Genomic DNA, 144,179 nt, shown 5'->3' with positions numbered 1-144,179 from the left:
TGATGTCCTCTGAAGGTAGGTACTGTCATGATTCCCACTTTACAGGTAAGGCTTGGAGCGGTGAAGAACATTCCCCAAGGTCATATTTCTAGAAAGAGGCAGAGCCAAGTTTCTAAGATCTTTGCGTCCCAGAGCCAAAGCTTCCTCTGCTCCCTCTGCTTTCTTAAGGGTAAATGGAAAATATGTTTTAACATATCATCAATGAGAAGACTGAAGCCCATAGAGGTGAATTCAAAGTCATCAGATGTTGTGGTGCCCAACATTGTGGCAAGAGATTTGCGGTATACAAAGGAAGGGGAAAATGTACAATTGAGGATTTCATAGTCTAAGCAGGAACAGGTAAGTTACCAATGTTAGGCAATTTTAAAAGAGAAATTATATAAGACAAAATGAATGGAATATATATTAAATGCTACCAGTGGTCAAATAAGGCAGAAAACTTCATGATCTGAGGTTATAGCAGGCTTCTAGGAAAGGGTGAGATTTAGGCTGGACCTTGAAGGATGAATTGGAATTGAATAGATAAAGAAGGTACAGCTTAGAAAAAAACCACAAAGAGGAAATTCTCCAGGCATCACATGTAAATAATTCCATAACCTTTAGCCTCTTAGGAACTACCTCTGAGATCAACCAGCTCACTTGCCTCGTAACTTGTAGAGGGGAAACATGCACACACATACACATATACATATGCATATACATATATGTTCAAATGTGGAAAGGAAAAGTCAAAAGCAGCAAGAAACATATAGGTACTGAAATAGAAAATCAGAGATGACGCAACAGTGGCTCTCTCAAAAAAGAAAATCAGGGATATACAGGGAACAAAGTAGCTATAAACCACTATCCTGTCATTTCCGATTTGTAAGATGAATCAACAAGCATGGTTAAACTCTGGAGGAAGAGAACTATTTGTGGGGTCAAAAGCCACATACCATAGTTTCTCAGCTTGGCCAGGGATGACGAGACTCCTGAGGTCTGTTTGCCCATCAGTAAAATGGGGATGGCGCAGATCTTTTCTTTGTGAAGATCTCAATTTAGAGTACTAACCATTATACTAGCACAGTCCTTTGTGAAGGTCAAATCGATACTTTACATGAAAATTCTTTCTAGCCCATAAAACAGAATAGTGGTCCCTATAACAACTCACTATTAGATATAAAGTTAACACAGCTATCGGAGATAGCCTAGTACAAACATCTTCTTAATGTTTGAATGCCCCCCCATAAACTCTTATGACTTCTGCTTGAACTTCTCTAGGGTCAGGGAGCTTCCTTCTACACAAGACTGGAGTTGTATGTGTAACCCATTTGGGAACAACTTAAATTGAACCTAGAACTGCCTCCTGGTATTTTCATTGGTACTGGTTTTATCCTCTGAGCCACACAGAAAAAAAAATTTATTCATATTCATATTCAAATTTGGCATATATTAGCTCTTCAAGGGTTTACAACAAATAATTAACCACCATTGCCCACCTTCCAACCAAAATCCTAGACTATTCTCCAAAACAGTTCCACTTCCTTCAAAGGTTTTCTAGGTAACACGATGCCAAGACCTCATACCAACCTAGTTACCCTCTGTCAGACCCTCTGTAGACTGCCAATGTGGTGTCCAGCATGGAGAAGAGTACTCTAAATGTAGCTGTAGTTAGAAATATAGGACTGACTCTAGGCTACATAATTCTACATTCCATGCTTCTGGACCATCTTGGTTGACTGCAATTAAAAAGATACTTGGGCTTCCCTGGTGGCGCAGTGGTTGAGAGTCCGCCTGCCGATGCAGGGGATATGGGTTTGTGCCCCGGTCCGGGAAGATCCCACATGCCGCGGAGCGGCTGGGCCCGTGAGCCAGGGCTACTGAGCCTGCGCGTCCGGAGCCTGTGCTCCGCAATGGGAGAGGCCACAACAGTGACAGGACCGCGTACCACCAAAAAAAAAAAAAAAAAAAAAAAGATACTTGACTATGTCAACATTCAACCAATATACTTGAATAAATGAGCACACACCAAGAAGACACAAATCTAAATAAGTAAGCCAAAGTAACTAGGGTTTATTGAGTACATATTATGCTCCCCTAGAATGTGCTAGACAAGAAAGGCATTATTTATGTATTACTTGTGTCTTGTCTGTCTCCCCTATCTGAATATAAGCTCCATGAGATGAGGGACTTTGTCTTACTTTTGTATTCCCAAATCCCGCCCCCAAAAATAGTGCCTGACAAATAGAAGGTGCTTGATAAATAATTAATTAATTAACTAATTAATGAGATACTGCCCTACAAATAGGCTGAAAAAAAAGAACATGGGGGGAAAAAAAAGAGACAACATGTACTAAATGAAGGCCTCTAGGGAACAGTGGACCCCTGCTGACTAATTACTCCCTTCTCACTCCACCTCAAGCCAGTAGGACTTTCATCAGATTGGTCCAACCCTGGGACCCAAGCTGGGCTGTTGCTTGCAGGTGGAAAGGGTTAACATAAATTAAAAGGTCAGCCCTTAGGTGGAGCTTGCCCTTTTCTTGTGCTCCAGGGCAGTTAGGATCTAGAGCAATATGGTCCAGATGTCATTTTTCAACCATTAAAAGCTCTAGAACTCCAATAAGTGATGTGGCTTGAACCATAAATGTTAGAGTTGTTCAGGGGAACAAGATCAATAGGATTAAAATCGGCTGGTTTCAGAAAAGCTGAAAGACTTGACCCAAACTTGGAGGATACAGGTAGACGAACTGATGGGCAAGTATGAACGGTGGGGCAGGAATCCATTACAACTAAAGGTGGGCTCAGGACATGGAAAACTTGGAATGCTTTGCTAAGTTGTTTATACCTTATTCTATAGGCAATGGGGAGCTACTGAAGGATGCTGAGCAGGAGAACAGCATGATAATGGCATCTTTTTGGAAAGAAGAATTGTTAACTGGCCTTTGTGATGCTTTTTAAAGAGAGCAAGTTCTTTAGGGGGTTTGGGTCAGGAGCACAAGACTGTAACCTAATCTCTGCCATTAATGTGCAGATTTATCTTGGATAAAATGCTTTATTTGATGGGTTTGACTTTTCCCGCAAGTCAAAAGAGAAGCAAAAGCTCAGTTAACATGTTTCATTACAAGTGCCAACTCCACACACTCAACAGTGGATCTCTAAGGCACACGTTTAGGAGGATTCTGAGGCCCTATCTGGGCTTAAAAGAAAAGTGCTGCCTTCTGCTAGTAACGTCTGCCATGGGTGCATAAAGGAGGAGTAGAGGGAGACATGCCACTTGAGCGACATTGATAGCAGATCAGAGAGGCAAATTTTAACGGCTTTGCAAATACTCTCCCACTGTCAACATCACTATCATTCTCTTCTTACCAGTTGCACCCATTCCCTACACCCCACCATTCCTGGAACCTAGGTTTGGAATTTTCACAGTTTTCTGTGTCACAGGAAAGTAGAAATGAGGCACAAGAGCCTCCCAGCCTCACTTTCTGTGTTTCTACCAGGGGCCCATTGGAAGCACCTCTCAGTGGCCTCTTGCTCACTCTCCTAACCTACTCTCTGCAGGACAGATCTGCCTGGGAAACAAGGTGAAGAGAATCATTTCTTTCCATGCAAATGTCCCCTTAATGGGTAATGAGCAAACCGCAGCAGCTGGATCTGCTGTGTAAGGCTGAATGTCTTGAAATAGAATATGGCTCCAAGTTTTCCATGGGGTACCTGCATCAGCGATTCTGTAAGTAAGTCACCAAGGAGAAGCAACTTTCTCTCGGGCATCTTTTGCCCCTAGCAAATCACAGCTGTGCAAAGAGGAAAAGTAGGGTAAAGAGATGAGGCCATCGCCTGGGAAGGGGCAGGAGGAAGAACAGAGTCAAGCTAAAGAAAGTAAGCAGGGCACCACCCTCATCTCTCCCCACTCATTCTCAAAATCTTTCTCTCTCCATACTAAGCTACCTGAGGTTGTGTGCTGTTTCTCTCTTCCGGGCTTTTGCACGTGAAGTTTCTTCCCCCTGGAGTGCTCCATATTTGCTTAAGCTCACTATTCATGCTCTCTCTTAAGGTATTAATTGGGTGTCACCTTCTCTAGAAAGCCTTTTGAAACCTTGATACGGGTCTCCTATGCTTTCCCTGTCACAGCATTGATCACACCATATTCTAATCATCTTTTACTTATCTGTCCCTCACTAATAAAAACAATAGCTAATGTTGATTGAGCACTGAATATGTGTTAGGCACTGGAATAAGCATCTGACACAGATTATTTCACTTAATAGCACGATAATTCTACAAGGTGATATCCCCATTCACAAATGGAGAAACAGGCTCAGAGAGGTTAAGTACCTTGACAAAGATAACAAAAGTTACACGTCTAGCAAGTAGCAGAGCCATGTTTAGAACCCAGATCTGCCCACATTCTCTTAACCACCATGCTACACCACATCCCCTTCTAGGTGCTAGGCTCCATGGGGCAAGGACTGTGTCCAGGCCACATGGTACTCCAGCATTGGTGTGCCTTGCAAGTAGGTAATACTTAACATATATTGGTCGATTAAATGAAGGTCCCATAGACTGAACGTCTGTGTCCTCCCAAAATTTATACGTTGAAATCCTAACCCCGAAGGTGATGGTATTAGGAGTGTGGAGCCTTTGGGGTGGGATTAGTGGCCTTATAAAGGAGGCCAAAGAAATCTCCCTTGCCCACTTTCATCATGTGAGGTTACAGCGAGAAGACAGTAGTCTGCCACCCAAAAAAGTATCCTCACCAGAACGTGACCCTGGGGGCACTCTGATCTCAGGTGTCAAACTTCTAGAACTGTGAGAAATAAATTTCCATTGTTTATTAACCACCCAGTCTATGGTGCTTTATTATAGCAGCCCAACCAGACTAAGATGAAATGAATAAATACAGGAATGAATGAACAGTATCATTACACATTAGAAATAAAAGATTCCATAGGGTCAATTCCAATTTGAAGAAATGAGACTAACTGAAGGGAATCACTCTCGTGAGAGTGTATGTTTCTCAGGGCAGTTGGAAAGAAAACAAAACAAAACAAAACAGACAAGCAAACAAAAAAACCCAGAATTCATCCTAATTGACCAGGGAAGCCAGAAGTCAAAACCAGAGAAGTAGTGCCAAGGGCCAGGCCCAAGGAGGAGGCCATGAATGGGAGATGAGGCAAGAGGTCAGGAGCTGTGGCAGCTCGGAACAGGTAAGGAGGCAAAGTGCTAGAAAGGTAAAAAGAGATAAGTCAGGAAAGATAATAAACAAAGGGGGTGATTGGAAGTCTGTTGTTACTAGTGCTAGTCATGCAGGGTAAGGGGTAGGCTGGTTGCCTTGGAGTCATGGGTAGACGCATAAAGGTATAGAATCCATAAAGATCCACGTGGCTTGAACCAGAAACTGATCCCCACACCTACGCCTTTGCCAGTACTACATGCTGCTCCCCTAAGCATTTCTCTTTTTTCAGTTATAAAAACACAGGTTCTTTGGACTAGCTACTTTTCCCCCACAATCGTCCTCATGGTAAAAGTCTCCAATGTTCCAGTCCAAGACACAAATAAGCTAAGAAATGGGGTTATGAATAATCTTTGCAAGTTCTGGGGTGGGTGCGTAGGGCCTCATTTGTAAGTTGTCTTATTTAATACACTGGGCTCATTAAACCCCATTCCTGCAAAATCCATTTATTATCCTCAGTTGCTTAAAACTTTAAAAATTCTATAAATGCCTGCTTGGTGCCTTTCTGTGCGCCAGGCACTAACATGGAAGATACAGAGATAGGTAATACAAGGTTGATTTCTACAAGTCCAGCAAAGGACTCTCAGTTCAATGAAGGAAAGCCAGAACAGAGTTTAAAGTCAGAAGACCTAAGTTCAAGGCACGGTCCTGGTCCAGTTCTTCTGGGCTCAAATAGTGACCACTCACTCAATAACTGTGATTTGGGGCAAGTTAAAGAGCCTCTCTGTGTCCTAGTTTCCTCATCTATAAAATGTAAAATTGGCATCCTTACCTCATAGGGTTGTCATATGAATTAGCATATGGTGAAGCATTTTGCAAAACTGTAAAGCACTAGGCATATTCAACTGTCATTACTAAAAATTTTTCTACCTCTCTAAAGTACCATCTTATTTCACAGGTGGGTTTAGCCAGATGCCTGGGACAGAGATTTACATCCCACAAACACAGACTTTTAACAAACAAAAGAAACCTTAGTTGAGTCCAACTGATCTGAATTAATGCACTGGAGGACCCGTGTCACACAAAAGAGAAAAGCATAATTAAACCTCATGCCAGCTGTGTCAGCTAAGCATTGCTCCTCTATTTTAAAGGGGCTCAGAGAGGTAAAGTAACTTTCCTGAATCATACAACAAATAAGTAAAACCGGTATTTGTTCACAGGTCAGCTAGTCTTACCTCTAACTGATGTGGCCTTCTTTGGGCAAATGTTTTATTCTGTCTGCAAACGCTGCCCACCTCCAGCCCCTGAATCAGTAACCCCCACACAGTCCCTCACAATGCTGCTCCATACTCCCTAACCCAATGATAACTTTTCTCCTCTCTTCACAATTCCATTATTCTGCAAAAAACCGGCAAGGGACAAGCATATCAGCCGTGAAAGGAAAGGCATATATAAGCCAGTTTCTTTATCAGCCTCTCCCACACTAGTGATTTCAGTCTGTGAAGGAGGAACAAACGGGAGCTGTAATGCTAATAACATCATCCAAGGAGTAGCAGATAACAGCTCCCACAGTCCTGGAGAGGAACTGCCTTTGTGCCATCCTGGCTGTGAGACAAGATTCAGAGAAATCAGATGTGATGGGTTTAGAAACTCCACTAACTCATGGCTGGTCCAGAGCGTCCCAAAAGAGGTACAGGAACAAAGAAGGGGTTCACCTGTATATAGCCTGGACAGATATTTGCACTTCCTTGCAAGGTAAGGAAGATAAACCATGTCCATGGTGACGCTGGCACTATTCACCTGGTAGGAGAGGAGTGTCAAGAGGAAGACCTTGTCACTGGTGATGGGCTTCCCTAGGGCACGGAGGGCGGAGAAGGTAGAATTTGAACTTTGGGGGAGAAGTGATAGGGAGGCAGATATATCTCAATATGAAGGGGAAATTAACATTCCATAATGAACTGGGTTCTCTGCCCCAGAATGCTCAACAAAAGTTAGGAAACCTCAGAAGGAATGTCATGGAGCATATCTATGCATTTGATGGTGGTGAAGTGATCCGATGACACCAAATTCTGTTCCAAAACTAGGATTCTGAGTGGGGGTGATACAATACAGTGGTCAAGGTCATAGAATCAGAATTCCAGCTTTTTAATTTATTACTTGTGTGACCCTAGACAAGTTACTTAACCTCTCTGGGTTTCAGTTTCTTCTATGAAATAGGGATTGTAATAGTAGGGACTTTATGGAGTTGTTGTGAGAATTAAATGTTATGCAGTGGTTCAAGGAGTGTTTGCCACAGGGTAAGTACTCAGTACTCAGTCCTAAGCACTTACCAGGTGCCAGATACTCTTCTGAACTACAGAAATGGACAATCACATACAACAGAGACCCTTACTCTCATGAATAAACAGATACATGTAATTTTCAGAGGCTGATAAGAGCTATGAAGAAAATAATGAATGCAATAAAATAGAGTATCTTTGAGGAAGGGGTACAGGGCGTTAATTAGGGCAGGTAGAGAGGGCCTCTCTGAGCTGAGTTCTGCTGAGTTCTACTAAATCAAGGGGAGAAGGCAGCCATGCTGAGTTGGGGCATTCAGGCAGAGAGGATAACAAACTCAGAGAACTTGAGACAGATCAAAGCTTGGTATGTTAAGATACAAGAAAAAAAGGCTGTGTGTCTTGGAGCAGAGTGAGTGAGGAGGGAAAAACAAAGGGAAAATGAGATCAAAGATGTAAGGCCTTGTGGGCCATAGTGAGAAGTCTGGAATTTATGCTATGGCAAGTGGGAAGACACTGAAGGTTGTAGGCAGGGTAAGATCCCAGACAACTTGTATTTTAAAGAGATCGTGCACTTGCCTCACAAAAGCTTCCCATGCACGATCCTCCCCATTCTTTCCCCCTTTGCAGAAGTCCCCGAGGCCCTAAAAGAGGTCAGAGTTACAGGACGGAAGGTGTCTGGGTCTCTAGATAATCTCAAAGGCGTCCTCGTGCTGGCCAGGAACACTAATGTTGGGTTGTTATGGAGTAAAAATAAACTTTACGTATTAAGCCAGTGAGGGAGGGAGAGAAGGAGAGAGGGAGAGGGTAAGAGCATTCTGACTCCTACTTGAAGAATGCAAAGGTGGGGTCAGGGCTTGAACTACAGTGGAAGCAGGAGACCTTCCATCTGTCTCCCCACAGCACCTTGAATAGAGCAGCTCATTTTTTTAGGTAAATAAGTGGACTCAGTCAAGGACCAGCTAAACTGTGGCATGAACCAGTAACAAACCATCTTCCTTGCAGGTGTTGGCTGTAATAGAAAGTAGCAGAAAATAAAAGCAGCAGACAGGGTTAGCCTGAGACTGTGTCTTCCAGGTGTCCTACCTCCCTTTCAGAAACCAGGTTTAAAATAAGGGTTTTTTTTTCTCCATTAGACCAGCCTGTCTTTTTGAGTCCTTTGTCAGATCAGTAACATTTGCTTCCATAGTTATAAACCACTGAAATGACCAGACACAGGTAGTTGAGTTTTAGGCAATAACTAGGCAGTTGCTAACCCTACTCATCCTCTACTAGATACCACCACCCCCAAGAACTACTGGCCCATCAGATGCACATATATGTGCATGTTCACTCATTCAACAAGCATGGACCAAGCACCTGCTTGGTACTGGGCACTGGTCTAAGACTGGAGATACAGTAGTGAACCAAACAGATGAAGTTCTTTTTTGTAACCGAGCAGGATCCTATGGGGCCTTCCCAGAACAGGGACCACACCCCTACCGCCCACACAATGTCCTCTGCCTGCCTCCTGCCTGTACAAAATCTTGAGCCTCCTAGGCCTTCCCCGAGTTCCAAAAGTAAACTTAATCAGAGAAGTGAGAGAATACAGAAAGAAAGGAAAACAGTCAAGCAAGACAAAATAATAATAGTTTAACCATTAAACAAAGTCAAGGACCTTCAGTTCCTCCTCAAGGGCTACAGCTAATATATGGGAAAAGAATCTAAAAAAGAGTGGATATATGTATATGGATAACTGATTCACTTTGCTGTACAGCAGAAAGTAGCACAACACTGTACTGAATAAATCAACTATACTCCAATAAAAATTTTTTTTAACTGTGTCCCTCAAAAAAAAAACAGAGGAATGAAATCCAATTTAGTCTTCATGTGTCATGTCTAATAAAACCATTTACATTAGCTAAAAATAAAATAACTAAGAGCCATAGAAATGTATCATTTAATGTGCATTATCCACTTAATATACAGTATGTTTTTGATGTTAAAATGAAGGTTTTAGAGATTATCCTACTAAAGGAAGTCAGAAAGAGAAAGACAAATACCACATGATATCACTTATATGTGGAATCCAAAATATGACACAAATTAACTTATCTACGAAACAGAAATGGACTCACAGACGTAGAGAACAGATTTGCAGTTGTGGTGGGTGGGGAGGGATGGAGTGGGAGTTTGGGGTTAGTAGATGCAAACTATTATATATAGGATGGATAAACAACAAGGTCCTACTGTATAGCACAGGGAACTCTATTCAATATCCTGAGATAAACCATAATGGAAAAGAATATAAAAAAGAATGCATATATATGTATAACTGAGTGACTTTGCTGTACAGCAGAAATTAACATAACAGTGTAAATCAACTATACTTCAATTAAAAAAAAAAGTTTAACGAATATTCTGAGCCATGTCCTTCGAGCTGTTTTGCAGATACTGAAACCTCTACCAGGTGGAAGAAGTTAACTGTCTGCTGTCTGTAAGCATGTAGACCCCAGACCAGTTAGAACCAGAAGGTTGATGGTGTTAACTCCTGATTAACTCACCACCAACCAATCAGAAGAATATTCACAAGCTGATCAAGCACCCTGCAAACCTCTCCCTCACCCTGTCTTTAAAAACCTTTCCCTGGGGCTTCCCTGGTGGCGCAGTGGTTGAGAATCTGCCTGCTAATGCAGGGGACACGGGTTCGAGCCCTGGTCTGGGAGGGTCCCACATGCCACGGAGCAACTAGGCCCGTGAGCCACAACTGCTGAGCCTGCGCGTCTGGAGCCTGTGCTCTGCAACAAGAGAGGCCGCGATAGTGAGAGGCCCTCGCACCGCGATGAAGAGTGGCCCCCGCTTGCCGCAACTAGAGAAAGCCCTCGCACAGAAACTCAGACCCAACACAGCCATAAACAAATAAATAAATTTAAAAACAAACAAACAAACAAAAAACAAAAAAAACCTTTCCCTGAAAGCCTTTGGGAGTCTGGGCCTTTTAAGCACTAGCTCCCTAGACTCCTTGCTTGGTGCCCTGCAATAAACATTGTACTTTCCTTCACCACAAGCCAGTGTCAGTAGACTGGCTTTGCTCCATGCAGGCAAGCAGACCCAAGTTTTGTTCTTTTGACTCAGTAACATTTTCTTGCTAAAACAGTCAACAACCAAGTACAAGATAAATGAGGTTCCTAGTCTCATAATTAAACAAATAAATATAATTTCAGATGCTGATAAGAGCTAAGAATAGGGTATAATATAATAGAGTATATTTGAGGATGGGGTAGGAGGATATAAACCAGGGCAGACATGGAAGCTGACATTCTGGTAGGGAGGCGAGAGACAATAAACAAACAAGTAAAACATGTGTCAGATGGTGATAAGTGCTATAGTGAAAAAAAAGCAGGAAGGGGGAAGAGCAAGGGTGCGGAGGACATTAAGAAGTAGATTAATATAAAGGATATCTGGGAAGTGATATATTCAAGCCTGATGCTTGAATTAGAGGAATAAGGAAAAAGGAGTCAAGGATAACTCCCCTGTTTCTGGTTTGTGCAGTAGATGGTAGTGTCATTTACTAAGATAGCAGACACTATAGGAAAACCAAATTTATGGGTAGAAGATCTTGAGTTTGGCTTTGAACATTCTCACTCTGGGATGTTCAAATAGTGATATCAAGTAGATGACGGGCATCAACAACATACAGACGGTAACAAGTTTTGGCCTTTGCTGTGGGCTGAACATCCTGCAAAAAAAATTCATTTGTTGAAATCCTAACCCTCTATGTGATGGTCTTAGGAGGTGGAGCCTTTGGGGGTGATTACGTCATGAGGGTGGAGACCTCACGAATGGGATTGTCATCCTTATAAAAGAAACCCCAAAGAGCTCCCTCACCCCTTTCCACCATGTAAGGACACAGTGAGAAGAGGGCCACCTAATGAACCAGGAAGTAAACCTTCCCCAGACACTGCCAGCACCATGATCTTGGATACTCCAGCCACCAGAACTATAATAAATATTTGCTGTATAACCCATGCAGTCTGCCATTAGTTTGCTCTGAGACATTGGGAAACTCACATCCCCTCCCTGGACCTGTTTTACCACCTGATCTGTCAAGTTTCTTGTGGCTCTAACACATTCTGACTCTGTTGGAATAGGGGTTGAGTGGCTTCTATCCAAAGCAAGGAGTCTGGAATACAGCCATGCAGAGTGTTGATTTGACTGTAACACTGACCTTTAAATATTCCATTTTCTTATTGGTGCTTTGGATAGGAGCTCTCCTGGGAACCCTGAGGGTAATTGCTTTGCCTCTGCTTTAGAAGGGGCTGACTTTGATACGATGCTGTTCTCAGCGGCAGGTTGAATTTAGCTCTTTTGTCTGCATTAAACTCACAAGGAACTATCCTTGTGTGGCGCCAAACATATCACATGGCCAGCCGTTTCTAGCTGAATTTAGACTTGCCCTTTCAGCGAAGGATTCTGGGATGCTCTGAGGGCCAGGTCAGGCAAGCTGACGGCTATCTCTGTCCCTTGGGATCCTCTCTCTGGGAGCTGCAGGCAATCTGAACCAGCCACTGGGTGTCAGCATTGCTTTGTCCAATTATAAGAAAAAATAGGTATTTATGTGGTTTGGGAGTTGTTTATGCAATAAGTTTGGGCTCTAAAGCAATCACAACCACAATTCACATTTTTACAGCAGTTAGCATTAACCCAAGAGTTCTCTTCTCTCTTTACATCTGGACTCTCCCTACTCATTTCAGCCCCTTTGTGTCCCTCACCTGGATTACTGCATGGTCCTGATTTCCGATTTTGTGTCCCAAAGTCTATCTTTTTTATCTGGTTATAATCAGGACTATAGCAGGCTCAACTGTAGGATAATGAGGACTTGGTCACTGGAGGTTTACAAAACAAAAGTGGCAAAACCACCTGGCAGGAATTTTTGTAAAAAAGAAAAAAATGTGTTTTGTGTATTATAAATCTATATTATATATGTATAATGTGATTTAATATATTTATTTATAAAATATATTATAATACATATATTATAAATATAAATACATACATCTATATATGTCTTTTCCCTGCTTGAGAACCATCACTGACTCCCTGTTGTCCATAACAGAGTAAATTCTAAGCTGTCTAGGGTAGCAAACAGAGCTGTCTACTAGCTGGCTGCCCTCAATTCCTCAGTCTCTTCTCCTGCCCCAAACATCAGACTTCAATAAGAATGAACTTTCCCAAAGAATATTTCACATTCTTCACGCCTTTGCTCATTCATCTTACCAAGAAACCTGTATTCGTTCTTCCAGAGCCTTCTCCAGGGAACTTGCTGGTCACCCTTCCCCAATGCCCACTCCCCAGCCTAAGCTTAGTGCCCTTTCTGTAGGTACCCAGGACACGTCCACTAAATATAGAATTTACCATGGTAGATCCAAGTTATCTGCTATGCGTCTCTCACCCACTTGGTTATAAACTGTTTTAGGACAAGGCCTTCTAGTTTTTCACATCTTTGTATCTCTGGCTCCTGCCACTGTGTCAGGCAGGCTGTTGACACTTAATATATGTTCATTTAACCGAACACAACTGAACCTACGTGGTTATTAAGCTTATTTTGCCGAGTCTGCAACACGTCTTCCATACATTCCTTGTTCAGAGTCCCAGTTGCGATCATCCTGGTTCAGAGTTTTCCAAACCTGTCATTTTCTTTGTCTGATCATTTTTGCCATACCTGTGTACCACATGGGCTACTTTTTAAAAATACTTTTTCTTTACACCCGCTTACATTTGTCTCAAATAAATTTGTTTTAAAAGAAAACTTTTTATTACTACCATAAGTGAAAACTTATAACACTCCCCACAAAAAGATAGTTTAAAAAAATAATAATGAGGGCTTCCCTGGTGGCGCAGTGGTTGAGAGTCTGCCTGCCGATGCAGGGGATGCGGGTTCGTGCCCCGGTCCGGGAAGATCCCACATGCCGCGGAGCGGCTGGGCCCGTGAGCCATGGCCGCTGAGCCTGCGCGTCCAGAGCCTGTGCTCCGCAACGGGAGAGGCCACAACAGTGAGAGGCCCGCGTACCACAAAAATAATAATAATAATGATATCTTTCCATTTCTTTTATTTTTTATTATTCAAATTCTTTCATCAATGTTTTATAGTTATCAGAGCATAGGTCTTTCACCTCCTTGATTAAGTTTATTCCCAGGTATTTTATTATTTTTGATACAATTGTAAACAGGATTGTTTTCATGCTTTCTCTTTCTGATAGTTCATTATCAGTGTATAGGAAAGCAACAGATTTCTATATATTAAGAGTGTGTCCTGCAAATTTCCTGAGTTCATTTGTCAGTTCCAATAGTTTTCTGGTGGAGACTTTAGGGATTTCTATATATATAGTATTATGTCATCTGCAAATATTGACATTTTTAATTCCTCCCTTCTGATTTGGATGTCTTTTATGTATTTATCTTGTCTGACTGCTGTAGCTACGACTTTCAATACTATGTTAAGTAGAAATGGTGAGAGTGCGCATCCTTGTCTTGTTCCTGATTTTAGAGGAAAAGCTTTCAGCTTTTCACTGTTGAGTAATGATGTTAGCTGTGGGTTTGGAATAGAAGAATTAATAATCATTAAAATGTCCATACAACCGGGCTTCCCTGGTGGCGCAGTGCTTGAGAGTCCGCCTGCCGATGCAGGGGATGTGGGTTTGTGTCCCGGTCCGGGAGGATCCCACGTGCCGCGGAGCGGCTGGGCCCGTGACCCGTGGCCGCTGGGCCTGCGCGTCTGGAGCCTGTGCTCCGCAACGGGAGAGGCCACAACAGTGAGAGGCCCGCGTACTGCAAAAAACCACAAACAAACAGACAAAATGTCCATACTACCTAAAGCAATCTACAGATTTAATGTAATCCCTATCAAAATACCCAGGACAATTTTCATAGAACTAGAACAAATAATCCTAGAATTTATATGGAACTACAAAAGACCCTGAACTGCCAAAACTATCTTGAGAAAAAGCAAGTAAAAGTGGAGATATCACACTGCCTGACTTCAGACAATACCACAAAGCCATAGTAATAGAAACAGCACGGTACTGGCACAAAAACAGGCACATAGATCAAGGGAACAGAATACAGAGCCCAGAAAAAAACCTATGCACTTATGGTCAATTAATCTACAATAAAGGAGGCAAGAATATACAGTAGAGAAAAGACAGTCCCTTCAACAAGTAGTGCTGTGAAAACTGGACAGCTACACATAAAAGAATGAAATTTGAACATTTTCTCATACCATATTCAAAAATAAATTCAAAATGGATTAAAGACTTAAATGTAAGGTCTGAAACTTAAAACTCTTAGAAAAGACATAGGCAGAACACTGACATAAGTCATAGCAGTATTTTTTGGATCTGTCTCCTAAGACAAAAGAAATAAAAGCAAAAATAAACAAATGGCTGGGATGGGGGGGGTGGGAGGGAGGTCCAAGAGGGAGGGGATATATGTATGCATATAGCTGATTCACTTCATTGTACAGCAGAAATTAACACAACATTGTAAAGTAACTATACCCCAGTAATAAACAAACAAACAAATGGGACCTAATCCAACTAAGCTTTTGCACAGTAAGGGAAACCATCAACAAAATGAAAAGACAACATACTGAATAGGAGAAAATATTTGCACATAATATGACCAATAGGGGTTAATGCCCAAAATATATAAATAGCTCATACAACTCAATATCAAAATTAAAAAAAAAAACAATTAAAACATGGGCAGAAGACCTGAATAGACATTTTTCAAAAATGACATACAGATGGCCAATAGGCACATGAAAAGATGCTCAATATGGCTAGCCATCAGAGAAATGCAAATCAAAACCACAAACCTCACATATTTAAGAATGGCTATCATCAAAGAGACCATAAATAACAAATACTGGAGAGAATGTGGAGCAAAGGGAACCCTGGTGCACTGTTGGTAGTAATGTACATTGGTGCAGCCACTGTGGAAATTAGTAAGGAGGTTCCTCAAAAAACTAAAAATAGAACTACCTTATGATCCAGCAATTCCACTCCTGGGTATATATCCAAAGAAAATGAAAACACAAATTCAAATATATACATGCACCCCAATGTTCATAGTAGCATTATTTATAATAGCTAAGATATAGAAGCAACCTAGGTGCCCATCAACAGATGAATGGATAAAGAATTTGTAGTATATACACAATGGAATATTACTCATCCATAAAAAAGAATGAAATTCTGACATTTGCAACAATGTGGATGAGTATTAAGCTTAGTGAAACAAGGTCAGACACAGGAAGAAGAATACTCTATGTTATCACTTATATATGGAATCTAAAAAATAAAACAAATAAATATTTATAACAAAACAGAAACAGACTCACAGATATAGAAAACAAACTAGTGGTTACCAGTGGGGAGGGGAAAGGTAGGAGTATGTGATTAAGAGATACAGACTACTATGTATAAAATAGGTAAGCAACAAGGATATATTGTACAGCATAGGGAAATATGGCCATTATTTTGTAGTAACTTTAAATGGAGTATAATCTATAAAAATACTGAATCACTATGTTGCACACCTGAAACTAATACAATACTGTAAATCAGCTAGACTTCAATTGTTTTTAAAAAGATGATTAAATTCTGAGGATCTAATGTATACCCTGGTGAATATAACCCTATATTATATAATTAAAGTTTGCTAAGAGAATAGAACTTAATGTTCTCACAAGAAATAGAAAAAAAAAAGACAAATATGTAAAATGATGGATGTGATAGTTAACTAGATAAACTGAATCCTTTCACAATGTATATATATATCAAATCACTGCAATGGGCCCTTTAAATATCTCAGAATTTTATTTGTCAATTATACCTCAATAAAGCTGAAAAAAATGACAATGAAAAACATGCTACAAAATTCTAGCAAGACAATCTTGCCTGTTATGCTAGATATACTGAGACCATTAATGATTCTTTCACCCCTTCCCGTATCCATGCCTCTTTACCATTTGACTTTCAGTTTTCTCACTAAATAGGCGAGTCCATTTCTCCATTCCTTGATTCTACATTCAGCCATAGAACTTGCTCTGGCCAAGAGTGTGTTAGCAGATTTGACACATACAGAGGCATGAAAGCTCTTGTGTGACTGGGATCACTCCTCTGCAGTGAGAATGTGGCCAGGCTAGCCTAATTTCAGTGAGAAATGCATGAAGTACAGCCCAGTTGCCCCAGGCGAGAGTCAGCTGAGATTCTAGATGCAAAACTTGAGAGCAAATCCAGTCCAAGACCAAAGGAACCACTGGCCTTAATGGCTGACTCTCAAGTTAAATAAAGGTTTATTGTTGAAAGACACAGAGGGATTTTTTGTTTTTTGAATGTTTGCTGCATACATATTAAATAACAATAGATAACTAATACACTTGCCAAGGCTCTGAGCCGAAGTATGTTTTCTCTTTGTTCAAAGGGTAGATTAGAAAGTTTTAGAGAGGTGTTAAAATACTAGCACCCAATTGAGAATGTCTCCTTGAAGTAATCAGATGAGTCGAAATGGAACTGAAAAGGGAAGAGCCTCACTACATAATTCAATGTAATTCATCACAGTTTATATCTAAAATCATCTGTGTACTTTGCCACACTTTGAGATACACTGCCTTAGTTCTTGCCCTTTCTGCCTTTCTTATAGGCAATGGATGTAACTTCCAAAATGGTCTTGCCTTAAAAACTAAACCCCAAACCTGACTCAAATTCCAGGTGCTCCATGATCTGGCCCCAGGCCTGACTCTTCAGGCATGCTCCTATTGCTTCCTCTCTTTGCATATGCATTACAACAACCCAGCTTCTTCAATATTTACTGAGCACTTCCTGCAGGTATTCAACCAGAGCCAGGCACCTAGCTAGGAGGTTGGGGGAAAAGATGGTGATTAAGATGCAGCCTTCACTTTGGGCCTCAGCACATAAATAAAGCACGTAAGCAACCATGTAACTCGAATCTAATATGTGAAGAGTAAGTCAGAAAGCTATAGAAACCATAGTCTTGCAAACAGATAGGAGCAGGGGAAGCTTGAATCCAAGAAGGAACCCCAGGGGAGAGGACTCCCTTGAATACAATGAAAGCTCTCCTGATTCTTCCACCACAACCTGGAGTAAGTGTTCATTTTGTGAACTCCTATAGCACTTTATAGCTCATCATATATTATTTATACTTAATTTATCTAATCTCTTAGACTATCAACTCTTTAAGAGCATTGATCATTAATCTTTGCATCAACAACAGCAGTAGCAGGTCATAAGGCAAACCCTGGGCACTAACACATGTTTGGCTGATGGATAGGTGAACAAGTGGAGGAATGGATGTATAAATGGAAGCTCATGAGAGAAACAAATCATAATATAAGACAATCTTTTGGCTTGCTGTAAGTCACTCCGTGTACGTGGCAGCCTAGTCATATGGTTACCAAATCTGGCAGTCCATAAAGTATACCTAAGGAGCTTTAAAACATACATATTCCTGGGACCTACTTCCTGAAGGATATTCTGATTCAATAAATATGGGATGGGACCCCAGTAATCCATATTTTAACATCCTCAGAAAATTCTGAATCATCTGGTCCAAGGTCTGATGCTTGAGGCTTTTAAGTTTAACTCACCCAAGTGTCATATTGGCTCCATTCTCTCAGGTGTCCTATTTTTGAGCTGTTCATTCTCTCTTTTCACTGATGATTCAGCCCATTCAGATAATCTGCATGAGGAAAATACTCCTATGACTTGGAAATACTCCTATGATTTGTTCCACAAGGAGCTGTAACAATAGTAATAATAATGTACTGCCATGTATTAAGCACTTAACAAGCATCAGGCTTCTGCTAAGTGCTTTTACGAATAGTTGCTCAGTTAATCCTATCAGCAAGCCTAATAAGAGTTTTCTTTTAACCACTTTATTGAGATACGATTGACATACAAAAAGCTGTACATATTTAATGTATATAACTTGACGTATTTGGAGATAAGTACAACACCTGTGAAATCATCACCACAATCTATGCCTTAAATATTTCAACTCCAAAAGTTTCCTCCTGCCCTCTTAATCATAAGTCATTATTTTTTGTGATAAAAATGCTTAACATATGATCTACCCTCTTAGCAAAATATTAAGTGTACAATACAGTATCATTAGCTATAGGAACAGTGATGACCTGAATGTGTCCCCCCAAAAATTCATATGGTGAACTCCTAACTCCCAAAAGTGATGGTATTAGTAGGTGGGACCTTTGGGAGGTAATTAGGTCATAAGGGTACAGCTCTCATGAATGGGATTAGTGCTCTTGTAAAAATAGATACCACAGAGATCCCTAGTCACTTCTAACATGTGAGGATACAATGAGAAGTCTGCAACCTGGAAAAAGCCCCTTACTTGACCATGCTGGCACCCTGATCTCAGACTTCTCGCTCCCAGAACTATAAGCAACAAACTTCTGTTGCTTATAAGCTAACCAGTCTGTGGTATTTTGTTATAGAATCCCGAACAGACTAAGGCAGGTACTATGCTGTAGAGTAGGTCTCCAGTACTTATACATCAACTGAAACTTTGTACCCTATAACTAAGACATCCCCATTTCCATCTCCCCCAGCCCCTGGCAACCACCATTCTACTCCCTGCCTCTATGAGTTTGACTATTTTACATTCATCACGTAAGTGGCATCCTGTAGTATTAGTACTTCTGTGACTGGCTTATTTCACGTAACGTGATGTCCTCAAGGTTCATCCATATTGTCGCAAAAGGCAAGATTTCCATTTTTTTAAGGCTAAACAATATTCCATTTTATGTATATACTACATTTAAGAAATCCATTCATCTGTATATGGACATTTACATTGCTTTCACATCCTGACTATTATGACTAATGCTGTGATGGACATGCAAACACAGATAGCTCCTCAAGGGATATCATTTCCTTTGGGGATATACCCAGAAAAGGAATTGCTGGATCATATAGTACTTCTTTTTTTAATTTTTTGAGGAACCTCCATCATGTTTTCCAAATTTGTCGTAAATTGTGTCTATACTAATTTACATTTCCACCAACAGTGTACAAGTGTCCCCTTTTCTCTATATCCTTGCCAACATATCTACATTAGGTATATATGTGTGTGTATGTGTATATATATATATATATATGTATATATATGTATATATGTATATATATATGTATAATAGCCATCCTAACAGGTGTGAGGTGAGATTTCATTGTTGTTTTGATTTGCATTTCCCTTATGATTACTGATTTTGAGCATCTGTTCAGGTTCCTGTTGGCCATGTGTATGTCTTCTTTGGAGAAATGTCTATTCAGTTCCTTTGCTCATTTTAAAATTCGATTCTTTGTGCATGTGTGTGTGTGTGTGTGTGTGTGTGTGTGTGTGTGTGTGTGTTTGCTATTGAGTTGTAGGAGTTTCTTACATATTTTAGATAATATCCAATACATGGTTTGCAAACATCTTCTCCCCTTCTGTAGGTTGCCTTTTCATTTTATAGTTTCCTTTGTCGTGCAGAAGCTTTGGTAGGTACTGTTCTTTAACCCCAGTCTACGAATGAAAAATAAGAGGTACAGGAGGCTAACTATATGTGGTAAAGTTGGAATTCAGTCCTAGGTCTATATGACCTCAGAGTCCCATGATCTAATTTGTGAAGGTAGTATCCATAAGGACTAAAAATATATCCAGACTAAGAACAGAACAGTGGGCAGGGGTCAAACTAAAGTAAGGTGAACCTCAGCTAGATGCAAAGAAGATCATGACAGAGAAAGTTTAAGAAAATAAAAAGTGCACTAAGCAGGGAGTTAAGCAATGTGGACCCAAATCCTAGTTCTGTCAACAACAAGAATAGTAAATACTTATGTATAGTTTATTGCCAGCCAGCCTCTGTTCCAAGAGCTTGACATATAGTAACTCACTTAATCTCACAACAACCTTTTGAAGTATGTACTATTATTACCACCATTTTACAAAGAGGTTTCACAGCTAGGAGGCAGTAGAGCTGGAAGTCAAACCCAGGCCATCTGGCTCCAGAGTCCACATGCTCAGCCACCATGCTGTACAGTAGTTAAACTTGGGCAATTCCCGTTCCTTCCCTGGGTCTCCACCTCAAGTACAAATTGGAGGAGGTGGTTTAAATGATCTTTACAGTTTCTTCCAACTCTGATTTTTTTTTAGTCCAAGTTTATTTAAAGTTCATAAACGGAGAGTATAGATTCCCCTTGTCAGCAAGAATTTTTTAAAATTAGATGTTTTCTTGAGGAAGGATTAGACACAGTCTTGCCTGAAGTCTGGAAGTGAGGTAGATAACTCTCAAGGTCATGTAATAATGAGTGAGAGCTCAAACCATAGGGAATCCCTAGGGACCAAATGTTGTGGTCCCCTTCCCTACAAAGATCTGTGTCTCAGTCTGTTCAAGCTGCTATAACAAAAATCCATAAACTGGGTTGCTTAAGCAACAAACATTTAACTCTCACAGTTCTGGAGGCTGGGAAGGCCAGAATCAAGGCACCACCAAACTCAGTCTCTGATGAAAATAACATCCTGGTTCAGAGATGGCTGTCTTCTCACTGTAACCTCACATAGCAGAAGGGGAAAGGGAGTGCTCTGGGGTCTCTTTCATAAGGGCACAAACTTCATTCATTAGGGCTCCACCATCATGACTTAATCATGAGGCTCTACACCTCCAAACACCATCACATTAAAGGTTAAGAATGCAACATATGAACTTGAGGGGGACACAAATATTCAGTCCACTGAAACTTGTTAGAGCCAAGGACCTTCAAAAGCTCACTATGCATCACTAAGTATTTGACAGTTCTCCCCATAAAAGAAGAGAATGATTTAGAATGTACAAGTCAAAAGATGGAAAACAGACTTTTTAAACCTCTGCAATTGCTTTGAGAGACACAGGTTATGACAAATAAGCAAACAAGAATTCCAAAAGAGCCAATGTAGCCGGTTTAAATTGTTGTTCTGTCACATAAAGGCTATGTGACATTAAGTTACTTAACCTATCTAAGCCTTGATTTCCTCATCAGTAACATACTGTAATCATAGTACCTTGTGAGACAACCTCTCACAAGGTTGTCATAAAGTTTGAACAAGATACTACAAGTAAGTACAGATGGAAATTACATTAATATAACAACAATAATATAAATAAAACTATTACAGGCTTAGTATATGGTATCAGGTATTGTTCTAAGCAATTTATAACCTCCCAATCAATAAAAACAACTTTATAACATTCTTGCGAAATGATCTTCCACCCTCTTCTTGAACCTGCAGTGATTCGTAACTTAACTTCCAGGCTGTCTCTCTGGAATATAATCTTTGCAGAGGGAGAAACCATCCCTTCTCATTTACTGTTGTAGTCTCAGCACCTGGATATCTTTTCTCAAATAGGTCTTTAAGAATTATATCAGGGCTTCCCTGGTGGCGCAGTGGTTGAGAGTCCGCCTGCCGATGCAAGGGACACGGGTTTGTGCCCCGGTCCGGGAGGATCTCACATGCCGCATAGCAGCTGAGCCCGTGAGCCATGGCTGCTGAGGTGAGCCTGCGCGTCCAGAGCTTGTGCTCCGCAACAGGAGAGGCCACAACAATGAGAGGCCCGTGTACCGCAAAAAAAAAAAAAAAAAATTTTATCAGTGAGACACATGAGGGATTAACCGTTCTGTACGTGTGTTATAGTTACTAATAAAAGTCGTGACCCCCTTGGCACCCAGGGCCGACCTCCTTGACCTTCCTACAGCCGCCTTCCCTACTGCCCCAAGCCTCAAGGGGGAAACGTGGCTACAGGACTTGGGAGAAAGGACTGGGCAGCTGGGGGCCACATCGTCCCAGCCTCATGCCACTTCACATCAGCATCACCGTAGGGGGCAAGGAGTACCTCCTGGGACTCTATGACACAGCCGGACAGCCGTGTGGCTGACAGGGTCTTGGTGCTCCGGCCGGGTGTGAGGCCTGTGCCGAGGTGGGAGAGCTGAGTTCAGCACATTGGTCCACCAGAGGCCTCAAGGCTACATGTAATATCAAATGGCGAAAGCTCTCCCAGAGATCTCCATCTCAACGCTAAGACCCAGCTCTACTCAATGACTGGCAAGCTACAGTGCTGGACCTCCTATGCCAAACAACTAGCAAGACAGGAACAAAAACCCACCCATTAGCAGAGAGGCTGCCTAAAATCATAATAAGGTCACAGACACCCCAAAACACACCACCGGACACTGTCCTGCCCACCAGAAAGACAAGATCCAGCCTCATCCACCAGAACACAGGCACTATTCCCCTCCACCAGGAAGCCTACACAACCCACTGAACCAACCGTAGCCACTGGGGGCAGACACCCAATAATACAAACCTGCAGCCTGCGAAAAGGAGACCCCAAACACAGTAAGTTAAGCAAAATGAGAAGACAGAAAAACACACAGCAGATGAAGGAGCAAGATAAAAACCCACCAGACCTAACAAATGAAGAGGAAATAGGCAGTCTATCTGAAAAAGAATTCAGAGTAATGACAGTAAAGATGATCCAAAATCTTGAAAATAGAATGGACAAAATACAAAAAGTGTTTAACAAGGACCTAGAAGAACTAAAGAGCAAACAAACAGTGATGAACAACACAATAAATGAAATTAAAAATTCTCTAGAAGGAATCAATAGCAGAATAACTGAGGCAGAAGAACGAATAAGTGACCTGGAAGATAAAATAGGGGAAGTAACTACTGCAGAGAAAAATAAAGAAAAAAGAATGGAAAGAACTGAAGACAGTTTTAAGGAATTCTGGGACAACACTAAATGCACGAACATTCGAATTATAGGGGTCCCAGAAAAAGAAGAGAAAAATAAAGGGACTGAGAAAATACTTGAAGAGGTTATAGTTCCAAACTTCCCTAATACAGAAAAGGAAAGAGTCAATCAAGTCCAGGAAGCAAAGAGAGTTCCATAAAGGATAGATCCAAGGAGAAACATGCCAAGACATATTAATCAAACTATCAAAAACTAAATACAAAGAAAAAATATTAAAAGCAGCAAGGGAAAAACAACAAATAACATACAAGGGAATCCCCATAAGGTTAACAGCTGATCCTTCAGCAGAAATTCTGCAAGCCAGAGGGACTGGCAGGACATATTTAAAGTGATGAAAGGGAAAAAAACTACAACCAAGATTACTCTACCCAGAAAGAATCTCATTCAGATTCGATGGAGAAATTAAAACCTTCACAAACAAGCAAAAGCTAAGAGAATTCAGCACCACCAAATGAGCTTTACAACAAGTGCTAAAGGAACTTCTCTAGGAAGGAAACACAATAGAAGGAAAAGACCTACAACACTAAGCCCAAAACAATGAAGAAAATGGTAATAGGAACATACATATGGATAATTACCTTAATGTAAATGAATTAAATGCCCCAACCAAAAGACACAGACTGGATGAATGGATACAAAAACAAGACCCATATATATGCTGTCTACAAGAGACCCACTTCAGACTGAGGGACACATACAGACTGAAAGTGAGAGGATGGAGAAAGATATTGCATGCAAATGGAAGTCAAAACAAAGCTGGAGTAGCAATTCTTATATCAGACAAAATAGACTTTAAAATAAAGACTATTACAAGAGAAAAAGAAGGACACTACATAATGATCAAGGGATCCATCGAAGAAGAAGATATAACAATTGTAAATATTTATGCACCCAACATAGGAGCACCTCAATACATAAGGCAAATGCTAACAGCCATAAAAGAGGAAATCGACAGTAACACAATCATACTAGGGGACTTCAACACCCCACTTTCACCAATGGACAGGTCATCCAAAATGAAAATACATTAAGTAAACACAAGTTTAAATGACACATTACACAAGATGGACTTAATTGATATTTATAGGACATTCCATCCAAATACAACAGAATACACTTTCTTCTCAAGTGCTCATGGAACATTCTCCAGGATAGATCATAATTTGGGTCACAAATCAAGCCTTAGTAAATTTAAGAAAATTGAAATCATATCAAGTATCTTTTCCGATCACAACGTTGTGAGACTAGGTATCAATTACAGGAAACAGTCTGTAAAAAATACAAGCACATGGAGAATAAACAATATGCTACTAAATAACCAAGAGATCACCGAAGAAATCAAAGTGGAAATCAAAACATACCTAGAAGCAAATGATAATGAAAACACGATAACCCAAAACCTATGGGATGAAGCAAAAGCAGTTCTAATAGGGAAGTTTATAGCAATACAATCCTACCTCAAGAAACAACAAACATCTCAAATAAACAGCCTAAACTTACAACTAAAACAATTAGGGAAAGAAGAAAAAAAAAACCCAAAGTAAGCAGAAGGAAAGAGATCATAAAGATCAGATCAGAAATAAATGAAGAACCTAACTCAACATAATAAAGGACATATATGACAAACCCGCAGCAAATATCTCAATGGTGAAAAACTGAAATCATTTCCTCTAAGACCAGGAACAAGACAATGTTGTCCACTCTCGCCACTATTATTCAACATAGTTTTGGAAGTCCTCGCCATGGCAATTAGAGAAGAAAAAGAAATAAAAGGATTACAAATTGGAAAAGAAGAAATAAAACTGTCACTGTTTGCAGCTGACATGATACTATACACAGAGAATCCTAAAGATGCCAACAGAAAACTAGTAGAGCTAATCAATGAATTTGGTAAAGTTGCAGGATACAAAATTAATGCACAGAAATCTCTTGCATTCCTATATACTAGTGATGAAAAATCTGAAAGAGAAATTAAGGAAACACCCCCATTTACCATTGCAAAAACAGAATAAAATACCTAGGAATAAACCTACCTAGGGAAACAAAAGACCTGCATGCAGAAAACTATAAGACACTGATGAAAGAAATTAAAGATGATACAAACAGATGGAGAGATATACCATGTTCTTGGATTGGAAGAATCAGTATTGTGAAAATGACTATACTGCCCAAAGCAATCTACAGATTCAATGCAATCCCTATCAAATTACCAATGGCATTTTTTACAGAACTAGAACAAAAAATCTTAAAATCTGTATGAAGACAGAAAATACCCCGAATAACCAAAGCAGTCCTGAGGGGAAAAAAAATGGAGCTGGAGGAATCAGACTTCCCGACTTCAGAGTATACTACAAAGTTACAATATGGTACTGGCACAAAAACAGGAATATAGATCAATGGAACAGGATAGAAAGCCCAGAGATAGACCCACGCACATATGGTCACCTTATCTTTGATAAAGGAGGCAGGAATGTACAGTGGAGAAAGGACAGCCTCTTCAATAAGTGGTGCTGGGAAAACTGGACAGGTACATGTAAAAGAAAGAAATTAGAACACTCCCTAACACCATACAGAAAAATAAGCTCAAAATAAATTAGAGACCTAAATGTAAGACTGGACACTATAAAACTCTCAGAGAAAAACATAGGCAGAACACTCTTTGACATAAATCACAGCAAGATCTTTTTTAATCCACCTCCTAGAGTAATGGAAATAAAAACAAAAATAAACAAATGTGACCTAATGAAACTCAGAAGCTTTGCAAAGCAAAGGAAACCATAAACAAGATGAAAGACAACCCTCAGAATGGGAGAAAATATTTGCAAATGAAGCAAATGACAAAGGATTAATCTCCAAAATATATAAAGAGCTCATTCAGCTCAATATTAAAAAAACAAACAACCCAATCAAAAAATGGGCAGAAGACCTAAATAGTCATTTCTCCAAAGTAGATATACAGATTGTCAACAAACACATGAAAGAATGCTCAACACCACTAATAACTAGAGAAATGCAAATCAAAACTAGAATGAGGTATCACCTCACACCAGTTAGAATGGGCATCATCAGAAAATCTACAAACAACAAGTGTTGCAGATGGTGTGGAGAAAAGGGAGCCGTCTTGCACTGTTGGAAGGAATGTAAATTGTTACAGCCACTATGGAGAACAGTATGGAGGTTCTTTAAAAAACTAAAAATAGAATTACCTTATGACCCAGCAATCTCACTACTGGGTATATACCCAGAGCAGACCATAATTCAAAAAGACACATGCACCCAATGTTCACTGCAGCACTATTTACAATAGCCAGGTCATGGAAGCAACCTAGATGCCCATCGACAGACGAATGGATAAAGAAGATGTGGTACATATATACAATGGAATATTACTCAGCCATGAAAAGGAATGAAACTGGGTCATTTGTAGAGACATGGATGGATCTAGAGACTGTCAGAGTGAAGTAAGTCAGAAAGAGAAAAACAAATATCGTGTATTAACACATATATGTGGAACCTAGAAAATTGGTACAGATGAACTGGTTTGCAGGGCACAAATGAGAAACAGATGTAGAGAACAAACGTAGGGACACCAAGGGGGGAAAGTGGCGAGGGGGAGGGTGATAACTAGGAGATTAGGATTGACATATATACACTACTATGTGTAAAATGGATAATTAATCAGAACCTGCTGTATAAAAAAATAAACAAAATAAAATTCAAAACCTCAAAAAAAAGAGAAAGAAATGAAGGAAACAATAGCAAAGATCAATAAAACTAAAAGCTGGTTCTTTTAAAAGATAAACAAAATTGATAAACCATTAGCAAGACTCTTCAAGAAAAAAAGGGAGAAGATTCAGATGAATAGAATTAGAAATGAAAAAGCAGAAGTACCAACTGACACTGCAGAAATACAATGGATCATGAGAGATTACTACAAGCAACTATATGCCAATGAAATGGACAACCTGGAAGAAATGGACAAATTCTTAGAAGAGCACAACCTTCTGAGACTGAACCAGGAAGACATAGAAAATATAAACAGACCAATCATAAACATTGAAATTGAGACTGTGATTAAAAATCTTACAACAAACAAAAGCCCAGGACCAGATGGCTTCACAGGCGAATGCTATCAAACATTTAGAGAAGAGCCAACTCCTATCCTTCTCAAAACTCTTCCAAAATACAGCAGAGGGAGGAACACTCCCAAACTCATTCTATGAGGCCACCATAACCCTGACACCAAAACCAGACAAAGATGGCACAAAAAAAGAAAACTACAGACCAATATCACTGATGAACTTAGATGCAAAATTCCTCAACAATAATACTAGTAAACAGAATCCAACAGCACATTAAAAGGATCATACACCGTGATCAAGTAGGGTTTATCCCAGGAAGGATTCTTCAATATATGCAAATCAATCAATGTGATACACCATATTAACAAATTGAAGGAGAGAAACCATATGATCATCTCAATAGATGCAGAAAAAGCTTTTGACAAAATTCAACATCCATTTATGATAAAAACTCTCCAGAAAGTAGGCATAGAGGCAACTTACCTCAACATAATAAAGCCCAGGCCATATATGACAAACCCATAGCCAACATCATTCTTTTTTTTTTTTTTTTTTAATGTGGTACACGGGCCTCTCACTGTTGTGGCCTCTCCTATTGCGGAGCACAGGCTCCAGACACGCAGGCTCAGCGGCCATGGCTCATGGGGCCAGCTGCTCCGCGGCATGTGGGATCCTCCCAGGCCGGGGCACGATCCCATGTCCCCTGCATCGGCAGGAAGGCCCCCAACCACTGCGCCACCAGGGAAGTCCCAACATCATTCTTAATAGTGAAAAACTTAAATCATTTCCTCTAAGACCAGGAACAAGCAATGTTGTCCACTCTTATTATTCCACAAAGTTTTGGAAGTTTTAGCCACAGTAATCAGAGAAGAAAAAGAAATAAAAGGAATCCAAATCAGAAAAGAAGAAGTAAAACTGTCACTGTTTGCAGATGACATGATACTATACATAGAGAATCCTAAAGACTCTACCAGAAAACTACTAGAGCTAATCAATGAATTAGGTAAAGTAGCAGGATACAAAATTAATGCACAGAAATCTCTTGCATTCCTATACACTAATGATGAAAAATCTGAAATAGAAATTAAAGAAACACTCCCATTTACCATTGCAACAAAAATAAAATACCTAGGAATAAACCTACCTAAGGAGACAAAAGACCTGTATGCAGAAATCTATAAGACACTGATGAAAGAAATTAAAGATGATACAAATGGATGGAGAGATATACCATGTTCTTGGATTGGAAGTATCAACGTTTTGAAAAAGACTATACTACCCAAAGCAATCTACAGATTCAATGCCATCCCTATCAAACTATCAATGGCATTTTTCACAGAAGTAGAACAAAACGTTTCACAATTTGTATGGAAACACAAAAGACCCCAAATAGCCAAAGCAATCTTGAGAAAGAAAAATGGAGCTGGAGGAATCAGCCTCCCTGACTTCAGATCATACTACATAGCTACAGTAATCAAGAGAGTATGGTACTGGCACAAAAACAGAAATATAGATCAATGGAACAGGATAGAAAGCCCAGAGGTAAACCCATGCACATATGGTCACCTTATTTTTGATAAAGGAGGCAAGAATATACAATGGAGAAAAGACAGCCTCTTCAATTAGTGTTGCTGGGAAAACTGGACAGCTACATGTAAAAGAATGAAATTAGAACACTCCCTAACACCATACACAAAAATAAGCTCAAAATGCATCAAAGACCCAAATGTAACGCCAGACACTATAAAAGTCTTAGAGGAAAACATAGGCAGAACACTCTATGACATAAATCACAGCAAGATCCTTTTTGACCCACCTCCTAGAGAAATGAAAATAAAAGCAAAAACAAATGAGACCTAATGAAACTTAAAATCTTTTGCACATCAAAGGAAACCATAAGCAAGATGAAAAGACAACCCTCAGAATGGGAAAAAATAATTTGCAAATAAAGCAAATGACAAAGGATTAACCCCCAAAATTTACAAACAGCTCATGCAACTCAGTATCAAAAAAACAAACAACCCAATCCAAAAATGGGCAGAAGACCTAAATAGCCACTTCTCCAAAGAAGATATACAGAATGCCAACAAACACATGAAAGAATACCCAACATCACTAATCATTAGAGAAATGCAAATCAAACTATAATGAGGTATCTCACCTCACACCAGTCGGAATGGCCATCACCAAAATATCTACAAGCAATAAATGCTAGAGAGGGTGTGGAGAAAAGGGAACCCTCTTGCACTGTTGGTGCGAATGTAAATAGATACAGCCACTATGGAGAACAGTATGGAGGTTCCTTAAGAAACTAAAAATAGAACTACCTTACGACCCAGCAATCCCACTACTGGGCATATATCCTGAGAAAACCATAATTCAAAAAGAGTCATGTACCACAATGTTCATTGCAGCTCTATTTACAATAGCCAGGACATGGAAGCAACCTAAGTGTCTATCGACAGATGAATGGATAAAGAAGATGTGGCACATACATACAATGGAATACTACTCAGCCATAAAAAGAAACGAAATTGAGTTATCTGTAGTCAGGCGGATGGACCTAGAGACTGTCATACAGAGTGAAGTAAGTCAGAAAGAGAAATACAAATATCATATGCTATGGAATCTTATAGAAAAAAAAAAAGGTTCTGAAGAACCTAGGGGCAGGACAGGAATAAAGACACAGATGTAGAGAATGGACTTGAAGACACGGGGAGGGGGAAGGGTAAGCTGGGACGAAGTGAGAGAGTGGCATGGGCATATATACACTACCAAATGTAAAATAGATAGCTAGTGGGAAGCAGCCACATAGCACAGGGAGATCAGCTCGGTGTTTTGTGACCGAGCTGAGGGGTGGGATAGGGGTGGGACAGGGAGGGTGATAGGAGTATGCAAGAGGGAGGAGATATGGGGATATATGTATATGTATAGGTGATTCTCTTTGTTATAAAGCAGAAACTAAGACACCACTTTAAAGCAATTACACTCCAATAAAGATGTTAAAATAAATAAATAAGTCGCTAACATCGACTGAGCATACGTAATACTAATAGTAAAATAATAATAATAGCTAACATCGATTGAGCATATGTAACATATCACTCTACAGCAATGATCTCATTTAAGCCTCATGGTAACCCAGTGAGATATGTACTATTTTATTAACACTCCTGTTTTATAGAAATATACACTGTGGCACAAAAAAGCTAAGTAACCTGCCCAAATCCCCAAACTTTGCTCGTAGTAGAACAGGAATCTCAACGAGGAAGTCTGACTCTGACATTCATGCTCTCACAATACCATATCATCTCTACAGGAGGCGACAGTGGAAGGACCCAAGCAGTTAGCATCCTTTACTATGCAGTAATCTTCTTTACATCAAAATCTTTCTACTTTATCCAGAGTGAAGTGCACAGAGCTAGAACTTTAAGGGCTTTCATGTCTTGCTGCCCATCATATATTTTCGCTGAGCTACCCCGATTCCAGCTTAAATAACGGATGGTGCCCTGCAGTTCAGATTTTGCGAGAAGTTGCAGATGACGAGTTGCTGGTTAGCATGTCAGCTGAAGGAAAACACATTTTCATGCAAATGCAATGAGCTGGAACGACAGTATTTTCTCCTAGAGCCTTAACCAGGTTAGCGTGACCTCTGAGAGGGGCCAGAATTCTAACAGCAAAATTAGAATAGAAAGGCGTATGGAGATTTATTTGCTAATCAGCCATGTTTTACTGGAACGATTATGTTCAGCACAATGGCCATTTGCCAGCTTCAGCCAGGGCACCAGTTTTGGTCACGTGGCCAACCGAAAATAATGACTCAGAAAGTGCTGGGGAGGCCACAGTAAGGCAATGGCACCCTAAAACTGGTGGCAGAAGTGGGAGAAAGTGCTAGGACTCTAAAGAAAGAAGACTTTCTTATAGGAATTCTAGAATGCACCTTGCTTGCTAAGCAATTTGGGCTGCAATAAAAATCCTCTTTGAGAGTTGATAGGAACAATGGACCTCTGGGACATGAAAACAGGGAGGAAAAAAGGAGAGAACAACAAGAAAATGGTTCTTTCCAGTTAAGGATTTCCCCTCACACCTAATCTTTGCTCTTGGCATGGAGACTGTGTTCTGAAGTAAAGGGGAGATGCCATTTTCTCTGACCTGGCCAACAAAAAAATCTCATCATTCCTTACGTTTATTTTGTTTTGGAATTTAGGGAATTGACAGAAGCTGAGCTGGTTAGACACAGACAAAACTAAAAAAACAAACCAGACGTTCTCTAGTCTACCCATACGTGAGTCTGTGAGAGTCAACAACAATCAAAGAAGGAAAAAAATAACTGAAGATGTACCACAGTGCCCCTTGGTACTTACAATGCCATCCGAACAGATTTCTAACGGTGTTTAAAAGATGCCTTGGCACCTCCCCAGAAATACTGAATCATAATCACAAGGGGAACCAGAGGAGAAATTATCTATATTTTTAAATAAGCAGCTCAGATGATTCTAATGCAGGACCAGGTTTGGGAATCTCTCCTCTGGACCACACTTCCTCACATCATCACACAAAGGAAAACCAGTGATGCTATTCTGGGTCCATCTTGCCCAGCGTTCAGGCTCTAAAAGAGCTGTGATACAAAGAACACAGTGGTTCTATTTCCTGACCTTGACCCCAAACAACATGAAAACAATTAATATTCACCTAGCACTTAATATGTGCCAGGAAATTTTACAAATATTATCTTGTTTCAGCCAAAGGTTAACGTTGCTTAATATTTAAAAATTCAATATTTAGATGGGTTACTTTCAGTCAGAAATGTTTAAAAACAATACCATTATACATAATTGAATCACACAATTTTGTTCCCACTTCAACTTGGATATCTTGCTTGTAAGTGAACTTTCATTTGTCTATAACCCTCACCTGACAGTTAGCAGAAAAATGAACTAAATGATCAATCTAGTTTAAAACCTGTCTGCTCTTATTGTCTAAATGGTCACTTTAGGTAGTATCAGTCTCCTTAGAATAAAAATGTTTTAATCTTTCAAACAGCCTCTCCCTGCTTCTCCAGCAAGAGGAATTCTGTGTATAAGGAAAACATGGAGAGAGGGAGAAGTCTACAGTTGTGGTTAACAATTGTTCATGGTGATATATAGGTAGAAGGATGGTCTCCTGCCCACTGTGGTCCAGAAATCACATCTCTTGTCCAACTGATATCCACTTGCCCCTCTGCCCCACATGGCAGAAAGGGAAGCTGGCAGGACACTGCTTCTTGTTTTCTCTTTTTCTTCAATCAGAAAACAGACTGGGGGCCCCTGGCCACCTGGGCTTCACCCCACCTACTGCTAGAAGCAGAGACTTTGAGGTTTGGCTGTAAGTCCACTCTCCCCACCTAGCGGGTCTACCCTCAGTCTTCACTGCAGGACCAGCTTGCCCCTACCACCATAACTCACACTGGCAAGATCCCCAAACACACTGTCAAGTATTCTTGGGACCAACCTATACCACACAGGACTGGCAGGTCCATCTTGTGCCCTAGGCTGGTGAAGAAGCAAATCTCAGTCAATGTCGCCCCAATTTCTCTAATGAACCTCTGGCTTCCTGTGCCAAAGCCAACACAGGGATGAGAAAATTAGGACCATGTCTCTTTGCTCTGCTCTTCCACTCCCTTCTCTCTCCTTCTGTTTCCTACTAGCTTTGAAGCCAGAAAGGGACAGGCTCTTCTACCTGGCCTTCAGGGGCAGACATCCCTTAGATAAAGCCTGGTCTTGATACATGCCAAACAGGCAGCTACAAGAATTTAGGCAACCCCCTCTCAAGTAAACTACAGCCTGGTTTTATGGATGTTCATTTTGGTGTGTATCCCTCCTCTGGCATTCCTAATCTTGCCCTTCCTTTTTCTAGGCAAAAGACTCCTCAGTCAACTAGGGTAAAGCCCCTGTAATTGGGAAGAAAAAAGATAAAAATTTAAATTATCTAAAAATATAAATTATTTTAAAAATATTACTTCACTGCATATGTATACAGTACTTTGTTATTTTCAAAATGAGTCTGACTGTGGAAGGAAGGCGAAGTTGGAACTGCTATCTGCATTTTACGGACAAAGACACTGAAGCACAAATTGTCATACGATTAGTAAGTGGTCTGGAATATTGTCCTCTGTTGATTCCTAGAGCCGTCTTCTTTGTATGATACATTTCCTTAGTGGTATTTTTTCAGCCAATGCTTTCTCAATTAAGAGGTCCATTAGGCTGGGCCAAGTACCACATGGATGGCCTTATCGTTTTACCTACCTATTCAAATCCTACTGCCCTAAAAGGCCCAGGTCAGGTACCACTTCTCCCGTATCACTTCCGTGACCTTGCTCTACTCTGAATCTTTTAATCCTGTAGTTCAGACAGCATCATTTGGCACGTAGTTCAACACAGCGGTGCCTTGTATGGCTTTCTAATTTATTTATTACCTATGTAATTCTTGCCTCTCAACTGGTTCGTAAACTGTTCTGCAAGCTGTTTGAAGGCAGGGGCTAACTATGCTTCTCAAGTCCTGCTCTAATGGTTAAGACAATAGATTCTGAAGCTGCGCTGCTTGGGTTCAAACCCTGAATCTGCTGCTTATGCTCTGTGAGATTCTGGGCATGTCACTTAACCTCTCTGAGCCTCTGTTTCCCCTACTCCCCACCTACAAAACGGAGATAATAATATGCCTGTTCACTGGGTTATTGTGGACATTAAATAAGTGAATATATTTAAAGTATCTAGAATCATAATAGACACACAGTAGGCGCTAGATGCATGTTTGGATCTTTATTTTATGCCCTGTGGCCCCTTAGCACATAAGGCTGACGACAAAGCTAATACTTGCTTATGTTTCTGAGTTGAATCATTTGAATTAGATAAAGATTTTTCTTTTAGTATTTTATTTTGTATAATAAAATTGCTGAGATGCAAAGCTAAATTTACCAACCTTTAAATTCTTCAGATAAGTGAGTCTATGAAAGTATAAAAAAATCATTTTATCACCAAAAATAGTCACTGTCCTCAACACATCTCACAGAAGATAATAGTCCTCATCATATTCCTGAATATCAATAGTGCACTAAGAAAGCACTGTCTTAGCCTTACCCCCTTTGAGTTATCGCAACACCTCTGAGAGGTTAGTTAAGTCAAGGACTAGTGTGCTCATTTTACACGTGGCGAAACTGAGGTATTGCAAATCAAGAGGCTGGACCACATCATTGGGAAAGTTCTTAGGGGAGGCAGGGATGGAACTCAGAGCTCTCCCACTCCCAGATGCACATGTGTGCCTGGGGCCTGCCAGTTACCAAACACTTTAATACCCATGATCTCACTTGACCCTCATAGAGACTTCCTGAGCTTCTCAGAAAAGGCATCACAATCCCTATTTTGCAGGTGAGGACACCACAGCTGTGAGGCTAAGACACGGCCGAACTTGGGTCAGAGCCCAAGTCTCCCGATCATGAACCCTGTGTTCCCCCATCTCCTCATGGTACCCCAACCAGAGTGCGCAGTCATGACAAGGAGGTGCGGCATGGTGCCTGCACGGTGGGTTCTGGCCTCATACACGGCTCCATCCTGATCCCCTCTCACCACATACTGGGTGTGCCACCTCAGCAAAGGTCTTGATCTTCCTGGGCCTCAGTTTCTCGGTTTCTCCATTTGTGGGATGAAGATAATACTAGCACTTTCCTCAGAAGGTTAAAAAGAGAATTAAACTGTATAGTCTATGCAGGTACCTGGCACAGTATCTAGCAAATATTGAGGACTCAGCCAGTATGGTTGGGAAAACACTTATTTCTCACTCATCATATTTCCATGTGCAGGGACTTCAGCTACACCAACATTCCTGGACTCTCTTCCCACTTTTACTCACACTTCCCAAGGGAGAGGAGATTTATCCGAGTGTGCATTTGGAAGGGTACTTTGGGGTCTGCTCTCAGCCATGCATTAGGTTCATCAAAGGAGATTCCCACTCTCTAAGGGGATGCCTGTGATTGGACATGCTCTCCTGGTCTGAGAATGTTCTTTTCTGAGATGCAGTATTAGGACATCCATTGTTTCCTCATCCCCCAGCCAAATGCTCCAACCTAACTTTCATCAGTAACAGAGTTGACACTTTGATAACCATGTTCCTGATTCTTACATCCATTGCTGAACTGGCTTAGATTTAGGGAAAAAGATAGATATTTTCTGCTGATCCCCTAAAATCCCAACAAACATTATCTGCTGCTATGATAATCGATATTATGTAAAAATTGTTTCTAAGCAGAAGTGCCAGAGGTCTCTGGCTTCCCCATCAGGTGGCTGGTATGGCTGTAAAGGGTTTGGCTGCTACATTCAGCAGCAACCAGCAGCCTGCAGCACCAGGACATAAGAGATGAAGCACACCATAGTCTCCAACATTTCCCAACCTTAGATCTCAAGAATGCATTGAGGACAAAGCTGACTCTAGAGGTTTTCTCAGTGCCTTCTTTTCTGAGGGGCCCACCGTGATGGGGAACCAAAGCCCAGCTAAATCTCTGTCACTGTCTCAATGTTCTGCTTGGCGAGTTTCACCTTGGCTGTCCCCAGAACTTTGTCAGAGCAGATGGGGAATTCTAGGAGAGTGACTAGACATCCTGTCTATTTTGGTTCACCATTTCTCCAGAAGCCTGACTTCTGAGCTAAATGTGACTTGTGTCAGAGTACGAGAGAGCGCCGGTGGCAAGGGCTTCCACATGTCTATTTCTGGCTGTCCCCTGATGCTGTGTCACTGGAGGAACTGTGACATCACAGCCTCTGCCTTTTTACAAGGGCCTGACACTACAAGTGACTCATAGAGAATGTCAACCGTGGCTGCCAGCCTGACTCAATACACACAGACATAGGGAGTCACACAGAGTGATTGCGCCAGGGTTGTACAGGGGCATGAAGACAATCACAGACTATTGGGACTAGAAGTGACCTTAATTATTCTCCAGTAAAACCCTATCTAAAGCCTGAGCCCCTGCTATTACATTCCTGGTAAGTGGCCCTCCAGGTTCTGCTTATATACCTCCAAGGATTGAATTCATTATCTTCTAAGGCAGCTGTATCAGGATGATTCGAGCCACAGTAACAGCATATTTAACCATACAAAGTTTTGACATCTCACTTAACAAGAAGTCCGAAGGGAAGTGGCACCAGGGTTGCTTGGTTGCTCAAAAGAGTCACCAAGTTCCAAGGCTCTTTCCATTTCATAGGAAATCAGTGATGGTTTTCTTCACTGGCTCAATTTTCTTTCTCTCATCTGATACTATTAAAACAAGAAGAAAAGTGGTACACACCAAACGCTTTCTCCTCATATATCTCTCCCTTTTAATAACTATTGTAGAAAACCTTTCCAAGTCTCCTAAGAGCTCCCTAGCATCTCATTGGTCAGAACATGATCACATGCCCATCCCTAAACCAGTCATTGGCAAAGGGGTAGAGGATTGACACAGTTGGCCTGGACCAATTGTGAATAATGCAGTTGGAGTTGGACCCACTGCCCTCTGGAACAAAGAATAGTTTTATAAGCAAAGAAAAAGGGAAAATGTCTATTAGGTATAGGCCATCAACTCTATCTGCTACAGTAGCCCAATCCTTATTGAACTATTTCAAATTTCTTTATACAGTTGAGTTAGAAACTGCTTGACAATGTATCTCCCCAGCCACTGATTCTAGATCTGTCCTGATGCTTCATACAGAATAAACACGTTTCCTTACGGTAATTTAAAGTACATCTGAAAACCGATTGTTCTAGAAAAATCTCCAATTTTCTGCACTCTTCATTGAGAGACAGCATAGTACAGAACTCTAGAGTCAGACTGCCTGAGTTCAACTTCCAGCTCTGTGACTCACAGGGTGATTCTGGGAAAATTACTCTTTGTACCAACTTTTCTTATCTGGACAATGAATATAATAGCAACGCTTATCTCATAAAGTTGCTGTAAAGATTAGTTAATATATGTAAAGCTCTTAAAACGGTGCCTGGTATATAGTTGGTACGTTTGAGCATCTGTTGTCGCATTATCAGTTTTAAACTTTTGGTTGTTTTCTACTGTCAGTATTCTATTTATCTGCGTCTCCATCAAAAAGTGGAAGCAGGAACTTAAATCTAGATTTCTCAGTGTACACCCTTATATTCTATTCATGGCTGCCTCAGAGAAAGTTAAGTAACAGTCATGATCTTTCATTCACTATGCTAAATCATGTCTTCAACATGTATCTGCACGGTTGATATTTTTGAACTTGGATGAAGCCTTACAACTTAACTCTATCTCATCTCATGGAAACACAGCAAGACTGAAAGTATGCCTATAACCCCCAGGAAGGGGAAATGAAGAGTATAAAAACATTAGGTTTTTCCAGGCTAAATTATTCTCTCATCCCCAGGACCACTTACCTCATCCTCTCCACTTAGACCACTTGGATTTACCCATTACTAAGCCTGGTCTCTCAGCACCCTATCAACTCTGTGAGCCTAGGACAGTGTTATGGGCTGAATTATGTCCCCTCAAAATTCACATGTTGGAGCTCTAACCCCAGTACTTCAGAATGTAACTGTATTTGGAGATAAGGACTTTAAAGAGGCAATTAAATGAAGCCATTGGAGGGACCCTAATCCAATCTGACTGGTGTCCTTTTAACAAGAGGAAATTTAGATATACAAAGAGACACAAGGGATGTGTGCACACAGAGGAAGGACCATGGAGAACAAAGCGAGAAGGCAGCCATCTGCAAGCCAAGGAGGGAGGTCTTAGAATGAAATCAACTGTGCTGACACCTTGGACTTGGACTTCCAGACACCAGAACTATGAAAAATAAATTTCCATTGATTAAGCCCCCACTCTGTGGTATTTTATTATGGCAGCTCTAGAAAAATTATATAGGCTGCTTGAGCTGATTTCTGTTGCTTGCTATCAAAAGACCCTGTTTAAGATGTACCACTAATTCATCCTCCTCCACCTCTATCACCACTACCATTACCTTCTCCAACCTCTTTTTGTCTATCTCTGTTTAATCATCTTGGGCCATCTCAATAGTCATTTTTCTGCCTGGCTGCACCTACTTTACCACTCAGGGTGTCCTCAGGGTCCACACCAGGGCAAGTGTAGTCCTCAGACAACAGAACATGGGAAAGGAGTTTGAAGTGTATATTCCTGGGCCCTACTACAGACCAACTGAAAGAGAACATGTTTAGCAAGCTTCCTAGGTGATTCTTATCCACCTTCTCAAATGTCTATTTGTGACTAACAATGGCTAGCTTTAAAAATCACAAACTGGAATAACTGGAGAGGAACTTGCTGTGGGGACTTGGAAAAGTCATTTTTCTCTTCTGGAACTCAGTTTGCTCTTCAATATCCCAAGGAAGGTGAAGCCTAAATTCCCTTCTTGATCGGCTACTTCTCTAACTGGAAGCACACTTAAATCAGAAATAGGACATCATGTCAGACTGATATTAACTAATTTTCAAACCTCAGTGTTTAAGACAATACCCTCTGAGGTAAGGGCTAGTGCTGTCACATGGTTCAGAGAAGCAAGAATCAAAACCAGACACAGGAATTTATTGGCCCATGATTCAGGCAAGAAGATGAAAAGATAAACTTTGGCCAATGGACAGACAATCCTTCACAAGCTATCCAAACACCTTGAAGGCCTTCTGCTCCAGGAAGCCTACCTAGACTAAATAATGCAGCAGGATGATCCTCCAGCACTCAACCTGGTGACCCAGGAGTGACCAAAACAGGAGAATAGTGTCACCAGTACATGTGGCTGCCTTTGATCACAAACGTCTGGGGGTGAGGGCGGAAGGAAGGGGAGAGACTTGAGTGTATGCCCTAAAAAGGATCCATCTGACTCGAGCATCTGGGCAAACATTAGCTCTTACACCCAGGCAACCCCCAGTGACAAAGTATAGCCAAGCTCTGGGAATCAGCTTTCCCTGTCCTTTACGTGGAAAACTGGGCAAGGGTCTGTAATGGGTGGGTGAGGAGTGAGATGAAGAGGTCAGTAAGGGATGGAAGGTGAAGACAGGATGGGGTGGGATGCAATATAGGAAACAAAATCCTTGGAACAACTAGGCTCCCTGGGTCAGTCAGCTGTGCCATCAGATCCTGTCACCAGCTTTGAACCAATCCTTGGTCCTGTTCCAGTCCTCAATATACTATATAATTTTACATCACTTTGTATTTGTCATCCTAAAAGCAAGGGGACATTTTGCCTTTGTACACAAAATGAATGAAAAATGCATTCATGCCGTCATTAAATATAAAATATGTTACAAGATATAAAATATGGAGGAACAGTTTGCTCCACAGGACTACTACCCCGGAATCTTAAAACTCAGCCTCTATTCCTAGCTTGTTTATTAATTTATCATTAATATATTCATCTATTTGTTCACTCACTCAACACATATTTATTAAGAACTCTCTGTGTGCTAGGCATCCTGCGAGACACTGAGGATAGGACAGCGATCAAGACAAACCCAGTTCCTCCCCCGAGGAGCTCCCATCCTAGTGGAGGAGGAAGACAGTAAACAGAATAAATAAATAATTATGTAGTTTTAATTTTTACAAGTGCTATAAAGGAGACATATGAGTTGATTTGGAAATGTTTGGTGGCTGTACTTTTTCTATGCAGAGTCAGGCAAGGCTTCCCTGAGTTCTGAGCTGGCTCTGCCACTGTATCATGTGCATGACAATTTTACTGGGCAAGATCCTTCAGACTCATTAGGCCTCAGTTTGCCCGTCTGTAAAATGGTAAGGCTGTACTCATGAATTCCAATGTCTCCTCATTACACTATGGTTCTTGCACCTGGGAGTAGATATAAATAATATGTTTATATATATTGCATTACAAAATAAATTTAGGAAAACTGATACAGGAAACAGAGTGACCTTTCTCAGTACAGAGACCACAGAGGAGACAGCCGTCTCCAAAGAACAGCTTCTCCCCCTGGAACTTGGTCACTGCATCACTCCAACCCCCCAACAGGACCTTCTCTGAGTTGGCGATTTGCAAATCTTCTTCCCCAAGCCAAAAGTAAATTTCACCAGCATACAGGCAGGAGTGACAGAATGGGGTTAGGACATGGAGAAGAGTGACATGTTTTTTTTTTTCATCTGAGGCACTGCAGAGAAGGAGGTGGCATGGAGCCAATGATGGTAGCTCCCTGGGATGAGGCAAACGGGGATGCTGTTGTGATGAGAATACTGGGGTTCATCAGGTATACAGGCGTTCAGAGTCTGGACCGAATCAGGAAACGCAGACTAGAGAGCTTCCCTTGTGGTTAAATTTCTATTTGATTTTAGTCAAGTCATGGACTTTCTCTGGGCCTTGGGTACCTGCTAAGTAATAAGCCACTTCCTCTAACTAGCTTGATGATATTAACATGAGGATACAAGTTATGTGAACAATGTGTTAAAGGGATAAACAATTATTTAAGACAGCCATCTCTGTTTCTCATTAGCAAGAATACAGCTAAAATTTTGCTTAAATGGACCACCTTCAGTAGAGAGCCATGTAACAGGGAAAAACAATTGCCTCTCAGGACTGCTCTGGTATGCAGAGCAAAGTGCTTTGTAAACTGTAAAGCACCATGTACATGTAAGGTATTACAATATTATAGTAATTATTTTAAATATCATTATAATTATTATGAATGAAATAATTATGAGAAGATAAATACTCTTAACTGGAGTTGGATACATAGATGAATAGCTGGAGAGATGGATGACCAGGCATTTCAAAAGTCACATACAACCACATTCCTTACCACCTAATAGAGACTGCAAAAAGATCTCTATGACTCTTGTTATGGACAAATCTAAGAGAAACTAGCTTTCTATAAACACATACTACATGTGAGTTGTATTTTGATAATGTTATGTAAAATGACAATAATTTAAGTGTATGATGCAAACCATCTTAATAAACATTAAGTCATCTGGTGCTCACAAGATAAAGAATTAATTTAAGAATGCTGTTATTATCCCTTTTGGCAGATATGGAAACTGAGTGAAGAGAAGTTAAGGGCTTGACTACTACCCATTAGGTTTTAAAGAAAGAATGAAGAAAAAAATCTAAGTTTTCTTGCATTGAAATCATGGATCCCTCAAAGGCAGCCAATGGAATGGGAGAAAATATGTGCAAATCATATCCCAAAAAGGGATTAATATCTGAAATACAGGAGGAACTCCTACAACTTACTAGTGAAAAACCCAATTAAAAATAATTACCCAAAATAACCCAATTAAAAATTTGCAAAGGAAATTAATAGATATTTCTCTAAGGAAAATATACAAATGGCCACCAGGCACGTGAAAAAGTGCTCAACATCACTCATCATCAGGGAAATGCAAGTCAAAACCACAATAAGGTATCACTGCATACCTGTTAGAATGGCTATTACAAAAAGACAATAAATAAATAACCATTGTTGGTAAGGATATGGAGAAATTGGAACCCTGGTACACTGTTGGTGGGAATGTAAAATAGTACAGCCACTATGGAAAACAGTGTGGATCTTCCTCAAAAAATGAAAAACAGAGCTACCATATGATCCAGCAATACCACTTGTGAATATTTATCCAAAAGAATTGAAATCAGGATTTTGATTGATCTCCTGTGTTTACTGCAGCATTATTCACAATAGCCAAGATGTGAAAACAACGTAAATATCCATCAACAGATGAGTGGATAGAGAAAATGTGGTACATACATATGACGGTATACTATTCAGCCATAAGAAGGGAGGAAATCCTTCTACGTGCTACAACATGGATGGACCCTGAGGATGTTATGCTGAGGGAAATAATCCAGTCAGAAGAACATATACTGCGTGATTTCATTTATATGAGGTGTGTAAAGCAGTCATACTCATCAGAGCAGAACGTAGAATGGTGGTTCCCAGGGGCTGGGAGCAGGGGGAGATGGGGACTTGCTGTTCCGTGGGTATATAGTTTCAGTCGTGCAGGGAAAAGTTCAGACATCTGCTGTAGCATTCAGTCTAAAACTTGTTAAGAGGTGGATCTCACGTTACGTGTTTTTACCACAATATGTCTATATATTTTTTTGGCCGTGCCACGCGGATTGTGGGATCTTAGTTCCCTGACCAGGGATTGAACCCGGGCCCCCTGGTAAGGGAAGCACGGAGTCCGAACCACTGGACCGCCAGGGAATTTCCCCACAATTTATCATTAAAAGGTTCTCTGGACTGCTGTTCTGTTGGTATCAATACCCACAGTTTGTTATGTCTTGTGTTACAGAACAATGCCTATCTTGGCAAACGATATCAACAATAACAACAACAAACTATCGTTCTAAGCTGTCTAGAGCCGTATACTGCAATTACTATACTCTCAGAAATAAAGTCGTAAAACATCGGCACCAGAAACAACTTAGAGATAAGTTAACTAACCTCCCATTTCACAAATGAGAAACCTGGGAATTAGTGCTGGCAAAAGACTTGAATGAGTCCCTATAACAAATTAATAAGCTAAATAATAACTGAGCTTCCATTCCTAAACCAGTGTTTTGCTTAGAGAAGTCGTTTGGGAACCTGATTACATATCAAAACCACTTGGGAACTGGGACTTCCCTAGGGATGCAATGGCTAAGAATCTGCCTGCCAATGCAGGGGACATGGGTTCAAGCCCTGGTCTGGGAAGATCTCACATGCCGTGGAGCAACTAAGCCTGTGCACCACAACTACTGAGCCTGCACTCTAGAACCCGTGAGCCACAACTACTGATCCCACGTGCCACAACTACTGAAGCCCGCGCATCTAGAGCGCATGCTCTGCAACGAGAAGCCCCCGCAATGAGAAGCCTGTGCACTGCAACGAAGAGTAGCCCCCGCTCACTGCAAATAGAGAGAAAGCCCTCACTCAGTGCAGCCAAAAAAAACCCACTTGGGAACATAAAATATAAATGCCTAGGTCCTAGTAGAACTACTGAATACAGAATCTCTGGGGGAGTGACGAAGAATCTATAGTTTAAAAAGCTTCCATGGTGATTCTACTGCAGACAGTCTTCTAGCTGGTGTTCACCATTTTGGTTAAGCCAAATCCTTGGTTTATACCTAGTATATTTTATCTAATGGAAAACAAAAGACCAGCTGACGTTCAGTGTAAATCACTCTTGATATGGCCTACTTAAAAAGTTGGGGGAGGATTAGCACATGTGAATATCATTCCTTTTTTGAAAATAACTGGATGGTGACAGAGTTCATCAATGCCTGAATATTCATTCTCTATAAAATAACTATGAATGCTTTTTCTGTGAAGATTTTTCTCAATTTATACAGCTCAAAAATTATGTTTCTCAAGTCAAGTTCCAAACATCATGCTTTTGAGAATGGAAGATAAATCATTTTCACTTCCACGTTTGCCTCACTGAATTAGGGTCATGAGTGGCTGGCTGGCAACAAAACAAGGAGTTCTCAGAAGGACTTGTCCTTCCTACTGTATGATAAAGGTGAGGCCCAGAGGCTGTAGCACAGAGGTTGTTTCTAACACTGTGACAGACAAGCAAAGGGGATACCAAAGCCTATTAGGTTAAACTCAATCATCAAAAATCCATTAAGAAGAAAATTTTCCAGTTGTCTAACCTTTGTTCTGTACCAGATTCTATATCCATCATTCCCTTTCATCCCCTTAGTGTTGTCTTCATTTTCTTTTTGCTTACAGAGATGACCCATAGCTACGTATTGACCATTAGGTGATGGAGGTACAATTTAGACACAGGTCCCTGTGACCACAAATCTTGGGTTCTCTTAACCACTGTGCCATGGTGGGCCCAGGAGGGAAATGCCTGCATCTCAGGTACTGCCTCTCTCCTCAAAGAGCCAAGAGTTTAGTTAAGGGTCAATATGAAAAGTGTCCTGTTTGAAAGGTTGCTAATATATGAAAAACATGTATTTTACCATTTGTACAACATTGGTCAAGTCATTGTTCTTCCCTGACTTTTGGTTTTCTTATATTTTGCATGGAAGTATTAGAAAAGTTGGCATTCATCATCAAAAAGTCTACAAATAATAAATGCTGGAGAGGGTGTAGAGGAAAAGGAACCCTCCTACACTGTTGGTGGGAATGTAAACTGGTGCAGGCACTATGGAGAACAGTATGGAGGTTCCTTAAAAAACTAAAAATAGAACTACCATATGATCCAGCAATCCCACTCCTGGGCATATATCCGGAGAAAACCATAATTCGAAAAGATACACGCACCCCAATTTTAACAGCAGCACTATTTACAACAGCCAAGACATGGAAGCAACCTAAATGTTCATCAACAGACGAATGGATAAAGAATATGTGGTACATGTATACAATGGAATATTACTCAGCCATAAAAAAGAATGAAATAATGCCATTTGCAGCAACATGGACGCTTACTTCACTTAACATACTGTGAAGTAAGTCAGCAGAGAAAGATGAATATCATATGATATCACTTATATGTGGAATCTAAAAAATGATACATATAAACTTATTTACAAAACAGAAAAGGACTCACAGACATAGAAGACAAACTTATGGTTACCAAAGAGGAAAGGGGTGGGGTGGGGAGAGGGGTATATTAGGAGACTGAGATTAACACACTACGATATATAAAATAGATAACCAACAAGGACCTACTGTATAGCACAGGGAACTATACCTAATATTATGTAATAACCTCTAAGGGAAAAGAATCTGAAAAGGTTATACATATATGTATATAACTGAATCACTTAGCTGTATACCTGAAACTTACACGATATTGTAAATCAACTAGAGTTCAATAAAAAAATTTTTTTTAAAAAGCTGGAATCATTATTATGGATCCAGGCTCTGGTATCTAATAGCCTGACTTAAAACATGGTTCTTTTACCACTCAGTACAGATCTAAATCCTTTCTGCAAAAGCCTTTAGGGCCACGTGTGTTTCCAAATATGGTGGCTGAGAAGACGGAGTTAGGAAAGTCATATAAAATATTACACAACATACCGCTATACCAAGAAGGTCTGGAGTAGTACTCAATAATTAAACACATAAATATTTCTGCAGCAAAACATATGAATATTAACATTAAGTGACATAAATAACTAATGAGTAGTCTGATGTCAGATCATGTCAGGTTTTACCACAAAATCAGTTCAAATCACATCAGGTTTTGTTGACACATAAGCTTTTTAGAAAAATAACTTTCCGTTTCAAAGTTAACTGACTGAACCTGTAGATATTAAGCATGGGAAAATTAACAAATTTCTTGGCATTTCCATTTCTTCATTTATAAAATGGAAATAATATATGTACATACTTCACAAGGTTTAAATGAATTAATGCAAGTAAATCACTTAGAGTAATGCATGGTTCCTAGTAAATACTCATAAAACTAGAAACTGTTGTCATTTTTATTACCCCTTATGTAACTTTCACTTCTGGTACTCCATGATTCTAAAGAATCAAACAATATTTAAATAAAGTTTAAGTTCACAGCAGAAGAGATTTCATGATGCATGATCTAATGGAGTAACTGCTATAAGAATTCTATAGAATTAAATTGCTATAATGGCTCATAAGAGAAAATTGAACACCTCAGGATGTATTCAAAAACAGCTTTCATAGAAGAACTGGGATCTAAGGTAACCTTATAAGCAAGTAAGGTTTGATAGCAGAAAGGGAAGGAAATGCAATCAGTTAAGAAGTGGAAGGAGAATAGGTTACAGAATCAAATAAACTTGGCTTTGAATATGGCTCTAGCACTTACATGCTATGCGAGCTTAGACAAGCCATTTACTCCCCTGAGTCTTAGTTTCTCCTATTTAAAGAAGTGAGGACAGTAATATCTATCGTTCAAAATTATTGGGAGGCTCGGAAATTATGTTTATAAAGCACACAGAACAATGGCTGTCAAGTCTTGCATATTACTAGCCATTAGTGGAAAACAAACAAGCTTCAAGTCAACCTAAGAAAGACCTTTCTTAACATCCAGAGCTTCTGAACCCTGGGATGGTTTATCCCGTGAGATATGGAGCTTTTCATAACAAAGGCAGTCTGACAACCAACTATCTCATTTACTTGAGAAGGGATTACTGTTTGAGGAGGTGACAAAACTGGTGCCACCCACTTTCATCCCTTCTAATACTGAGACTTTGTCATCAGAGATTATGATGGGTTATTTTGGAATGTATTTTAATTCATGTTTTCCTTGTAAGATGAGGAATTCTAAGCCCTGAGAGTCTAATTGAGGAAAGAATGAGGACAAAAGAGAGAAAGTTATATAGGCTGGGTGAACTCAACTATGGCTGTCTTTGAGTGCCAGGGTGAGGATTTGACTCCCAAAGGAAATAAGGGTGACATTTTTTTTTTTTTTTTTTTTTGCGGTACGCGGGCCTCTCACCGTTGTGGCCTCTCCTGTTGCGGAGCACAGGCTCCGGATGCGCAGGCTCAGCGGCCATGGCTCACGGGCCCAGCTGCTCCGCGGCATGTGGGATCCTCCTGGACCGGGGGATGAACCCGTGTACCCTGCATCGGCAGGCGGACTCCCAACCACTGCACCAGCAGGGAAGCCTGGGTGGCATAGTTTTGAGGGATCTCTTACTCTGCAGGTTCCCTGTAACATTTACTCAAAGATGTTTCTTGCTCCCTACAGCAATGAAATTAGAACTCTTTCATTTTGTCTTTTCTCTGCTCCTCTTCTCAGTTTTTTCCTTCCTTCCTCCTCCTCTATTCCTCTTCATCTCCATTACCACTGTCCTTTTCTCCAACATACATCTCAACATTATCATCATCCCAAAGTGGTTTGTAAGAGGCCCAGGGCTATAAGTTAGGAGGAGCAATATGGGGAAGCTTACCCGTCCCTGTGTATCTGAAAGTCCTCTCAATTCCTTGGGGGAAAGATACCAGATAAACCAAAGCAATTACTATCACCAAGTGCCATACAGTACAGAGCATATTATTGGTGCCAAATAAATAATTCCCCTTGGCAAGTCAATAGAGCCAAAGTATGACTAGCCTGCAGCCTGGCTGGGACCCAGATTATACTGAGATAGAGCTTTGAAAGAAACTATATATCAAAATAATGGCCTAAGATGTCAGGGCAGGATTCGTGTCCTTTCAAGTGGATGGTTTTAAATAATTCAATGTTGGGACCTCCTTGGTGGTGCAGTGGTTAAGAATCCACCTGCCAATGCAGGGGACATGGGTTCGAGCCCTGGCCTGGGAATATCCCACATGGCGTGGAAAAACTAAGCCCGTGTCCCACAACTACTGAGCCTGCTCTCTTGAGCCTGTGAGCCACAATGACTGAGCCCGCGTGCCGCAACTACTGAAGCCCACGGACCTAGAGCCTGTGTTCTGCAACAAGAGAAGCCACCAAAATGAGAAGCCCATGCACTGCACCAAAGAGTAGCCCCTACTAGCCACAAGGAGAGAAAGCCCATGCGCAGCAGTGAAGATCCAACGCAGCCAAAAAAAAAAAAAAGTTTAAATAATTCAAAGTTCATGGAGTCTTTGTTAGGAATGAGTATCCAGTCCTTCCCTTAAAAAGTCAGATTTGGGTCTGCTAAGGTCAACAGGCTCACCAGTATCAATATTTACAGTGACAGTATTCTTATTTAGTTTTTATTATCTTCTGCTAATATAAAATTTGTGATAGTTTAAAAGTGGGAAGCCAATATTTGAAATGTCTAATATTCATATTAATAAATAAATACAATAGTAATGCTAGTATTCGCTGAGCACTATTTCACACCTATGTTAGTGGCATTGCACTAAACACTGAACATGTTTTGCCAGACTAAAATCTTACAACAATCCTACAAAACTGATATTATTGTGCTCATTTTACTATTGAGAAAACCAAGCCTCTAAAATATTGATAAAATTTCCTAGGGGTACATAGTGGTAAGTGTTGGAACAGAATCATTCTGACTTCAATTTAACTTAAGCTAAAATGCCTCCTTTATCAAACAAATATGTATTTTAACATATTCAGAGGAAATGTTTAGGAAACCTTAGAGAAAATAATTTTTCAAACATTGTCACACAAATTAGAACCATGCACTTATATTTTTAATTATTTGTTAAATCTATATCATTCCCATCTGTTGCTTCAATGAAATTAACTGAGGGTATGCACCTGGCAACACTTACTTAGACTTGTTTTAGTAAGTAACAGAAAACTGCAAGTCTCTGAGTTTCCTGATTTGGGCTTCTCTTCTCATTTAGTTTGAAATTGCTCTAAAAGTCTTTAGAGAAGGGACAGTCGTGAAATTAGATATACGATGGTGACTGCCTTAGCAAACTCTTTTACAGTTCATGGAACGCATCTCAATTTGTATTGGCCAACTCCAGATTCATGAGTCTCAACTGCTTCTTACTCAGATGTTTCTGAACCCACCAAATGTAAATAAAGGTGATTCATTTCCAATTCTCCAAGCTCCCATGCAGCCAGTGATTGGGGACTAGAAAATGGCTACTTTTTCATTAATGTAGTGTTGACAACAACTTGTTCTGTAATTATGAAGGTGGTTACATCATGATGAAATTGTAAATTAAACAAGAGGGCATTTTTTGTTTAGTGTAAGTGTTAGGAAAGGGAGAAAGAATAAGATATCTAGTTTCTAACTCATCTCAGACCTGCCACCAAATGGGTAAGTTCAGTCAAGTCTTTTTTCTTTCTTTAGGCCTAAATTTTCCCATATGAAGAGTTGAGGTGTTTGATAGATGCTTTGTGAATGAATACTGGAATGAATGGACACATAAAGAATCAACTTTTTTGTGATATATCTGTCTGGTTTTGGTATCAGGGTGATCCTGGCCTCATAGAATGAGTTTGAAAGTGTTCCTTCCTCTGCAATTTGTTGGAATAGTTTCAGAAGGATAGATGTTAATGCTTGTCTGAATGTTTGGTAGAATTCACCTGTGAGGCCATCTGGCCCTGGACTTTTGTTTGCTGGGCATTTTAAAATTACTGATTCAATTTCATTACTGGTAATTTTCTGCTCATAGCAGCATTATTTACAATTGAAGGAAGCAACCTAAGTGTCCATCAACAGATGAATGGATAAAGAAGATGTGGTACATATATATACAATGGAATACTAAGAGTGAAATTTTGCCATTTACAACAACATGAACAGATGTGGAGGGCATTATGTGAAGTAAAATAAGTCAGACAGAGAAAGACAAATACTGTATGATAGCACTTATATGTGGAATCTAAAAAGTACAACAAACTAGTAAATATAAAAAAAAGAAGCAGACTCACAGATGTAGAGAACAAACTAGTGGTTACCAGTAGGGAGAGGGGGAGGGGAAAGATTGGGGTGGGAGGTGGGGAAGTGGGAGGCACAAACTACTGGGGGAAGATAGGCTCATGGATGTACTGTACAACATGGGGAATATAGCCAATATTTTGTAATAGCTGTAAATGGAAAGTAGCCTTTAAAAATCATATAAAAAGTTTTTTAATAAAATAAAATTCTAAAAAAAAGGAAAGAATAAGGGCTTCCCTGGTGGCACAGTGGTTGAGAGTCCGCCTGTCGATGCAGGGGACACGGGTTCGTGCCCCGGTCCGGGAAGATCCCACATGCCGCGGAGCGGCTGGACCCGTGAGCCATGGCCGCTGAGCCTGCGCATCCGGAGCCTGTGCTCCACAACGGGAGAGGCCACAACGGTGAGAGGCCCGCGTACCACAAAAAAAAAAAAAAAAAAGGAAAGAATAAACTTAGCTGATCTCCAATGTGCTATCAGTTCTAACATCTCAGGACGACCAGGTTTCTTCCTCTGGCTGGAGCCATTGTTTCAGGACCATGATAGTGGAAGAACCATGGCTGGGATTGAAAGAACTTGGAATGGATTTATTAGCCTGTGCCTGGCTTTAACTTGGAGAAATGTCTACAATTCCATGGACTTCTACTCAAAGATCAAGAACTGTAATATCCTAAAATACCGGCTTTGACATGGACAATAGATCATCCAGTCCAACTTTATCATAACATTAGCATCTGCAAGGGAACCTCTAGTGCTTTAAATCAAGGAAGAAATAGGCATTTCGAACTTCCCGGCAGGGCCGCAGCAGTCAGTAGGGTCTCTGTAGTCCCCATGAGATGACAGAACCTACAATCCACTTTATTTCTATGTGGAAGGCCAAACTCTCATTCCTCTCCTAGAGCAAATGCCTGAGAAAGTTTTTCTTCGTCTTTGCCTTTGATCTGGCCTGGTTTAGAAGATGAATCAGCAGCTTTCCAAAGGCTATGGAAAAGCAGCTCCAATTTAAATCTTCCTCCATCCATACCAGTCCCTGTTCAATGAGCCTAGCTCCTGAGGCTGAGAAGTCCTTGCAGAAAGTCTGACAGCACTTGCAGCTCGAATTTCCAGTCTTAATTACCTAGCCCTCATTTCTCAATGAGCAGTCAATTTTAGTCTACAACTGACCTGTGCCCAGAAGCAGAGCTGCTGGGAGAAAAGAGGCTTTAACCAGGTAAAAGATGGAAGATGAAGTCCACGGAATCTCTACCTTGGTTAAGTAAGGTTGCCACTGTTTGAGGTGTTTAATCACTACTGGACAGTCATGAGATAGCTGGCTTTAATATAAATATCATCTTGCTGCTCTGGTGTTATTAAAACTCAGTTATGAAGAGGAAAAGTAAACAAAAAATACATATCAAATACAAATATAGGACTTTTAAATTTTAAATAGGAAAAGAATAACTTAAGGTAATTTTTTTCTACTTGTATTCTTGTATACATGTATGCATGCATTTACTCATTCATTCAGCATATACCCATTATACAAAACACTGTGCTACGTGCAAGGGATATTGAAAGAACCAGGTTCTGACCTCAAGGAGCTGACAGTGTATAAAAGAGATACACGAGTAAACATATTAAAATATGGTGATGACAATTCCTCTTTTTTTCCCTTACTTCCAACATGCAATTTTCCTCTACATCTGACACATACCTTGAATTCTTCCTCTTCTCTCCATCTGCACTATTAATACCCCAGTCCAAATCTCTATTGCCCCTTGTCTGGACTACTGAAATACCTCCTAGTATGTCTCCCCGAGTTTGCTATCATTTCAGTCCTAGAATCCATTGTCCACAAATAGCCAGAATAAGCTACTGATCTTTTTAAAACATATTAAACATATCACTTTACTGCTTAAAGTGAGTGGATTTCTGATGCACTAAGAATAGACAACACACAATGTCCTAGACAATTTTCACCATCAATCTCATCTTCTCCTACCCTTCCATTTGCCCATAAGGCACCAGCTACATCGACCTTCTTTTGTTTTTTCATTGCCCTAAATCTATGCATGGCATACTCGTTCTTGTCATTTAAGCTTCAGCTTAAAGGTCATACCCTCAAAGGTGGCCTTTCTTGACCAAACCATCTACAGTCTCCCACTAGGCACTCTCTGCTTAATCACCCGGTCTCATTCTCTTTATGGAACGTAACCTAATACATTTTTATTTGTGTCTTGTCTGTCTCCATGAGAACAGGGGCCCTGTATATCTTGTTTACCGTTCCATTCATAGAGCTTAGAACAGAACCTAGCAAATAAAATGGCAGACTTAAGCTTCATGAGGACAGAGTACCTGTCTATCTTGTTCTAGCTGATCCCCAATGGCAATATTGCAGGTGCTCCAAAACCATTGGCTGAATGAGGTTTCTAAGAAAGATCCCTCAACCAAGATGATAGATGACAAACATGAAGGACTTCATAAGTGTCATGGGCCTCTCCTCCAAGATGGTGAAACCATAAACATGAGCAAAACATCTTTCTCATCTTAGATCCAAAGAGAATAATGACAGAGCAGAATAAAATGTTATCTGTATTTCCTTCCATTAATTAATAATGACACATGTTACTAATGATAATAACATATAAGTTCTAGTAAATAAAATGTGACTCATTGAGAATCATGGTAATTCACAAGAAAAGGTAAAATGTTCTATCCTCAAATTACTCCCTCTGTCATGTATAAGTTTACATTTTATTTGTGTGTGAATAACTGTGTACTTCAATCAGAAGAGTGAATATCTACACAAAATCAGTTTCCAATAAAGATCCCTGAAAAATGCCCGTCATTCCAACCACGTATGTATGTCCCTGACCTGTCCTAATAACTGCAATATCTATATTATTCATGATTCCAAGTTATCACATTGAAACCCCTCTTCTAAGATGAAAAAAAATTATATAGGAAGACCCATAAAACTGATCCTTACTTTTGCACAAAACTTTTCAACTTACAAAGAACTGACAAATTTATTACCTCCTTTTATCCTCATAGAGACTATTCTTTCCATTTTACAGATGAGTAAACTGAGGCTTAAAAATTAAATGGCTTGTGCAAAGTATAACAGCTGATATATAACAAATCCAAGATCAAAATCTGAGTCTTTTAGCTCAAAGGAGATAACAGAGTGTAGGACCCTAAAATGGTAAGTTTTCATAATGAAATAGTAACAGGACATCGGAAACTGAGGTGCTATAAGAAGCTCTGGCAGTGAAACAGGAGGTTCTGTATATCCAAGTAGTGGCCTAGGTGGGGAAAAACTTTGCCCAGATCTAGATAAAGAGCTTCCAGTAGTCATTTCCTTTCCAAGCCGTCTGGCCTCCAAGTAATTCTTTCTCCACTGGGATTAATCCATCACCATATTCAGAGCCATCTTCCAAGTTATTAATCACCTGGGAGCAGTGCTGCTTCAGCAAGAACCAGCAAGGTGACTGCTAAAAACCAGGAGAGGACAAAAGAAACCTGGAGATGGGCAGCAAGACAGCCAGCCAGAGGAACTCAAAACAGACACAGCAGCAGAGTCAGAGAGACACCCTAACAGAGGTGTCAGGGATTGACACTTAACTAGGACAGACAGCAAGTGAGCATGTGGGACCACTGAACAGTTTAAAATCATAATTCAACAACTCCACCGCTGCCCAAACTTCACTGTAGGGCAATCCTGAATCTAGAACTTGAAATTAGACTATTCATTTCCAAACTATGAAGGGAAGCCTTCAATAAATGAAGGCAAAAGATACCCTTACTCAAAATTCAGTTGAAAACAATCTTTGAAGTCCAGCCAGTAGGGGATATAAATGTCATAGAGTCCGTCTACCGCTCTCGGTTGAAATCAGGTAGTGAGTTCTGGGAGATCTGCTTCCCACTCCCAGTGGATAGTTAACGCTGGGGTTCACACTCAGTGACAGTAAGCTTGAGATCAAAAACTGGATCCCATTTGGACCGGTTTACCTACTGTCTCCCTTGACTGGACACTGACTCCCAACCCTGACCTCCCACTCAGCCCTGAGCATGACCACAAACGGAGCCCTGCTCCCACTCAAAGAGTAAAACCTGACCTCACCTACAAACAGCCAGACTTTGTCCTGAAACTAGTCACAGACTGCCAGCTAAACTTGGGCACAGAATTAGCCTTAACCCCAACCAATACTGGGCTCTGATCCTGACCACAGAGTGAAGCAATTCATTAATTCTTTATTCAACAACTATTAAAGTGCCTAATACATGTCAGGCTCTCTGCTGGGCAATAGGGCTATGGTAATAACAAAATATCCATGTCGCACAGATGAAAAGTCAATTAATTCCAATTTTATAGGTATTTACTGTGATGATATAACTCCAAACATAAATTGACTCTAGACCTTAGTCACAGATCGAGTCATAACCCTCAGGCACAGACAAAGCCAGAGCTGAGACTGAGTATCTACGCCAAGAGAGAATTTGGAGGAATTATAGGAAGAGCGTCTGAAAACCACTCCAGGCAATACTGGGATTAGGTGCCCAATAAAGACCTGACAAGCTGCAAAAGCAAACATTCGGTGTGTGGTGATTTGGAGAAAAGCCAATAAAGTTTCCCAATGATATTGAAACAGATAGAAACAAATGCACGTGAAGACACTCTCTAGTTTAGTAGCATCTGCCAGGAGTTGGTGATAAAGTCTGCTGTGTACACGTTAATTATTAGTGGAGCACAGAGAACAAGATGGAGGCAGAGGATGGAGAGAACTATAGGATCTAGAGTAATGTGTGAAAAACTATCTAGGAAGGCAACGGGATTTGAAGGGTCAAGACGTAGGGATAGAGAAAAGGGATTCCTTGTAGACAAATCAGCACATCAAGCTTGGAATGCACACACTGTGTTTAAAAGGTGAGATGGACATCTCTGGAGGAGAGGATCCTTCAGAGGCATGTAAGAGTGAGTGGAGCCACTTTATGGTCAGACCTGAATGCCAGGCAGAGGCCCCCAACAGCAAGGGAACACGCTTATATATTCAGTTCAGTGTGGAAAACATTTATTAAGGATCAATTATGAGCTTTTTATTCATTTTTGCATACCCAGAACTTAGTTTTCTTTTAGCAATACTCAATTAACATGGAAGGAACAAGAACAAGAGGAATAAAGAGAAAAAGGCAAGAGAAGAAGATGAGGTTTTCCGGACAATTCTTCATCAATGAAGCCATGATAGTACCATCAAGAACTTGGAAAACTCTCTAGAAAAGGAGCTCAATGATTAAACCACCTTGAACTAGTCTCACAAACACCAATTCTCCAGCTTCCACACTGGGATAATCTGGAGTTGTCTTTTTGGCCTCAGGCCTCCCCACATTTTCAGAAATCCTAAAGCAGCAGTTGAGCCTATGAGGTTGAAAGATAGAGAAACTTGTGATGAGAGGCTGAGAGGTAAGATTTCCTCACCTCTGAACTGAATCCCCCAGGGTATAAAAAACAGGCAAAGGTCACTTTAAAAATTCCTTCACCAGATTTCTTTAACTCCAGAAAATTAAACCTGGGCATTTTACCCACTGTCCTACCTGGCTCTGCCAGACAGCCAAGTTACAAGAAAAGGAAAGAAAAGGATAAAAAAGAGAAACTAATTCACTGCAGTTGGGGTTAATCCCACTGAAAGCCTCAATCCATGTTAGCAGCTAATCCAGTTAGTACAGGCTTTCATGGCAAGCTTTGATAAATGCTTTAGCCTCTGTTGGAACATCAGGCCCCTGAAACGCTCAGCATTCATGAGGAGATCCATCAATAATGCAGCAGATCTGGCACATGTCCGGCTCATCAACACATTAACCCAAACTGAGACCCCACTCAAGGTCAGAGCCTTCCCAGACACCACTAGCCCTTTTGCTAAATCTCCCCTACTCTAGTACTTCACAGTTTTAAATCACCCAACCCAATCTTGCATTTCTCATCAGTTGTCTTATGTGTGATTAAGCTGCTGTTCCCAACCAGATTATAAATCCTTGAGATTAGGAATTATGCTGTAGATTTCTACAGACAACCCCCAGAAATGCCTAGAACAGAGTTTAGAATAGAGTAGGAGCTCAAAAAGTATCTCCTTTATTGGTTTATTGATAATGTCACCCTCTTAGATACCAAGACTCAATGCATATACCAATGACATGGAGTTTGACTACTGGTCTCCCCCTCTCTGCTAGGTTACCCTGATATGCTGTGTTGCTTTCTTGGGCCTCTTATAATTTCACCTTGTAACTGGGAATCCAAAGTTTTAATATACCACTCCTAGACAAAGTTTTAATATACCACTCCTAGACAAAGTACAGATCAAATATTTATATCAAATATAAATATATTTGATAAATATATCAAATAACGTAACATATCCAATCCATTTAAAAATATTTTTATTGTGGTAAAATGTATATAAACTAAAAATTACCATTTTAACCACCTTTAAGCATACAATTCAGTGACATTGCACGCATTCACAATTGTTGTGCAACCATCACCACTATCCACTTACAAAACTTTTTCATCATCCAGAAACTCTGTACCCAACAAACAATAAATCCCCCTTCTTCTCTCCCCCAGCCCTGGTAATCTCTAATCTGTTTTCTGTCTTTATGAATTTGCCTATTCTAGGTGCTTCATAGGAATAGAATCTTACAATATCTATCCTATTTCGCTTAGCATAATGTGTTTAATGTTTATAAGGCTGGAGGATAGAAAGCTCATGTTGTAGTATGTATCAGAATTTCATTCCTTTTATGGCCTAATATTCCACTGTATGCACATTTTGTATATCCATTTATCTGTTGATGGAGACTTGGGTTTTTTCTACCTTTTGGCTATTGTGAATCATGTTGCTACGAACATTGGTGTACCAGTATCTGTTTTTAATCCTTTTGGGTATTCACCTAGAAGTGAAATTACTGGATCACATGGTAATTCTATGTAATTTTTTCAGGAGCCACTAAACTGTTTCCTGAGCAGCTGAACCATTTTACATTCTTCACCAGCAACGCAGGAGGGTTCCAATTTCTCCACACCCTCACCAACACATGTGAGTTTCTAGTTTTTTGTTTTGTTTTGTTTCATAATAGCCATCCTAATGGGTATGATGTGCTCTCTCATCGTGGTTTTGGTTTTCATTTCCCTAATGATGTTGAGCGTCTTTTCCTGTGTTTACGGACCGTTTATATATCTTCTTCAAAGAAATATCTATTCAAATCCTTTGCCCATTTTTTTAATTGGGTTATTTTTTGTTGTTGAGCTGTAGAAGTCCTTTATATATTCTGGACGTTAACCATTTATCAGATATACGATTTGAAAATATTTTCTCCCATTTTATAGGTCTTTCTAATCTATTTTTAATGCCCCTATCCATGCTATCATTATCCCCATTTGACAGATGAGGAAACTGAAATTCAAACTGATGACAGAATGAACCGAAAGGTTTTCCTATTAGCATTTATCCATAGAAGCTCTCTTATCAGAAAAGATTATATCAACTAATTCACACTAAAATGTTAAATGACTTACGTCTAACCAGGCTTTCTACACTATTAAAGGCTGTGCATTTATCCAGTGGAATTTCTTTCATGGTAGAAGTTTCAGGTGACAAAGTCAAGGATAGTTTAGGATTGGTTGGGACAAGCCAAATTATTCTAGGTAGGTAATTGTTTATTTTGCTCATAAGGAAGCACAATTCTTACAGAAGCCTCCTGACTACCAAATAGGTAAAGAAAAAAAGAGCCCTTCTTGACAAACTCAGCCAAATGACTACCCACCAGTGGGAAAGCACAAAACAAGGTAGGATGAATGAGCAGCTCTCTCAGATCTTATTCTAACTATGTGACCTTGGTCATTTCAGATGTTACTTGGAGACCAGTGTTTAGCTGTTATGGACTGAATTGTGTCTTCCTCCAAATTTATATGTTAAAAGTCTTAATCCCTAACGTGATGGTACTTGGAGATGGGGCCTTTGAAAGTAAATTAGGATTAGATGGGGTCATGAGGATGGGACCCTGGTCCAGTGGGATTGGTGTCCTTATAAAAGAAGGAGGGACACCAGAGCTCTCCCTCGACATGCACGCATCAGGGGAAGGCCATATAAGGATGTATCAAGAAGGCAAACATCTGCAAGCCAGGAAAAGAGACCTCATCAGAAACCAAATTGGCTAAAATATTGATCTTAAACTTCTAGTCTCCAGAACTGTGAGAAAATAAATTTCTGTAGGATAAACCAACCACTCCATGGTATTTTGTTATGGCAGCCCACACTGACTACATTAGCTAAACAATCTTCAAGGTCTTTTCCTTTCTTCCAGGACTTATTTTTCTGTTAGATGACTATATAATGGCATTCCAACTACGGGTCACCTAATGCTACCTCATCTGCCTAGTAAGCAGTTCTACCTCTGACAGAAGGATCAATGACTTAACACAGCCCAATGGGTGAAGTCAGGAAGACACCTGGTCTGCAAGCTGTGCACATGTTTTGTCAACACTGACACAAGTAAAATACCTGGGTCGTTGCAGTGACTTCCCTCTTTGGCTACTGTATAGACTGAAAAAACACAGGATGGGCCTACCACCAACATGCTGAGTTTTGCCCTGAGGTCACATGATTTTTTCATTCTTTACCTTGAATTACTATGATGCCAAGGACTTTAGATTTACAAGTAAAATTACAGGTTTTAAAGTCAGGCCCCGGGGCTTCCCTGGTGGCGCAGTGGTTGAGAGTCCACCTGCCGATGCAGGGGACACGGGTTCGTGCCGCTGGGCCCGTGAGCCATGGCCGCTGAGTCTGTGCGTCCGGAGCCTGTGCTCCGCAACAGGAGAGGCCACAACAGTGAGAGGGCCGCATACCGCAAAAAAAAAAAAAAAAAAAAAAAGTCATACCCTGTACCACTAGCAGGCTGGATAACTTCAAGAAAGTAAATTAATCTCTCTTAGCCTTATTTTGCTCATCAGGAAAACCCTGGTTACAATAACTGGAATATATTAATATAACAAAATATGTAATGTAATAATAGTAGAATATTATTCTATTATAAGAAAAAATATAATAACTCATAGAGTCAAAAGAAGTTCTAATTCCAATAATAACAGAGTAGCTTGTATTGCACTAACCCAGTTACAGTTGATGATAACTGTAAATGAAATGTTTTAAGGTACTGAGAGTGATCAAAAGCAGGCAGAAATTGGAGTGTACTCTATCCATGAAAGAAGAAAACAACATGGGACAAGTTCCATATTCATTTAGCTTTTTTCCTGAGGGCATTCTCTGGTCTACACGGTCCAGACTGGTTAATAGTCAAGCAGAACTGCAGTCTCATTGGCTAAAGGTGTCTGAAGATTTCAGTGATACCAGAATGGCTACAAATTGATGGAGAAAATCCAGGAAAGCAAGAACTTATGTAAGAGGAAGCACCAAAACCTGAATATAAACACCTCTCAAATATTTGGCCAGCTCCAGAATAGGACTTGTGAGGAACTCAAGCAGAAATCAACAGTGGAAGGCAATATGCCTAAAGTGATATTTCAGCTTCTGCTCACTTCAGAGGAGACAGAACTTGCAGGTTTAACCATGCCATGTTAGAAATGCTTGATAAATGACTTGGGCTTTCCATTAATGCTCCAGAAAACCTGTAACACAGGGTAAAGGTAATTTCTCAGGATTAAGGGATTCTCTCCAGGATTAGGAGCAAACCAGAAACATACATACCCTACAAATGTATAAAATCAACCCCTCACATCCGAAAAAGAATATATATATATATATGTGTGTATATACATATATGTGTGTGTGTGTGTGTGTGTGTGTGTGTGTGTGTGTGTGTATGAACAGAATCACCGTGCTGTACACCTGAAACTAACACAACATTGTAAAACAACTATACTTCAATAAAAAAAATTTTTTTAATCGCTCACAAGTTTAACATGATCATTCAGTAACTTAACTGCCTGGTAAAACAAATCCTGATAAAGGAAAATATTTTAAATATAGAATATACAATGTATCATCCACAATATCCAACTTTATTATATGTGAGAAGAAAGAGGAAAATGTGACCCATAGTCAAGGGAAAAGGCAAGCAATAGAAATAGACCCCCAGCATATCCCTGATGCAATTATCAGACCAGGACTTTAATGTAAATATTAGAAATAGGTTACAAAACTTAAAGGGAAAAAATGGTGTTAATGAACAATGAGAGGGGATTCTCAAAAGAAAAATTTAAATTACAAAAAAGAACCAAGTGATAATTCTAGCACTGACAATATTAGATATGAAATATTCATTTAATGGAATTAACAGCAGAATGGAAACCAAAGGCAAAGGGGTTAGTGAAGTTGAAAGGAGATCAATAGAAATTATCCAACTTTAAGAACAGAGAGAAAACGACTGGGAAAAATAAGAACAGAGTCTCAATGACCTGTGGGAAAACATCTAGCAGCCTAACATGTATAATTAGAGACTCATAAGGAGATAAAAGAAAAATGAAGAAAACATATTTGAAGAGATACTGGCTGAAAACTTCTCGAATACTATGAAAAAAGATCAAATCAGAGATGAAAAAAATTACTACAAGTCCCAAGCAGGATCAATATAAAGAAAACCACATGTCAGAATCAAACTGATAAAAGTGAAAGATAAAAAGAAAAATCTTAAAAGTAACCAGACACAAAAGGCACATTACATAAAGGAGATAAAAATATCATGATGGCTAATTTTTCATCAGAGGTTAGATACACCAGAAGCCAATGGAATGACATCTTTAAAGTTCTGAGGAAAGTAAAATTGTCAATCTATAAATCCATATCCAGTGAAAATATCCTTTAAAACTAAAGATAAAATTTTTTAAATTTCAGATAAATAAATGTTTGGGGAATTAATTGTTAGTAGATCTGTGCATAGAAGTGGCAAAGGAAGTTTTTCAGGGTGAAGATAGATAACACTGAATGAAACCTTAGATTTCTAGAAATACAGAATCCCCAAAATGGTAAATACATGGATAAAAAATGAATCTAGATGTTTATCTTCTAATTTATTTAAAAGATAATTGATGAATCATGGATTAAAATTTTAAACTATAATATAGAAAAAAATTCTTTGCAACTTGAGCTGGGAAAAGATTTCTTAGATACAACATGAAAAGCATGGTTTATACAAGAAAAAAAATATAAATTAGATTTCATCAAAATTCAAAACTTCTGCCCTGCAAAGGACACTGTTAAGAGAATGAAAAGACAACCCACAGGCTAGAGGAAATATTTGCAAAACACATATCTGACAGAGGACTTGTATCCAGAATACATGAAGAGCCTTCAAGCCTCAATAAAAGTGAACGAGCCATTTTTTTTTAATTGGACAAATGATTTAAATAGGTGTTTTGACAAAGACATATGGATGGCAACTAAGCACATGAAAAGAGACTCAACATCATTAGCCATTAGAAAAAATGCAAATTAAAACTACAATACAATTCTACTACACATCTATTAGCATGACATTCCTACCCCCGCCCCCATAAAAAGGAAAAAAGAAAAAGAGTACCCACAACAGAGAACAACTACAATTCTCAAAGGTTTCTGGTAGGAGTGCAAAATGGTACAACCATTATGCAGCAGAATTTGTCAGTTTTTTATAAAGCTAAGCATACACTTATTATACACATATACTTACTATATGACTCCAGTAATTCACTTAGACATTTACCCCAGAGAAATGAAAATTTATGTAGACACAAAACCTCTACAAGAATCTTTATAGCAGCTCTTCATTCATAATAAGAAAAACTCCTGATAGATGCAACAATATGGATGACTCTCAAAGGTATTTTGCTAAGTGAGAAAAGTGGTCTCAAAAATTAAATATGTTACTCCATTTATACGACGTTCTGGAAAAGGCAAAACTATAAGGAGAGAGAATACATCAGTGATTGCCAGGGCTGGAGTAAGAAGAAGGTTTGGCTGTAATAGGGCAGCACAAGGAAAGTTTCTCAGGTGGTGGAACTATTTGATATCCTGATAGTGGGGTAGTTACACAAATCTACACACAGTTAAAACTCACAGAGTTAGGGGCTTCCCTGGTGGCGCAGTGGTTAAGAATCCGCCTGCCGGTGCAGAGGACACAGGTTCGTGCCCCTGTGCGGGAAGATCCCACATGCCGCGGAGCGGCTAGGCCCGTGAGCCACAACTACTGAGCTTGCGCGTCTGGAGCCTGTGCTCCGCAACGTTAGAGGCTGTGACAGTGAGAGGCCCGCGCACTGCGATGAAGACTGGTCCCCGCTCACAGCAACTGGAGAAAGCCCACGCACAGAAACGAAGACCCAACGCAGCCAAAAATAAATAAATAAATAAATAAGTTTATAAAAAAAAAAAACTCACAGTTATACACCAGTAAAAAGTCAATTTTACTATATGTAAAGTTAAAACATAATTTTTTTTTAAAAAAGGAAAAACACACTTATATACCACTGCATACCTACTAGAATGGCTAAAATTAAAAATATCAACAACACCAAATATTGGCAAAGATGTGGACCAGCCGGAACTCTCATGTATTGTTGGGTGGGAATATAAAATGGTCCAACCACTTTGGAAAACTGTTTGGCAATTTCTTAGAAAGTTAAATATATCCCTACCTCATGACCCAGCAGAAAAGAAAACCCATATCAATCAAAAGACTTATACAAAAAAATGTTCAACTTTATTTGTAACACCCCCAAACTGGAAACAACTATCAACAGGTGAATAGTTTTTAAAAAATACGGTTACATTCATACAATAGAATATACTACTTGGAAATAAGAAACAAGCTAGTAAAACCTACAATAATATGGATGAATCTCAAAAACATGCTGATTTAAGGAAGGCAGTCTCAAATTCTAACACACTGTACAATTTCACATATGTTTAGTCTTTGAATAGGCAAAACGAATATATGATATTAGAGAGCAAAGCAGAGATTTCCTCTGAGGGGAATGGAGATCGACTAGCGTGGGGCACACAGGAACTTACTGGGGTGATGCAAATGTCCTCTCTCTGTATCTTGATTGGGATCATGGTTAACTGGAGATTAGATAGCTAGCTAGCTAGCTAGCTAGCTAGATAGACAGACAAAAACTTATCAAATTGTACACATAAGACTTGGGGATTTCACTATATGTACCTTTTATTTACATAAAAATACAAAATAATACACGTAGAGCACCCAGCCCCAGTGCCTTGGACATTCAGTGAATGCTAACTACTTTGTTGGCGTTCTTTCTCTATCCCTGCCACATTCACAGCTGAGAACTGGGAACTCCTGAGGATGGCCACATGATCCCTTGACATTTGCATTCACATTCAGTGTCTAGCATAGCGCTGACACTCCAAATGATATTTGCTGAATGAAAGAATGGATTCAATTCAGGCAATTATAAGCGAAGGTTTTCCATCCAAACCTCCCACTCAGTGCATAAACACTCACCCCTCTTAGCCTTCTTGCATGAAGTCATGTAATCTGGGTTTTACTTTTACCATGGCAGGGCAAGCATCATTTCATAAAGCAAACTAGTATTTCATTGTTGTCCAGCTTATGTTGAGCAAAAAAAAAAAAAAAAAATCCCTTTCGCTAATATTGACCTGTAGGCCTACCAGGGACCTGGCCGTGCAATTATAGCCTCTCTTCCTTACGGCAGGGGTGCCATTGGTCCCCGTGGACCAGGGAACAGGGCTAGGACTAGTGTTAGGTACGGTATGTGCCTCAGGTGCAACATTTAAGGAGGAGCCCAAAACCCAGTAATCAAGATAAATAATATTTGAACACAATATTTTAAGAAATCAAACAAGCAAACGACAGCGCACAGAACAAACCACAGCCCATCAGGGCAAACCTCGAAAAGCTTAATGAAGATTTTCTCTTAGGGCTAAACCAAAGGATTACATTTCAAGCTTCACCAAACCATAGCCTATTTTTTAAGGGATATTTTTGTTTGTTCTTTAACAACCCAGAAGCTAAGGCCTCCTACGCAGGAATAACAAACGAATCCACCTCCCAGTGTGCCCTGAAGGCTGCTTTGCCATCAAGCAAACTTGTAGTCAGTCTCTGAGCGATAAAGTAGCCTCAGGAACTATAGTTTACTGTTTTTGGAAAGTGACAAACAGACCTCCTGGAGCAAAGACGTACTTAACCGGCTGTGATCTTACCTGGCCATTTCAGGAGAAGCAAGGTGAAGAGAGGTTAATGTCAAGCTGCACTTGATGCTTCACTGCTCTCCCTGTCCTTTCATTTTTCTCTTCTCTCATTTGTAAGCATCAAAAACTCAGCTCTCCTCAGAGCTACCATTTCCTCAGTACCTGCCAAGCGCTGGGGACGGCGCTTGGTCCTTGTTATAGGTATTTCTTAATCATCACAACGGCCTCACAAAGGAAGTATTATTAGTTATTTCTATCTCTCTGAGACTCAGAGATATGGAGTATCTAGCCCAAGGTTACACAGCTAACTTTGGTGGCAGGACTAGTTGTCGAATCTGCATTTCTCTGAGGTCTTTTCAGCATGCTCCACACAATGGCCTTGGACCTAGTTCCTGCGGCAGTGTTTCTCCAACTTCATCTAATCGTTGACGCCTTGATTTTTGTCCTATCTGTGTCCTATTACCATCATGTGCACTATGACGTGCATAAGATTTTTTAATAAATCAACTCATGTTTATTTAAATAAATTTTGAAAAGAACTTATTTTTAAAAGTGTTAGATCATTAGGTGAATTGAAAATGAATATGATTTGTCATGTGTGCAAATACACACAATGAAAACAAAACAGTGTTAACAAATTCTGGCCAGGCACTCTTGCCTTGTTCATATGCTGTGAGCCTGAGGCCTGCACCCTCTCCTAAATAAGGGAAATTGGCAAGTGCTAGACAGGCGGTAACGTCAGATTCGAATCCAACAGAGACTTTCCCTTGAATGCAATCAGAAGAGTTTTAAGGGAATTAAAGAGAATTACCTTCTCAGAGTTTGAATCAATGTTACTTAATTTCGTGTCTCGAAGACACCAAAGTTCACTTTGAGTACCACCCATGGCTGCTGTGCCTCACACTCTCAAAAGTACTACAGAATTACTTAGAAGGTCATCTCAGTCACCATGATGAAAGGCCTTAGGGTGACAGGAAGTTGGGAGACCTATATTCTTGCCCAGTCTCTACCATAGGCCAGAAATGGGATCTGAGGCAAATTATGTCAACTTTCTGAACCTCAGTTCCCCTACCCAAAAGGAAGAGAGCTATTCGTTCTTTTATTTTACAATCCCTTCCAGAACTAAAATTCTCTAACTTTAGTTTCATCTTCCCTGTTTATATTGTTTTCCCAAAATCCTGTTACTTAAATTTTACTTTTGTGAATTAAAGCTCTATTGTCCCTGTGTTTAACTGTGGTATAAGACAAATCTAATACATAACTTAACAATGGGAAGATTTGAAAACCTTAATGGTTATCAGTCTGTCACAATGCTTTAGATTTTTACTTAGGTAGAAGGTCCATCAGTTTAAATTCACTATTTGATTCAAGTGTGACACCAAAAAACTATCCAGAGCCAGACAGATGAATTCTAGAACTGGTTCTGTGCCTTACACGCTGTGGGTCCTTAGGCAAGTACCTTAACCTCTCTGACCCTGTGCCTGTATTCATAAACCTGGTTAAACAATTCTTATCCTCTCCCATTTTATAGAGCTGTTGTGGGAACAAAGTGATCTCACTGATGAGAAAACACCTGGAAGAAACCACCCAAGTTTCATGTGTCACAGGATTGTTCTTACTGTCAAATGAAATGAGAGATGCGAGGGCACTTTGATAGTCTTATATAAATTGTCAGTTGACCTTGTACAAGTCAGTTAGTCTCTCCTGGCCTATTTTCTCATTTAAATGATAAGCCCACTTAGGCCCCTTTTACCACTGAAATGTGATGATTCAAGGATTGATTTATTGTCATGTATGATTACTGTTCCCTCACAACCTATCTGCCAGGATCACAGAAAAATAGATGATAAAGAAGGACCAGAGCCTAAAACAAAAGGAGCACAGGATTAGAGGCAAAAGTTCGGGGTTTATGCTTCAGCTTTGCCATGCCCCAGGTCTGTGGCCTTAGGCAAGTTCCTTCCCCTTATAGAGTCTCCACATCCTCATGAGTGAAAAGAAAAGTTGGGTTAAATTAATGTAAAGCAGTCCTTTGTTACTTATGCCTCTCTAGTGTCTATGCCTCCCTTTTTGGTAATGACTCCCCAGTATTCCTCTGGGGAGCCAGCCCTACCTAGTCCTCATCCAGGAGGTTCATGTGGCACTGACCTTATTCCCTGGAGCTCCATGATCCCTGGAACAAATGATCAAGGCCTGGCCAAGGCTGGTTCCATTTTCCTGGCCATGGTGATTGACTCAGGGATGAGCACTGACCCAAAATGGTCCAAGGAAACCATATCCCTGGCTCTGCTGGAACTATTAGGAAGGAGAAGATTTTCTCCTAACAGGATTACTGGCTATAGAGATGATACAGTCTTCCTGGTGGGCATCTGTCTCCCACGTGGGAAGAGGCTTCCTGAGAATAAAACCAACTCAGAGAAAAGCAAAGAGTGATGGAGATCCCTGATGACAACATCTGGGCTCCTGGATCCAGCCCTGTCTGAGGTCATATACCCAGAGTTACCTAAACCCACAAATTGTCTTTTCAGCTAAAGCGAGCTCAAGCTGGGTTTCTGTCACATGCAACTGAAGCGTTCTGATGGATACAAAGAAGTTTTCAAATTTGCCATGTAGCGTCCCTAGGGGTGCCGTGATGGCCACTGAAGCAAGGCTAGGGCAGCCCAAACTAACTGGCAGGGATATTAGGCCCATGGGCCCCATTTAAACAGAGAAACTTCTCCTTTATTAGTTTTATGTACTGGGATGCATGTGGCATTTGCTTTGAGGACAGGCTCCAAGGATACTAGACCTCATGGTTGCCTTGAGATCTCTCTTCCTAGAACCCAAACTAAGAAACTTTGAGCGGCAGGGGTTCTTGATCTTAACCCCTCTGAGGGTAAGAGGCAAAATTCAAAGGTCTAAAAATGGGGGGTGCAGTGTCGACAACTGAGGAGCCTTTTCCATGTTAAAAAAAAAAAAAAAAGCACAGCTCAACCCAGATGATGGCTGCCATGTGAGCCCAAGAGTGCCAAACATTTTAATTTTTTAAAAGAAGCCAGATCCCCGGATTTTTAGGTGGAAACTTCTGATTTTGTCTTTGAGAAACTAACTTAATAAAATTTTAAATTGCCTTTAAGCCAAGCAAGATACATCTGCAAATTAAATTCAAAACATAAATGACTGTATCTCTTCCTTACTACAAGCAGGGACACTTTTCAGTGGGTCTCTGAGTTCCATGACATCATGTGACAAACTTAATGTGAATGTGTATATATGTGTTTTCCTGGGAAAAGGTCCAGAGTTTTTTAATTAGATCCTTCTAAGGATTTCCATAACCCAGAAAAGGTGAAAAATATTTGACCAGGAGAAGATTATCCCAGAAATGTTACCAACTGCATGAACATGTCTATGCACGTGAGTGTAAGCCTGTGCGCGTGTGTATTTTGATGGGACATTGTCTCTCCAATATTCTTTTCTTTCAGAGCTAAAAGGTCAATTCCTCCTCTCTTGTTTCCCTCACTCTCCCCCCATCGAGAAAGAACATTATATTACCATCGATGTTTACTGTGCTCAGCCAGGAGAGAAAGCAACCGTTCACGGGCCATTAATCCAGCTTTAACCCTCAGCAGAATTTACTTCTGCCCACCCTGGGACAAGGCAGGTCACGGAGAAGCATACTTGTTCTTGTCTGAGGTAGGGGCAGGGCCGTTACAGGACTGGTACACAGCATTTGGCTTGAGGGAGTTGGTCCTATTTGCTCTTTTTCACCACGAGCAACTGATACCAGAAGAGACCCATTTGTTGGCTCACTCTTTTGCTCATTCATTCATTCATTTATCAAATAAGCACACTGTGGACCTCCTATAGACAGAACTGTGTTGGGGCCCAGGAATACAGAGATTCTGTCCCTACCCTAGAATTCATAGGTAAGTTTAGAATGGATGGATGGATGCATAAATGGAAGGGAGGGAGGGAGGGAGGGAGGGAGGGAGGAAGGAAGGAAGGAAGGAAGGAAGTTAAGAAGGAAGGAAGGAAGGAAAGAAGGAAGGAAGGAAGGGGGGAGGGAGGGAGGGAAAAAGAAAGAAGACAGACCTCTAGATACATGTTTTTTTTCCTTTATCTTTACAGGGGGAATTGTCAGATTCAAATAAAATCATGCCTGAGATGTTTTTCATGCAAATAGTATAATAATAAGTTTCATACATGTGAAGAGATGCCTAATACGAGACCCTAACTAACTAAAATCAAAGCATCCTACAGTTCATGAAGCACAGAGGAGAAATCTCTATTAGCACAGGTAACCCAGGGGCAAAGAAAAGACCTATACTTTACAGATGAATAAACCCAAACTCCATGTCAAGCTCTTCTTTTTGCTAAAAGGCTGAGGCTAGAGTAGGGCTGTTATCCAGTCTCCTGAAGGTCATTCTCATTAAATACTCATTGTGTCTCTTAAGGGGACTTGGGGGTGCTATTGTTACTTTGGGTGAGACCTTTTTTGGTGTGTAGGGCAGGACTGTTCTGTTTAATATAGGAGAAATGGCATCCCTGTCTACTAAATGTCAGCAGTGGTGGCAGGGTGGCAGGGGAGGGATAGACTGGGAGTTTGGGATTGCCATGTACACACTGTTATATTTAGAATAGATAACCAACAAGGACCTACTGTATAGCACAGGGAACTCTGCTCAGTGTTCCGTAATAACCTAAATGCAAAAAGAATTTGAAAAAGAATATATATATATATACACACACACACACACACACACACACACACACATGTATAACCGAATCACTTTGCTGTACACCTGAAACTAACACAACATTGTTAATCAACTATATTCTAGTATAAAATAAAAATTAGAAAGAAAAGAACCCCTGTTAGAAAAAGGGTTATAAGAAGGGCCTATGGTCATTTCAAGATTTTCATTACAAGGCCCCTACCCACAGGAACAACCTTATCCCAACACACCCTATTTCCCACCCTACCCTTACTCACTCTACAAATACTCCCTGGTGAGCCCCACGTGCCAGACACTACTCTAAGAGCTGAAGACATAGCAGTGAACAAGACAGACAAGATCCCAGCCCTGTGGATATTATAATCAAGTCAGGAAAGGCAGCCTAAAACAAAGTGAACTAATAAATATATTCTTTCAGGTAGTGCCACGTATAAAGAGAAAAAATAAGAGAAGTAAAAGAGTGAGTTACCAGCTGAGGAAGGGGAGACAATTGTCATTGACGTGGGTGTCAGAGGAGGCCTCTCTAAGGAGGTGGCATCTGAGTCAGGGAAGCGGCCATGCAAAGAACTGAGGAAGAGAGTCCTAAGAGAGGGAAGCGCTAACACAAAAGACCTGAAGCAAGAGCGGCGTGGTACGTCTGGGGACTGGCAGGAAGGACAGTGTGTCTAGAACAGGGTAATAAACAAGGCAGAAGCAAAGGAGAGGAGGTCATAAATGTTGGCAGGGGCCCAATCATGGAGGGCCTCATGGTTTCCCAGGCACTAGCTCTTCCAATCTCCCTGGAATGCCCTTCCCAGTTTCTATCATTTCCTCCAGAAAGCTTCCCTTGGTCTCCCTAGGTTACAACCAACTATAGCCTTCTTTCTTGCTTCTACTATACTTTATATATATTGTGCTTGATGGCTAAGGGAATTGGTTCTGGAGCCAAACCACCCACTGTCACTAGCTCTGTATCCTTGGGCAAGTTACCTAACTTCTCTAGGCTTCGGTTTCCTCCTCTCCAGAACTGGGGAAAATACTAGTACCCTTGGGTACTACTGGGCTAGGATGAGGATATGGTGAGTTGGTATGAGTGCTTAGAATAGGGCCTTACACATAGTAAGTGTTCTTATTTCATCTTCATAGCAACTCAGTGAGCTGGCAGAGAAAGAGTTGCTTGTCCCACTTCATGGATAGGAAAGTTGAGTCCCAGAGATGTGAATGACCCACTCTTCACAGTGAATGACTGAGCCCAGAGGGCTCTCACCGTACATTGACTACATCTATGCCTGGATATCCTCACTGGCAACAAAATCAATAATGGGACTTCTTCTGTTTGTAAAGGGCTTTATGTTTATGAAATACTTTTAAATCAATATTTATTGGAGCTTTACCACATTCCACTGAGGGGGTCAAAGTTGGCTCTTTCCATTTTCCAGAAGAGGGGATCGGCATCCAGAAAGCTTACACCTCCAATATAGTTGGCATTAGTGCTACAACTGAAGCCCAGGCTTCCTGGCTCCCAGTCCAGGGCTCTCTCCATTCCAGCATGATCCCTCAGGCCGAGGGACAAGCGACCCAGGCATGTGTTCCTAGGGCAGGGTCTCAATTTGTTTGGACTCCTCTTCCCTAACTGTTTGGGCCTGTTTCCTCAGTACTCATAATCCATATTCATTAAAACAGAGAAAAAGTATTCACCGTCTAACAAATATCTGGGTGATGTTCAAAAACGGTCGGAACCCTGCTCCTGTGCCAATTTCTATTCTAGGCAGAGTCAGTGACTCACTGGTGACCCTGGATGAAAAATAGGTAACCTTTATTCCTCTGACGAGTTTCTGTTTCTCAGAACCCAGAGTCACAAGCAACACAGTTTCTGACAAGATTTCTCCATTGCCCAAAGTCTGAACGAGCCCTCCAGAGATCACAGATCCAGCCCTCTACCATTTGACAGATTTTGACAAACCAATTTCAGGCTGAAGCCACCAGCTGGAAGGATCACCTGAGACTGATTGAGTTAACATTTCAGTGGCTTTCCCAAGATCTCTTAGCCAATGAGGAGCTGGGGTGTGACCAGGACACACCTCGTGATTCTCAATGCAATGCTGATGGCAAACTCAGTGTCTTTGCTAGGTATGCCTAGAAGGAAGTATACAGAATCTTCTGGATCTTCCATATACCAAGGGATCACATGCCACAGAACCCTGTACTGGTCCAGTGGGAAAAAGGGTCAAATGGGCTTGACTTGTCTCTTTCTCAGTACGTGAAGAAACTACTCCAGAAAGAAATACTGTAGGCAGGCAGAACATTCAACCAACATTGACTGAGTGTCTATTGAATCAAGTATGGTGTTAGGTGACAGGCAAATGGCTTTGAACAAGTCAGTGCCTGCCCTCTTGGAGCTTACAGTCTAGTGGAAGAGGCAGACATCAACCAGACAATCACACAAATGAGAATTGAAATATAATTGGGCTAGATGCTGTGAAGCACAGGAGTGAAGAGAGCCTCTAACAGGGGACCTAAGTCTGGAGGGTCAAGGATGGCTTCCTTGAGGAAGTAATGTTTAAGCTGAGCCCTGAAAGGTAAGATGGAAGGAAAGAGCTTTCTAGGCAGAGGGAGAAACACATCCAAGGACTCTGAAGCATGAAGAAGCGTGGAACACCTGAGAAACTGAAAACAGATCATCTCTATGGGTGGAGAAGAGTGGAGGTGTAAGGAGGGGTGATTGACAGGCAGAGCACAGAGTTTGCAAGACTCAGTAGGTAACAGTAAAAAAAAAATTGGCCCTACTCTTGACTATGTCTTCCCATCAGGTTGCCCACCCCATGTGGAAACATCTGGAGGAAACAGGGCCTGAGCCCACCTCAAATGCACTCCATGGAGAGTGATTCAGAAGGCACTAGAACTCATGTGCTTGAGGAATACAGAAGAAGAAATCTCTAAGTACCCCTTCGTTATCTTTCCTAAAGCCAGAGAAAACAAAGTATTCAGTGCAATGGCTTGACCTATTAAGAGCCTTCATTCACAACCAACTCGGTGATGCAAAGCCCAAATGCTCCACCATCCACAAAGCCAAAGAGACAAGTGGCTCTTTGTTGGTACTTTTTGCTGTCATTTCCCGATCCCTAAGACACAGAGACATTTTACTTCTGTTTGACTTTTAATGATAATTACAGAAGATCAGATTAGGAAAGACTCTTACAAGACTGAGGATAATTTCACAGACCAGCGTTTTATAGATACACATATAGATATACACGTATATATACACATCTATACACACACACTCACATATACATATATGCTTTCTCTTAGTGAGGGTCTGATCTAGTGTTCCCAGTAATTTCTTTTGTTCAATAAGGACATTTTCAAAACAAAACCAAACATGTTCCACCTATGTGTTACTATCACTTAATTTAAAGGGAGGTGCATTCTGACCAAAAATGTTAGGAGAGAAAGGAGATAAACTCGAATTAAGGGTAGTCTTTCGTCAGAAAGAAGAAATGATAAATTTATACCAACAGTTTCACCACGAGCAGGCAGGCAGCCCAATGCTGGAAACCACTGCCCTCGAGCTCTACTGTCCAATACTGTAGTCACTGGCTACTCGCGGCCGATGAGTACTTGACATATGGTGAGTTGAAATTAAGACACGAGGTCTCAAAGATTCAGTAAGAAAACTGTAAAATATCTCATTAACATTCCTACAGTGATTGCATGTTGAAGCCATATTTTGGATACACGGGTGACACAAAATTATTAAAAATTATTTTCACTTGTTGATTTTTACTTTTTTTAATGTAGCCATTAGGAAATTTACAATTATCTATGAGGCGTATGGTGTATTTCTATCAGACAGTGCTGGCCTAGAGCAACTCTTCCTTTATACAGGTGGAGAAATTCAAAGAGAGCGTCTTTGTACAAAGTAAACAGCAAAACAACAACAACAATGCGGACAGTGGGATAGGGATATGGTTGAAAGGGCATCACGTGGAAATTAGGAGACCAGGGCTCTGGTTGTGCCCTGCCCCCCACATCTACTGCGTGAGCTGAGGGAAGTGGCTCTCCCTCTCTGGGCTTCAGTCTCTTCACCTCTAAGATGAGGGAAGTGGGTGGGGTAGAATCTGAGGTCTCTGCCACTCTGACCCTCTCCCCCTTCCGCCTCTGGGCAGGCCATCATTCAGACTGCCCAGGATTGGAGGCTAATTTTCCAGCTTCACAAGAATCCCCAGAGAAGAAGCCCTGGAGAACCCTGTGGCTGACACATGTCAGAGTGTCACAATATCGATGATGTTCTCTGAGAACACAGAGGCCACCTGCCTCCAGAGCTGAATGTGTATACGTGTAATATGAGCTATCGCCGAGGCAAAGCTATCAGTCTTCTTCCTCAGCACCGAGCTCTCCTTTGACAGCAGAGGCTAAGGAGTTGAGGAAGAAGGAAGAAGGAAAATATTTAGTGAGCGTTTACTCTGTACCCAAGACTGAGCAAAGTTCTTTGTTATTGGTTGAATTATGCACCCATCAAAAAAGATATACTGAAGCCCTAACTCTCAGTACCTCAGAACGTGAGCTTATTTGGAAATAGGGTCTTTACAGAGATAATCCAGTTAAAAATGAGTAGTTAGAATGATCCATAATCCAGTATCACTGGTGTCCTCATAAAAGGGGGAATTCAGACACAGAGACAGACACACACATGGAGGGAAGATGATGTAAAGACACCCAGGGAGAAGACAGCTTTGTGACTAGAGTAATGCGTCAACAAGCCAAGGAACATCAAAGATCGCTGGCAACACCGGGAGTTAGAAGAGGCAAGAAAAGATTCTCCCCTAGAGCCATCAGAAAGAGCATGGCTCTGCCGACACTTTGATTTTGGACTTCTAGCCTCCGGAATTGTGAGACAATAAATTTCCCTTGTTTCAAGCTACTCAGTTTGTGGTCCTTTGTTAAAACAACCCTAGGCAATTGATACATACTTTAAATCCATTACCACATTAAATCCTCCCAACAACCCTATGTGGTGGGTACTACTGTTATTGTGTACTTTGCTGGTAGGTAAAAGAGGGTAAGTAATTTGCCCAGATAATAGAGTTAGTGGGGGAGGGAAGCCACAATTGAACCTAGTCATCCTGACTTTTAGCTACTCTACTCTACTGTCTCCAGTAGATTGGAAAGAACATGGAATAAGAGGACCTAGACCAGCACTAGATCTTCACTGTGTGGTCCTGAGAAAGTCAAGTCACTTCTTGGGCTAAAAGAAATGATACCATGGGTTCTAACTAGGATCATCATTATAAGACCTGACATGAATTAATGAAATAAAAATCTATAGATGTTGATGGATTAAATGTGATAAGTGACAAGGAGGATGAAAAGTCAGACAGTTCTCTATTCTGACTAACCAGTAGATGATCACCGACCACCACAAAAACCACCACTGTCACCACTTCAGCCACTTAGGTCTCCTCTACCAGCACCGTGACCATGACTGCAGCTGCCACTCTTGCTACCAGTGCCTCAAGCTTCTCATTACCCCCACACCATACATCACATTTACTGATGGCTTATTATGTGCCAGGTAGAGTTGTTATCCCCATGTTACAGACAAAGAAACTGAGGCTCAGGGAGGCTGAAAAAAACAGCTCACACAGCTAATAAAGGGAGGACTTTGAAAAGAAGGAATTCAAAGTTTCTTGCTATTCCTTACATCAGCTCCCTCATTACTCCTCTCTAGGGCTGAGGTCAAGGATAGGATATTACATCCACAGAAAGGAGGAACGCTGATCTGCTCAATTCCAGGACACTGTATGGTGCTCCAGTCTCAGGGAGCAAGCTTTCAAAAAGATATTATGCTTCAATTTAGACCAGCGGGCTCTTTCCCTTTCAATCTCATTCCATACAGCTAGAGTCTGGCTAAACCTCTCTTCCCAAGAGCCTGGAGAAAGACACGTCTACTGGAGACTGCTCTTCTACGAGAAAGTCCAGCCGTGTTTTTTTTTCAGTCTCTGTCTCTAGAGCATCTAGGACCTAGCTTGTAAAAGCTTAGGGCAAGTGAGTTCAAATTTCTACACACCTGTATATAGCTTGCCGTATGAGACGAGGGATTCAGCTTGGGCACTGGGGTATAAATAGAATAGATCTTTCAACCTACCTTGTTTCAAGGCCACTCAGATTCATCAAATGGAGACATGAATCCTCCATAAGGCAAACTTGATTCACTTTCAGTTCTATATCAGGTGTGGGGTCCAAAACCATAGCTAATAATCAGATTATTCCCGTTGTTTTGCGTAAGTCTCCTCTGAGGATCTTGTGGGGACTAGTGGCTGATTGAAGACACGTTTCTCCTTCTCCCACAGAAGCAAGCATCATCATATTATTATCTTAGTCTCACTATAACCTCTAATAGTTGTATTATGCATGGACACAGGAAATGTAGTAAAACAAGCAATTCTGGTGATGGGTTATGATGGGAGTGGAGGCCAAGTTTAGTTCTGAGATGCCAGTGGACATCTGTTGGGCAACTGAATAAAGAGAAGCTCAAAAAGAATTCTAGGCTGGAAATATAGATTTGGCCATGAGTATATATAGATAGTGACTGATGTCATATAAGATGATGCAGTTTCTTAGGGACAACATATATCATGAGAAGGCAAAAGCTATAAGAACATAATCCTGGGGAACAGCTTCCTACCTTTCTAAGACTCACTTTTCTTGTCCATAAAATGAGGATTAAAAATAGTTCCCCTCACATAAGGTGTCTGGGAGGATTGAATAAGCTAATACATGTAGACAATCTGTAGTGTCTGATTTATAAAATGGGCTAAATAAATGACAATTGTTAATTTTGTCATTATTCTACTGAGATGGCAGGGAATGAGCTGGGGGTAGAAGTTAACAAGAAGTGCAGATAGCCAGAGAAGTCACCATTTGATGACCTCTATTTTCCCTGTGAAGGAGATGGATAAGCTACCTTTCAACAGTGAAGGCAGGGTGGTAGGACTGGAGTCTTGGAGATAGTGACGAAGATTGGTAAAAACTTATCTGTGCAATGAGGCCCTAGGGACAGGGAGAAGCATGTGGGCAGCATGAGACAGGAATCTGAAATGGGGCCTGAATTTGCAGAACAAGAAAAATCACAACTGTGCTGTGGGATTTTTCTCCTACATCCTCCACAGCCCTAATGCGATGAGCCAGGCATATGGATTAGCACAGTTGATTAGTTAAATAACAAGAAGGTTTGGGAGTTGAGGGCACAGGTGGGTAAACAGATGTGGTGGGTTGCTTTGCAGTCCACATTTCTGGAATAGATTATAAATACCCAAGTACACTCTACCAATGTTTTGACTTGGAACCCTGGGGGTCACTTCTTCCATTCCCAACCTATACTTAGCACTTCCTTGTCTCCACACATCCTGATTAATTTCCTTATTTCTTCCACATCTCACTGTGAAGGCCCTGAAGGTAGAATAGCACCCACTTCACACTCTGCACATTGTCAGTGTGTGGTACTTCTAGTAACGCACATTGGGTCAGAACATGTGCTCTGGTGCCAGGCTGCCTATGTTCAAATCCCAGCTCCATCACTTACTGTCTGTGGGACCTTGGCTGAATGATTTAAGATTGCTAAGCCTCAATTTCCTCATCTATAAAATGGGGAATCCTACTTACTTAACAGAGAAGTTTTAAGGTTTAGATAAAATGCCACGCAAAATGCTTAGCCCAGCATTTGGCCATAACAAAGATTTCAAAAAATGTTAGTGGTTGAAATAAATATGACGATTTTAAACCAGGGTGGAGCATGTTTGTTTCAGGTGTTGGATCCAATTAGTTCTAACCCAAAAGGGAATGTAGTAATGCAAAGTGAGTGGTGGAGTTGAGAGAGGACATGAAAAAAACATGAGGGCTACTACAAGCTGGAGGCAGGTCTCCCCACTGAGCACTGCCTGAGGAAAGGCTGTTGGCCAGGGCCTCTGAGCTCAGACATCTTCTCCAACATAACTGAGAAATATGTTCTTCATGCATTCCTAATTGGAGTAGAGTAGATGGCAGAGGCATTTGTTTAATGAAATATGTCCATTCGATTAAGCTGGGCCATTGGGGATTTAGGACTTCAATACAGTCTCATTGCTATCCTTCCTCTTTGGAGACCAGGGAAGTTTCAGAGATGGATTAAAGACTGGAGAGGGAACAGTGCTAGTGGAGGAGTCTAGAAACCCAGAGCTAATCTTCTGAGTTTCTGGCTTTATCTACATTTTCATCTGTGGCAAAGAATCATTGCATGGAGTGTCTTACGTGAGACCTGGGTGTGGGTGGAGCACAGAATCAATCAACCAACCTATTTGTGAGCCAAGCAGAATTAAATGATTGGGGTCTTCCACACAGAGGCTACAAGTTTCCTCCTCTGTGCCCTGCTTATGTTAGTCCTTCTGGTTGAGATAACTTTCTTGCCTATTTCCATCTGTTCAAGACTCTGCTTGTGTGTGTGTGTGTGTGTGTGTGTGTGTGTGTGTGTGTGTATGTGCACATGAGCATAACCTCCACCACTGAAGACTTCCCTACTTTCCCATCAGAAACAAAACACAAAAACCCTCAAGACATTTATCTGAAGCTCTTTAATGACACATTACTTTCTACTTTGAATTATTTCTGTTCATGTCTATACAAGACTTTCTTGAGAAATGCTGTTCTCCTTCCTCAAAGGTGAAGGTCACAGAGGGGGCTTACCCTTAACAGCTTTGTTAAGCTCAACAGGTTCACAGAGAATGAAAAGACAAAGGATATAAGGGGAGAAAGCCCCAAATCCCCTCTCCTTGACTTTCTGTGCAGCCTGTACCTCTACTTCCAACCAGGGAGGAGCAACAGTCCATCTGATTTGAAACAATTTCTTCCCTGGGCTTCTGGGATACCACACGCTCATCCTTTTCTTCCAGATGCACTTGCTGCTCTTTCTGAGTCTCCTTTGGTCAATCTTCCTTCTCTTCCATGTTTCTAAATGTTGCAGTACTCCAAGATTCTGTTATCAGACCTCTTTTTATCTCTCCCTACTCTCACTCCTTATGTGATCTCTTCCAGTACCACGACTTTAAATACTATCTAACGTTCTGAGACACCCAAATCTATAATTCCAGTCCTGACTACTCCCTTGTAATCCAGGCTTAAATATCTAACAACCTACTCTACATTCACATGAAGAAGCTGTAGACAAATAATAAATGCTGGAGAGGGTGTGAAGAAAAGGGAACCGTCTTACACTGTTGGTGGGAATGTAAATGGGTGCAACCACTATGGAAAACAGTATGGAGCTTCAAAAAACTAAAAATAGAATTACCATATCATCCAGCAATCCCACTCCTAGGCATATGTTCAGAGAAAACGCTAATTAAAAAAGATACATGCACTGCAATGTTCATAGCAGCACTATTTACAATAGCCAAGATATAGAAACAACCTATATGTCCATCAACAGATGAATGAATAAAGAAGATGTGATATATATATATATAATGGAATACTACTCAGCCATAAAAAAGAATGAAATCATGCCATTTGCAGCAACATGGATGGACCTAGAAATTATCATACTAAGCAAGGTAAGTCAGAAAGAGAAAGACAAATACCATATGGTATCACTTATATGCAGAATCTAAAATATGATGCAAATGAACATATCTATGAAACGGAAACAGACTCACAGACATAGAGAACAGATTCACAGACATAGAGAACACACTTGTGGTTGCCAAGGGGGAGGAGGGGGTTGGGAAGGGAAGGATTGGGAGTTTGGGGTTAGCAGATGCAAACTATTATATATAGGATGGATATATATAGGATGGATATATAGGAGTTTGGGGTTAGCAGATGCAAACTATTATATATAGGATGGATAAACAACAAAGTCCTACTATATAGCACAGGGAACTATATTCAATATCCTGTGATAAACCATAATGGAAAAGAAAATGGAAAACAACATATATATGTATAACTGAGTCACTTAGCTATACAGCAGAAATTAAACACAACATTGTGTATCAACTATACTTTAATAAAAGTTTTTTACAAAGAAGTTGTAGACATCTTGAATTTAACATGGCTAAAACAGAACTATAGATTTTGCTCCCCACCACATATAACTGTCCATCCATTTCTCAGGTCAATAATCTAGGAGTCATCCTTTGTTCTTCTCTTATCTTCATTCCCCTAAACCTATCCATTAGCAAGCTACATCAATTATACCTCCAAAATGCATCCTGAATCCCACCATTTCTCATCATCTCCACTGCTAACAACCTGGCACAAATCACCATCATTTCTCGCCTTGGAAAACATCTCTCCACCCTTGCCCCCCTAGACTTTATCCTTCATATAGCAGCATAAATTAGTTCACATATACCCCCCCATTGGAATCTGTCTGAGCTTTCTATCACACTTAGAACAAAATTTTAAATCCCCTTGAATGGCCATTTAAAGCCCTAAATATCTTTAAAATATCCAAGAGGCCAGGAAAGTCAGCACTGTTCATTTACAGGTGATTCAAGGCATGTCTAGAAACTCATATTTGCCCAAAATGAAGTTAGGTTTGCTCCCCAAACACTTAAGATTTCCTCCAGTAAAATGGGTTAATGGTAAAACTCCTGCTTCTTGAGTTCTATTCTCTTTATTTTTTTCTGCCCTTCTAAAATCTTCAGGCTGAGAGTACAGTGATCTATGTTCTAGCCATAATTGTGTCAACAATTTACCAAGTGACTTGAGATAAATCATTTCGAATCTCTGCACATGAGTTTCCTTATAATATCCGTCTTATCTCTCCTTACTCTGGTTTAGTGAAGATGAAGTACGCTAGAAGGTAAAACAGCACTTTCAAAGGCGAAAAGCGCCATGTAAATATAGTATATTTGAACTGGCTTCCATTCTCTCTGATTTATATCAATCACTTCATCTATTGAAAGACACCTTTGTGATGACTGAAACTATTACTACTAACCAAAACTCATGTTCAAAAATACAAAATTTTTCATGCATAAAGCTGATATACTCTGTTAAAGGAAGAGGGTTTCTGATCTGCCTCAGAGACTGTTCTCCATTCACAAACAATTCTAATGAATGTGATTATACTGTTTCCCAAACCACAGCAGATTAGAAATAGAAATGAAAAGGGCTAGAGGAGCAGGAATACCCTGGTGGCACAGTGGTTAAGAATCCGTCTGCCAATGCAAGGGACACGGGTTCGAGCTCTGGTCCGGGAAGATCCCACATGCTGCGGAGCAACTAAGCCCGTGTGCCACAGCTACTGAGCCTGCATGCCACGACTAATGAAGCCTGCACACCTAGAGCCCGTGCTCAGAAACAAGAGAAGCCACTGCAATGAGAAGTCCGTGCACCGCAACGAAGAGTAGCTCCTGCTCGCTGCAACTAGAGAAAGCCTGTGTGCAGCAAAGAAGACCCAATGAAGCCAAAAAAAAAAAAAGAAAAAGAAAAAAAAAGGGCTAGAGGAGCAAACACACTGAGGATAGGAAGGATGACAGCTGACTAAAAGAGAACAAAATAGCAACATTATACAAGTAGATATAAGGACTCAAAAAAGTAAAGTCAGGGTACATTCAGAGTACAGGCATATAGTCCGTCCTACCCAATGAATCCTACAGAGCAAAAGATCAGTGTTCACGAGAGGGCAGACAGCAGAAGCAAGAAGAACTACAATCCTGCAGCCTGTGGAACAAAAACCACATTCACAGAAAGATACACAAGATGAAAAGGCAGAGAGCTATGTACCAGATGAAGGAACAAGATAAAACACCAGAAAAACAACTAAATGAAGTGGAGATAGGCAACCTTCCAGAAAAAGAATTCAGAATAATGATAGGGAAGATGATCCAGGACCTCAGAAAAAGAATGGAGACAAAGACTGAGAAGATGCAAGAAATGTTTAACAAAGACCTAGAAGAATTAAAGAACAAACAAACAGAGATGAACAATACAATAACTGAAATGAAAACTACACTAGAAGGAATCAATAGCAGAATAACCGAGGCAGAAGAACGGATAAGTGACCTGGAAGACAAAATGGTGGAATTCACTATTGCGGAACAGAATAAAGAAAAAAGAATGAAAAGAAATGAAGACAGCCTAAGAGACCTCTGGGACAATATTAAACGCAACAACATTCGCATTATAGGGGTCCCAGAAGGAGAAGAGAGAGAGAGAAAGGACCAGAGGAAATATTTGAAGAGATTATAGTCGAAAACTTCCCTAACATGGGAAAGGAAATAGCCATCCAAGTCCAGGAAGCACAGAGAGCTCCATATAGGATAAACCCAAGGAGAAACACACCAGACACACAGTAATCAAATTGGCAAAAATTAAAGATAAAGAAGAATTATTCAAAGCAGCAAGGGAAAAACAAAAATAACATACAGGGAACTCCCATAAGGTTAACAGCTGATTTCTCAGCAGAAACTCTACAGGCCAGAAGGGAGTGCCATGATATATTTAAAGTGATGAAAGGGAAGAGCCTAAAACCAAGATTACTCTATCCAGCAAGGATCTCATTCAGATTCGATGGAGAAATCAGAAGCTTTACAGACAAGCAAAAGCTAAGAGAATTCAGCACCACCAAACCGGCTCTACAACAAATGCTAAAGGAACTCCTCTAAGTGGGAAACACAAGCAGAAGAAAAGGACCTACAAAACCAAACCCAAAACAATTAAGAAAATGGTGATAGGAACATACAGACTGATAATTACCTTAAAGGTGAATGCATTAAATGCTCCAACCAAAAGACACAGGCTTGCTGAATGGATACAAAAACAAGACCCATATATATGCTGTCTACAAGAGACCCACTCCAGACCTAGGGACACATACAGACTGAAAGTGAGGGGATGGAAAAAGATATTCCATGCAAATGGAAAATAAAATAAAGCTGGAGTAGCAATACTCGTATCAGATAAAATAGACTTTAAAATAAAGAATGTTACAAGAGACAAGGAAGGACACTACATAATGATCAAGGGATCAATCCAAGAAGAAGATATAACAATTGTAAATATTTATGCACCCAACATAGGAGCACCTCGATACTTAAGGCAACTGCTAACAGCTATAAAAGAGGAAACCGACAGTAACACAATAACAGTGAGGGACTTTAACACCTCACTTCCACCAATGGACAGATCATCCAAAATGAAAATAAATAAGGAAACAGAAGCTTTAAATGACACACTAGACCAGATAGATTTAATTGATATTTTATAGGACATTCCATCCAAAAACAGCAGATTACACTTTCTTCTCAAGTGCACATGGAACATTCTCCAGGATAGATCACATCTTGGGTCACAAATGAAGCCTCAGTAAATTTAAGAAAACTGAAATCATATCAATCATCTTTTCTGATCACAACGCTATGAGATTAGAAATAAATTACAGGGAAAAAAACGTTATGAAAAACAAACACATGGAGGCTAAACAATATGCTACTAAATAACCAAGAGATCACTGAAGAAATCAAAGAGGAAATCAAAAACTACCTACAGACAAATGACAATGAAAACACGACAATCCAAAACCTATGGGATGCAGCGACTACTACAAGCAACTCTATGCCAATAAAATGGACAACCTGGAAGAAATGGACAAATTCTTAGAAAGGTATAACCTTCCAACACTGAACCAGTATGAAATAGAAAATATGAACAGACAAATCTCAGCTAATGAAACTGAAACTGTGATTAAAAATCTTCCAACAAACAGAAGTCCAGGACCAGGTGGCCTCATAGGTGAATTCTATCAAACATTTAGAGAAGAGCTAACACACATCATTCTGAAACTCTTCCAAAAAATTGCAGAGGAAGGAACACTCCCATACTCATTCTATGAGGCCACCATCACCCTGATACCAAAACCAGACAGAGATACTATAAAAAAAGAAAATTACAGGCCAATATCACTGATGAACATAGATGCAAAAATCCTCAAAAAATACTAGCAAACAGAATCCAACAACACGTTAAAAGGATCATACACCATGATCAAGTGGGATTTATGCCAGGGATGCAAGTATTCTTCAATATACGCGAATCAATCAATGTGATACACCATATTAACAAACTGAAGGAGAAAAACCATATGACCATCTCAATAGATGCAGAAAAAGCTTTTGACAAAATTCAAAACCCAGTTATGATAAAAAACTCTCCAGAAAGTGGGCATAGAGGGAACCTAACTCAACATAATAAAGGCCATATATGACAAACCCACAGCAAACATCGTTCTCAATGGTGAAAAACTGAAACCATTTCCTCTAAGATCAGGAACAAGAAAAGGATGTCCACTCTTGCCACTATTATTCAACATAGTTTTGGAAGTCCTAGCCACGGCAATCAGAAGGACAAAAGATAAAAGGAATACAAATTGGAAAAGAAGAAGTAAAACTGTCACTGTTTGCAGATGACATGATACTATACATAGAGAATCCTAAAGATGCCAGCAGAAAACTACTAGAGCTAATCAATGAATTTGGTAAAGTTGCAGGATACAAAAGTAATGCACAGAAATCTCTTGCATTCCTATATACTAATGATGAAAAATCTGAAAGAGAAATTAAGGAAACACTCCCACTTACCACTGCAACAAAAAGAATAAAATACCTAGGAATAAACCTACATAGGGAGACAAAAGACCTGTATGCAGAAAACTATAAGACACTGATGAAAGAAATTAAAAATGATACAAATAGATGGAGAGATATACCATATTCTTGGATTGGAAGAATCAATATTGTGAAAATGACTATACTACCCAAAGCAATCTACAGATTCAATGCAATCCCTATCAAATTACCAATGGCATTTTTTATAGAACTAGAATAAAAAATCTTAAAATTTGTATGGAGACACAAAAGACCACAAATAGCCAAAGCAGTCTTGAGGGAAAAAAACAGAGCTGGAGGAATCACACTCCCGACTTCAGACTACACTATAAAGCTACAGTAATCAAGACAATATGGTACTGGCACAAAAACAGGAACATAGATCAATGGAACAGGATAGAAAGCCCACAGATAAACCCACACACCTATGCTCAACTAATCTATGACAAAGGAGGCAATGATATACAATAGAGAAAAGACAGTCTCTTCAATAAGTGGTGCTGGGAAAACTGGATAGGTACATGTAAAAGAATGAAATTAGAATACTCCCTAACACCATACACAAAAATGAACTCAAAATGGATTAGAGACCTAAATGTAAGACCGGAGACTATAAAACTCTTACAGGAAAACATACGAAGAACACTCTTTGACGTAAATCACAGCAAGATCTTTTTTGATCCACCTCCTGGAGTAATGGAAATAAAAACAAAAATAAACAAATGGGATCTAATGAAACTTAAAAGCTTTTGCACAGCAAAGGAAACCATAAACGAGATGAAAAGACAACCCTCAGAATGGGAGAAAATATTTGCAAATGAATCAACAAAGGATTAATCTCCAAAATATATAAACAGCTCATGTAGCTCAATATGAAAAAAAACAAACCACCCAATCCAAAACTGGGCAGAAGACCTAAATAGACATTTCTTCAATGAAGACATACAGATGGCCAAGAAGCACATGAAAAGCTGCTCAACATCACTAATTATTAGAGAAATGAAAATCAAAACTACAATGAGGTATCACTTCACACCAGTAAGAATGGCCATCATCAGAAGATCTACAAACAACAAATGCTGGAGGGGGTGTGGAGAAAAGGGAAGCCTCCTGTACTATTGGTGGGAATGTAAATTGATACAGCCACTATGGAGAACAGTATGGAGGTTCCTTAAAAAACTAAAAATAGAATTACCATATGACCCAGCAATCCCACTACTGGGCATATACCCAGAGAAAACCATAATTCAAAAAGACACATGCACCCCAATGTTCATTGCAGCACTATTTACAATAGCCAGGTCGTGGAAGCAACCTAAATGCCCATTGACAGATGAATGGATAAAGGTGTGGTACATATATACAATGGAATATTACTCAGCCATAACAAGGAATGAAATTGGGTCATTTTTTGAGACGTGGATGGATCTAGAGACTGTCACACAGAGTGAAGTAAGTCAGAAAGGGAAAAACAAATATCGTATATTAACATATATACGTGGAACCTAGAAAAATGGTACAGATGAACCGGTTTGCAGGGCAGAAATAGAGACAAAGATGTAGAGAACAAACGTAGGGACACCAAGGGGGGAAAGCGGCAGGGGGTGGGGGTGGGTGTGATGAATTGGGAGATTGGTATTGACATGTATACACTGACGTGTATAAAATGGATGACTAATAAGAACCTGCTGTATAAAAAAATAAAATAAAATTCAAAAATTAAAAAAAAAATAAAAGAAATGTAGGTAAAATTCAATTTGTATACTAAATTGTTAGGCTATGTCTTAGAATGAAAAGATAGAACAAATATAATTTTTTATTGTTTTGCCTGGAACTCTGAACACAAGAGTATAATGAAGAAAAAAAAAAAAAGATTTAGATTCAATTGCCAAGTTCTTCCTGGTCTCCAGAGCTAGCCTGGAGAAGGCAAGCCCAGAGCAGTACCCGCTCCTGGAGACAGTACTTGGTGAATGGTGAATTAATATGGTTTATTTTTTCCTTTAAAAGTATAATTTATAGAGGATGTTGTGTAGTGTGCTCGAGTTATACCAAGTGCTTTTATACTGAACTTTAACTCATTAAAATACTTAAATATATTTATCTGCCATGTGACTATTCCATTTCCTTCAAATATTAGAAGATGCCATGTTATGCTCAACTAATTTAATTAATGTGGAGATAATTTTTCCTATAAAAAAAGAAAAGATCAGTGTTCATGATGATGATCCTGAGTCACCAGAAGACTTTAACACAAATTAACTCCTGCTCTTTCATTCTTAATATAGAAATGAAAACAAATTATGTTTGATCTCTAAAATATTAAATTAATGATTTTGGTAATAAAATGACATTGATTTTTCACGTTATACCCAAGACCATTCACTGAGGCTACTTTACTATATTTTCCGACCCTTTTGAGAATAGTTGAGAAACAAGTCTTTCCTAGGGAACACAGAATTACTTAGAGAAAGGACAACCCATAAAATTTACTGGGTATATGTCAGATGACCTAGGGACTCATTCCAGCATAGATAATTTATTATACAACTTCCTAGGACTTAATACAGTTTGTAATCATACATTTATGTCTGTGATTATCTGTTTTAGTCTCATTCTCACCACTAAGCTGCAGGCTCCACATAAGCAAGGATAATATTTGTTTTGAACTCACTACTGTAGCTCCAAAGCCTAGTAGAATGCCTGGCATATAGAAATTACTCATTGCATGTGTGGTGTTATTGCATAAATTAATACCATGGAAAGCACCCCACCCACCTTATGAGTAGCATTATACTGTAGAAAGAGTCACCTTCTTCATTTCTTCACTGTTCAGTGAAGATAACCCCAGAAAGTAGTAAATTTTTAAAAAGTACAATATTTTATTCTTGCAGATATGAGAACTGTGCTAAAGAGAAATAAAGTCATGTACCATATGTTTTGCCCACTGAGAGATGGGCCGTGGATTCATTCTCATGTGCTTCTTACTATTCCATACTTGGAAAGAAATTGATGTGACACAGGCCTGAAGATTTCAGGTAGGTTTTCTAAATTATCTGCGGGAAAGTTCTATTTATAGATGTTCAAACAGAGAGACAACATAATGCGTTACTTAGAAGGGAGAAAAAGTGAGATGGGCAAACAATTTCTTCCTAGGACTCTCTCTGACTCTGGGTATTTGGTCCACTAGCAAAATTGTTTACAAGACATTTTCTGTATTTGGTCCACTAGCAAAATTGTTTACAAGACATTTTCTAAGTCCCTGGAGATGGTTTTGCCTCAATTAAAACCTGATTATTTTGTCCCCAGGATCTGAAGTAAGCTATGAAATTAAGACAATTGACTTTGTCAGGTTTCAAGTTTCCTCCCTTCTCAGACCCAAGAAATTAACTCCTCATCGTGCTGACAAATAACTGTGGCACCTGGCATCATTATTATAAATTTGTGCGCCTCCATAACTGACCTTTCTAAGGAACCTGTGTTGTTCAACCTCATGGTCAGTAATGTTGACAATCTCTACCTAAGACAGTAACTATTACATAGTAGATACTCATTTGTTGAAGGAAGAACTATGAATGGACAGATGGATAATTATGTTAATATAAGTTATCAATATTCTTAGGATACAGATGTGCAATGTGTCAGCCACAGCAGCAGCCACTGTTTACCTGTAACTAGCATTATGAAATTAATATACATTTATATGCCAAAAGAAACCCTCCACCCCATGTTTACTCAACATGGATTACAGACCTAAATGTTAAACTTAACACTATAAAACTTCTAAAAGGACACATATGAGAAAATCTCTGTGATATTAGATAAAGCAAAGATTTCTTAAACACAACACCTAAAGCATGATCTATAAAAGAAAAATCAATGAGTTGGACATGATCAAACTCAAAACTTCTACCTTACAAAAGACACAGTTCAAAGAATGAAAAACCACAGCTAGGAGAAAATACTGGCAAAACACATATCTGACAAAAGACTTGTCTCCAAGATAGGTCAAGAATTCTCAAACTTGATGCTAAGTAAAGAAATCACCCAGTTTAAAAAAAATGAGCAAAAGATTTGAAAAAGTACTCTAGCAAAGATATACTGATGGCAAATAAACACATGAAAAGATGATCAACAACATCTGTCATGAGGGAAATTCAAATTCAAACTACAGTGAAATAACATGACACACCTATATAAATGCCTAAAAGTTAAAAGATTGGTCATACCAAGTCCTGGGGAGAAAGTGGAGAAATTGCAATCCTTATATTTTAGGATGTAAAATGTTAGTTACTTCGGAAAACAGTTTGAGTCTCCCAAAAACATACATTTATCATAGGGCCCAGCAATCACACTCCCATTTATTTACCCAAAAGAAATGACAACTTATATTTACCTAAAACCCTGTACACAAATGTTTATAGCAACTTTATTCGTAATTGCTCCATACATACTACAAGCACACAAATGTCCTTCAGCTAGTGGATAGAATCGAAAAACAAACTGTGGTATATCTGCACAATGGAATATTACGCAGCAATAAACAGAAAAGAAACAATGATATAGAGATGGAGATATAACACAACATGGATGAATCTCATGAATTATGCTAAGAGAAAGAAGGCAAAGACTACATAATATATGGTTCCAGTTAAATGACATTCTGAAAAAGACACAATTATAGGAACAGAAAACAGATCCATTTTTGCCAGGTCTAGGAGTGGGTGCAGGGGTTGACTAGAAAGGGAGAAATTGGCAACTTCTTGGAGCGATGGAACTGTTTTGTATCTTGATTACAGTGGTGGTTACGAGACTGTATGGCTTTGCCAAAACTCCAAGAACTATAAGCAAAATAAAAAAGGAAAAATTGTATTATATGTAGATTTCAAAAGTGAATATATATTGCATTCTGAGAAAAATCATAAAAACATGGGGCTAGAAATCTCCTAAAAATCTTCAAAAATAATAATCACTAACATTTGTTGAGTCTTTACCATGTGACAGGCACTGTGCTAAGGGTTTTTTGCACTTTATCTCATTCAATCCCCACCACAGCCTTTTGAGGTAGGAACTATTGTGATTCCCACATGCAGATAAAGAAAAAGTTAAGCATCTTTGCTCTGATCTCAGTTCTCAGCCCAAGTAACATGCTTCCCAGATGCTGCATTCTGATCCATCATCCTACACAGCATTCCACTGATAACGGCAGGAAACAGGACAGGGACCCAGAGCCCAGTCTCAATCCTGTTTTGCTACCAACACACTGTGTGAGCACAAACAAGTACTTAACTTTCCTGAGCTTTCTTATTTCAAAATCCAAGGCACTGCAAAAATGATTTCTCAGTTTCTACTTAATCCTAGTTTATAAATCTATGAATAGCTTTTGGTCACTTGCTGCCTGGAGGACCGACATTTCTGATTTATTTGGGCTCTTTACATGCCCTCTGGCTGCCCAGTTGGGTCCTGGTATTTGAAATTCAACCATTAGCTCTTTATTCCTTAAGATTAAGGCATAGCGGCTGCAGGATAGTACAGTGCACATGTTGGAGCCCTTGGAGTCTGGGAGCAGGTTTAGGGATTGTTCAAGTTCCTCACAGTCTGGCAGATGACAGAGAGAAATGAACAACCAACAGTGAACTAGGGTTTTGTGTTGTATGTTAAGTCTTTTGCTGTGAAGCAGTGATATTTGTAGCGGTAGGCAAGAGACTGAGCTCTAGAGACAGGGAGAGCTGGGTTTAAAGCCTCTCTTCATCCTCAATTTCCTCACTATAAAATGGGACAATAACAAGATATATTGCTACGTAGGTCGCTATATGCCTAATATGCGTATAAAGTGCAGTAGAACCCTGTGTAACACAATGATTAATCTTGCTCGCAACTGTTATTATGTTATTAAGGAACTGAACAAATTGGACATTCTTCTGGAATCAAAAAGGAAGGGAGGAAACAAATGCTCAGAAAGGGTAAATAAGCTGTTCAAGGCCAAATAGCTAGTAGGATTAAGAATACTCCACAGAGCAGTGTAGCACTTGAATGGGAGATCTGACTAAATGCTTTCTAATATCCATGAAATCCTGTACGTCTCTGACCTTGTAGAATGAGCTGTGTCCTTCATGTTTCTTTGAGACCCCCTTGCATCACCATCTATAACCAGAAGTTGGCAAGAACTATAAACCCCTACCCTCCTGTGCAATTGTGGGAGGGTTTCTCAACAAGATTAATCTCTCCATCTTTCCTTAGGGTACAGATTGTTCCCACAGGAAATATTATTGCACAGAAATGATGCTGTATTGGGCACTATCTTCATTCGTGCGTTATCTTCTGGAATTCCTCACTGGAGTCATCTCTGGCACTCTCTGGAATTCCACTTATGTGACTTTTTCTTTTCATTTGCTTCCTCTCAAAGTAGTTATATAATCAACAATGCTTGAAGTCAATATATGACATACACCAGTGGTTCTCAAATCAGGGTGTATTTGTCCCCCAGGGGACATCTGGCAACATTTGGAAACATTTTTAGCTGTCTCAGTTTGAGAGAAGGGACTGCCAGTATCCAGTAAGTAGAGGCTAAGGATGCTGCTGAATATCCTACAATACACAGGACAGCCTCCAAGAAAGAACCATCTGGCCCCAAATGACAAAAGTACCAAGGCTGAGAAACCACTCTACAGTGATAAAAGCACTTACACATCCATCTGCCCATTTGATTCTTATCACACCCTTGAGATGAAAGCCAGGTCAATATCCACATTCATCCCAAAATATCTCCTTAATAATGAGGAGGATACAGACAGACAGGTACTCCCACTGTTGGGCTGAGAAAACAGACCCAGGGAAGTAAAGTGAATGGAGCAAGGCAACAAAATAAGGTAGGGGCAAAGTCAAAGCTTGGAATTTCCAGTGCTGTCTGTCAGCATGTTTTTAAGGAATGTGATAAAAAAAAAAAAAAAACCCTTCCCTTCTCTAGCAGATAAGAGTAGCACAAAGCCAAACAACCTTAAAGTAGTAAATATATTTTCTTAAGTAATGGTAGAATATTAGCTTGGGAAAGATCCTTAGAGATGATTTAATGTAATTCTATCATTTTACAGATAGGAAAAAAAATAGAGGCCAATGGCACAAAGTAGATGCATTTGTAGAGCAGAATATGCCAGACATTATTTCCTTTCTGTTCACCCATAAGGGCCTATTCTTTTTCTTAATTTTTATTTTATATTGGAGTATAGCTGATTAAAAATGTTGTATTAGTTTCCAGTGTACAGCAAAGTGATTCAGTTATACATATACGTGTATCTATTATTTTTCAAATTCTTTTCCCATTAGTTTATTACAGAATATTGAGCAGAGTTCCCTGTGCTATAAAGTAGGTCCTTTTTTGGTTAACTATTTTAAATATAGCAATGTGTTAACCACTGTGCTGGAGAAAATATTGGAAACTTCAGTGGTCAGCATGGGCACATTTATATGGGAAAGATACGGAAAACAAACTCAGCATCACATGAGAACAGATGGGTTCTATACTGGGAGCTTAAGAAGGTTGGAAGGGACAAAGAAGGTCCATGAGAGAAAGTAGGTGAGGCAGAAATGAGGGCTCTAGAAGGTGAGGTGAGGACGAGAAGAAGTAGGCAAAGAGAAAGAGAAAAAAGAAAGGGAAATATACATTTCCTATGTGTTTTGGAATTTCCATGCTTACTAAGTCTCTTGAGTAATGAGAAAAGAGAACCTGCCACACAAACCAAACTTGAACTGTACTTTAAAAAATCTTTATCAGGGCTTCCCTGGTGGTGCAGTGGTTAAGAATCCACTTGCCAATGCAGGGGACACGGGTTTGAGCCCTGGTCCCGGAAGATCCCACATGCCACGGAGCAACTAAGCCCATGTGCCACAACTACTGAGCCTGCGCTCTAGGGCCTGCAAGCCACAACCACCAAGCTTACCCACCACAACTACTGAAGCCTGCACACCTACAGCCTGTGCTCCACAGCAAGAGAAGCCACCACAATGAGAAGCCCATGCACCACAATGAAGAGTAGCCCCTGCTCACTGCAACTAGAGAAAGCCTGCACACAGCAACAAAGACCCAAAGCAGCCAAAAATAAATAAATTTATTTTTTTTAAACTTTTATCATTATTTTCTATCTTTATAGTTAGAAAATATAATTTAAATTTTAAAATTATTTTAGAACAGTATGGTTTTGGCACAAAAACAGAAATATAGATCAATGGAATAGGATAGAAAGTCCAGAGATAAACCCATGCACCTAAGGTCACCTAATCTATGACAAAGGAGGCAAGAATATACAATGGAGAAAAGACAATCACTTCAATAAATGGTGCTGGGAAAACTGGACAGCTGCATGTAAAAGAATGAAATTAGAACACTCCCTAACACCATACACAAAAATAAACTAAAAATGGATTAAAGACTTACATGTAAGGCCAGACACTATAAAACTCTTAGAGGACAACAGGGAGAACACTCTTTGACATAAATCTCAGCAAGATCTTTTTCAATCCACCTCCTAGAGTAATGAAAATAAAAATAAACAAATGGGATCTAATTAAACTTAAAAGCTTTGCACAACAAAGGAAACCATAAACAAAACAAAAAGACAAACCTCAGAATGGGAGAAAATATTTGCAAACAAAGCAACTGACAAGGGATTAATCTCCAAAATATACTAACAAATCATGCAGCGCAATATAAAAAAAAAATCAAAAAATGGGCAGAAGATCCAAATAGACATTTCTCCAAAGAAGACATACAAATTGCCAAAAAGCACATGAAAAGATGTTCAACATCACTAATTATGAGAGAAATGCAAATCAAAACTACAATGAGGATCACCTCACACCAGTCAGAATGGCCATCATCAAAATATCTACAAACAATAAACGCTGGGGAGGGTGTGGAGAAAAGGGAATCCTCTTGCGCTGCTGGTGGGAATGTAACTTGATACAGCCACTATGGAGAACAGTATGGAGGTTCCTTAAAAAACTGCAAATAGAACTACCATATGACCCAGCAATCCCACTCCTGGGCATACACCCAGAGAAAACCATAATTTGAAAAGATACATGAACCCCAATGTTCACTGCAGCACTATCGACAATAGCCAAGACATGGAAGCAACCTAAATATCCATCAACAGAGGAATGGATAAATAAGATGTGATGGATATATACAACAGAGTATTACCCAGCCAAATAAAAGAACAAAATAATGCCATTTGCAGCAACATGGATAGACCTACAGATTGTCATATTGAGTGAAGTAAGTCAGACAAAGATATCATATGATATCACTTATATATGGAATCTAAAAAAAAGGATACAAATGAACTTATCTACAGAACAGAAGTAGAGTCACAGATGTAGAAAACAAACTTACGGTTACCAAGGGATGGGGGGGAGGGATACACTGGGATTGACATATACACACTACTATATATAAAATAGATAACTAATAAGAACCTGCTGCATAGCACAGGGAACTCTACTCACTACTCTGTAATGGCCTATATGGGAAAATAATCTAAAAAAAAAAAGAGTGGATATATGTATATGTATTGGGTGGGCCAAAATGTTTGTTTGTTTTTTCCCATAAGATGGCTCTACTAGCACTTAGTTGTCTTTAACTTCATTCGAAACAATTTTGTTAGATTGTATGTGACAGCTGTCATATCAGCATGCATTTAAAAAAATACTTATCAAAATTGGTGAATTTTTGTGTAGCCATTTTAATATTGAAGATGGAAGAAAAAAGGAACATTTTTGGCATATTATGCTTTATTATTTCAAGAAAAGTAAAAACGCAACTGAAACGCACAAAAAGATTTGTGCAGTGTACGGAGAAGGTGCTGTGACTGATCAAATGTGTCAAAAGTGGTTTGCAAAGTTTCATGCTGGAGATTTCTCGCTGGATGGTGCTCCACAGTCGGGTAGACCAGTTGAAGTTGATAGCGATCAAACAGAAACAATAATTGAGAACAATCAATGTTATACTACATGGGAGATAGGCGACATGCTCAAAATATCCAAATCAAACGTTGAAAATCATTTGCACCAGCTTGGTTGTGTGAATTGCTTTGATGTTTGGGTTCCACATAAGTTAAGCAAAAAGAACCGTCTTGACCATACTTCCACATGCGATTTTCTACTGAAACATAATGAGAACATTCCGTTTTAAAAACAAATTGCGAAGGGCGATGAAAAGTAGATAGTGTACAATAATGTGGAATGGAAGAGATTGTGGGGAAGCAAAATGAACCACTAGCAACCACACCAGAGGCCAGTCTTCATCCAAAGAACATGATGTTGTGTATATGGTGGGACTGGAAGGCAGTCCTCTATTATGAGCTTCTTCTGGAAAACCAAACGATTAATTTCAACAAGTACTGCTCCCAATTAGACCAACTGAAGGCAGCACTCAATGAAAAGTGCCCAGAATTAGTCAAAAGAAAACACAAAATCTTCCATCAGGATAATGCAAGACTGCATGTTTCTTTGATGGCCAGGCAAAAACTGTTACAGCTTGGCGGGGAAGTTCTGATTCATCCCGGATATTCACCAGACATTGCACCTTCAGATTTCCATTTATTTCAGTCTTTACAAAATTCTCTCTCTAATGGACATAATTTCAAATTCTGGAAGACTGTAAAATGCACCTGGAACAGTTCTTTGCTCAAAAAGATAAAACGTTTTGGGAAGGTGGAATTATGAAGTTGAGTGAAAAAAGGTAGAAGGTAGTGGAACAAAAGAGTAAATACACTATCCAATAAAGGTCTTGGTGAAAGTGAAAAATGTGTCTTTTATTTTTACTTAAAAAACCAAAGGCACTTTTTGGCCCACCCAGTATAACTGATTCACTTTGCTGTACACCTGAACCTAACACAACACTGTAAATCAACTACACTCCAATAACCTACGCAAGCCACTGGAACAACCTCACCACCGGGGCAGAGAACAGAAGTAAGAGAACTACAACCTGGCAGCCTAGGGAAAGGAGACCTCAAATACTGTAAATTAGACAAAATGGGAAGACAGAGAAATATCTTACAGGCAAAGGAGCAAGATAAAAACCCACAGGACCAAATAAATGAACAGGAAGTAGGCACACTACCAGAAAAAGAACTCAGAGTAATGATAATAAAGATGATCAAAAATCTTGGAAACAAAATAGAGAAAATAAAAGAAATATATAACAAGGACCTACAAGAACTAAAGAAAAAACAGTAATGAACAACACAATAGCTGAAATTGAAAATCTTCTAGAAAGAATTAATAGCAGAATAACTGAGGCAGAAGAACGGATAAATGAGCTAGAGGAGAGAATGGTGGAAATAACTGACACAGAGCAGAATAAAGAAAAAAGAATGGAGGACAGTCTAAGAGACCTCTGAGACAACATTAAGCACAACATAGGCTTCCCAGAAGAAGAAGAAAAAAAGAAAGTGTCTGAGAAAATATTTGAAGTGATTATACTCGAAAACCTCCCCAAAATGGGAAAGGAAATAGTAAATCAAGTCCAGGAAGCGCAGAGAGTCCCATACAGGATAAACTCAAGGAGAAACACACCGAGACACATATTAATCAAACTAACAAATATTAAACACAAACAAAAAAATATGAAAAGCAGCAAGGGAAAAGCAACAAGTAACACACAATGAAGATTACTCTACCCAGCAAGAATCTCATTCAGATTTGACAGAGAAGCTAAAACCTTCACAGACAAGCAAAAGCTAAGAGAATTCAGCACCACCAAACCAGCTTACAACAAATGTTAAAACAAATTCTCTCGGCAGGAAACGCAAGAGAAGGAAAAGACTTACAAAAACCAACCCAAAACAATTAAGAAAATGAGAACAGGAATATACATATTGATAATTACCTTAAATGTAAATGGATTAAATGATTCAACCAAAAGGCAAAGACTGGCTGATGGATACAAAAACAAGACCCATATATACGCTGTCTACAAGAGACCCACTTCAGACCTAGGGACACATACAAACTGAAAGTGAGGGGATGCAAAAAGATATTCCATACAAATGGGAATTAAAAGAAAACTGGAGTAGCAATACTGATGTCAGACAAAATAGACTTTAAAATAAAGACTATTACAAGAGACAAAGAAGGACACTATATAATGATCAAGGGATCAATCCAAGAAGAAGATACAACAACTGTAAATATCTATGTACCCAACATAAGAACACCTCAATACATAAGACAAATGCTAACAACCATAAAAGGGGAAATCGACAGTAACACAATCATAGTAGGTGACTTTAACACCACACTTACACTAACTGATAGATCATCCAAAATGAAAATAAATAACAAAACACAAGCTTTAAATGACACATTAGACCAGATGGACTTAATTGATATTTATAGGACATTCCATCCAAAAACAACAGAATACACTTTCAAGTGTTCATGGAACATTCTCCAGGATAGATCACATCTTGGGTCACAAATCAAGCCTTGGTAAATTTAAGAAAACTGAAATCATATCAAGCATCTTTTCCAACCACAATTATATGAGACTAGATATCAATTACAGAAGAAAACTGTAAGAAATAAAAACACGAGGAGGTTAAACAATACTCTGTTAAATAACCAAGAGATCACTGAAGAAATCAAAGAGGAAATCAAAAAATACCTAGAAACAAATGACAATGAAAACATGATGACCCGAAACCTATGGGGTGGAGCAAAAACAGTTCTAATACAGAAGTGTATAGCAATAAAATCTTACCTCAAGAAACAAGAAAAATCTCAAAAAACCAACCTAACCTTACACCTAAAGCAATTAGAGAAAAAAGAACAACAATAACAAAAATAAAGCCAAACTTAGCAGAAAGAAAGAAATCACAAAGATCAGATCAGAAATAAATGAAAGACAAATGAAGGAAACAATAGCAAAGATTAAAAAAAAAACTAAAAGCTGCTTCCTTGAGAAGATAAAAAAAAATTGATAAAACATTAGCCAGACTCATCAGGGAAAAAAGGGAGAAGACTCAAATCAACAGAGTTAGAAATGAAAAAGGAGAAGTAACAAGTGACACCGCAGAAATACAAAGGATCATGAGAGACTACTATGCCAATAAAATGGACAACCTGAAAGAAATGGACAGACTCTTAGAAAAATACAACCTTCCAAGACTAAACCTGGAAGAAGTAGAAAACATGAACAGACAAATCACAAGCACTGAAACTGAAACTGTGATTAAAAATCTTCCAAGAAACAAAAGCCCAGGACCAGATGGCTTCACAGGCGAATTCTATCAAACATTTAGAGAAGAGCTAACACCTGTCCTTCTCAAACTCCTCCAAAATATAGCAGAGGGAGGAACACTCCCAAACTCATTCTATGAGGCCAACATCACCCTGACACCAAAACCAGACAAGGATGTCACACACACACACACACAAAAATTACAGGCCAATATCACCGATGAACATAGATGCAAAAATCCTCAACAAAATACTAGCGAACAGAATCCAACAGCATATTAAAAGGATCATACACCATGACCAAGTGGGGTTTATCCCAGGAATGCAAGGATTCTTCAATATATGCAATTCAATCAATGTGATAAACCATATTAATAAATTGAAGGACAAAAACCATATGATCATCTCAATAGATGCAGAAAAAGCTTTTTACAAAATTCAACACTCACTTATGATAAAAACTCTCCAGAAGGTGGGCATAGAGGGAACCTACCTCAACATAATAAAAGCCATGTATGACAAAACCACAGCCAACACCGTTCTCAATGGAAAAAACTGAAACCATTTCCTCTAAGATCAGGAACAAGACAAGGGTGCCCATTCTCACCACTGTTGTTCAACATAGTTTTGGAAGTTTTAGCCACAGCAATCAGAGAAGAAAAAGAAATAAAAGGAATCCAAATCAGAAAAGAAGAAGTAAAACTGTCACTGTTTGCAGATGACATGATATTATACATGAAAAATCCTAAAGACGCCACCAGAAACTACTAGAGCCAATCACTGAATTCGGTAAAGTAGAAGGATACAAAATTCATGCACAGAAATCCCTTGTATTCCTATACACTAACATTGATAAATCAGAAAGAGAAATTAAGGAAACATTCCCATTTACCACTGCAACAAACAGAATAAAATACCTAGGAATAAACCTACCTAAGGAAGCAAAAGACCTGTATGCAGAAAACTATAAGACACTGATGAAAGAAATCAAAGATGATACAAACAGATGGAAAGATATACCATTTTCTCGAATTGGAAGAATCAACATTGTGAAAATGACTCTACTACCCAAAGCAATCTACAGATTTAATGCAATCCCTATCAAACTACCAAAGCCATTTTTCACAGAACAAAAAATTTCACAATTTGTATGGAAACACAAAAGACCCTGAATAGCCAAAGCAATCTTGAGAAAGAAAAATGGAGCTGGAGGAATCAGGCTCCCTGACTTCAGACTATACTACAAAGCTACAGTAATCAAGACAGTATGGTAATGGCACAAAAACATAAGTATAGATCATGGAACAGGATAGAAAGCCCAGAGGTAAACCCACGCACATATGGTCACCTTATCTTTGACAAAGGAGGTAAGAATATACAATGGAGAAAAGACAGCCTCTTCAATAAGTGGTGGTGAGAAAACTAGACAGCTACATGTAAAAGAATGAAATTAGAACACTTCCTAACACCATACACAAAAATAAACTCAAAATGGATTAAAGACCTAAATGTAAGGCCTGACACTATAAAACTCTTAGAGGAAAATATAGGCAGAACACTCTACAACATAAATCACAGCAAGATCTTTTTTGCCCCACCTCCTAGAGTAAAGGATATTAAAAATAAATAAATAAATGGGACGTAATGAAACTTAAAAGCTTTTGCACAGCAAAGGAAACCATAAACAAATCAAAAAGACAACCCTCACAATGGTTGAAAATATTTGCAAACGAAGCAACTGACAAAGTATTAATGTCCAAAATATACAAGTAGTGCATGTAGCTCAATATCAAAAAAACAAACAGCCCAATCCAAAAATGGGCAGAAGACGTAAACAGACATTTCTCCAAAGTAAACATACAGATTGAGAAAAAGCACATGAAAGGATGCTCAACATCACTAATCATTAGAGAAATGCAAATCAAAACTACAGTGAGGTATCACCTCACACCGGTCAGAATGGCCATCATCAAAAAATCTACAAACAGTAAATGCTGGAGAGGGTGTGGAGAAAAGGGAACCCTCCTGCACTATTGGTGGGAATGTAAACTGATACAGCCAGTATGGAGAAGAGTACAGGGAGGTTCCTTACAAAACTAAAAATAGAACTACCATATGACCCAGCAATCCCACTACTGGGCGTATACCCTGAGAAAACCATAATCCAAAAAGATACATGTACCACACTGTTCACTGCAGCACTATTTACAATAGCCAGGACATGGAAGCGACCTAAATGTCCACTGACAGATGAATGGATAAAGCAGATGTGGCTTATATATACAATGGAATGCTACTAAGTCATTAGAAAGAACAAAATTGAGTTATTTGTAATGAGGTGGGGGGACCTATAGTCTGTCATACACAGTGAAGTAAGTCAGAAAGAGAAAAACAAATACCATATGCTAATGCACATATATGGAATCTAAGAAAATGGTACTGATGAACCTAGTGGCAGGGCAGGAATAAAGATGCAGACGTAGAGAATGGACTTGAGGACACGGAGAGGGGAAGGGGAAGATGGGACAAAGTGAGAGAGTAACACTGACATATATACACTACCAAATGTAAAATAGATAGCTAGTGGGAAGCTGCTGCATAGCACAGGGAGATCAGCTCAATGCTTTGTGATGACCTAGAGGGTTGGGATAGGGAGGGTGGGAGGGAGGCTCAAGAGGGAGGGCATATGGGGATATATGTATACATACAGCTAACTCACTTTGTTGTACAGCAGAAACTGGCACAACATTGTAAAGCAGTTATGCTCCAATAAAGATATTTAAAATTTTTTTAAATATACTCCAATAGAAATTTTAAAAAAACAAACAAACAGACCAGTGGTTGCCAGGGGTTAGAGAAGAAAAGGGGATGAATAAGCAGAGTATGGAGGATTTTTAGGGCAATGAAACTATTTTGTATGATACTGTAAGGGTGGGTACATGCCATGAAACATTTGTCCAAATCCATAGAATGTACACCACCAAGAATCAACCCTAGTATATATACCATGGGCTTTGAGTGATGATATGCCAATGAAGGGTCATCGATTAAAACAAATGTATATACTACTCTAGGGGGGGGATATTGACAGTGCAGGGGTTGTGCTTGTATGGTCAGAGCATATATGGAGAGTATTCTCTCTACTTTCTCCTCAGTTTTGCTGTGAACCTAAAACTGCTCTAAAATATAAAGCGTGTGCTTCCCTGGTGGCGCAGGGGTTGAGAGTCCGCCTGCCTATGCAGGGGACGCGTGTTCATGCCCCGGTCCAGGAAGATCCCACATGCCGCGGAGCGGTTAGGCCCGTGAGCCGTGGCCACTGAGCCTGCGCGTCCGGAGCCTGTGCTCCGCAACGGGAGAGGCCCCAACAGTGAGAGGCCCGCGTACCGCAAAAAATAAATTAATTAATAAAATAAAATAAAATATAAAGAGTATTCAAAAACAATAAATAAAAATAAAATACATGTTATAGAAATATAATAATATAGAGCATGAGGTTTTTTTTCCTAGTTTCCCACTCGCCTGAAATAAATACTATTAGCCGCTTAAGCTATATTCTAAGTCTCTATTCTTGTCTATATTCTATACGATAAGTTATTAACTTTTTTTTTTTTAATAAAAATGGTATCGACACAAAAGGTCCAATGTCTTCCTCTGGAAAGTATAATGGATATATCTTCACATTAGTACACACAGAGGTAGTACATTCTTCTTCCTAACTACACAGTAATCTACTGTTTGGATAGATCATAATTCATCATTGGTAAACATACATTTCACTTCTGGTGTGAGGGCTTCCTTATGGTAATTCCTACAAGGGGAGCTGCTATAGGACTTGATGGAATCATTCAGTAGGATATGTACATTTAAAATGTGATAGTCAAGGATAAAAAACAAGGTCATACTAAATAGCAAAGAGAACTAAATTCAGTATTCTGTGACAAACGATAATAGAAAAGAATATGAAAAAGAATGTGTATGTGTATGCATATATATATACATACACAGTTTTTTATATATATAAAACTGAGTGTTTTACATATGTATATATATATGTATAACAGAGTCACTTTGCTGTACAAAGGAAATTAACAAAACATTGTAAAATCAACTATACTTCAATAAAATTGAAAAATAAAATGTGACAGTCAAGGTGCCCCCAATAACTTCAATCAATGTTAAGTCTTCCCAAATGGGCTTTTTAAAAAATAAATGTATTTATTTATTTATTTTTGGCTGCATTGGCTCTTTGTTGCTGTGCACGGGCTTTCTCTTGTTGCAGCGAGTGGGGGCTGCTCTTCATTGCGGTACACAGGCTTCTCACTGCAGTGGCTTCTCTTGTTGCGGAGCACAAGCTCTAGGTGCGCGGCTTCAGTAGTTGTGGCACTCAGGCTCAGTAGTTGTGACGCATGGGCTTAGTTGCTCCACGGCATGTGGTATCTTCCTGGACCAGGGCTCGAACCCGTGTCCCCTGCATTGGGAGGTGGATTCTTAACCATTGTGCCACCAGGGAAGTCCCCGAAATGGGCATTTTAAATTAGTGGCCACCTTCTCCTTGAAGTAGACCCTGACACCTCTGGCTGGAAATCAGCCCTTGCCCTCAGAACATTTCTACCTTTTGTCAGCACAGTTCTCCGAGTCTTTTTTCTCTTCAGTGGCAGCTCCACGTTTGAGTTAACTTACATTATTCTTCTGGTGTCAGTACCTGGGACAGGAAGGTTGGGTGAGAGGAAAATAAATGTCAAGTGAAGATCCCAGGGTTTCATGAGCTGCTTCCAGCTCCTTCCTTTTTTCTGCTGATCTCACCTGAACAAGTTCTGCCAGACACGTATCCTGGCCAGCTGTGCCAACCAGTGAAAAATGAATTAAGAAGGACAGCCAATGAAACGATCAAACAACCCACAGAACTGAGTAACTCAGATCTTCTGGAGAAGTTTCACTTTTACAAATATTCTAAATAAATCACGGGCCTTCTAGGGATGGTCCTTTGCACTCTGTCCTGAAAATTAAAGCAAAATGTCAATATTCTCTCTTTAGATGAAATCTCCAAACTGAAACTCCAGTAAAGAATCAGGCCTGAAATAAGAGGTTATCTGTCTCCCAGTGCTTACCTTGAGCAAAGGGCCCTAGGCCGGTCTTCCTGAAAACCGCTTGGAATACCAAGCCCATAATATACTTTAGGGAATAAAAGATGGGTTCAAATAAGTCGGCAAACACCACGCACTGTATTCCCCTCTTAGGTATTCACAAAGCATATTCACAACCAAGAGTCTCTGAAGAGGCTTTCAAAACCCCCTGCTGCTAAGAAACCTGTATAACGTATTAATACTGAAGTTACACACTTTGGGAAACATGTCCACGGCCAAGTTTTGCCTCCATCCCTTCTGACTCACCCTCTCGAGGCTCTTTTCAAAAAGTGGGTGCTGTTTTGGAATCATATTAAGCCATTCTGTGGGTTGTAAAGCATAATACTGATATTAAGGACTGTTATTATAGCAGTCATGTCAATAACACAGATGTTAAATCAATACTCCAGAACTATTTATTTAGCAACTACTAAGGGTCCAGCAGTAGGAATATAACAGCAGGCAATGAGGTCCCTGTTCTCTGGTCTAATTCTTGGAATGGTATAATCTTCACACCTGCCATCCCCACTCCCACCCCCACCAAAACATCCTCTGTGGTATAGAGAGCCTAGAAGATGCTCTTTGCTGAGGAGAGAACAGAATTACTATTCTCCCTAACGAACAAAAACGTCACCAGGAAGAGGGTTCTCCTGTGCTCTTTGAATTACGATTTGAGAGGAAGTCTAATGGAAAGATAAGGTTAGCTCTACTGATATTTCAATGTCAACAAGACAGAAGCTATGATCACTTTGCCAGAGTCTTCTAATCTGTGAAATGTTATGAACACACAAACCTTGGAAGCCAAGTTATTTAAGTTGTTCTACTGTTAAAACAACCAGAACTAAATGGAATGTTTCTGAAATTTGTCCTAGAGTCCTGATAAATGTGTGGAGGTTGAATCCATCATGTCTGCCTCTGCTGGAGTACAAAACTAAGAGCTGAGACAAACTCTTAATGGCTTGCGTACAAAAAGGAACAGGCTCAAATATTATCAACGTTCATATATTAGTAGTACAAGCTCTTTATAGAGCAACTTGCAAATATTTATCAAATTTTAAATGTATATACCATTTGACCCAGCAGTTAATTCATTAACTCATTCAACAAATATTTATTGTGTATTGTTGGAGGTGCTAGAGATACGTTCTACAAACAAGTGAACATACCATATTTTAGGTGATGATAAAGGGCAAGCAGGAAAATAAATCAGGTTAAAGGGAATGGAGAGTGCCAAGGTGGGACAAAGGTATTCAGTGAAGGCCTCTCCGATCAAGTGAAAACTGAAGGGAGTGAGAGGTAAGCTATGTGGGTACCTTGGGAAAGAGTGTTCCAGGCACGGTGATACTATATGATCTGAGGTCAGAGCGCACTTGACATTTTAAGGCACAGAAATGAGGTCAGTGTGGCCAGAGCAAAGTGAGATAAGTCAGAGAGGCAGCAGGACCCAAAGCATGAAAAAGTCACAAATTAGATTATTCGAGGCCTCCAGGCCAGAGTAAGGACCTTGATTTTTCTCTAAGAGAGATGGGAAGCCTCTTGGACATTCTTGGCAGAGCCATGCATAATGTAATGCTTTTAGACAATGACTGTGACCTCCTGTATGGAGACGAGATTGTTGAGGAGCGATGCAGAAGGAGAGAGACAAGACAGGAGGCCACTGCAATAATCCAGGGAAGATAGGATGGTTGTCTGGACCAGGGTGGTAGCCACAGAGTGGGAAGAATTGATCATAGCTGGGACAGGATTGGCTGCTAGTTTGTATGTGAGTGAGAGAAAGGCAACAAGGATGAATACAAGGTTTTTGGCCTGAGACACTGAAAGGCTGGAATGCCATTTACTAAAATGAAGAAAGCTTCAAAACAAAAAAAAGGAGACAGGTTTTGAGGGATGGATTCAGCATATTATGAGTTCAGTTTTAGACTTGTTGACTTGGAGAAGCAATTTAGACATCCACATAGAGATGGTCAGTGGGCAAATGAATACACAGATCTGGATTCAGGGCAGGGGTCAATCTGGTAATATATATTCGGGAGTTCTCACTATGTGGTATTTAAGGCCACAAAATTGCTCAAGATCTTCTAGAGAGTAGGTCTAGATAGGACAGAAAGGAAGGCCACATTCTAAGAATTTATTCTACCCATACATTCATGAATATGTGAAAAGTGACATACGTATAAGAACATTCATAGGAGCATTATTATGCAAAAGATTTAAAGCAATAAAAATCCACTGATAAAGAACTGGGGAAGTAATAATAGTACAGCCTTGCACTGGACTATTCTTCAGTAGTCTTTTAAAAAATGAAGTCACCTGCTGCTAACGTCATACTTAAACCTGAAAAACTGAATGCTTTCCGCCTAAGATCAGGTACAAGGTATGGAGGTCTACTCTTACCACTCTTATTCAATATAGTATTGGAAGTTCTAGATACTGAAATAAGTCAAGAAAAAGAAATAAAAGCCATACAGAATAAAAAAAAAAGAAAAAGAAAAGAAATAAAATGATCCTTTGTGCAGGTGACCTGCTTATCTAATGTAGAAAATACCAGGAAATCTATTAAAAATAAGTTCTGGCGACTTCCCTGGTGATCCAGTGGTTAAGACTCTGTGCTCCCAATGTAGGGGGCCCAGGTTCAATCCCTGGTCAGGGAACTAGATTCCGCATGCCACAACTAAAAGCCTGCATGTTGCAACTAAAAGATCCTACATGCCACAACTAAAGATCCCACATGCCACAACTAAAGATCCCACTCGGGGCAGTGAAGATCCCGCATGTGGCAACTAAAACCTGGCACAGCTAAATAAACATTTAAAAAAATAAGTTCTGGAATATTTCAGCAATGAGTGAGTTGATCAAGTTTGCAGAATACAAATCAAAGCACAAAAAATAAACGCATTTCCATATACTAACAATGAACCTACGGAAATTGAAATTATAACATAGTACCACTGTTAATCATATCACAATGTATACATATATTAAATTATCACCTTTTACATCTTTTAAAAAATCGTGTTGTACAACCTAAATACATACAACGTTGATTTGTCAATCATATCTCAATAAAGCTAGAAAAAACACAGTACAATTTATGACCACTACAAAAAAAATGAAAGGTTTAGATAACAACATATACTGATTGTCTGCTGAAAATTACACAATGCTGATGAAATAAACCAAATAAGACCTAAGTGAATGAAGAGCATAGTAAATACTCAATGTAGTAAAGATGTCACTTCTTCCTAAATTGACCTACAGGTATAATGCAATTACTAACAAAAGTCCAGCAAGTATTTTATATGCATAGCCAAGTTTACTCTGAAATTCATGTGGAATGCCACAGTCCCCAGGATAGCTAAAACAATCTTACATAGAAGAATAAAGTAGAAGAAATCAGTCTATTTGATTTTATGACTTATTATATGTTACAATAATCAAGACAGTGAGGTACTGGTGGAAGGGTAGACACAGATCCATGGAACAGAATAGAAAACACACAAATAGACTCATGCAAACATGTGCTATTGATTTTTGATAAAGAAAGATGCAAAAGCAATTCACTAGAAGAAGGATAACCTCTTCAACAAGTGGTGCTAGAGTAATTGGACACCAATAGGCAAAAATAAATAAATAAACCTCAACTTCACATCTTATACAAAAATTAACTTAAAATGGGTTTTGGACTTCAATGTAAAACTATAAAACTTTAAAAGAAAACATAGCAGAAAATCTTCAGAATCTAGGGCTAGACAGAGTTCTCAGACTTGACTCCAAAAGCATAATCTATAAAGGAAAATACTAATAAATTAGATCTCATCAAAATGAAAAACTCTTGCTCTGTAAAACTCCATGGAAAGAGAATCAAAAGACAAGCTACAAAAAGAAGAAAATATTCGCAAGCCCCATATCCAACAAAGCACTGGTAACTAAAATATATTTTTAAACTCTCCAACCTCAACATTAAAAAAATAAAACATCCCAATTAGAAAACTGGCAAAAGACATAAACAGACATTTCAACAAAGAGGACATACAGATGATAAAGGCACAAGAAAAGATGTCCAATATCATCAACCACCAGGGTCATTATGATTTTAATTTGGAAAGCAAATTAAAATCATAATGAGCTATCATTACACACCAGACAGAATTGCTAAAATAAAAATTGTGACATCACCACACACTGGTATGGATGCAGAGGAACGGGAAAACTCACACGTTGCTGGTAGGAATGTAAAGTGGTACAGCCACTATGGAAAAATTTGGTAGTTTCTTTTAAAACTAAACACGCAATTACCATACAAACCAGCAACCACACACTTGGGCATTTATCGAGAAAATTGAAAACTTATTGTTTACACAAAAAAACTTATATAAATACTCACAGCAGCTTTATTCATGATAATAAAAATCTAAAAACAGCCTGGATGTCCCTGAGCAGATGAATGATGAAACGAACTGTGATACATAAATGTATACTCAATAACAAAAAGGAACAAACTATGGATACTCAGAACTTGGACAAATCTCCAGGGAATTATTTCAGTAAGAAAAAGCCAGTCTGAAAGGTAACACATTGCATGATTCATATAACATTCATATAACATTTTTTGAATGACAAAAATTTATTCACAGATTAGTGAATGACAGGAGTTAGGGACCAGGAAGACGTGGGAGGAACGTGGGTGTGACTATAAGGGTGATGGAAATGTTCAGTGTCTTGACTGGCAGTGGATACACCAAACTACACATGTGATGAAACTGCATAGAACTAAATACTCCAACATTCTCTCTTATACATAAATAAATATAAGTAAAACTGGAGAAATCTAAATAAGATCAGTAGATTGTATCAACACCAACATTTTAGGTGCGATATTGTACTAACAGTTTTGCAAAATGCTGGCGTTAAGGGAAATTGTATAAATAGTACACAAGATCTGTGTTATTTCTTAAAACTGCATGAGAATCTACAATTCTCTCAACATTTTCAATAAAAAAGTAATTGTTTAAACGAACTACAAAATACAAAAAAGAGAGAGACTGCTTTATTTACACTGATAAGGAAGATGTTAGATATTTATCTGATTTAATTTATCCATGATAGAGTAGCTAAAAACACAAGGTACATAAGAGAAACCTGCCATTGTAAGGGACAGGAGCAGACCAGCTTTGAGTAGGACAGTGGAGGGACTGGTAACAGCGATTGCCTCTGGGGAGGGAAACGGGGGTGGGGGGAGGAAAACCAGGGAGCCAGAATGGGAGGGGAGACCCATTTTTGCATTTTACCTTTTGAATTTTGAGCCATGGGTATATAATATCCATACCCCTCAAAAAATAATTAATTTTAAATAAAAATAAGTTGTTCCTGAATGAAAATTGGTAAGCCTGAACAATGAAATAATAACATAGAGAACCAATCAACCAACACACATTTTTTTAACTGTCCCCTAAGATAGATGCACAGATAGAGGCTATGAAAGATTTGTAGTAGTGTGTAGAAAGCATTACCAAAATGAAGTCAGAGAGAAATGTTTACAAACAGGGAGAAATAATTAACATTATATGGCAGCTATGCTAAATTCCAACTGAGTAGTCTAACCAGTAAAGTCTTAGGAGAAATTATGATGGGGGAGATTTTGCAGAGTTGGGGTAGAAGAAACGTTCCCTACAATAGGTGAGATGACTTTGACCTTGAAGTTCAGAAAGAATTTGAACAGGTAAAGAGGGGACCAGTTTAAAGATATTTAGGTGAACTAATAACAGAAGTGATATCTTATATTTTCATAATGCTCTGGAGATTACCAAGTCTGTTGAAATTATTAGAGGGCTCTGAAATAGTTGTTAACATTTTGCACATGTGCTAACTGAAGACTCGAAAAATTAAATGAAGTTCCCCATGTCCCAGATCTCATAAGCTAAAGAGAACAGAATAGAACAAGGAGTCCTGACTGCTAAAACTTCACTCATTCCACTCGATATGAAACAACAAAGCTTCAGATGGACAGTATAATAAGGATACATGGGGCTTCATGCCCAGTCCAGTTAAATGTGGCTCTACCACCAGAGTTGAAAATTTACGCTCAGAAAATTGACAAATATTTTGTTTGGTTCTAGGTGCACCAGATGAGTACTTTCCATAAATGTGCTTATTTTATCCTCACCGTCACCTTGTGATTTAAACATCCTTAATCCTAATTTTGTGGAAAAGGAACTCTGGGAACATGGATATAAATAACATGACTCAGATCACAAAGCTATCACATGACAGAGTTACAGTGGAAACCCAGACTGGTCTGCTTCTACATCCAATGCTCTTTCCACATCACAGAGTGTCATATTTTGCTAAGGTTACCAATACATTGCCTTGCATATCCTAAATCCACCCTAATACACTATTTTCAAAAAAATAATAGTAAGTCTGACCTGGCATTTTAACAATGATTATACAACTAGTAATTATTAATATTTCACATATCTATTTAACATTTTCTATTTCTTCTCTTGATCTTTATAGACACTGTACAGATGAAAGAAATAATGCTAATATGTTCTTCTGATAATTAATCAGAACCTGCTTTGTCCTTGCAGATATGTGAATAGGAGAGCTGGGAGTATCCTAAGATATCAATGATCAGGTCCTTTATAAATGAGGAAACAGAGACACAGAGAAGTAGAGGAGCCTCCTCAGGGTCCCACAGCTGATTAAAGATTTGGGACTGGCACTCATGTCCCCCGGTTCTCAGCGTTAGGAGAGGAATTATTGATAGCAAGATGCAATAGTAAACGAAAGCAAACCCTGAAATATAGGCTCCATAGACTAGGCTGGTCAGGATGCCAAAAAAGGAAAGGATGGAGAAAGACATGCTTAAAGAGTAACCTCAATAACAGTTGGGCTTTACAGATCACAAAAGACAAAAGAAATCTTCATTTACCATCTAAAACTGAATCAGATATCTCAAAGGGACACGTAAAAACACCATCTATGAAAACAAATTCCAAAAAATCAATTCCACTTTATGCATTTGGATCCTGGGAAACATATTACTCCACCGAGATGGAGACTTTGATTATGTCTTGGCTTTGAATAAGACTTTTAAAAGTGGCCATCAGCAAGACTGAGACATAAAATCATACGATCCGGGCTTCCCTGGTGGCGCAGTGGTTGAGAGTCTGCCGATGCAGGGAACGTGGGTTCGTGCCCTGGTCCGAGAGGATCCCACATGCCGCGGAGCGGCTGGGCCCATGAGCCATGGACGCTGAGCCTGCGCGTCCGGAGCCTGTGCTCCGCAACGGGAGAGGCTACAACAGTGAGAGGCCTGCGCACCGCAAAAAAAGAAAAAATCATACGATCCTATAGCCAGCAGAAAATGCAAACTGCTCTTAACCTATTCCTTCATTTTGAAGAGAAAACCGTGACACAGAACAGAACATGGACTCAGAACAGAACAAGACATTCCCAAGTTGGTCATTTCTTATTGAGATCAGAAGTAGAAGTCAGATTAGCGAATGCTTGGTCAATAAGAGCACAGACATTGGAGGCAAATAAACCTATGTTCCAATCCTGGCTCCACCACTACTATTTGCCTGACTGCAGCAGACGCACTCGTTGGCTAGCATATATCTATTGCTAATCCCCATCTCTTTGCCCTGCCTCCTCTATAAAGCCAGAACTGATGGCTAGATGGTAGAGGAGTAAGATGCCTCCCCACAAATACATCAAAACTACATCGACATGTGGAAAAACCCCTACAGAACACCTACTGAATGCTGGCAGAAGACCTCAGACCTCCCAAAAGGCAAGAAAATATCAACGTACCTGTGTAGGGCAAAAGAAAAAAGGAAAAACAGAGACGAAAGAATAGGGACAGGACCTGCACCTCTGGGAGGGAGCTGTGAAGGAGGAAAAGTTTACACACACTAGGAAGCCCTTTCGCGGGCGGAGACTGCGGGTGGTGGAGGAGGGAAGCTTCAAAGCCATGGAGGAGAGCATAGCAACAGGGCTGCAGAGGGAAAAATGGAGAGATTCCCACACAGAGGATCAATGCCAACCAGCACTCACCAACCCAAGAGGCTTGCCTGCTCAGAGGTCAGATTCCAGGGAGAGGACTGGGGTTGGCTGCGTGAAGACAGCCTGAAGGGAGCTAGTGTGCCACAGCTAGCTGGCAGGGAGTCCAGGAAAAGCTCTGGAACTGCCTAAGAGGCAAAAGATCATTGTTTCGGGGTGGGCAAGGAGAGGGGATTCAGAGCACTGCCTAAACGAGCTCCAGAGACAGAAACGAGCCACAGCTATCAGTGCGGACAACAGAGACAGGCATGAAATGCTAATGCTGTTGCTGCAGGTACCAAGAAGCCTGTGTGCGAGCACAGGTCACTGTCCACACCTCCCCTCCTGGGAGACTGTGCAGCCCACCACTGCCAGGGTCCCGTGATCCAGGGACAGCTTCCCCAGGAGAACACACGGCACCTCACGCTGTTGCAACATCACGCCGGCCTCTGCCACCACAGGCTCGCCCCGCATTCCGTACCCCTCACTCTCCCTGGCCTGAAGGAGCCAGAGCCCCTGAATCAGCTGCTACTTTGACCCCATCCTGTCTGGGAAGGGAACAGACACCCTCAGGTGACCTACATGCAGAGGCGGGGCCAAATCCAAAGCTGAACCCCTGGAGCTGTGCGAACAAAGAAGAGAAAGAGAAATTTCTCCCAGCAGCCTCAGGAGCAGCGGATTAAGTCTCCACAGTCAACCTGACGTACCCTGCATCTCTGGAATACCTGAATAGACAACGAATCATCCCAAAATTGAGGTGGTGGACTTTGGGAGCAACTGTAGACTTGGGGTTTGCTTTCTGCATCTAATTTGTTTCTGTTTTATGTTTATCTTAGTTTAGTATTAAGGGCTTATTATCATTGGTAGATTTATTTATTGATTTGGTTGCTCTCATCCTTTTATATATATATTGGTTTTCCTTTTTCTCTTTTTGTGAGTGTGTATATGTATGCTTCTTTGTGTGAGTCTGTCTGTATAGCTTTGCCTTTGCCATTTGTCCTAGGGTTCTGTCTGTCCAGTCTTTTTGGCTTTTTGGGTGTTTTTTTTTTTAGTATCGTTTTTAGCGCTTGTTATCATTGGCAGATTTGTTTTTTGGTTTCGTTGCTCTCTTCTTTCTTTTTCTTCTTTTTATTACTTTTTTATTCCTTTTATTTTTAATATTTTTTTTATTTTAATAAATTTATTTTATTTTATTTTTACTTTCTTTCTTTTTCTTCTCCCTTTGCTTCTGAGCCATGTGGCTGAGAGGGTCTTGGTGTTCCAGCCAGGTGTCAACCCTGAGACTCTGGGGTGGGAGAGCCAAGTTCAGCACATTGGTCCACCAGAGACCTCCCGGCCCCAAGTAACATCAAATGGTGAAAGCTCTCCCAGAGGTCTCCATCTCAACACGAAGACCCAGCCCACTCAATGACCAGCAAGCTACAGGGCTGGACACCCTATGGCAAACAACTAGCAAGACAGGAACACAAACCCACCCATTAGCAGAGAGGCTGCCTAAAATCATAATAAGGTCACAGACACCCCAAAACACACCACCGGATGCAGTCCTGCCCACCAGAAAAACAAGATCCAGCCTCATCCACCAGAACACAGGCACCAGTCCCCTCCACCAGGAAGGCTACACAAGACAATGAACCAACCTGACTACTGGCGGCAGACACAAAAAAACAATGAGAACTTCAAACCTACAGGCTATGAAAAGGAGACCCCAAGCACAGTAAGTTAAACAACGTGAGAAGACAGAGAAATATGCAGCAGTTGAAGAAGCAAGGTAAAAACCCACCAGACCAAACAAATGAAGAGGAAATAGGCAGTCTACCTGAAAAAGAATTCAGAGTAATGATAGTAAATGTGATCACTGAAGAACTCAGAGCAGAACTCAAAAAATACCCAGAAACAAATGACAATGAAAACATGATTACCCAAAACCTATGGGATGCAGCAAAAGCAGTTCTAAGAGGGAAGTTTATAGCAATACAATCCTATGTCAAGAAACAAAAATCTCAAAGAAACAGCCTAACTTTACATCTAGAGCAATTAGAGAAAGAAGAAGAACAACAACAACAACAAAAAAAAAAAAACCCCAGTGTTAGCAGAAGGAAAGAAATCATAAAGATCAGATCAGAAATAAATGAAAGAGAAATGAAGGAAACTATAGCAAAGATCAATAAAAGTAAAATATGCTTCCTTGAGAAGGTAAACAAAATTGATAAACCATTAGCCAGACTCATCAAGAAAAAAAGGGAGAAGACTCAAAAGGAACAGAATTAGAAATGAAAAAGGAGAAGTAACAACTGACACTGCAGAAATACAAAGGCTCATGAGAGATTACTAAAAGCAACCATATGCCAATAAATTGGAGAACCTGGAATAAGTGGACAAATTACTAGAAAAGCACAACCTTCCATGACTGAACCAGGAAGAAATAGAATATACAAGCAGAAATTTCACGAGCACTGAAGTTGATACTCTGATTTAAATTCTTCCAAAAAACAAAAGCCCAGGACTAGATGGCTTCACAGGTGAATTCTATCAAACACTTAGAGAAGAGCTAACACCTATCCTTCTCAAACTCTTCCAAAATATAGCAGAGGGAGCAACACTCCCAAACTCATTCTACGAGGCCACCATCACCCTGATACCAAAATCAGACAAAGATGTCACAAAAAAAGAAAATTATAGGCCAATATCACTGATGAACATAGATGTAAAAGTCCTCAACAAAATATTAGCAAACAGAATCCAACAGCACATTGAAAGGATCATACACCATGATCAAGTGGGGTTTATCCCAGGAATGCAAGGATTCTTCAATAAACCCAAACCAATCAACGTGATAAGCCATATTAACAAACTGAAGGATAAAAACCATATAATAATCTCAAGAGATGCAAAAAAAGCTTTCGACAAATTCAACACCCATTTATGATAAAAGCCCTCCAAAAAGTAGGCATGGGGGAACTGACCTCCACATAATAAAGGGCATATATGACAAACCCACAGCCAACATCATTCTCAATGGTGAAAAACTAAAACCATTTCTGCTAAGATCAGTAATAAGACAAGGTTGCCCTCTCTCACCACTGTTATTGACAAAGTTTTGGAAGTTTTTGTCACAATAATCAGAGAAGAAAAAGAAATAAAAGGAATCCAAATTGGAAAACAAGAAGTAAAACTGTCACTGTGTGCAGATGACATGATACTATACAGAGAGAATCCTAAAGATGCTCCCAGAAACCTACTAGAGCTAATCAATGAATTTGGTAAAGTAGCAGGATACAAAACGAATTCACAGAAATCTCTTGCATTCCTATACACTAATGATGATAAATCTGAAAGAGAAATTAAGGAAACATTCCCATTTACCATTGCAACAAAAAGAAGAAAATACCTAGGAATAAACCTACCTAAGGAGATAAAAGACCTGTATGAAGAAAACTATAAGACACTGATAAAAGAAATCAAAGAGGATACAAACAGATGGAGAGATATATTATGTTCTTGGGTTGGAAGGATCAACTTTTTGAAAATGACTATACTACCCAAAGCAATCTACAGATTCAGTGCAATGTCTACCAACTACCAATGGCATTTTTCACAGAACTAGAACAAAGAATTTCACAATTTGTATGGAAACACAAAAGACCCTGAATAGCCAAAGCAATCTTGAGGAATTAAAATGGAGCTGGAGAAATCAGGCTCCCTGCTTTCAGACTATACTACAAAGCTACAGTAAGCAAGACAGTATGGTACTGGCACAGAAACAGAAATATAGATCAATGGAATAGGATAGAAAGCCGAGAGATAAATCCACCCACATATGGCCACCATAAATTTGGCAAAGGAGGCAAGAATATACAATGGAGAAAAGACAGCCTGTTCAATAAGTGGTGCTGGGAAAACTCGACAGCTACATGTAAAAGAATGAAATTAGAACATTCTCTAACACCATACACAAAAATAAACTCAAAATGGATTAAAGACCTAAATGTAAGGCCAGACAGTATCAAACTCTTAGAGGAAAACATAGGCAGAACACTCTATGACATCAATCACAGCAAGATCCTTTTTGACCCACCTCCTAGACAAATGGAAATAAAAACAAAAATAAACAAATGGGACCTAATGAAACTTAAAAGCTTTTGCACAGCAAAGGAAACCATAAACAAGATGAAAAGACAACCCTCAGAATGGGAGAAAATTCTTGGAAATGAAGCAACTGACCAAGGATTTATCTCCAAAATATACAAGCAGACCATGCAGGTCAATATCAAAAAGCAAAGAACCCAATCCAGAAATGGGCAGAATACCTAAATAGACATTTCTCTAAAGTAGATATACAGATTGCCAACAAGCACTTGAAAGGACGCTCAACATCACTGATCATTAGAGAAATGCAAATCAAAACTACAATGAGGTATCACCTCACACCTGTCAGAATGGCCATCATCAAAAAATGTACAAACAATAAATGCTGGAGGGAGCGTCGAGAATAGGGAACCCTCTTGCACTATTGGTGGGAGTGTAAATTGATACAGCCACTATGGAGAACAGTATGGAGGTTCTTCAAAAAACTAAAAATAGAACTACCATACGACCCAGCAATCCCACTACTGGGCAAATACCCTGAGAAAACCATAATTCAACTATAGTCATGTACCACAATGTTCACTGCAGCTTTATTTACAATAGCCAAGACATGGAAGCAACCTATGGAAGCAACATGGAAGCAACAGATGAATGGATAAAGAAGATGTGGCACATATATAAAATGGAATATTACTCAGCCATAAAATGAAATGAAATTGAGTTATATGTAGTGAGGTGAATGGATCTAGAGTCTGTCATACAGAGTGAAGTAAGTCAGAAAGAGAAAAACAAATACCGTATGCTAACATATATATGAATAACCTAGGGGCAGGACAGGAATAAAGATGTAGACATAGAGAATGGACTTGAGGACACGGGGAGGGGGAAGGGTAAGCTGGGATGAAATGAGAGAGCAGCATTGATATATATATACTACCCAGTGTAAAACAGAAAGCTAGTGGGAAGAAGCCACATACCACAGGGAGATCAGCTCGGTGCTCTGTGACCACCTAGAGGGGTGGGATAGGGAGGGTGGGAGAGAGAAGCAAGAGGGAGGGGATATGGGGATATATGTATATGTATAGGTGATTCACTTTGTTATAAAGTAGAAACTAACACAACATTGTAAAGCAATTATACTTCAATAAATATGTGGGGAAAAAAAGCCAGAGAAAGGCAAATACTCATTTTCCCAGCATCCCTTGCATATAGGGGTAGTCATGTGGCATAACTCTGGCCAACAAGACATAAGTAGAAATCAGGCAGGGGCCTCTGGGAAGACTTTTACTTTTCATATAAACAAATACACATGGCTAGTGCTACCCACATCTTCTTGCTTCCTTGAACATAGATTTCCTGCCTGAAGCAATCACTTTGGGTTATAACCATCTTGTGGCCAGGAGCATTTAAGCATAAAGAAAAGCCAACACACTGAAGACAGCGGAGGCAGAGCAGAATGTTAGAAAGAACTTGAATCCTTAATGGCATCGCTGAGGTGGAATCAGTATTAAGAGTACCACCAGAATTCTCATCTGAGGAAAAAAAAATACCCTCATTTGTTTAAAGCAACATTAGTTGCAGCCAAAAGATAACTGACATAGTTACCTTGGACAAATTAATCTAAGCCTCAGTTGTCATATCTGTACAATGAAGAAAAAGCTTACCTATCTCTTCAGTTTACTGTCACATCATTAATTCACTATATATTAACTGAGCATCTACTATGTATTAGAAACTGTTCTAGGAGTTCGACATATAGCAGTACTTAAAGGTTCCTTTGACTATAGAACAGACTTTCTAATCTTGAGAGGCAGGCAATAAACACAAAAGTATCATGAATTTTGAAGACTCAAGTTAAAAACACATGTGAAGGACCTGGCAGTTCTTGGCAGCTGCTACTACTATCATTCTTACTGACATTCAATAAATGCTGCTTAAATTCTTAGGACCTCCCCATACCCACATATATATGAGTTATTAGAAATATGGGGATCTCAAGCCATCCCATAATGTCACAAGGAATCCTTGCACTCTGACCTGCCGTTTAACTTTTTCTTCTCAAGCTGGGAACATTCTCTTTTAGACCTGAGACTCCAAGGTTCACATGCCTTTAGCACTTTCCAGTGCTAGAACTTGTCCTGAATGATCAAACCAGAAAGGCTAACATCCCAGGAAAGGAAGAAGGAAGTTGGAAAGGAGTGGGGATTTGTTACAGGTGGCTGCCCTGTCTAACTAGAAAGCTGACAGGCTTTGCTTGGAGCAATTAACCCATGTGAATGTATGTTAATGACTATTTCTCTCAGGAGATGGCCAGGAGACACCTAACTGGGGCTAGACAATATAATCCAAAATGCCTTTTTTTTTTTTTAACATCTTTATTGGAGTATAATTGCTTTACAATGGTGTTAGATTCTGCTGTATAACAAAGTGAATCAGCTATACATATACATATATCCCCATATCTCTTCCCTCTTGCATCTCCCTCCCTCCCACCCTCCCTATCCCACCCCTCTAGGTGGTCACAAAGCGCTGAGCTGATATCCCTGTGCTATGGGGCTACTTCCCACTAGCTATCTATTTTACATTTGGTAGTGTATATACGTCCATGCCACTCTCTCACTTTGTCCCAGCTTACCCTTACCCCTCCCCGTATCCTCAAGTCCATTCTCTAGTAGGTCTGCGTCTGTATTCCCATCTTGCCCCTAGGCTCTTCTGACCGTTTTTTTTCTTTTGTTTTTTTAGATTCCATATATATATATATATATATATATATATATATATATATATATATGTTAGCATATGGTATTTGTTTTTCTCTTTCTGACTTACTTCACTCTATGACAGTCTCTAGGTCCATCCACCTCACTACAAATAACTCAGTTTCATTCCTTTTGATGGTTGAGTAATATTCCATTGTATATATGTGTCACATCTTCTTTATCCATTCATCTGTTGATGGACACATAGGTTGTTTCCATGTCCTGGCTATTGTAAATAGAGCTGCAATGAACATTTTGGTACATGACTCTTTTTGAATTATGGTTTTCTCAGGGTATATGTCCAGGAGTGGGATTGCTGGGTCGTATGGTAGTTCTATTTTTAGTTTCTTAAGGAACCTCCATACTGTTCTCCATAGTGGCTGTATCAATTTACATTCCCACCAACAGTTTTCAGATATTTCAATTAAAAACTGATTTCTTGAGTTGGAATTGCAAGCCAATGTGTAAGTTAGGCTTTGAAATACCTTGGAAATACCATTGGGTAAATACAGGTTCTAGTGCTGGATCCAACCATGAGTTCTGTGGGATCCTAAGCAATCCTTCCCAGTTTTCCCATCAGTGCAGTGATGGGACTGGACTAGATCATGTCTAAGGGACCTTTCAGCTGACATCCTGTCATTCTACCCTTCTCAAATCATCTACTCTGGTGAGACTCCCTCCTCCCAGCAGCAGTGGAACAGGGGTGCCTCTCTCAGCAGATTTTCTAATGCCCAGCCACCAGGGGAAAAAAAAACTGCTGACGGATACTCTGGCTGCCTCCGTGTTGTTAAACACCTACTTACAGCTCTAATCAGCTGGTTCGCACGCCCAGGATATGGGGATTGATAGCTGACATTGACCTGGCAAGGAGACGATCTTGCAATCACCAGCCAAAGCGACTTCGGCGTATGGGCTGGGAATTTGGCAAGTGGTACTGCGAAGGGGAGAGACAGCAGGGAACATAAGAACGGGAGGTGGTTTTGCGTAGTGGTTAAAAACGTTGGTTGCAGAGCCAGGTAGATCTAGATTTCATTTCTTTCTCTACCCTTTTCTACCTGTGTAAACGTGGACATGTTATTTCACATGTTTCTCAATAGCAGCTGACCCTACCCCACTATCCCAGGGAGTAAACCTGGATGGGCCTATATGGCACTGTACTCTTTTCTTCTTGCCAGTGATTGCGTAAATGGGTATGGGACCCAATCCTGGCCATTGAGACCTGAGAAGATTTTTTTCTGGGTAACTTCTTGGAAGTTTTCCTTGCTAAAAAATAAATAAATAAATAAGTAAACAAAAGAGACACCTGCAAGCCTCTTAGTCATTAAGGTTATAATGCTAATTTAGGCCACTCTGTGACCATGAAGAAAGACCCCGCTGACAGAATGAGTATGGCACAGCAAAAAATGGAAAGAACCCTGGTCTGTGATGATGTCACTGAGCCACCAAATTCTTCACAACCCTAGAGCTGCCCTATTCCCAGCCTGCTTGCTCTTGCTAGATGAGAAAATAAATCTCTATTACTTACACTACTTTGAGTAGATTTTCTGTTCATTGTATCCAAGAGCCTTCTGCGAGTAGCAGTCATAATAATTGTTGTTATCATTGCTAAAATTCTACTGTCCAGAGTAGTATACAAAGCAAAAATTCAGAGTTAGAAGAACTAGGCTCAAATCCGAGTAACTCCATTCAACATGCTGTATCTCCATTTCCTAATTTACAGGTATACCTCTGAAGATCATAAGGTTTTGAAAAGTCATAAGGATCTATACAAACTTAGAGGAATAATATTAACACCCACTCTGCCATTGGTAGTCTCTAATGTGTAAAGAAAAGCACAGTAGCTGAGAGTCAGCAGAACCAGTTCCTAATTGTACCTTGACACTCATTTCCTTGGTGACATTGGACAAGTCCCTTCCCTTCCCTGAACCTTAGTTTTTCTGCAGAATTAGAGTCTTGGGCTGGTTTAAATCTAAGGTCATTCTTGGAATTGATATTCTATAAATCAAAGTGATATAACCTTTTTTTTTCTTGTATAGCAGGGAAAAAAATGTTGACGGGGTGACAACAAATTTAGTGGAAGAGCCATGCGAACCTCCTATGAGCACTGTGTGCTGTGCTTGGTGCTGCTGCACTGCAGTTATCTACTGCACAAGGACAGTACCCACCTGTGCAGGATCCCACTCCATTCTCAGAGTTAAGATGCCGACTGAACCCTACCCTCACCTCTAGCTAACTTGTTGGACAATTCCTCTGGCATCTCAACCCACAACCCCCAAAGAAAACACTGCCTGAAAGTTTCTAGTTTTTCCTCATGAAGTACAAGCTACTTAAAAAACAAGGCCACTAAAAGCAAGGATTCTCAAAATGAAATTATTTTGGCTTACTGCAGGAATCATTTAAGAAAACAGACTAAAACTCCCATCCAAATCAACCCAACAGCACTTCCAAAATACCCAGTCTAGATACAACACCAGACGGAACAGAAGTAGATTCTGTTTTGCCCATTTTCCAAGTGGATAAAGCAACTTTGCCTTCTGACACTGCATGTAGACTGACAGAGAAACTTCCCATCTGTAATGGTATGTGGTCCTTTTAAAAAGCCCGTTTATGTGACACTCCCAACAGTACATAAGAAAAGAAGGCAAAGGAGCGGGCAATATGGCATAATAGTTAAGATCTATGCTTTTGAATAAATGATATCTGAAGCCAAAATCTAGCTCTGCTCAGTTCATTCTTTTTCTCTCTCTCTCAAAATGTGTGTACTATACACTTTCTATGTGCCAGGAACTGTTCTACACTTCAATATCACTCTTCAATATACACACATATCCTCCTTTCCCAATCACTCCCAGAACCTCAGATGTGTTCCGGTGGTGGTATAGGTCCCTCCCCAAGCCAAAAGAATGAAGTGCATTCATCAATTTTAGTAATTGTACTTCCTCCAATTCCTCTTTGATTGTTATAAGTCTCACAGTGAGCATGTGTCCCAGGGGGTCTCAAAGACCATGCAAACATTTAATGTTTTGCTAAAAGTACTAATGGCTAAAGCTTATTATAGCAAAAGGACACACAATAGGATCAGCAAGGGGAAATAACACAAGATAGAATTTGGAGAAATCCACGCCCAGGCTTTGTGAGGCTATCTCCATCTGGTGAGGGGACACGTGACTGTGCTTGCTTTGCCAGCAATAAAAAAATGCAGTGACAAAGATGCCCATTCTCACCCCTTTTATTCAACAGACTACTGGAAGTCCTAGGTAGAGCAATTAGGCAAGAAAAAGAAATAAAAGCCATCCAAATTGAAAAGGAAAAAGTAAAACTGTCACTATTTGCAGACATGATATTATATACAGAAAGCCCTAAAGACTCTACCAAAAAAAGTTACACCTAATAAATAAATTTAGTACAGTTGCAGAATACAAAACCAATATACAGAAATCTGTTGATTTCTATATACTACTAACAAACTATCAAAAAGTGAAATTAAGAAAACAATTCCATTTACAATTGCATCAAAAAGAATAAAATAACTAGGAATAATCTTACCAAGGAGGTGAAAGAATTGTACACTGAAAACTATAAGACACTGGTGAAAGAGGTGGGGACCTTCAACATGGCAGAGGAGTAAGAAGTGGAGATCACCTTCCTCCCCACAAATACATCATAAATACATCATAAATACATCTACACGTGGAACAATTCCTACAGAACACCTACTGAACGCGGGCAGAAGACCTCAGACTTCCCAAAAGGCAAGAAAATACCAACATACCTGGGTAGGAAAAAAGAAAAAAGAAAACAAAGAGACAAAAGAATAGGGATGGGACCTGCACCCCTGGGAGGGAGCTGTGAAGGAGGAAAAGTTTCCACACACTAGGAAGCCCTTTCACTGGCAGACACCAGGGGTGGGGGTGGGGGGGCTTCTGAGCCACAGAGGAGAGTGCAGCAACAGGGGTGCAGAGGGCAAAGCAGAGAGATTCCCACACAGAGGACTGGTGCCGACCAGCACTCACCAGCCCGAGAGGCTTGCCTGCTCACCTGCCAGGGCGGGTGGAGGCTAGGAGCTGAGGCTCGGGCTTCAGATGTCAGATCCCAGGGAGAGGACTGGGGTTGGCTGCATGAACACAGCCTGAAGGGGGATAATGCACCATAGATAGCCAGGAGGGAGTCCAGGAAAAAGTCTGGACCCGCCTAATAGTCAAGAGGCCATTGTTTCAGGGTGCGCGAAGAGAGGGGATTCAGAGCGCCACCTAAACGTGCTTCAGAGGCGGGCGTGAGCCACGGCTATCAGCTCGGACCACAGAGACGGGCAAGAAATGCTAACGCTGCTGCTGCAGCCACCAAAAATCCTCTATGCAAGCACAGGTCACTATCCAAACCCCCCAGCAGCCAGTGCAGTACAACACAGCCAGGGTCCCATGATCCAGGGACAACTTCCCCCTGAGAACACACGGCACGCCCCAGGCTATTGCAAAGTCACGCTGGCCTCTGCCACTGCAGGCTCACCCTGCATTCCATTATACCTACCGGAACCCTCCATCCCCCCAGCCTGAATGAGCAAGAGCCCCCTAATAAGCTGCTGCTTTAACCCCCTCCTGTCTGAGTGGGGAAAAGATGCCTACGGGTGACCTACATGCAGAGGCGGGGCCAGAACCAAAGCTGAACGCCAGGAGCTGTGTGAACAAAGAAGAGGAAGGAAAATCTCTCCCAGCAGCCTCAGGAGCATCAGATTAAATCCCCACAATCAACTTGAAGTACGCTGCATCTGTGGAATACCTGAACAGACAACAAATCATCCCAAAATTGGGGCAGTGGACTTTAGGAGCAACTGTAGCCTTTGGGTTTGCTAGCTGCGACTGATTTGTTTCTGATATTTATGTTTATCTTAGTTTAGTGTTTAGCGCTTGTTATCATTGGTGGATTTGTTTATTGGGTTGGTTGCTCTCCTTTTTTAGTATCTTATTTGATTTTTTTAATATTTTTTTATCTTTATTATTTTTAAAAATTTAATTTTCTTTCTATTTTTCTCCCTTTTCTTCATTTTTTTAAATTTTTTTCAGGATTTTTTTTTTTTTTTTTTGCAGTACGCGGGCCTCTCACTGCTGTGGCCCCTCCCGCTGTGGAGCACAGGCTCCAGACACGCAGGCCCAGCGGCCATGGTCCACGGGCCCAGCCACTCCACGGCACGTGGGATCCTCCCGGACTGGGGCACAAACCCGCGTCCCCTGCCTCGGCAGGCGGACCCCCCACCACTGCGCCACCAGGGAAGCCCCATTTTTTAATTTTTTTAAACTTTTTTTTTCATAAATTTATTTATTGATTTTATTTTTGGCTGCATTGGGTCTTCGTTGCTGCATGCAGGCTTTCTCTAGTTGCGGTGAGCAGGTGCTGCTCTTCATTGCGGTGCGCAGGCTTCTCACTGCAGTGGCTTCTCTCGTTGTGGAGCATGGGCTCTAGGCACATGAGCTTCAGTACCTGTGGCACACAGGCTCAGTAGTTGTGGCACATGGGCTTAGTTGCTCTGTGGCATGTGGGATCTTCCTGGACCAGGGCACAAACCCGTGTCCCCTGCATTGGCAGGCAGGTTCTTAACCACTGCACCACCAGGGAAGTCCCTCCCTTTTCTTCTGAGCCATGTGGCGACAGGGTCTGGTGCTCTGGCCTGGTGTCAGGCCTGAGCCTCTGAGGTGGGAGAGCTGAGTTCAGGACACTGGACCACCGGAGACCTCCAGGCCCCACATAATATCAATCAGCTAGAGCTCTCCCAGAGATCTCCATCTCAACGATAACACCCAGCTCCATCCAACGGCCAGCAAGATCCAGTGCCGGATGCCTTATGCCAAACACCTAGCAAAACAGGAACACAACCCCACCCATTACCAGAGAGGCTGCCTAAAATCATACTAACTTCACAGACACCCCAAAACACAGCACTGGACACATCCCTCCCCACAAGAAAGACAGGTACCAGCCCCCTCCGCCTGGAAGCCTACGCAAGCCAATGAACCAACATCGCCCACTGGGGGAAGACACGAAAAACAATGGGAACCATGAACCTGCAGCCTGCAAAAAGGAGACCCCAAACACAGTAAGTTAAACAACATGAGAAGACAGAGAAATATGCAGCAGATGAAGGAGCAAGGTAAAAACCCAGCACACCAAACAAATGAAGAGGTAATAGGCAGCTTACGTGAAAACGAATTCAGAGTAATGATAGTAAAGATGATCCAAAATCTTGGAAATAGAATGGAGAAAATACAGGAAATGTTTAAACAGGACTTAGCAGAACTAAAGAGCAAACAAACAATGATGAACAACACAATAAATGAAATTAAAAATTCTCTAGAAGGAATCAAAAGCAGAATAACTCAAGTACAAGCACAGACAAGTAACCTGGAAGATAAAATAGTTGGAAATATCTACCACAGAGCAGAATAAAGAAAGAAGAATGAAAAGAATTGAGGACAGTCTCAGAGACTTCTGGGACAACATTAACTGAACCAACATTCAAACCACAGGGGTCCCAGAAGAAAAAGAGAAAAACAAAGGTCTCAGAAAATATTTGAAGAGACTGTAGATGAAAAATTCCCTAACGTGGGAAAGGAAATAGTCAGTCAACTCGAGGAAGCGCAGAGAGGCCCATATAGGATAAATCCAAGGAGAAACACGTTAAGACACATATTAATCAAATTATCAAAAATTAAGTACAGAGAAAAAACATTAAAAGCAGCAAGGGAAAAGCAACAAATAACATACAACAGAACCCCCATATGGTTAAACAGCTGATCTTTCAGCAGAAACTCTGAAGGCCAGAAGGGAGGGGCAGTACGTATTTAAAGTGATAAAAGGGAAAAACTTACAAGCAAAATAACTACCCAACAAGGATCTCATTCAGATTCGATGGAGAAATTAAAACCTTAAAGACAAAAAAACTTAAGAGAATTCAGCACCACCAAACCAGCTTTACAACACATGATAAAGAAACTTCTCTAGGCAGGAAACACAAGAGAAGGAAAAGACTTAAACTAACAAACCCCAAACAACTAAGAAAATGGGAATAGGAACATACATATGGATAATTACCTTAAATGTAAATGGATTAAATGCTCCAACCAGAGACATAGACTGGTTGAATGGATACAAAAACAAGACCCGTATATATGCTGTCTACAAGAGACCCACTTCAGACTGAAGGACACAGACAGACTGAAAGTGAGAGGATGGAAAAAGATATTCCATGCAATTGGAAGTCAAAATAAACCTGGACTAGCAATTCTAATATCAGAAAAAATAGACTTTAAAATAAAGACTAATAAAAGAGACAAAGAAGGACACTACATAATGATCAAGGGATCAATCCAAGAAGAAGATATAATAATTGTAAATATTTATGGACCCAACACAGGAGCACCTCAATACAGAAGGCAAATGCTAACAGCCATAAAAGGGGAAATCGACAGTAACACAACCACAGTAGGCAACTTAACACCTCACTTACACCAATGGATAGACCATCAAAAATAAAAATAAATAAGGAAACACAAGTTTTAAATGACACATTAAACAAGAAGGACTTAGTTGATATTTATAGGACATTCCATCCAAACACAACAGAATACACTTTCTAATCAAGCTCTCATGGAACATTCTCCAGGATAGACCATATCTTGAGTCACAAATCAAACCTTGGTAAATTTAAGAAAATTGTAACTGTATCAAGTATCTTTTCCGACCAAAACATAAGGAGAGTAGATATCAATTACAGGAAAAAAACCTAAAAATTACAAACACAGGGAGGCTAAACACTATGCTACTATATAACCAAGAGATACTGAAGAAATCAAAGAGGAAATCAAAAATACCTAGAAACAAATGACAGTGAAAACATGACGACCCAAAACTTATTGGATGCAGCAAAAGCAGTTCTAAGAGGGAAACTTACAGCAAGACAATCCTACCTTAAAAAACAAGAAACAACTCAAATAAACAACCTAACCTTACACCTAAAGCAATTAGAGAAAGAAAAACAAGAAAAACCAAAGTTAGCAGAAGGAAAGACATCATAAAGATCAGAACACAAATAAATGAAAAAGAAATGAAGGAAACAATAGCAAAGATCAGTAAAACTAAAAGCTGCTTCTTTGAGAAGATAAACAAAATTGATAAACCATTAGCCAGACTCATCAAGAAACAAAGGGCGAAGACTCAAATCAACAGAATTAGAAATGAAAAAGAAGCAGTAACAACTGACCCTGCAGACATACAAAGGATCATGAGAGATTACTACAAGCAACTGTATGGCAATAAAATGGACAACCTGGAAGAAATGGACAAATTCTTAGAAAAGCACAACCTTCTGAGACTAAACCAGGAAGAAACAGAAAATAAAAAGAGACCAATAACAAGCACTGAAATTGAAACTATGATTAAATATCTTCCAACAAATAAAAGCCCAGCACCAGATGGCTTCACTGGCGAACTCTATCAAACACTGAAAGAAGAGTTAAACCTGTCCTTCTCAAACTCTTCCAAAATAGAGCAGAGGGAGGAACACTCCCAAACTCATTCTATGAGGCCACCATCACCCTGATACCAAAACCCGACATATATATCACAAAAAAAGAAAACAACAGGCCAATATCACTGATGAACATAGATGCAAAAATCCTCAACAAAATAGTAGCAAACAGAACCCAACAGGACATTAAGAGAATCATACACCGTGATCAAGCGGGTTTTATCCAAGGAATGCAAGGATTCTTCAATATACGCAAATCAATCAATGTGATACACCATATTAACAAACTGAAGAATAAAAACCATTTGATAATTCAATAGATGCAGAAAAAGCTTTCGACAAAATTCAACACCAATTTATGATAAAAACCCTGCAGAAAGTAGGTATAGAGGGAACCTACGTCAACATAATAAAGGCCACATATGACAAACCCACAGCCAACTTCGTTCTCAATGGTGAAAAACTGAAACCATTTCCGCTAAGATCAGGAACAAGACAAGGGTGTGCACACTCACCACTATTATTCAACATAGTTTTGGAAGTTTGGGCCACAGCAATCAAAGATGAAAAAGAAATAAAAGGAATCCAAATTGGAAAACAAGAAGTAAAACTGTTACTGTTTTCACATGACATGACACTATACATAGAAAATCCTAAGGATACTACCAGAAAACTACTAGAGCTAATCAATGAATTTCGTACAGCAGGAGGATACAAAATTAATGCAGAGAAATCTCTTGCATTGCTATACACTAATGATGAAAAATCTGAAAGAGAAATTAAGGAAACATTCCCATTTACCACTGCAACAAAAAGAATAAAATACCTAGGAATAAGCCTACCTAAGGAAGCAAAAGACCTGTATGCAGAAAACTATAAGACACTGATGAAAGAAATTAAAGATGATACAAATACATGGACAGATATACCTTTTTCTTGGATTGGAAGGATCAACACGGTAAAAGTGAATATACTACCCAAAGCAAACTACAGATTCAATCCAATCCCTTTCAAACTACCAATGGCATTTTTCACAGAACTAGAACAAAAAAGTTCACAATTTGTATAGAAACACAACAGACTCCAAATAGCCAAAACAATCTTGAGAAAGAAAAACGGAGCTGAAGGAATCAGGCTCCCTGTGTTCAGACTATACTACAAAGCTACACTAATCAAGACAGTATGGCAATGGCACAAAAAAAGAAATATAGATCAATGGAACAGGACAGAAAGCCCAGAGCTAAACCCACGCACATATGGTCACCTTATCTTTGATAAAAGAGGCAAGAATATACAATGGAGGAAAGACAGCCTCTTCAATAAGTGGTGCTGGGGAAACTGGACAGCTACATGTAAAAGAATGAATTTAGAACACTACCTAACACAATACCCAGAAATAAACTCAAAATGGATTAAAGACCTAAATGTAAGGCCAGACACCATAAAACTCTTAGAGGAAAACATAGGCAGAATGCTCTATGACATAAATCACAGCAAGATCCTTTTTGACCCACCTCCTAGAGAAATGGAAATAAAAACAAAAATAAACAAAAGGGACCTAATGAAACTTCAAAGCTTTTGCACAGCAAAGGAAACCATAAACAAGACCAAAAGACAACCCTCAGAATGGGAGAAAATATTTGCAAATGAAGCAACTGACTAAGGATTAATCTCCAAAATATACAAGCACCTCATGCAGCTCAATATAAAAAAAACAAACAACCCAATCCAAAAATGGGCTGAAGACCTACATAGACATTCCTCCAAAGAAGATATACAGATTGCCAACAAACACATGAAAGGATGCTCAACATCACTAATTATTAGAGAAATGAAAATCAAATTACAATGAGGTATCACCTCACACCAGTCAGGATGGCCATCATCAAAAAATCTAGAAACAATAAATGCTGGAGAGGGTGTGGAGAAAAGGGATCCCTCTTGAACTGTTGGTGGGAATGTAAATTGATACAGCCACTATAGAGAACAGTATGGAGTTTCCTTAAAAACCTAAAAATAGAACTACCATATGACCCCGCAATCCCACTACTGGGCATATACCCTGTGAAAACCATAATTAAAAAAGAGTCATGTACCACAATATTCATTGCAGCCCTATTTACAATAGCAGGACATGGAAGCAACCTAAGTGTTCATCGATAGAAGAATGGATAAAGAAGATGTGGCACATATATACAATGGAATATTACTCAGCCATAAAAAGAAACGAAATTGAGTTATTTGTAGTGAGGTGGATGGACCTAGAGTCTGTCATACAGAGTGAAGTAAGTCAGAAAGAGGAAAACAAATACCATATGCTAACACATATATATGGAATCTAAGAAAAAAAAAAGTCATGAAGAACCTAGGGGTAAGACGGGAATAAAGACACAGACCTACTAGAGAATGGACTTGAGGATATGGGGAGGGGAAGGGTAAGCTGGGACAAAGTGAGAGAGTGGCATGGACATATATACACTACCAAACGTAAAACAGATAGCTAGTGGGAAGCAGCTGCATAGCACAGGGAGATCAGCTCGGTGGTTTGTGACCACCTAGAGGGGTGGGATAGGGAGGGTGGGAGGGAGGGAGACGCAAGAGGGAAGAGATATGGGAACATATGTATATGTATAACTGATTCGCTTTGTTATAAATCAGAACCTAACATACCATTGTAAAACAATTATACTCCAATAAACATGTTAAAGAAAAAAAAGAAGATGTGGCACATATATACAATGGAATATTACTCAGCCATAAAAAGAAATGAAATTGAGTTATTCGTAGTGAGGTGGATGGACCTAGAGACTGTCATACAGAATGAAGTAAGTCAGAAAGAGAAAAACAAATACCGTATGCTAACACACATATATTGAATCTAAAAAAAAATACTTGTTCCGATGAACCTAGGAACAGGACAGGAATAAAGACGCAGACGTAGAGAATGGACTTGAAGACTCAGGGAGGGGGAAGTGTAAGCTGGGACGAAGTGAGAGTAGCACTGACATATATATACTACCACCTGTAAAATAGATAGTGGGAAGCATCTGCATAGCACAGGGAGATTAGTTCAGTGCTTTGTGACCACCTAGAAGGGTGGTATAGAGAGGGTGGGAGGGAGATGCAAGAGGGAGGGTATACATGTATACATGTATATATGTATACATGTAGTTGATTCACTTTGTTATACAGCAGAAACTAACACAGCATTGTAAAGCAATTATACTCCAATAAAGCTGTTAAAAAAAAGTCAAAGGATGGAAGTTGTGTAAAATTTTGAATAAGCATATATTGAGCACAATATGGGTGAGTATAAACATCTGTTGTACTTGAAACTTAAAAAAAAAAGACATGAGGAAAGAAATTGCATAAGACACACACACATACACACAAAGGAAAGATATTCTGTGTTCATGGATTGGAAGTATCATTAAAATATTAAAAATTGTTAAAATATTCATACTACCGAAAGCAATCTACAAATTCAATGCAATTCCTATCAAAATTCCAGTGGCATATTCTACAGAAAGAGAACAAAACCCTAAAATTTGTGTGGAACCACAAAACATTCCAAATACCCAAAGCAATTTTCAGAAAAAAGAACAAAGCTGGCAGCCTCATGCTCCCTGATTTCAAACTATATTACAAGGCTATAGTAATAAAAACAAAAATATGACATTGGAACAAAAACAGACACATAGATCAGTGGAACAGAATAGAGAACCTAGAAATCAACATTTATATCATTTTTATATATATATCATTTATATACTACATATAAATATATATAATATATAAAGTCTATATTATATAATAAAACACTATATTATGTATAAATTTATATGTGTATATAAATTTATGACAAGGAGTCAAGAATGTACAATGAGGAAAGAAAAGTCTCTTCAATAAATGCTGTTGGCAAAACTGGGCAGCCACATGCAAAGAAAGAAACTGGACTACACTCTTACATTATACCAAACAATTAACTGAAATTGGATTAAACACTTGAATGTAAAACCTGAAACCTAAAACTCCGTGAAGAGAACATAGGTTGTAAGATCCTTAAAATAAGTCTTGGTGATGATATTTTTGGATTTGACACAAAAGCAAAGGCAACAAAACCAAAAATAAACCAGTGAGACTATATCTAACTCTAAAGCTTCTGCACAGCAAAGGAAACCATCAACAAAATGAAAAGGTAACTCACTGAATGGGTGAAAATATTTGCAGATCATATACAGGCATACCTCAGTGATATTGTATGTTCAGTTCCAGACTAGCACAATAAAGCAAATATTGCAATAAAGCAAGTCACAGGAATATTTTGGTTTTCTAGTGCATATAAAAGTAATGTTTACACTATACTCTAGTCCATTAAGTGTACAGAAGTATTATGCTTTAAAAAATAACATATGTACCTTATTTCAAAAATACTTTATTGCTAAGAAATGCTGACCATCCTCTGAGCCTTCAGCAAGTCAAAAGAGTAACATCAGAGATCATTAATCAGAGAGCACCATGACAAAATAATAGTAATAATGGAAAAGTTTAAAATACTGTAAGAATTACCAAAATATGATACAGAAACACAAAGTGAGAAAAATTGCACTGATAGACCTGCTGGATACCGGGTTGCCACAAACCTTCAATTTGTGTAAAAAAAAAAAAAAAAAAAAAGCCAAAACCAATATCTGTGAGTGTGATACAGCAAAGCACAATGAAACAAGGTATGCCTACAACCAATAACAGGTTAATAACCAAAATATATAAAGAACTCATACAAATCAATAGCAAAAAACAAACAAAAAATCCAATTTAAAAATGGTAAGAGGATCTAGACATTTTTCCAGAGAAGACATACAGATGGCAAATACATACTGAAAAGATGTTCTATATCACTAAACATGAGGGAAATGCAAATCAAAACCACAATGAGATATCATCTCACACCTGTTAGAATGGCTATTTTCAAAAAGTCAAGAAATAACAACCACCTGCAAGGATGTGGAGAAAAGGGAACACCTGTACACTGTTGGTGGGAATGTAAATTGGTGCAGCCTCTATAGAAGACAGTATGGAGGTTCCTCAAAAAATAAAAAATGGAACTACCATATGATACAGCAATTCTGCTCCTGGGTATTTATTCAAAGGAAATGAAAACACTTAACTCAAAAAGATATCTGCATCCCTATGTTCATTGCCGCGTGATTTAAAATGGCCAAGACGTGAAAACAACCCAAATATCTACCAATGGATGAATGGCTAAAGAAAATGTGGCATACACATACAACAGAATGCTATTCAGCCATTAAAAAAGAAAATATCTTGCTATTTGTGACAACATGGATGGACCTTGAGGGCATTATGCTAAGTGAAATTAAGTCAAGCAGAGGAAGACAAATACTGTAGGATCTCACTTACACGTGGAATTTTTTAAAAAACCAATCTCATAGGTACAGAGAATAGATTGGTGGTTGCCAGAGGTGGACAAAATGGGTGAAGGGGATCAAAAAGTAGAAACTTCCAGTTATAAAATAAATAAGCCATGGGGATGTAATGTATGGCATGATGACTATACTTAGTAATACTGTATTGCATATTTGCAAGTTACTAAGAGAGTAGATCTCACTAGACCAGGCTTATCGTATTGATCATTTTGCAGTATATACAAATATTGAATTATTTTGTTGTATACCTGAAGTTAATATAATATTGTATGTCCATTATATCAGTTAAAAAAAAATACTGCAGTAACACATGCAATGTTTTTGCCTAGGGAAGCCCATTTAAACTTGGCATTGAAGGTTTTTACTGGGGGTTGGTCATATCAACACACTCTGCTCAGCATATACCAAAATTCCAGACCCTCAAAAGAAAAGCAGGTGTTCAACATAAATTACATTGTTTGTACAAACAGTTGAAGAGCCGTAAACCACTCTTATCTGTTAGGGAATTTTTCAAATACCAAGTCCTCAGATGCCAGCCAAAGGCCAACCTTGCAAGCAGGCTCTTCTTTTTTTTTTTTTAAAACTGTACTTTTATTTTTTTTTAATTTATTTTATTTATTTAGTTTTGGCTGTGTTCGGTCTTCATTGCTGTGCGCAGGCTTTCTCTAGTTGTGGCAAGCGGGGGCTACTCTTCGTTGTGGTGCACGGGCTTCTCATTAAGGTGGCTTCACTTGTTCTGGAGTATGGGTTCTAGGCACGTGGGCTTCAGCAGCCGTGGCACGCGGGCTCAGTAGTTGTGGCTCATGGGCTCTAGAGCACAGGCTCAGTAGTTGTGGCACATGGGCTTAGTTGCTCTGTGGCGTGTGGGATCTTCCCAGACCAGGGCTCAAACCCGTGTCCCCTGAATTGGCAAGTGGATTCTTAACCACTGCATTACCAGGGAAGCCAAGCAGGCTCTTCTAAAACAGGGGTCCCCAACCCCAGGGCCATGGACTGGTACCAGCCGCACAGCAGGAGGTGAGTGGCAGGTGAGCAAGTGAAGCTTCATCTGCCGCTCCCCATCGCTCCCCATCGCTCACACTCACATTACTGCCTGAACCATCCTGCCCACCACCCCATCCATGGAAAAACTGTCTTCCAGGAAACTGGTCCCTGGTACCAAAAAGGTTGGGGACCACTGTTCTAAAAGTAGCAGCCTCTGTCCTGCTATGTTAACTCTTCGCTGCATAACACGTGCCTCAATTCTGATCAATGAGACATAAAAAGAAGGCTGCTGGAGACTTTCTTTCTGGGAAAATAAGAGATCTGCATGAGGAAGAAAAGCCTTTTTTTCCCTATCATTTTACTTCCTGTTTATCGGGATGCTGAATAAAGATAAAGTACCTAGAGCTGAGGCATCAGTCTTGCAACAGCAAGGGGACAAACATGAGGATGAAAATACAACATGCTGAGTATGGTCAAAAAGAGGGAGGGAAAGTGCCTGGATCCTTGAACGTACCACTGAGCAATTGAACTAATACCAATAGCCACCTACCTGCACATTTTATGTTTTGTGAGGAAAACAAGCCCCTGCAGGCTTAAGCCACAGCTATTAAAATCCTGTTACTTGCAGCCAAATTCACTTCTAAATGATACAACAATCAAGCAAGAACAGCCACGGTTTTTTGGGTTTTTTTTTTTAATGAAGCTTCCAGTCTGGTGGGAGAGACAGATAACAAAATAATTACACTAATAGATGTATAGTTATAAACTGAGACAAGTACTCTGAAGGAAAGGAATTTATTCACATTAGAATATATGAAAAGGAAACTGACCTAGGCTGGTTACAAAGTGAGAAGGAAGTACCTGTGGAAAATTTTGTTAAAGTTACTTATTTCCATATAATAAATTGCCCCCAAATTTAACAGCTTAAAACAAGCACTGTATTTTGGTCATTATTTTGTGAGTTAGATATCCTGGAAAGGCTTAGCTAGGAATTCTCTCCTGGGTCTCTAATGAGGTTCCAGTCAGATATCAACTGGCGCTGCAGTTATCTGAATGCTTGGCTAAGCTGGGTGTTTAAGATGGGTTACTCGCCAGGCTAGCAGGTGATGCTGGCTGTCAGTTGGCTGCCAGCTACAGCACCGATACGGGGCCTCTCCAGCACAGAGCCTAAGGGAAGTTGGAGTTCTTGTGAGATGACTCAGGGCTTCAAGCACAACTATTCCAAGCGAAGTGGAAACTGCCTGGTATATTATGACCTAGCCTCAGAAGGTACACAGCATCACTTTCACCATACTCTTGGTCAAAGCAAAACTGCCCAGATCCAAGAGCAATGATACAGACCCCTCCTCTCAATTGGATAGGATGTCAAGCAAAGTAATGGGCTATTTTTAGAGCTCCATAGACCTCCTTAGGAGATGAGAGTTGAACTAATATCCGGAGAATGAATAGGTAGTATTAAGCAAACAGAAGGGCAAAGCGGACATGACATCTACAGCAAATAGCCTGTGGCAAAAAAGGCCCAGTGGTAGAAGGAAGTACAACATACTGGAGAATAAAGAGACTAGAGCACAGAAAGTGAGGTGTGGGGGATGGGATGGGGAGAGCAGCGTTTTGAAGGGAATTCATGCAGGACTTTGTAGGCTGCGGTAAGGATCTCAGTCTTTATCCTAAAAGTCACTACCTGTGTGACCTTGAATAAGTCACTAAAAACACTAAAAACCAGTGTCACTCTATCTGTTAAATGGGGGTAGACGTTGGTCATACCTACCTTATAAAACTGTCAAAAGGTTTAGTGAGATAATACCTTCACAGTAGGTGAAGTGTTCAATAAATAGCAGTTGTGGCTATTATTATGGTTATTTTTATCGTATTTTTATTATATTACTAAATAGGGCATTCACTTTGCAGATAGGAAACTAAGACCCAGAGAGTTTATGTGGCTCAGAACAGTCAAAAAACAAGTCTTTGAGCAGGGGTTGAAACCCAAGTCTCTCGGCCCCATGTTAAGTGTTCATCCTTCCTCCTCACCCTTGGTCAGGGCAGCATAGAGGCAAAGGTGCATCCACACATTGACACCTTCTGTATATCTAGATGACATCTGCTTGAAGTGTTACCGAAATGCACGTGTGTGTGTCCAACACACAGTGAAGCCAAACAATACCAAAAAGTCAGAGTTTAAGTGTCCTCCTCCTCTTAGCCAGGACCTGGACCTCAGAGGGTGAAAGCTGTGCCTTGGGAACTTGCTCTTTCTTGTCAGAACAGAGAATAACATTTGTTTGGTGGAGATTTATAGGAACATCATTACCTAACCATGACCTGACCTCAAGAACAGAGGATCTGACACCAAGAAGTTTGCAACAACTAATCACGCCCCTCCCTCACCTCTCCTATAAAAGGGCTTTGCTGAAAGCTTTTGGAGAATTTGGGGTTTTAAGACATGAGCCACCCATCTCCTTGCATGGCCCTGCAATAAGCCTTTCTCCTTTCCAAACTCCGACGTTTTGGTATTGTTAGGCCTCACTGTGCGTCGGGCACACGGACTTGCATTTCAGTAACAGAAGCAGGCATGGATTTTAGGAATTCCATTAATAAACTGAGACCCATCTCTGCTGCTGAGGAACCAGGAAGCCTCGTCTACATGTAACTGATGCAGGAAGTAATGTAACAGAGGACAGGTGCATTGACTTTGCCACCAGAGAGAATCCCAGCTCAACATCTTCTGGCTCTGTAACCTCAAGCAAGTCACTAAACCCCACTGAGCTTCAGCTATCTCATCACTAGAGGAGGAATAATACCCACCTCACTGGGTTATTTTGAGAATAAAAGAGAAAATGAATGTGAAACATTTGAAGCCTCAATAGTACGTGACAAATGGCTCTTCCCACTCAGAAGTCTAACCCTCAAAACATTGAAATAACACTGATTCTTCCCACAAGATCTTATCATCACTGACAATAATACAAAGGAGGATCAGACATTGACTGGTCTCTGTGTGGGTCTATAAATCTACTGAGTAGGTTCCAGACTCAGAATCTTTCCTCTGCCCAGAACCTCCCCCCTCAGATTCTTACACAGATTGTTCTTCAGTTCATTCAGGTTTCTACTCAAATAAGGGCTGAGGAAAGGCTTCATTAGCTAGGATCTCATAGTAGAGGGGATCTGATAACATAGAGATCAGGGCAGAGGGCATGTCACATCAAAAGAACAGCATGAATTAAAGCATAAATGCAGGAAAAGTGGGAGTCCTATTCAGGACCATGGTAGACAGTTCAGAGACTATGGTAAGAGGAAATATGGGAAGGTACAATGGGTATGGACACTAACACTGGTGAGCCCTGGAATGTCATTCTAAACATTAAGAAGTATTAATACAGTATGACCCAAGACCCTGACCCATTAATCCAACAATCCATCAGTTGTGTGTACTTGTGCTATCTCTTACACACACACACACACACACACACACACCCTCACTCACAAAGGACCACCTGCCCAATTGTTCTCTTATAAGCCTGGGGGACCACTTGCCAGCCAGGAGTTAAGGTTTATAAGCCCATCACTGATGGAAATTAGAGCTGGCAGACAAGTTATGAGAACATAATTTAGGGGACCACGGGGTGAGATGCCCATTGGTTGACTCAGAGAAAAGGAGTAAGAGGAGAAGAAAGGGAGGGAGGGGGAAGGAGAGGAGGGAGGAAGGGAGAGAGGGAAGATGGGGGAAACAGGGAAGGGAAGAGAAGGAGAGAGGAGGAATAAACTGGAAGAAACTCTAAAACTCCCACTTTCCCTGCAGTTAGAAGAATGGCTGCCAAAATCATTCTTCCTGAGTCACCCTTGTGGGTAGATTGAGTAGAGAAAGGCTTGTGAGCTAATACTCAGGGACTCATCCCTTGCAGCCTACAAATATCTCCCCATCTGGTTCTGTCTCAGCACCTAAAATTCCTCCAGTTAGGGATGCAGGCGTCTTCAGGAGTCCAGTGTTAAAGTGCAGATAGCTCTAGGAGGAATCCAACATTAAGCTATTATCAACTATTAGCATTTCTATAGGGATTAGACTCAACAGAACCAGAGGTTTTCAGGGCAGGAAGGGATTTTTAGAGGTTAGTTTATGAGATAATTTACTAACACCCGGACCATCAGAACCATATCCTCAGGGGAGAAAAGTACAGCCCATGCTCTGGCTCTGCCTCATCTGCCTCCTTCATCTCCTCCTCCTCCCTAAGGCAAACTCATTCATTCATTCATTCATTCATTCAACAGCCATTTATTAAGTACTGCTTTAGACACTGGTGATACAGGGTAACCAACGTAGACAAGGTCTTGACATTCCAGCGGAAAAGTTAGACAGTTATAAAGAAACTCTCTAATCTTTGATTCCTCACCCTTAGTCTTTGTGTTCACATTCCTGTGGTACGTGCTAAACCCTAACCCACACTGCTATCTCCCTTTCTGGAGAGCCTACTGCGTTATGCAAAGTGTCCAACAGTTTAGTTTTTAACGATGCTCTAATTTTTCGTTCTGCTTTCTCACCCAGACTGTAAGCTCCTGGAGGGCAAAGATATCATCATGTCTAATTGTATCCCTTACTAAGCCAAGCCTATGACAAAGCACACAATGGGAATTCAAAGACTTGACAATCCCTACAGATCACACGCATTTTTTCTCACCACTAAACTCCTGGCATTTAGTAGGTACTCTAAAGACACTTTTTCAATAAATAAATACTAGCTGATTGATACGCAGAGAAGACATTCCAGGTCAGGTGTCTTGGGGAAATGAGCAGCGCACACAGATGAACAGCATTTGTACACGACATATTTTAGGGTGGCATCAGGACAAGGAAGAGTAGATACTAAAAGGGAACAGGAGGGTAGAAACAAACCCTGACCTTATAATTTTTTAATGCTTATTTCCCAGGTATGAGGTGGGCTAAAAATGTCTTGTAACTTGGCACTCAGTGACTGAGGACTGATTTTTCAATTGATCTGACTTATTTCTATTGATCTGACTGATTTACTGCAAATTTTAACATATACTGCAAATCTACTGAATGCTAGGCACTCCACTAGACTCTTGAGAGGATAGAATCCTGATAAGAATTAAATTCAGATTCTGCATTTGAGCAGATTCTGTAAGACCACTGATTCAGAGTTGATTCTGAATTTCAGATTCTGAAAGTCTCTTCCCTGGGTGTCCAGAAAGCAGGCAGCAGATGAATATCTATCATTATGAATAGCAGTGACCTTCAATCTTTTTGTCACAGACTGGAAATATCCAGTGCCATGGGGTAAGACAGAAGTGCTCTTAGTGAAGTGGTCAGATGGGGCTTCCTAACTTTATTAGTGCCCTGGACCTGTCTGGCCAGTTCAATCACACCTTCATGAGCTCATTTATTCTACAACTAGATCTGAAATACCCTTTACCTGACAGGTTCTGGAAGTAGACAGCATGAATTCCATTCCTGGCTCCTCTTCTACTTACTGGTGATGTGAAGTTGGGCAACTTACTGAATAACAGTGCCTCAGTTTTCTCATATATAAGTTGGGGATAATAATAGTGCCAGCATTTCTCCTAGAGTAATGGAAACAAAAGCAAACATAAACAAATGGGACCTAATTAAACTTAAAAACTTTCACACAGCAAAGAAAGCCATAAACAAAATGAAAAGACAACCTGCAGAATGGGAGAAAATATTTGCAAATGATGTGACCAACAATGGATTAATTTCCAAAATATACAAACAGCATGTACAATTCAACAACAACAAAAAAACAACCCAATTGACAAATGGCCAGAAGTCTTAAATAGATGCTTCTCCAAAGAAGACATACAGATGGCCAACAGGCACATGAAAAGATGCTCAACATCACCAATTATTTGAAAAATGCAAATCAAAACTACAATGAGGCATCACCTCACACCAGTCAGAAGGGTCATCATCAAAAAGTCTACAAATAATAAATGCTGGAGAGGGTGCTGGAGAAAAAGGAACCCTCCTACACTGTTGGTGGGAATGTAAATTGGTACAGCCACTGTGGAGAAAAGTATGGAGGTTCCTTAAAAAACATAAAACAGTTACCCTGTGATCCAGCAATCCTACTCCTGGACAGATATCCAGAGAAAACTCTAATTCAAAAAGATACATGCAACCCAATATTCACAGTGGCACTATTTACAATAGCTAAGACATGGAAACAACCTAAGCGTCCATCAACAGATGAATGGATAAAAAAGATGTGGTACATATATACGATGGAATATTATTCAGGCATAAAAAAGAGTGAAATAATGCCATTTGCAGCAACATGGATGGACCTAGAGATGATCATACTAAGTCAAGTAAGTCAAATAGAGAAAGACAAATACCATACGATGTCACTTATATGTGGAATCTAAAAAAAATGATACAAATGAACTTACTTACAGAACAGAAACAGACTCACAGACTTTGAAAACAAACTTATGGTTACCAAAGGGGAAAGATAAACTAGGAATTTGGGATTCACAGATACACACTACTACAGATAAAACAGGTAAACAACAAGAACCTGCTGTATAGCATAGGGAACTATATTCGATATCTTGTAATAACCTATAATGGAAAAGAATCTGAAAAAGAATATATATTTATATATGTATGCATTACTGAATCACTTTGCTGGAACCTGAAACATTGTAAATCAACTATACCTCAAAAAAAAAATAATAGTGCCAACATCTGAGGATTATTCTGTAAGATAAGTTGGTATATGAAAAACACTTAATTTCTGGCACATAGTATATATCTAACAACTCTTTGCTCTATCTATAATATGTGCTGGAATAGATACCTACCTTCCCAGAATTCACTGTGTAATGAAGGTGAAAAGCAATTACAATGCAGTGAGAGAAGTGCTGGGTGGGGTAAAGTAGAGGGTGAAATGAGAAGGCAGAGGAGGGGCCCTGAACCAGGAGGTCAGGGAGAATTTCTAGAAGAATGTGAAGACTGAAGTGAGACATAAAGGAGCAACCCATCGAAGAGCTGGGGAAATAAAGTTCTAGGTGGAGTTTATTTAAAATCTCAGACATCAGAGAGTGTGACCTATGTGCGGAAACTGAAATTTCAGTGCAGCAAAGACACTGAAAGAAGAGACAATAACAATAAAAACCTAGTAAAGCAGAAAGAAAAGTGGTAACTGCATTAGTAAAACCAAGAAAGCAGAATTCTAATGTGGTTGTGCAGGGGAAAAAATAAAAGCAACACAGTTTACACAGAAGAAATTCCAAAAAGCTCCAGGGTTGGTGGTACCAGCTCCACTGGAAGGGAGGCAAAGGCAGGGCTGAATAGAGGAGGATGGGTTATAAGTACATTTAAAGTAGCTGAAATTGAAACAATATTTGTAAGTACTGAAGCTGGGTGTTAGGAAGATGAGAGTTCATTACACTCCTCACTTTGGTTTATGTTTGAAATTTTCCATTTAAAAGGTTAAAAAAAAATTAGCTCCCAAATGTCCTCCTCCAATCTGCATAGCTGGGAAAGTGCCTTTAACTGACCCTGACATAAAATTGGAAATTTATTCTGAAGAATGAATAAAACCAAGATCTCTGAATATGCAAGCATCAGGAAGAATTGAGAAAGAGGGTATTATACTCAAAGCAAGGGTACTAAGTGAGTAGTTAAACCTGAATTCTGAGACTTCTAGTTTTTTCTCCAATTGGACTACCAAAACCATGGCAGCTGTATTCTCCAGGCAAGACACTGGAAGGAGCTTATGTGAGGAATCTAACCAGCTCAAGAATAAAAGACTCGAAGACGCCAACACCAGAACTTCTCCCATGAAGTAGCCCATACTGATAGCCTAAAAATGCAAGAGTGCACACATACACAAAGATTCCAAATAGCTTCTTGGTTCCCATTCCTAAATATGAACAGATAGCCAAAGATGACAAGGTATCTGAAGAAAGCCTTTAAAATGAATGACAGACAACGAGACAGCAGACAAATAAGGGAAAAAGCAACTTGGTGAAACAGAGACTATTCAGGAAGATGAAAACCTTAAAAAACGACAACAACAACAAAAAAGCTGCAATTAATAGCCTCAGAGACAGAAGGAGGGAGACTGCATTCATAAAGTAAAAATGCAATGCTGTTAAAGGCGTAATTAGAAAACATGAAAGGACTCTTAGAAATTAAAAATATGATAGAAGAAATGAAAAGCTAAAAAAAGGACTGAAAGATAAAGCTGAAGACATCTCCCAAACGGAAAAGCAAAAAAAAAGGAAATAAGAAACAAAATGCAATAAAAAAAAGAGAATCCCTCTACAAGATGCAACATCTATATGAGAAGAGTTCTGAGAAAAGAGGAAATAGTGGAGAGAAAATAATCAAAGAAATAAATTCAGATGAATTTCCCATAACCAAAATAACCTGAGTTTCTAGATTAAAAGACTCACTAAAGATCCTCAGGGATAAAAATACAGCTAAGCCAAAGCACAATAATGAAAATTTCAGAATGCTGGGAATAAAGAAAAGATCTAAAGATTTCAGAGAGGAAAAGAAAAAACAGGTTACATATTAAGAATGAATAAGCAGATAGGCTTCAGGTTTATCAACAGCACCCTAGAAGCTAGAAGAAAGTGGAATAAATGCCTTCAAATCATAAGGGAAAATAATTTCCAATCCAGAATTCTATACCCAACCGAAACGTCAATTAAATAGAGAGAGACAAATGAGAGATATTTTCAGACATGCAAATTACTTTAATTTTTATCCTGCGCACGTTTTAGAAGAAAACTACTGAATGAAGTGCTTCACCAAGATGAGGAAGTAAAGTGAGAAAGAGGCAGACCCAGGATTCAAAATGAGAAAGAGGAGAAGGAATAACTCAGGATGAAAAGAGAGACCCCAGAATGAGAGCAGACTCAGAGACCATTAAGTCCAGATTAAAGCAAGTCAGTTTCTAAGAGTGATGTCTCCAAAAATACTGAATTGAGAAGAATAAATAATATGTATAATCAGTGTAATGAGAGGAGATTGTGATAAGTAAGGGGGGAGGGGGGAGGCTACTTGGGGATACATTTTGGAAAATTACATTTTAAAAAACCAGACATGTGGGACAACTCCTACAGAACACCTACTGAACTCTGGCAGAAGACCTCAGACTTCCCAAAAGGCAAGGAAATCCCCACGTACCTGAGTAGGGCAAAAGAAAAACGAAAAAACGGAGACAAAAGACTAGGGAGGGACTTGCACCTCTGGGAGGGAGCTGTGAAGGAGGAAACGTTTCCACACACTAGTAAGTCCCTTTACTGGTGGAGACAACAGGGTGGGCAGGGGCGGGGGGAATCTTCAGAGCCACGGAGGAGAGTACAGCAAAGGGGTGCAGAGGGCAAAGTGCAGACACTCCTGCACAGAGGATCGGTGCCGACCAGCACTCACCAGCCTGAGAGGCTTGTCTGCTCACCCACCGGGCGGGTGGGGACTGGGAGCTGAGGCTTGGGCTTCTGAGGTCAGATCCCAGAGAGAGGACTGGGGTTGGCCACGTGAACACAGTCTGAAGGGGGACAATGCACCACAGCTGGCCAGAAGGGAGCGAGAGACAAAGTCTAGACCTGCCTAAGAGTCAAGAGACCATTGTTTCGGAATGTGCAAGGAGAGGGGATTCAGAGCACCACCTAAATGAGCTTCATAGATGGGCGTCAGCTACGGCTATCAGCTCTGACTCCAGAGACGGGCATGAAATGCTAATGCTGCTGCTGCAGCCACCAAGAATCCTCTGTGCAAGCACAGGTCACTATCCACACACACCCCCAAGGAACCACTGCAGCACCACACTGCCAGGGTCCCGAGATCCAGGAACAACCTCCCCTGGAGAACACACGGCACATCCCAGGATGTTTCAACGTCACTCTGGCCTCTCCTGCCGCAGGCCCGCACCTCATTCCAATTATACCTACCAGACCCCTCCCTCCACCTGGCATCAATGAGCAAAGAGCCCCGTAATCAGCCTCTGCATTAACCTCCTCCTGTCTGAGTGGGGAAAAGATGCCTGAGGGTGACCTACATGCAGAGGCGGGGCCAAAACCAAAGCTGAACCCCAGGAGCCATGTGAACAAAGAAGAGAAAGGGAAATCTCTCCCAGTAGCCTCAGAAGCAGTGGATTAAATCCCCACAATGAACATGACGTACCCTGCATCTGTGAAATACCTGAATAACCAAAACATCATTCCAAAACTGAGGCGGTGGACTTTGGTAGCAACTGTAGACTTCAGATTTGCTCTCTGCGACTGATTCGTTTCTGATTCTTATGTTTATCTTAGTATAGTTTTTAGAGCTTGTTAACATTTTGGTGGATTTGTTTATGGTTTGGTTGCTCTGTTCTTTTTTAATTTTTATTATTACTTTTTTATTTTAATAATTTCTTATATTATTTTATATTTATTTATTTTTATTTCTTTTTTCCTCCCTTTTCTTCTGAGCCATGTGGCTGACAGGGCCTTAGTGCTCCGGCCTGGTGTCAGGCCTGAGTTTCTGAGGTGGGAGAGCCAAGTTCAGAACACTGGAACACCAGACACCTTCCAGCCAAACATAATATCAATCGGCGAGAGCTCTGCCAGAGATCTCCATCTCAACGCTAAGACCCAGCTCCACTCAACAGCCAGCAAGCTCCAGGGCTGGACGTCCTATGCCAAACAACTAGCAAGGCAGGAACACAACCCAACCCATTAGCAGACAGGCTGCCTAAAATCACACTAACTTCACAGACACCCCAAATCAAACCATCAGACGTGGCCCTGCCCATGAGAAACACAAGATCCAGCCCCACCCACCAGAACACAGGCACCAGAAACTTCCACCAAGAAGACTACACAACCTCAGCCACCGGGGGCAGATATCAAAAACAATGGAAACTACGAACCTACCGACTATGAAAAGGAGACCCAAACACAGTAAGTTAAACAAAATGAGAAGACAGAGAAATAGGCAGCAGATGAAGGAGTAAAGTAAAAACCCAAAAGACCAAACAAATTAAGAGGAAATAGGCAGTCTCCCTGAAAAAGAATTCAAAGTAATGAGAGTAAAGATGATCCAAACTCTTGGAAATAGAAAGGAGAAAATACAAGAAACGTTTAACAAGGATATAGAAGATCTAAAGAGCGAACAAACAATGATGAACAACACAACAAATGAAATTAAAAATTCTCTAGAAGGAATCAACAGCAGAATAACTGAGAAAGAAGAACGGATAAGTGACCTGGAAGATAAAATAGTGGAAATAACTATGACACAGCAGAATAAAGAAAAAAGAATGAAAAGAATTAAGGCAGTATCAGAAACCTCTGGGACAACATTAAATGCACCAACATTCTAATTATATGGGTCCTAGAAGAAGAAGAGAAAAAGAAAGGGTCTGAGAAAATATTTGAAGAGATTATAGTTGAAAACTTCCCTAACATGGGAAAGGAAACATTCAATCAAGTCCAGGAAGCGCAGAGTGTTCCATACAGGATAAATCCAAGGAGAAACACACCAAGACACATATTAATCAAACTATCAAAAATTAATTACAAAGAAAAAATATTAAAAGCAGCAAGGGAAAAGGAACAAATAACATACAAGGGAAACCCCATAACGTTAACAGCAGATCTTTCAGCAGAAACTCTGCAAGACAGAAGGGAGTGGCAGGACATATTTAAAGTGATGAAAGGGAAAAACCTACAAGCAAGATTACCCTAGCCAGCAAGGTTCTCATTCAGATTCAATGGAGAAATTAAAACCCTTACAGACAAGCAACAGTTAGAATTCAACACCACCAAACCAGCTTTACAACAAATGCTAAGGAAACTTCTCTAGGCAGGAAACACAGGAGAATGAAAAGACTATGAAAACAAACCCCAAAAAATTAAGAAAATGGTAATAGAAGCACACATATTGATAATTACCTTAAATGAATATGGATTAAATGTCCCAACCAAAAGACAGAGACTGGCTGAATGGATACAAAAACAAGACCCATGTATATGCTGTCTACAAGAGACCCACTTCAGACCTAAGGACACATACAGAATGAAAGTGAGGGGATGGAAAAAGATATTCCATGCAAACGGAAATCAAAAGAAAGCTGGAGTAGCAATTCTCATATCAGACAAAATTGACTTTAAAATAAAGACTATTGCAAGAGACAAAGAAGGACACTACATAATGATCAAGGGATCAATCGAAGAAGAAGATATAACAACTGTAAATATTTATGCACCCAACATAGGAGCACCTTAATACAGAAGGCAAAAGCTAACAGCCATAAAAGGGAAAACTGACAGTAATACAATCATAGTAGGGGACTTTAACACCCCACTTTCACCAATGGACAGATAATCCAAACAGAAAATAAATAAGGAAAAACAAGCTTTAATGACACATTAAAAAGAGGGACTTAACTGATATCTATAGAACATTCCATCCAAAAACAACAGAATACGCTTTCTTCTCAAGTGCCCATGGAACATTCTCCAGGATAGATCACATCTTGGGTCACAAATCAAGCCTTAGTAAATTTAACAAAATTGAAATCGTATCAAGCATCTTTTCCGACCACAACGCTGTGAGACTAGATATCAATAACAGGAAAAAACTGTAAAAAATACAAACACATGGAGGCTAAACAATATGCTACTAAATTACCAAGAGTTCACTGAAGAAATTAAAGAGAAAATCAGAAAATACCTATAAACAAATGACAATGAAAACATGATGACCCAGAAGCTATGGGTTGCAGCAAACACAGTTCGAAGAGGGAAGTTTATAGCAACACAATCCTACCTCAAGAAACAA

This window comes from Monodon monoceros, unplaced genomic scaffold (assembly GCF_005190385.1).
Source record: "Monodon monoceros isolate NGI ecotype Baffin Bay Population unplaced genomic scaffold, NGI_Narwhal_1 Super_Scaffold_12, whole genome shotgun sequence".
In the NCBI taxonomy this organism is placed as follows: domain Eukaryota; kingdom Metazoa; phylum Chordata; class Mammalia; order Artiodactyla; family Monodontidae; genus Monodon; species Monodon monoceros.
The sequence above is the reverse complement of the archived record's forward strand: the minus strand, read 5'-3'. Positions refer to the sequence as shown.